The sequence below is a fragment of the Lepidochelys kempii genome, chromosome 20 (assembly GCF_965140285.1).
Source record: "Lepidochelys kempii isolate rLepKem1 chromosome 20, rLepKem1.hap1, whole genome shotgun sequence".
In the NCBI taxonomy this organism is placed as follows: domain Eukaryota; kingdom Metazoa; phylum Chordata; order Testudines; family Cheloniidae; genus Lepidochelys; species Lepidochelys kempii.
In genome coordinates, this window is record NC_136399.1 from 4,490,965 (window position 1) to 4,607,256 (window position 116,292).

A 116,292-nucleotide genomic window follows, 5' to 3' on the forward strand; every position below is an offset into this window, starting at 1 on the left:
GTCAAGCTCTCCAAGAAAAAGAATTGGCTTTGCAAACATGTGCAGACCTCTGTCAACCATTAGCAGACCACTTACACACTTTGAGGAACGATTTCGAAAGATTTGAAGACATATCAAAAGATATCTTGCCTGATACTAACTACAAAGAAGCCCAGTCCCGCAAGTGAATCAGGAAAAAACAAGCAAATGATAGCAGTGCAACAGAAACAGCATTGAATCCTAGAGACAAATTTCGCGTATCTACTTACTAAAGTCTGCTGCAGTTTCCACGGTATGCATCCGATGAAGTGAGCTGTAGCTCACGAAAGCTCATGCTCAAATAAATTGGTTAGTCTCTAAGGTGCCACAAGTCCTCCTTTTCTTTTTGCGAATACAGACTAACACGGCTGTTACTCTGAAACCTACGCTATAATTGATACACTTGAAGTTCATATGAAGAGGAGAGGTAAAGTGTACAAAGACGTAGCAAGTAGATTTTCTTTTCTAAACGATATGGACTTATCTGATGAACAATAGTCACAAAGTTCCCAAAAGCTAGTTGATTCATACCCTGTTGACTTGAACATGAATCTGTGTGGAGAAGTACGGCAGTTCCACTGTTATAAGAAAAGGAGTACTTGTGGCACCACCTTAGAGACTAACAAATTTATTTGAGCATAAGCTTTCGTGAGCTACAGCTCACTTCATTGGATGCATTCAGTGGAAAATACAGTGGGGAGATTTATATACATAGAGAACATGAAACAATGGGTGTTACCATACACACTGTAAGGAGAGTGATCACTTAAGGTGAGCTATTACCAGGAGGAGAGTGGAGGGGGGGAACCTTTTGTAGTGATAATCAAGGTGGGCCATTTCCAGCAGTTGACAAGAACATCTGAGGAACAGTGGGGGGTGGGGGAATAAACATGGGGAAATAGTTTTACTTTGTGTAATGACCCATCCACTCCCAGTCTCTATTCAAGCCTAAATTAATTGTATCCAGTTAATTGTTAGTCTCCAAGGTGCCACAGGTTTCAGAGTAACAGCCGTGTTAGTCTGTATTCGCAAAAAGAAAAGGAGTACTTGTGGCACCTTAGAGACTAACCAATTTATTAGAGCATAAGCTTTCGTGAGCTACAGCTCACTTCATCAGATGCTCCTTTTCTTTTTGGGAATACAATGTGTATTTCCAAATGTAGAGATTGCACTACGTACTTTTCTAACATTGATGATTACTAACTTCTCCGCAGAATGCTCTTTTTCTCAGCTGAAAAAAACCCTCAGGGAACAACAATGTGTCAGGGCAGACTTGATTCACTTTCCCTATTGTGTATGAAAGCGGACATGCTTTGTCGAGTAAGCTTTGATGAACTTATCCAGAATTTTGCAATCAGAAAATCTAGAAAGAAGCTATTTTAATTTCAGCATACATGTAAGTTTTATGTCATTTCAAAAAATAAAATTTTATTTTACGGTATAGTATCGTTTTTATTTTGAATTACATAGGGGGTGGGGGACCATAATCTTTTCAGTGTTTAGGGCTTCTAAAGGTCTTAATCCGGCCTTACCAGAGTGTCACACTAGATGATCATAATGGTCCCTTCTGACTTTAATGTCTATGAGTCTATGAAAACCTGCTAAATACAAGATCAAACAGATTGTTTAGCATAAGTAGTTAGCACATATTCTAAGGGACCATTCAAGGTGAAGTGGCCAATTAACACCCCTGTAGTTGTAAGACAAAAAGGGGGGTTAGTGGGTTACAGGTTGTTGTAATAGACCCGTTAACATTTTACCCCCAATTGGGGATATTGCAGATTATGTATTCCTTACGCCATACAATCCTAAACCGAACTTCACACCCCTTGATAATCTGTACATTATTCCCTGATAAACAGAAACTTCTATTCTTAAATTCTTTACTGTTTTCTTTTTATTTTAACATCCTCTTAATACAATTTTTAAATAAGCCATGAATCCAGTGTCTTTATTAAGGTCATGATTTTTAGTGTCTAACAGTTATGAAATTAAGCTCCCAGGCTCATCTTTTGAAAGTATTGGACAGGTTTCCTTTGAGGATGAGGACTGATAGATCAAAATTCTACAAGCCATTACCCTCTAATCCCACTGAGGGTTACCAAAAGAAACTACACCATCTGCTCAAGAAACTCCCTGAAAAACGACAAGAACAAATCCGCACAGACACCCCCCTAGAACCCCAAGCAGGGGTATTCTATCTGCTACCCAAGATCCATAAACCTGGAAATCCTGGATGCCCCATCATCTCAGGCATTGGCACCCTGACAGCAGGATTGTCTGCCTATGTAGACTCCCTCCTCAGGCCCTACGCTACCAGCACTCCCAGCTATCTTTGAGATACCACTGACTTCCTGAGGAAACTACAATTCATCAGTGATCTTCCTGAAAACACCATCCCGGCCACTATGGATGTAGAAGCCCTCTACACCAACATTCCACACAAAGATGGACTACAAGCCGTCAGGAACAGTATCCCCGATAATGTCACGGCAAACCTGGTGGCTGAACTTTGTGACTTTGTCCTCACCCATAACTATTTCATATTTGGGGACAATGTATACCTTCAAATCAGCAGCACTGCTATGGGTACCCGCATGGCCCCACAGTATGCCAACATTTTTATGGCTGATTTAGAACAACGCTTCCTCAGCTCTCGTCCCCTAAAGCCCCTACTCTACTTACACTACATTGATGACATCTTCATCATCTGGACCCATAGAAAAGAAGCCCTTGAGGGATTCCACCATGATTTCAACAATTTCCATCCCACCATCAACCTCAGCCTGGACCACTCCACACAGGAGATCCACTTCCTGGACACTACAGTGCTAATAAGCGATGCTCAAATAAACACCACCCTATACCGGAAACCTACTGACCACTATACTTACCTACATGCCTCCAGCTTTCATCCAGACCACACCACACGATCCACTGTCTCCAGCCAAGCTCTACGATACAACCGCATTTGCTCCAACCCCTCAGACAGAGACAAACACCTACAAGATCTCTATCAAGCGTTCTTACTACTACAATACCGACCTGCTGAAGTGAAGAAACAGATTGACAGAGCCAGAAGAGCAGCCAGAAGTTACCTACTACAGGACAGGCCCAACAGAGAAAACAACAGAACGCCACTAGCTAACTAAACTAGGAAAATTTCCTATGTCTGACTTTTTGTTGCAATACAGAAGGACATTTTTATTCAGAAGTGAAAACTTTCAGCCCCCAACTAAAACCTCTCCAGCGCATCATCAAGGATCTACAACCTATCCTGAAGGACGACCCATCACTCTCACGGATCTTGGGAGACAGGCCAGTCCTTGCTTACAGACAGCCCTCCAACCTGAAGCAAATACTCACCAGCAACCACACACCACACAACAAAAACACTAACCCAGGAACCTATCCTTGCAACAAAGCCCGTTGCCGACTGTGTCCACATATCTATTCAGGGGACACCATCATAGGGCCTAATCACATCAGTCACACTATCAGAGGCTCGTTCACCTGCACATCTACCAATGTGATATATGTCATCATGTGCCAGCAATGCCCCTCTGCCATGTACAGTGGCCAAACCGGACAGTCTCTACGTAAAAGAATAAATGGACACAAATCAGATGTCAAGCATTATAACATTCAAAAACCAGTCGGAGAACACTTCAATCTCTCTGGTCACACGATTACAGACCTAAAAGTTGCAATTCTTCAACAAAAAAACTTCAAAGATAGACTCCAATGAGAGACTGCTGAATTGAAATTAATTTACAAACTGGACACCATTAAATTAGGCTTGAATAAAGACTGGGAGTGGATGTGTCATTACACAAAGTAAAACTATTTCCCCATGTATTTTCCTCCCCTACTGTTCCTCACACGTTCTTGTCAACTGCTGGAAATAGCCCACCTTGATTATCACTACAAAAGGTCCTGACCCCCCCCACTGGTAATAGCTCACCTTATCTGATCACTCTCGTTACAGTGTGTATGGTAACACCCATTGTTTCATGTTCTCTGTGTATATAAAATCTCCCCACTGTATTTTCCACTGCATGCATCCGATGAAGTGAGCTGTTGGTCACAAAAGCTTATGCTCAACTAAATTGGTTAGTTTCTAAGGTGCCACAAGTCCTCCTTTTCTTTTTGTGGATACAGACTAACAGGCTGCTACTCTGAAACCTGGCTTTGTGAAGTGTTCACCCATGGGTAATACGGTGTTTTTGTCTTTTATCATTTATCTTTTTTTCTGTGAGAGTTCATCCGAGAGCATGGTGATAGCAGAGGGTACACAAGCACACAGGCCGTTTTCCTCCTCAAAGGTTGAAATCAATGCAAGTTAGATGCCTAAATACTTTCGAGGATCTTCACCTTAGTATGTCAAGTTGGGGACCTAAAATCAGTGGCCACTTTTGAAAAAAATGTGGTTCAATTTCTCCATGCCTCACTTTCCCCATCTGTAAAATGGGATAATACTTCCCTACATCCCAGAGAGCTGTGAGAATAAAGGCCCAGATCTTCAGAGGTCTCTAGTCGCCTAATGCTCATTTACATATTTGGGAGACACTCAGATACTATGATGGGACCTATGTAAGTACCTTGATAAACAGAATCCTCCTTCTTCATGTGAGAACTCAGGGGTCAGACAGACAATTTGATCAAAACAACTTGGTGCATGATTGTGAGGATGTGAAGCAGCAGGGAGGGGGGAGTGTTGACCTGGGAATGTGCCCTGGGGATGGGAGACCTGAGAGCCTGTCACCTGAGCCAGGAGGGGGAGGGGGAGGTAACACCTCTGCCCAGGAATGTGAAGACAGGCTGCAGAAGGGAACCTGCTGGGGGGGGGGGGGGTTAGTTTCAGTTTGGGGCTGGGTGGAGGAACACAGGGGACCCCAGGGCTGGGGTCTAAGCTCCCTGCTCCCCCAGAAGGCCTTGACTGGGGTCCTGGTTGTACCCACAAGCTCTGTTTTGGACTGTGTTCCTGTTGTCCAATAAACCTTCTGTTTTATTGTAGACAGACAATTTGATCAAGACAACTTGGTGCATGATCTTTAGGACCTAGCTCAGAGGTGGGCAAACTACAGCCTGCAGGACCGTCCTTCCTGGCCGGGGAGGCTTGCCCCCAGCCCCTTCCCTGCTGTCCCCCCTCTCCCGCAGCTACACCGCTGCCTGGGCAGCGCTCTGGGCGGCGGGGTTGTGCGCTCCTGCCGAGCAGAGCGGCAGCGTGTCTAGCTCCAGGTGGGCGGTGCGGCTGCCAGACATGCTGCTCTGAGTGGCATGGTAAGGGGGCTGGGGGTTGGATAAGGGGCGAGGGGTCTCGGGGGGCAGTCAGGGGACAGGGAGCAGGGGGCGGAGGTTCTGCAGGGGGGCGGGGGCGGTCAGGGGACAGGGAACGGGGGCGGGGGTTGGATAGGCACGGGGTCCTGGGGGGCCTGTCAGGGGGCGGGGTGTGTGGATAGGAGTTGGGGGACTGGGAGCAGGGGGGTTGGATGGGGGTGGGATCCCGGGGGGCGGTTAGGGGCGGGGGTCCCGGGAGGGGGCAGTCAGGGGACAAGGAACAGGGGGGTTGGATGGGTCGGAGGTTCTGAGGGGGGCAGGAAGTGGGAGGGGGCGGATAGGGGGCCAGGCTGTTTGGGGAGGCACAGCCTTCCCTACCCAGCCCTCCATACAGTTTTGCAACCCCAATGTGGCCCTTGGGCCAAAAAGTTTGCCCACCCCTGACCTAGCTGCTTCCAAAGCAATGGGGCTTCTGTGCAGAATTTTTTTATGAGATTGACGTTATTGCCGACTACTACACTGCGTGGAACTGAAAAGAATGTCATTATTGTTTAAGTTCCAGTAGTATCTTGAGAAATACTGAGAAGTGATTATATTTATATTAGCTTGATTATTTGTATTACAGTAGCATCAAGAGGCTCCGACCGAGATGTGGGCCCCCAGCATGCCAGGCAGACAATCCCTGAGAAGAGCTCACACTTAGAGGAGGATGGAAGGGGGAAACTAAGGCACAGAAAGAGGTAATGCCTTTCCCAAGGCCATGCAACAAGTCAGTGGCAAAGGTGGCTATCGAACCCAGAGCTCCCAGCTTGCAATCCAGTACCCCAATCACTGGATCTCACTGCCTCTCCGAATAACAAATATGGAGTCCAATGGTTAGAGCAGGAACTTTGGAAGTCAAGACTCCTAGGTTCTACTCCTACCTATTATAATATGTGCTTATAGCAGTATCCTGGACTTTGCTTTTTTTAGAAAATCTACAAGGATTTTATATAGATTGGCTAATGGAGAATTCTCTAGTTCTTATAAAACATATTAAAAATCCATTCCATGATGTAAAAGTCTGTTTTATCCTTCACTGGTTTATTACTTAACTCCATAAAGTATAAGTGATTTCCCCCCTTATTAAATAGACTGTTCAGCTTGAGTGCTCTGTTCTCTAGAGATGGTCGGAAAATTTCCAACAGAACATTTTTCTGTCAAAAAATGCTGCAATAATGTATCAATTTAGATGGAAACCAGCAGGTTTCCTGCCCCTCCCTGGATCCTCGGCAGCTCACCTGGGGAGACGGGACCAGAAATTTTGAATAAGTTCCATTTCAGTTCTTCCCAAAGGGATTTTTTTTTTAAATGTCCCTCCGATGGAAAATTTCCTATGTCTGACTTTTTGTTGCAATACAGAAGGACATTTTTATTCAGAAATGAAAACTTTTATTTGGGAGGCAAATTCTGGTTCCCACACAGCTCCACAATGACTTTTGGCTAGGGAAACCTAGAGATCAAATATTTGAAATAATTATTTTCTGAAAACTATAATGCAAAAATAAAGAAAGAAATGTTGTCACCTTTGTCACCCAAGTTTGTGATACAGTCAGAACAGAATTGGGCTGTGGCTGGTGCATCACTGTGGCCATTTAAAAAGTCCACAACACACAACATGTTCCCCTATCTCTGTTTCCCCACCCCACAATTTCATTATAATCCACCGAAACAGACATGCTGTTTCACCCTGACACATCAGGGAATGCAAGACAAATAGATCAAGCTATGTGTTAAGGGCAGATGAAGAAGAGAAAATCTTGCCAGTCACCATAAGAAATGTCACCCTCAACAAATTAAACTATATGCCACAGTGCACATAGCATATGCTTGCTTGTACTCCTGGAATAGGAGAGAGCTTTGTAGACAAGCAAGCAAGACTAATCTTTGGCTTTTAGTTAATGTCTGTAGGGGCTTGGGGAGAATAAAGTTCATTATATTTGTCCAAAGCTTCAACTTTTCACAAGCAGACAAGTTTTGCAATGCTGCTTTCCTTTTGTTTAAAACACATAGGAGCAAAATAATTACACATGTTATCAGGGAAACAAAACCACTGAATCCAGCACAGATAACCAGGCAGCGAATGTGTGGAGCTTTTTGTTTCCCTGTGGTTGTCTCTGGGCTAAAGGGCAAATTGTGCATTTCCAACGGAGTGAAAAATTCCCCTGTATGTCTGCAACCCTGAAAGATAAATCCCCCTTCCGGCAGGTTGAAAATGACATCATCAAACTGAGCTGGAAGTTGTAGCTGCTAGGAATAGATGGGTTTCAGAGTAACAGCCATGTTAGACTGTATTTGCAAAAAGAAAAGGAGTACTTGTGGCACCTTAGAGATTAACCAATTTATTTGAGCATAAGCTTTCGTGAGCTACAGCTCACTTCATCGGATGCATATGATGAAGTGAGCTGTAGCTCACGAAAGCTTATGCTCAAATAAATTGGTTAGTCTCTAAGGTGCCACAAGTACTCCTTTTCTTTTTAGGAATAGATGGTTGATCATGCTGAATCAGGCCCGAGGTCATCTAGTTTAGCATCCTGTCTCCCACAGTGGCTAACACCAGTTGCTTCAGAGAAAGGTACTAGAAGCCCCGCAGTGGCGGTAATGGGGTAGCCTACCCCCAGGGAAAAAATTTTCCTGACCCCCAATAATTTATGCCCTGGAACAGGAAGATTTATATTGCTTCCAAAACTCTTGGGTTGCTTTGTGTTTTGATAATCTGACCTAGCTGCCAGTAGCCTTGTTAAAGATCAACATGTGGGTGCTGCCCATGAGACAACGTCTGCTATTGACAGTGCCTAGGAAGGGCGACAAAAACACTTTATTACTTGAACAATGCTCCATTGCTTTGAGAAAATAAACACCTCTACAGGTGCGAAACATAGCAAGGAAGCTTGACTCTCCTCTGAGTTAAGGAAACCAATAATTAGGAATGGATTTCCTAGCTCTTCCCCTCTCTTCAGATTACTTACCCAGCTCGCTGATCGGAGAACTCTGGTCCAGAATATATTTCTTAGTCATTATGCCGAAGCGGTGTTTGCCACTTATCCCACAGCTCCTGGGACACAGCAGCGGAGCCCACTCTGCTCTTGTCTTTATACAAGTGTCCCCCCTCCGATAAGATAACGGTACTTCAGATATGCCCAGGAATTGGCTGGCATTGGGCAGAGCTACTTGAAAGAAGCTTAAGAAACCAATTGGAATGTTGTTTTCCAAACACAATTAACCCGGCTTTCCTCTTATCATTGTGAAAAGAACTGACAGGGGGGTTATTCATGGGTCATTAATTGGGTATCAGAAACCTTGATCCAGAGGACTTTCCCTAGTTCAAGTGGCTGTGGCTTATCCACTCCCCTGAACAAATGTTATCAATATGGAGTGCTAAATCAAAAAGCCATTTGGTAGAACTTTATGCAGCTCTCTGGCAATTAAGTGCGTGAGACACGCTGGACTCTGATCTGACAGGGCCATTTTTCCGACAGATTAGAAGCAGAACGGGCATTGCTGTGTCGCAGTACATGCAGCGCTCATAGGGCATCAGCTGAGTAAATACGATACAAAGTATCATGGATCGATGCTGATCTGAAAGTTTTGTAAAGACTGAATGTATCAATCGATGACCTGGAAGCTATCAGTAAAGCCTATAAAAGCTTCTGTGCATTTCTTCTGATAAGCAAAAGCTGAACATGCAGAACGTGAGCTGCCATATACTCATTTGACAGGCTTATCACCCAACAGGGCATGGGAGGTATCGTGCCACCTCAGCCTTTCCCCAAAGGTGGTAGAATACATAAATGTATTTGGCTCATGATGACTGTGAAGCAGCCACCAGGCCTTCTGAAAGGATAGGATGGTATGACCGTGCCTCTGTGGGTCACAACTGCGAATACCAATTCAGGACAAACCGCTGAGAAATAGAGCAAGCACACCCCAAAACTGGTGGGTTATTCTCCCATAAGATATACCAAACCAGCAACAAAAGTAAACTTCCGTTTCACCAAACTGACTAACAAGAAGCAGTCTCCTTAGGCATTCCAGTCCTTGTATCGCCACCAAAAACACTAGATTTAATGAATGAGTGGTTATTTAAAACCAGTTTAATCAAACAAAAGGGTTCTTCTGATCCCAAAGGACATGCCACATACCCAAAAATCATGCTGTTGCCAGTCCTTTACTATCTAAAATCTGAAGGTTTATGTATAAAAAGAAAAAGAAAGAAAGGTGAGAATTAAAATTGGCTAAAGGAATCAAATACATACAATAATTGCAAAGTTCTTGGTTCAGGCTTGTAGCAGCGATGGAATAAACTGCTGGCTTGTTAAGTCTCTGGTTGCTTCCAAATCCTTGGAAGGTCTGCAGTCCCTTGGTTAGAATGCTCCCATTAGTATAAGTTCATAGTCCAGAGATTTGAGCAGGAAAGAGGCAAAATGGAGATGTCTCCAGGGCCTTTTATAGCTTTTACCAAGTGAAGGGGAAACCTGTTGTTCTAAAGTTTGTGGAAAACCACAAGTAACAAGATGGTGTTTGGAGTCACATGGCCAAGTCACATGTCCGTGTATGATTTCGCTTAGTCATAGCAGAAGCCATCCCATAATGCTACAGTTAGAACGTTCACAGGAAAGTCCATTACATGTGGATAGGCATTTTCCATGCTCCTTTGTGAGTTAAGTTTCAGAGTAGCAGCCGTGTTAGTCTGTATCTGCAAAAAGAAAAGGAGGACTCATGGCACTTTAGAGACTAACAGATTTATTTGAGCATAAGCTTTCGTGAGCTACAGCTCACTTCATCAGATGCATGCAGTGAATTGGGTTCTGCATGCTAACACCCAGAGTACTTTTTCCAACACTTCGGTATTTCGCAGGGGTGCTGGTATAAGCTCAGTATCAGCAGTGAACTGAAAGGGTCACCAAGTTCTTTTGGCTACAAAGCTCTTCCCTGCAACATTTCACAGACTATTTCAGTTCATCTCTTTTTCCATGCTTGCTTTTAAGCCTTCAAATAACTTGTTTTATCGCACCTCTTGCCTGGACTTTGTGAAAGTCCTTGCTAGATTTTCATCTATGTAATCTGGTTAGCGGCGCACACACCCTTTCACAGCTCAGTGTAAGTTGTTAGACAACATAACTCAAGCTGTCTGTAAATGAAGGCTGGAATTCCTGTTCAGGATTCTGAAGAAACCGCCTTTGCATTCGGAGGTTCTTTAATGTGCTTCCCAGGACTATGGCCCTCAGGCCATTTCTGCATTAATGAAATTTGTTCTGGCCCAACTACACCAATATAGTTGCATTGATGCAAACCCCGAATGTAGACGTGCTGCAACAGTGCAAAGCGAGGCCTATACAAGAGTAAGCTGCACAGGTGTAAACCCTGCTACATGTCTACACAAAGGGCAGGTCTACACTTAAAAGCACTTAAGTGAAGACGCTCCTATGCCAGCGGGAGAGCTTCTCCCGTTGGCAGAGTTAATCCACCTCCATGAGAGGCTCTCTAGACAGGGGGTTATGTTGGTATAAATATGTTGCTACCCCTGAGCAACGTAGTTAAACTGATATACGTCTGTAGTGTAGACCTGGCCGGACGGTTTGCAATGATGTAGTTACAATGGTACCAGATTCCTTAATGCAGACATATGGAGCACCATGCTTTCCCCCAGACTCCTCAAAACTGAGGATCTGAAATGCGAAGCTGGAGTTTCTTTCCTGCCCAAATGTTAAGCCTGCATGCATCCGATGAAGTGAGCTGTAGCTCACGAAATCTTATGCTCAAATAAATTTGTTAGTCTCTAAGGTGCCACAAGTACTCCTTTTCTTTTTGTGAATTAAGTGTTCATTGATGGGCCATCCAACTTGAATAGCTCCTTCACAATGTGCTGGCTAAACACCTTGTTGTTACCACAGGAGCAAACATTTGAAATACAGGTGCATAGTTAATATTCATAACTTCAGATACAAAAATGATACATGCATACAAATAGCATAATCATATTCAGCAAATCATAACCTTTCTATAGACACTGTACTTGACATACTTTGGACAAGATTTGTTGCAATTATATAACAGTGATAGTAACAATGATCTGCATGGTCATATTTTAATCAGATAATGTCACAGATGGAATGACGCAATATTGATCATTCCCTTTCTTACTTCCCCTTCTCAATAGTTGGGCATGTTCCTATCACACCCAACAGTCTACCATTAATAATTTTTGGAGAGGGGAGGGTGACAACCACTGTAAATTACAGAAACTAAACCAACATCCTTCAGTTTCAGTAAAGCCTTTCAGACATCATTGTTTAGTGGCTTGAGTATAGGAAAGGGAGCCAGGAGCCTTGTGACAGATATTGGCATTGTATTGATAACAAATGTTATCAATATGGGGAACTAAATCAAAAAGCCGTTTGGGAGAACGTTATGCAGCTCTCTGGCAATTAAATGCATAAGACACGCTGGACTCTGGTCTGACAGGGCCATTTTCCCCACAGCTTAGAACCAGAACGGGCATTGCTGTGTCACGGTACTTGCAGCGCTGATAGGGCATCAGCTGGGTAAATATGATACAAAGTTTCAGAGTAACAGCCGTGTTAGTCTGTATCCGCAAAAAGAAAAGGAGGACTTGTGGCACCTTACAGACTAACCAATTTATTAGAGCATAAGCTTTCGTGAGCTACAGCTCACTTCCTCAGATGCATATCGTGGAAACTGCAGCAGGCTTTATATATACACAGAGAATATGAAACAATACCTCCTCCCACCCCACTGTCCTGCTGGTAATAGCTTATCTAAAGTGATCATCAGGTGGGCCATTTCCAGCACAAATCCAGGTTTTCTCACCCTCCACCCCCCCCCACAAATTCACTCTCCTGCTGGTGATAGCCCATCCAAAGTGACAACTCTTTACACAATGTGCATGACAATCAAGTTGGGCTATTTCCTGCACAAATCCAGGTTTTCTCACATCCCCCCCACCCCCATACACACACAAACTCACTCTCCTGCTGGTAATAGCTCATCCAAACTGACCACTCTTCAAGTTTAAATCCAAGTTAAACCAGAACATCTGGGGGGGGGGGGGTAGGGAAAAACAAGAGGAAACAGGCTACCTTGCATAATGACTTAGCCACTCCCAGTCTCTATTTAAGCCTAAATTAATAGTATCCAATTTGCAAATGAATTCCAATTCAGCAGTTTCTCGCTGGAGTCTGGATTTGAAGTTTTTTTGTTTTAAGATAGCGACCTTCATGTCTGTGATTGCGTGACCAGAGAGATTGAAGTGTTCTCCGACTGGTTTATGAATGTTATAATTCTTGACATCTGATTTGTGTCCATTTATTCTTTTACGTAGAGACTGTCCAGTTTGACCAATGTACATGGCAGAGGGGCATTGCTGGCACATGATGGCATATATCACATTGGTGGATGTGCAGGTGAACGAGCCTCTGATAGTGTGGCTGATGTTATTAGGCCCTGTGATGGTGTCCCCTGAATAGATATGTGGGCACAATTGGCAACGGGCTTTGTTGCAAGGATAAGTTCCTGGGTTAGTGGTTCTGTTGTGTGGTATGTGGTTGTTGGTGAGTATTTGCTTCAGGTTGCGGGGCTGTCTGTAGGCAAGGACTGGCCTGTCTCCCAAGATTTGTGAGAGTGTTGGGTCATCCTTTAGGATAGGTTGTAGATCCTTAATAATGCGTTGGAGGGGTTTTAGTTGGGGGCTGAAGGTGACGGCTAGTGGCGTTCTGTTATTTTCTTTGTTAGGCCTGTCCTGTAGTAGGTAACTTCTGGGAACTCTTCTGGCTCTATCAATCTGTTTCTTTACTTCCGCAGTAAGTAAATGCAGTGGGTATTGTAGTTGTAAGAAAGCTTGACAGAGATCTTGTAGGTGTTTGTCTCTGTCTGAGGGGTTGGAGCAAATGCGGTTGTATCGCAGAGCTTGGCTGTAGACGATGGATCGTGTGGTGTGGTCAGGGTGAAAGCTGGAGGCATGCAGGTAGGAATAGCGGTCAGTAGGTTTCCGGTATAGGGTGGTTTTTATGTGACCATTGTTTATTAGCACTGTAGTGTCCAGGAAGTGGATCTCTTGTGTGGACTGGACCAGGCTGAGGTTGGTGGTGGGATGGAAATTGTTGAAATCCTGGTGGAATTCCTCAAGGGCTTCTTTTCCATGGGTCCAGATGATGAAGATGTCATCAATATAGCGCAAGTAGAGTAGGGGCTTTAGGGGACGAGAGCTGAGGAAGCGTTGTTCTAAATCAGCCATAAAAATGTTGGCATACTGTGGGGCCATGCGGGTACCCATAGCAGTGCTGCTGGTCTGAAGGTATACATTGTCCCCAAATGTGAAGTAGTTATGGGTAAGGACAAAGTCACAAAGTTCAGCTACCAGGTTAGCCGTGACATTATCGGGGATCGCTATCTTAAAACAAAAAACAAAAAAACTTCAAATCCAGACTCCAGCGAGAAACTGCTGAATTGGAATTCATTTGCAAATTGGATACTATTAATTTAGGCTTAAATAGAGACTGGGAGTGGCTAAGTCATTATGCAAGGTAGCCTGTTTCCTCTTGTTTTTCCTTAACCCCCCCCAGATGTTCTGGTTTAACTTGGATTTAAACTTGAAGAGTAGTCAGTTTGGATGAGCTATTACCAGCAGGAGAGTGAGTTTGTGTGTGTATGGGGGTGGTGAGTTTGTGTGTGTATGGGGGTGGTGTATGTGTATGTGAGAAAACCTGGATTTGTGCAGGAAATAGCCCAACTTGATTGTCATGCACATTGTGTAAAGAGTTGTCACTTTGGATGGGCTATCACCAGCAGGAGAGTGAATTTGTGTGGGGGGGTGGAGGGTGAGAAAACCTGGATTTGTGCTGGAAATGGCCCACCTGATGATCACTTTAGATAAGCTATTACCAGCAGGACAGTGGGGTGGGAGGAGGTATTGTTTCATATTCTCTGTGTATATATAAAGCCTGCTGCAGTTTCCACAATATGCATCTGAGGAAGTGAGCTGTAGCTCACGAAAGCTTATGCTCTAATAAATTGGTTAGTCTCTAAGGTGCCACAAGTACTCCTTTTCTTTTCATGATACAAAGTGTCATTGATCAATGCTGATCTGAAAGTTTCATAAAGACTGAATTTATCAGTCGATGAATATACCACATTGTATTAAATTTATGAATGGTTGATGTCTGATTGTGTTCTACTTCATGTGGGCGAGTAATCTTAGCTCTTCCAAGAGCTAAAAAACACTAAGGTAAATCACTGAGACTAAACAACTCTAGAGAGGGATCAGCCCTCATGCACGGGCTCAAGCTAAGTTTTCCATAGATTAGGAGACAAAGAAAGGGCCTTTTTCTATAAAAAGATTGGCTTGAACTGACACAGGGCCTTCTTTCTGATCCAGCAAACAGACAGGACCTTCTGTCCAACGGTTGGGGCAACCCTGGGGAAGGATTGGAAGGACTTTGATCTACTAGTGCCCCAGAAAACTGATGGTGACCTCTGGTAAGCTTTTAGCATATAGGAACGCTGATTGTTTTTTTATATTTTCTCTATAATACTTTTAACTTAAGAATGAATGTGCTTGCTTGGAAAGGGCTGTGTGATGACACTCAGAGAAAAAGCAAAGCATAGGTGCTGGTCTCTAGGCAGACTGACATGCCGGGGATATCACAGAGTAAGGCAGAGAGCAATACAGCCTTAAAACCCCCGGGGTCAGTGAGGAATGGGACAAGAAACAGGTGATGGCTGGAGACCTGATTGGGAGTTCCAGGCACAGTTACTCTGAAATTGTGACATCTGGCTCTGATATTGATTCTCTTCTGTGACCACAGACAAGATATTTCCCCTCTCGGCCTTGTAAAATGGGGAGAACACTCTCTAACTTTGCCGGAAGTCTGTGAATTGCTTAGTGAATGTAAAGCTCACTGAAGATAAAACAAAATATTATTGAAGTGCTAATTAATTGATATTAAGAATACTATCCCAGAACAATGATGCAAAAAGAAATAAAGCCAAACTCTTCCCATGATGCCACTTCCAAGTTTGTTCCTGAAAACTGTACTAACAGGTCAAACGATATTGTACAAGAACAGCACAATCTACCCCATTTGAAAAAAGCAGGAGCTGTCCATCAAGACATTTGTAAGTTTGGTGGGTAAGATATACAGTTATTATTTGCATAGCATCAACTACAGGCAAGGCACTTGTACCACTGCATTTAGCCATTCCCTTTATTGGCACTTTAGGGAACAAGAAAATCACATCTAAAGAGAGTTAAGGTAACCGAGGAGTCCTGGCAGAAACGAGGGAAGGTGGAAGGGTGCGAGAAAGAGGGAGGGAGGGACAGGCACAATTGGACAGGAAGAGGGACTCATGGAGAAACAGAGAAGAGAGAAAAGGAGGACTTGTGGCACCTTAGAGACTAACAAATTTATTTGAGCATAAGCTTTTGTGAGCTACAGCACTCTAAGATGCCACAAGTCCTCCTTTTCTTTCTGTTGATACAGACTAACACGGCTGCTACTCTGAAACCAGAGAAGAGAGAGTTTGACAGGTGGGTTGGAAATTGTTAGACAGTGGAAAGATCTCACATGTCTCAGAAATTCCTGGAGATTTTATTTAGCTCAGCAGTTCTTACAGTATCACACCCAGTGCCAAGAGAGGAAAGTCTCACGCCCTTATGTGGGCATAGGGTGACCAGATAGCAAGTGTGAAAAGTTGGGACACTTTTTTTTTTTTTTTGGTGAGGTGGGTATAGTTGCATATATAAAACAAAGCCCCTAATGCCAGGATGTCTGGTCACCCTATGTGGATGTGACAGAACATATCTTTTGAAGGCAGGGGAATGGTGTGTAAAGATCCCACTACAAGACAACACTAGGAATAACCCCCTCTAGTGGCTTCAGGTGGCACAGGCATAAATCATGAGTTAACTCTTGGCCTGGATGGCTGTACAAGTGCTGGCAAAGTCCAGAGAGGACAGAAGCCTTGGGTCTCCGCACACATAGGAATGGCAGGTTTCAGAGTAACAGCCGTGTTAGTCTGTATTCGCAAAAAGAAAAGGAGGACTTGTGGCACCTTAGAGACTAACCAATTTATTAGAGCATGAGCTTTCGTGAGCTACAGCTCACTTCCTCAGATGCATATAGTGGAAACTGCAGCAGGCTTTATATATACACAGAGAATATGAAACAATACCTCCTCCCACCCCACTGTCCTGCTGGTAATAGCTTATCTAAAGTGATCATCAGGTGGGCTATTTCCAGCACAAATCCAGGTTTTCTCACCCTCCAACCCCCCCCCCCCACACACACAAATTCACTCTCCTGCTGGTGATAGCCCATCCAAAGTGACAACTCTTTACACAATGTGCATGACAATCAAGTTGGGCTATTTCCTGCACAAATCCAGGTTTTCTCACATCCCCCCGACCCCCATACACATACAAACTCACTCTCCTGCTGGTAATAGCTCATCCAAACTGACCACTCTTCAAGTTTAAATCCAAGTTAAACCAGAACATCTGGGGGGGGGGGTAGGAAAAAACAAGAGGAAACAGGCTACCTTGCATAATGACTTAGCCACTCCCAGTCTCTATTTAAGCCTAAATTAGGAATGGGTTTATGCAGGACATCTTCCAGAACATTCAGGAGACAGCATCTGCCCTGAGGTGTTCACAGTCTGACATCAGCAAAATTGCAGGGTGGCAATCAGGGTACAGGAGAGCTCAGAGTGTTGGGGACACTGGGGCATGGCCATTAGGTAACTCGAGGGGATGGAAGACCACAAGTGTCGATGAAGCCCCCTCGCACTAGGCCCAAGTGTCCTTGGCCCCCCCCACCTGGAGGCACTCGTAGCAGTTATGCTGAGGATCTGCAACAATATGTTGCGGAGTCAGACTGCCTGAAACTAAACAAGGCCAAACAGGGCAGATATGGAAGAACAATGCTGAATAAAGCAGCTTTATGTATAGTTTAATAAATGATACAAAAAACAAGGGAACTAGCTGGTAACTGGATTGGCTGGCTATATGGATACTTAGGGCAGCTTGCTATTGGATAGGTATGCTGGGAAAAAGGATGTATAAAAGCCTGTGTAACTTCCTGCTCTGGGTGCAGGATTTGAGATTCTATTCTCCCTGGACCTTGTTTGCAGCTGCAAATAAACTTTTCTGCTTCTCCACCCCGTTGTGATTATTGGGTGACGCACACCGGGTAGCGAACCCCACCCTGCTGTTGTTTTGCCTCTCGGCACTGGGTGCCAGCAACAGCTTTTGGCGTCCCTGGGTGGGCGATGAGGCTGCTATTTAGCCTTGCCTGGACTCCTCCTGGAGGTCGAGGATTGCGGCGAGAACCGACGCCCACTGCGCACCGGTGAGTTCATCAGGGACCTCGGAGGAGACGTGATTTGATCAACCCTGGAGGGCACAACAGTGCAACGCACTCATATAGTGGAGAAGCAGCTATGGGCAACGGTGAGGAACCGGTCCCTTGGACATAGGGGAGGAGCAGCTGCAGGCGACGGTGAGGAACCGGTCCCTTGGATGAGGTAGGAAGGAACCTTTTGAAATCCGGATTGTATGCTCTGTTGGAACTGGGGACACCCAGAGTTACCCTGTAGGTATGGGACAGGGACAGAGCTCGGGGGTTAGGGCACAGTGTATGCCCCTAGAATGCATTCTAGCAAATTGGAAGGTATTTGGTGCGGATCCCATGACTAAGAGCCAATTAAAACGATTCTGTACAGTTGACTGGCCTCAATATCAACTAGAGGACCAGGAGTGGTGGCCACCAGGAGGGTCAATTAATTACAACACGATCCTCCAATTAGTTTTGTTTTGTCAGTGAATGGGTAAATGGAATGAACATTTGTATGCACAAGCATTTATGGCTTTAAGAAACAGAACAGAGCTGTAATTCTGCAGAGCTGTAATCTGACTCCAACTGGTTCGGTAGTAGCTAATGTTAGTCCCCAGACCCCCACCCCCACTGTAATGGCAGAGCCGGTGTCCCCTTCGGCCCCCACACCCCCACCTTATAAGGGTAGGATGCCTCGGGTTACAGAGATTGCCCCCTCGGTGGGACTCTATCCTTTGATTACCGAGACTGTTGTGGCTTGCCCAGGGGCAGACGGACGTCAGGCTACCACTGTGCAAGTTTACACCCATGTGCCATTCAATCCAATAGACCTAGCAGCTTTTAAAACACAGGCTGGGGAATTCTCCATGAACCCAAGCAGGTTTATTTCAGTCTTTGAGGGGTGCCTCAGTAGTCACAAGCCGGATTGAATCATAGAGACGACTGTAATATCCTCCTGAGAACCCTGTTGTCTGAGGTAGAGCGGAATCAGGTTACAGCTAAGGCAAGGGGAGCTTCAGCTTTCAAGCGGAAAAAAAAAGAAAAAGAAAGGAAGCTATCTGTCAAGTTCCTGCCCCAAGTAATCGTAAGCGGCTCAGGGCATTTCTGGGTATGGCAGTCTTTTGCAGGATATGGATCCCAGAGTTTGGACTGTGGGCTAAACCCCTGTACGACTGTGTAAAAGGAGCAGATCATGACCCCTTCTATTGGACCCCAGAGGCTGACAGGGCATTTAAAATCTTGAAAAGGAAGTTGATGGAAGCCCCGGCTCTGGGCCTGCCGGATCTCTCTAAGCCGTTTCAGTTGTATGTACATGAACGAAAGGGGGTGGCCTTAGGAGTGCTCACACAGCTGTTAGGAGCATGGAGACGTCCCGTGGCTTATTTTTCTAAGCAACTGGATCAGGTTGCAAAGAGTTGGCTGGCATGTTTACGGGCGGTCGCAGCTACTGCCCTAGTGCTTGAGAAAGCCAAGAAGCTAACATTGGGAGGAGTTATGCAAATCTATACTCCCCATATGGTCCGAGCCTTATTGGATGCAAAGGGAGGGCTTTGGCTCACCCAGGCTCGGATTGCTCGGTACCAGGCTAAGCTGTTAGAGAACTCTGAAGTCACCTTATAGCCTTGCCCTTCCCTTAACCCAGCCACCCTCTTGCCAGAAACAGAGGAACAAAAATATGACTGTTTAGAGATCATAGATGCCCAGTACTCCAGCCGTTCGGATTTAAAGGATGTACCCCTCCCAAATGCAGATTATGGGTGGTACACTGATGGTAGCAGTACTGTAATAGATGGGCAAAGGAGGGCGGGTTATGCTGTTGTGACCCTCCATGACATTGTGGAAGCTGAAGGTTTGCCTGCGGGGACCTCTACCCAGCTTGCCAAACTAATAGCCCTGACCCGTGCACTTGAACGGTCAAAAGGAAAGTGGGTCAACATTTTTACTGATTCAAAGTATGCTTTTGGTGTGCTGCATGCTCATGCTGGCCTATGGAAGCAAAGGGGAATGCTGACAGCCCAAGGCTCCCCAGTCAAGTATGGGCCCCAAATCCTCTGGCTCATAGAAGCCCAGGTACAAGTGGACTGCTTAGTCTGCCAAAAGAATAACCCCCGACCGGGACATCCTGTGCCACCAGCTGCCCTAGAACCCACTCCGGGCCCCGGACAAGTGTAGCAAATAGACTTTACTGAGTTTCCCCGGACCCAAGGGTTCAAACATCTCCTTGTCATAGTGGATCGGTTCAGCGGATGGCCAGAAGCCTTCCGATGCCGTAACTGCACTGCCAGAACAATGGCCCTCAAGTTTGTTAAGGAGATCATTCCTCGCTTTGGACTCCCCCTGTGGATGGAATCTGACAACGGGACACACTTCACTTCAAAAATCATTCAAAGCATCTCACATGCCTTACAGATCCCCTGGAAACTCCATACGCCCTGGAGACTGCAAGCCAGTGGGGTAGTGGAGCGGACCAATCAGACCCTTAAACGGCATCTCTCAAAAGTGTGCCAGGAAGCCTCACTGCGATGGCCTGATGCTTTGCCCCTCGTCCTACTTCGTATTTGTTCTCCCAAAGAGTAGATTAGGGCTTAGTCCCTTTGAAATTATGTTTGGAAGGGCATGGCCTATGAATGGCACCCCGGTTCTGTCAGGGGAATGGGAGTTGGGTAATGGTTTTTTGTCACAGTGTATGTGTTCCCTGTCTGCTGTTCTCTTGTCTCTTCACAGGTATACGAAGGATTCCCAGCCTCTCCCCTTGGACTCTCCCGTCCACTCCTTACAGCCCGGTGACTCCGTACTTGTTCGTACCTGGAAAGACAAGCCTCTCCAGGAAAAGTGGAAAGGACCCTATACCATCCTGCTGATCTCCCATACAGCGGCAAAGATCGAGGGACACAAGAACTGGATCCATCACTCTCGTCTGAAGGCAGTACCCGCCCCCTCGTCAGCAGGACAGTGGACCGTCCAGCCTGCTGACTCCTCATCTAGTGACGATCTCGGGCTAAAGCTACTGTTTAAAGGACACAAATAGCGGGCACCTTAATGCTAAAATGGGCCCACCCAGGTATTGGAGACCCTGGGTTGGGAAGACTCTGGTGATAATTAATTGGGTAACATTGTTATTCTCTGTATTGGTATTTCCAAACTGTGCATATCGGGAGCATAACTCCTTTGTTTTGCTTGCGCACCATGTTGCTACTTTAACAAACCAGACTGATTGCTGGGTATGTGCTCCAACTCCACTGCCCCCCAAAACGGGAATGCCCCTTGACGTACTTCCCCTGACCTTAGCAGAATTAGACGCCACCAAAGAGCAGAAAAGAACGGACTTGCCGTTCTGAAATAAGACCTCTTTACAGCAAGCCACCTATAGGACCAGGAGTATTCAGTTGCAGTACTCACTGAGGGAGTGTTATGTTTTACGCAATCTGATCACTATGGGCGTCCTGTGGGAAACAGGTCCTGTGTTATTACACAGTGGGCTGAGGGGTATTGGATAAAGACCAAAAGGGGAGGCCAGCAGTGTGGGTGTAATGGTTCCTCCCCTTTTAGGGAAACTCTTACAAATAATCTTACCACAAAAGAAAGGTTTGGAAATATAACTTGCCGTCCAGTTAATATCTCCAACGTAGCAAGCCAATGGTGGGTTTGTAGTGGTCCCTATGGCGAGTGTAATTTGAACGGCACAATTAGAAATGCCCCCACTTGTACCCAATCAGGAGGATGGGATGCCCCCTTAGGGGCATATGAACTGTTTGGAAAAGCAGCCTTAAATATCCCAGGAATCCCCTTAAGAAACAGTCCTTACTGGGCCCTACAGGGTCACTATTTTGTATGTGGCTGAAAGGCTTACAAGGTGCTGCCAGCCAACTGGACAGGTAGCTGTTATATAGCTCATGGAGTTCCTCATCTGTCCATAACTGCCACATTGCCCAAAGGAAAGATTAGAAATGCCCAAGACACTTCTGTTGAGTCACAAGAAAAGACCCTGTGGCGACTGACTACGGCATTGGAGGGCAATATGAAAAATTCCCTCACAACCGAGAAGCTTGTAGGGTGCTCTGTACTGGGAATAGTGCCACTGTTTACCAGGCCAGCCATGGCATGCATAGGCCGCTATACTGTAAGGCTGCAAATGGTACTTGAGAAAGTGGCCTTAGAGTTAGAGGACTCGATTAGTGATTTAGGATCAGCAGTAAAAACATTAAATAAAGAGGTACAGCAGCTCAGGACCTTTTCCCTCCAAAACAGGCTGGCTTTGGACTATCTCTTGGCATCCCAAGGAGGGGTTTGTGCCCTCGTCGGGCCCCGATGTTGTGTATATGTAAATGATAGCAGTTATGAGATCTATGAAAAGGTGGTACAGGCTGAGGCCCATGCCCGAGCCGGAGCACAGGTTGCCTATACTGCCCCAGAGAGCAATTGGTTGCAAACCTTGTTTTCAGGCTGGGGTTTGTCGTTTTGGCTTGGTGGTTTATTTAGCCTGTTATTGAAACTTCTCTTTCCTGTATTGCTTGTATTAATGGTATTATGCTGTGCAGTATCATATGTCAGGGCCCTTTTGCAAAAGTTAATAAGTCATTCTCTTCAGGGCTATCACAAAGTGCTTATGCAAAGTCCTACTGTAAAGAAATAAATAGCCCAAGTGAAAAAACTCAGAGCCAAGGCTGTTGAGTGTTCTCAAAGGAGGGAGTTGTTGAGGACACTGGGGCATGGCCACTAGGTAACTCGTGGGGATGGAAGACCACGAGTGTCGATGAAGCCCCCTCACACTAGGCCCAAGCGTCCTTGCCCCCCCGCCTGGAGGCACTTGCAGCAGCTCTGCGTACTAGCCCCCCCCCCCCACCTGGAGGCACTTGCAGCAGTTATGCTGAGGATCGGCAACAATATGTTGCAGAGTCAGACTGCCTAAAACTAAACAAGGCCAAACAGGGCAGATATGGAAGAACAATGCTGAATAAAGCAGCTTTATGTATAGTTTAACAAATGATACAGAGAATCAGGGAACTAGCTGGGAACTGGATTGGCTGGCTATATGGATACTTAGGGCAGCTTGCTATTGGATAGGTATGCTGGGAAAAAGGATGTATAAAAGCCTGTGTAACTTCCTGCTCTGGGTGAAGGATTTGAGATTCTATTCTCCCTGGACCTTGTTTGCAGCTGCAAAGAAACTTTTCTGCTTCTCCACCGCGTTGTGATTATTGGATGACGCACACCGGGTAACGAACCCCTGCTGTTGTTTTGCCTCTCGGCCCTGGGTGCCGGCAACAAGAGCATCCTGATCCATGCGCAGGCAGGAGGCTATCACTGCCCCTTTGGCAGCGACTGGTTCTTCCCAAATGCACCCCAGGGTCGTGTGAATGAAAGCGACTGGCACTTCACTCAGCAGGGGTAATATCTGCTGCAGCAGGTCCCACATATGCTGGAGGGAGCTCGGCTCGTGCTCCTCCTGTCTTGGGAGGGGACACGGGCCGGAATACCTCACCCATCCCCATGCCAAGGGCGGGGCTTGCCTTGCTCTCACCCTTCCTCCTGCTGTGTAGGATGAGAGGGCGCAGGGAGCAAGGCCTTGCCTGGCTATATCCCCCTACCCCTCTGCTCCACGTCTGGCTGACCCCTCCCCCTGCTGGGGGGCACATCCTGCCTCACTACTCCCACCCCCACCCCACAGCTGGGGAAGGGCCTGGATCACCTTTCCTGGCAGGGTGGCTCAGCCCCAGCTCCTGCTTCATGGCCGGGGAAGGGCCTGCCTCACCTTTCCTCCTAGTCCCTCCCTCTCGCGGGTAGTGGCTCATCCCCAGGCTCCGCTGCCGGCCCAGGCACAGACCTAGCCCCGCCCAATTCTCACTTCCGCCTATAGTCACATGCCCGACCTGCACGGGAGCACATCCGCCTATAGTCACGTGTGAATCGATGGGGAGAACCCGCCTGCTCGGGAGTTCCAGCCAATCAGCCCTCGGGCCTGTCCCTCGCCCCGCCACTCCAGCCGCGCGATAACCTTTGCCCTTTGGCCCTTAGTGATGACCTTAGCGCCGTTGCCAAGATGGCGCTGTCCAGGCTGGGCTGTTGCCGGGGAGGTCTGCACGGCGGGCTCCTGGGCGTCGGGCCCGTAACCGTCCCCGCCAGCTGCCTGCGCCGGGTCCTGCGCGCTCCCGAGCCGGCCCCCGCCTGGAGGGCGCTGAGGTGCGCGCGGCCCCCGGGTGTCGGGGGCAGGCGCGGGGGCCGCAACCCCCCCTTCAGGGACGGGAGCCGTGGCCGTTGGCCCCTCCCCCCGCCGCTTCCCCCGGTGACAGAAGATGTGTCCGTTGGCCCCTCCCCCCGCTACCCGTTGTGGCCGTTGACCCCCCCCCCCCCCGCGCGGGTGCTCGCTGCATCCGTTGGCCTTTCCCCGCCTCCTGCTGGTCTCCATGGTGACCGCTCAGCCGTCCCCGCCGTGCGTCCTGGTGCCAGCCATGACCATGGGCCCTTCCCCCTCTGTCCCCTGCCAGCCGGGCCCATGGGGACCTTCCCCCTCTGTGCCCCCTGCATGGCTCCTAGTGCCACCTGTGCCTACTGACCAGTCCTCCTCTGTGGCCCAGCCCCCCCCACGCCAGCTGCGCCCACTGACTCCTTCCTCCTCTGTGCGGACAGCCCCCCACTGTCAGCTCGGCTACACCTGTTGTAGAGGATCCTTGTTGCCAGCGCAGCTGTGCTCCTGCCTTTTCACACCAGCGGTGCCTGTTTACCCTGGGGTCCGGTTGTGGTGGTAGGGGAGGGTTGGGCCGCGGATATTGTCTGAATCTTTGGATGTCAGGTTTTTTTTTCCAGGTGATTCTGGAGGTGACTTGGCCTCGTGCTTGGCTGCATCTCCCTGCGGCTGCTGCTGGATGCTCATTAGCTAGCTCAGGGCTACTTTGTGGAGATGAGCACCTCAGCCAACACATTTAGGAGCTATTGAAGCTTCCTGAGACTCTTTTTTAACATGATCTCCTTAAGTTTCCATCTCAGACACAATGGATCCGACTCTTCTCTCACTCACATTAGTGTAAATCAGAAGTATCTGATTCTTTTTGTTGGCCCTGCAGTGGCCAAGACCGTATAAAAAAAGAGTTGGACTCCATTCTGGCTCTGGCATCAGTAACAGAATTGTTAACTAAGGTGTGATTATTGGGCTAAATTCTGCCCTCATTGCACAAATTTAACAAGACAGACTCTGAAGGCAGTGGTGGTACATAGGTTCATCTGAGAATGGAATTTGGCCTGCAGAACCTTTGTTACCAGCATACTTCAAAAATGAAATCCCTGTAGAGTTTTGTCCCATCTTCCTCATTGTGAGGGGTGGTTTTTTCCACCCCCCGCCCTCCCTCACAGCTACTCAGGCTTTGCATCCAATCAAATCACTTCAGCTCAAGCCCTACATCCCCACAAGGCTTTGCTGGTTGGCTGGAGTGCATGTACTTTCCTCTTTACAGCCTCACTGTGCAGGGTATGGAAAGATCACCTGCTTCCTATAAGATTTTTCTGTGAGTTACTTTTTGTTACAGGCACCCAGCATGCTGCCTCTCTACAAAGACAAACCCCAAAGCCCTCCTTGCTGCTGTCATATCACAATTCAAATATGCCAATGGGAAATATGAGAGCTTTTTGGAAAGGACATTCCCCCGCTTCTATCTATTGTATTCGACTTTTCTGAAAGGTAGGTTTTGAGTGGGAGAACTGGTTTCTTTGACTGATTATAGAAAAGGCAGGCTCAATAATTGTAGCCTATTTTTTGTTAGCTAAAGGGACACTGTAAGACTAAAAATTGCTTATTTTTTTCTGTGTTTTATGAATAGTCTCAGAATTTTGCACATGAAAGAATTTTTAGGGTGGGATTTTCAAAGCCAATTTTTCAAGTCCCTTAAGCAATTGACTGAAAGTCTCAGCCGTAACATAGCATTAACTTATCACTTACGATGGGTGTTGGCTTTTTTTTGCATTTCATTCAGTTTGGACAATGAAAATAGACTAGCTAGTTTCACTCTGTTGGGTCAGGCTGTTTGGGTAATTAACACTTTCCAGACAAATGTTTAAAAAAAACCCGAAAAACTTCTTAAAACCATGAAAACTTTTCTATTAAGCTCTGTAAAAATCTTTTCTCACAAAATCTAAATCTGAACTGCCAGACAACGTTGCTTTGAAAACTGCTCTATATCCAATAACATCCAATGTAGAGCCAGTGACTGGAAGTTGAAGCTAGACAAATTCAGACAGGTAATAAGGCACACTTTTTTAACAGTGAGGGTAATTAACCATTTGAACAATTTACAGAGGGTTGCAGTAGATACACCAGCTCAGGCAATTTTTAAATCAAGATTGGATATTTTTCTGAAAGATGTGCTCTAGTTTAAACAGGAGTTAATTCAAGGAAATTCTATGGCTTGTGTCATACAAGATGATCACAATAGTCACCTTCTGGGCTTCTCTATGATATGTTGTTTGTAAAGGCTGGACCAGCGTACTGGGAATAGATATTAACTATGAGATTTAAAGACCTCTTGTATATCCAAGTCAGAGGTGATAAGGAGGCTCCCTCCCCTTGCAAAAGATCCAGTTTTAGTCACCCTATCACTAAAAGGATAAAGCAGAAATAGAAAGGTTCAGTGATGGGGAACAAAAGTGACAATTCCATATGGGGAAGAATAAAAAGGTTCAGACTACTTAGAGAGCAGACAGAAAAAAGCTGACATAATAGACAGATATTAGATAAGTTTTGTAAGCTTATTTATTCTCCATACAAGACGAAGGGGTCAGCCTCTTTACCTGAAAAGCAACGGATTTAAAATTAATACTTTTAATGGCCTTCACAAAACGCATAATTCACCCATGTAAGTCATTGCCATAATAGACTAAGGCCAAGAGCTTAGTAGGATTCCAAAAAAAACAATTCAACATTTATATGGATAATGAATGCCTACTGTTCTAGGATGAGTGTACAGGGTGGGCTTTTTAAAGGGACGAAGGGACATAGATCCTTAGGCACTTTTGAAAAATCTTGCCCGTAAGGGATATTAGCCCTCATGTTTTAGAGCAGAGGAAGAAACTTCTCGGATGCTTGAATCCTTAATGCAGAAGTGTCCATTCTGTGGGTTTTGTACCTTCCTCTGAAACATCTGTCCCCAGCTGACTCAGGAACAGGAGATCAGATTGGATAGACCACTGGTTTGATCTACTCTGGCACTTCCTGTTTTGATTTGAAGTCAGAATTTTATGTGTACCGAGGAAGCAGGTAATTGTGTCTAACTGCCCTCCCTCGTCATGCACATCCCTCCAAAAAATCCTGTAATACAGCTTGATGGGCTACTCCAGTCTGCAGCCTGTGCTACTAAAGGTTTTGGATCAGTCAGGTAAACTGCTCTCGCATTCTGCAGATGGCTGCAACAGTTGGAAGAGCTGTTGAAATTTTGATGGCTTGAGTTAGATTCTACATGTTCCAGCCTCTATTCTTGTTTCACTCTCAGCTTCTTCTGTTCTCTGAATAACTCTATGTGGAGAACAGCCTATATGAGACAATCTACAATGCATCAAGTTGTGTTGTACTGCACTCTGCTGCTCAGTAGCCAAACTAAATAAGGATGTAAGGGGTTGTGAAGGACATTGTCAAGGGATCTCTGGGGCAGAGCACAGCTCCAGGCCTGAAGATAACATCTGTATTCTGTACAGGATTTCGGACATTGTTTTCGGAAGCAAAAGAAATAAGAAGAATAAAGTTAAACATGTCCCTTCAAAAGATCGATTTTCATCAGCTTCCATACAGGGAGATGGAAAGATTAAGACAGGTGGGGGCCACCTTTCAGGTTCCTGTTTCTTACTCTGGTATCTGTAAGTTATGCTGAATTTCTCAAACGATCAAGCATTTTACTACACTGTCCCATGCAACTGGCAACCTTGTTTAGTGACTTACACCTCTTGTGATTCCATGACAGAGAGAGAGTGCCCTGCTTTTAGAGGGTGGGTCTGCTGTTGTCACTGGGTAGACTCTCTATCCTTTCTGTGAAGGGACGGTCAAGATACACACTTTAAAGAACCTGCCACCATAGCATGGTGGCTTTACAAAGTTGGGTATTTAACCCAAGGCAGCCTGGCAGTTTGCTCTGGCCTATAATGTTCCTGGCACTTACAGAGCATTTCTTATTGAGAGCAGGATTAGAATGCTGCTGGCTGATCTGAGACAGTCTATCAATCAGTTTTCAACTGCATTGCTGTAACTTGCTATCAAGTCATAACTGTGTTGTTTTAATTTTTGGTCAGTTTCGCAGGGACCTGATCAAGGCCATTCCTATTGGGCTTCTCTCCCTTCCACCTTTTGCCAACTACTTCGTCTTTTTGCTGATGTAAGTATGTCTTTTACCGAGCCTTTAAAACATTGTTGAACATCTTGTTGCCAAGTCCTTGCCCTGAATAGTCACCATGCAGAGGCTCAGATGGTAACTGAAGCGATTAGTCAGTGGAGCTGATCTTTCTCTTTGGGCTCCTTTCTTCTCTCGTCTCTCAGCTGACATTTGTACTATTCCTGGCTGTCTGATGAGAGGGTTTGCTACAGAACAGCTGTATTTGTTCCTCTGGAGACTATTTTTTGTAGCAGTTAAAGCTACACTCATATTCATGGAAAATGATGATTCTGGGCCTGATTCGTTTTTTCCGATGTAGTTTTCCAGTTGTCTAAATTGAGTAAGCGCAAGAGGGAAGAATCATTAACTTCTTGTTTGTCTGCAGACAACTCATCACCTAGACGTCATGAACTAGATGGAATCTGAATGTTTTCTATCCGAACTGATTTCTCCCTTCTGTTCAGATTAAAGTTCCCATTTCTGTACTAACCTCTGTAAAAATCCAGTGTCTTGGATCTCTTGGGACATTCTGCTCTCACTATATTAGTGCGTGTTCTGGGCCCCCTTATAGCAAAAAGGAAATCCAGATGAACAAACCAAACAGCATTGATTTTGTCTGAGGAGATTTCTGCTGCATTCTAGGTACCTCCCCATGCCATTAGATCCTTCTTTCTAACCCTAAGAACAGTGAAAACTTTATATTTATTGGCATTTATATGGTGCTTATCACTGTAGCATCTGAGTATGTCTTCAGTAAACAGTCCGGTGGACACTTGACTGTAAAAGTGGCCTCCTCACATGTGTCCATACTTCTTTCCCAGCTACCCCATCCAGATAAGTGATCCAGTTCCCTACCCTCCACCCCCAAGCACCTGGAATGCCCCTCCAAGCTCCTTGCACAGCCCTGACTAGACTATGTTGTGCTCTGTGGGTTAATTGATACAGCTAAATGACTGACAGATTATTTATCTAGTATCTTAATGGAAACTAAGGACTTATTATCAGTGAGGTTTCTGCATCATCGGCGCTCTGGAGATCTTTATACCTGCATACTGGTGGTCCTGGGTCACAGCCGAGGGCTAGATGGGACTAGTTGGAGCTCATCGATGCTGCCCCTTAACTGGCCAGAAGGGGAGGCTGTTCCCTGTGCAAGGGTCTGAGCGTCCCACTTCTGTGGAGCTCCCAGATCTGGACAGAAGGAACTGGGAATCAAGCCCTGGTTTGCCACATCACAGGCAGAGCAGTAACCATGGGGCCAGGTCCCAGAACACTCACAGCGTGTCTCCGGTTTGACAGGCAAGGCACTATTGCTAGGCCACGAGCCTGGCCTGTGACTGCGGAGTGTTGGATTTTGTGTAGCTGCAGTGTCCCTGCTTGTGAAGCTCAGTGTGTTACCTCTGGATGACCTTTTCTTTCCAAGGTACTTGTTCCCAAGGCAACTGTTGATACGCCACTTCTGGACCCCAAAGCAGCAGTCTGAGTTTCTGAACATTTATCATGGTATGCGGAGAGAGGTGTACCCAGAACTCATTGATGGCTTAGAGCAGGTGACTCGTTTTGTAGCGGATCAGCAGCTCCGAAGTCAGATGCAAGAGCTCTGCACCCAGGTAAGTAACACAGGGCCTCCTTGCCCCCATGGGGACAGCTCCTCGGGGACACCGTAGGGTCAGCAGCGTCTCATCATTAGGTTATAGCCTTACTGACTGCTGAGCTAACCTGGTTGGCACATGGGATCAAATTGTATGCTGAACTGCACTCTGTGTAACCCCACTGGGGTCAGAGGGGGATTTGGCCCGTAGTTTTGGAGGGATTGTTTACATCTGAAACGTTGAGTTTGTCTGCTAGAATAGGAATCCCATCCAGCGGGTCTAGGATTCTGTCTCTGATGGGGATTGAGCCTATGCTTGTGGGTCATCCTAAGTCTCAAATCCTTTTAAAGAAGGGCTGATCCCTCATTTCTTGCCCTCCAAGCTTCCTCAGCTTCATTGGCTGTCCATGGGCAGACAAATTCCCCTGAATTTTCATTGTTCTAACCTCATAAAAAGGAAACAGTCTCGATCTGTTCCACCCGAGGCAGTTACAGAGATGAATCCAAAGGTCTTTAAGAGGCAGAAAGGCTGTCCTTGTGCTAATAGGTAGGTAGGAACCAGTCTGGGAGGTGGAAGTAGTAAAACCCTCTTATGACAAGCAAAAAAGTGCCCAGGTTGCATCAGCTTGGCGAGAAAACCCTCGGTGATGGGAGAGGGGGTGTGGTTACCCAGAGTTGCTGGTCCAAAGGAATTCAATGGAGACCATCCAAGCAGAGAGGCATTTCTGCTTTGGTGTAGGCTGAGAGTAATATGGCACCACACAGCATGCTAATGCCACAACACCTGGCACTTAGAAATGCTGAGGGAACAAGGTTAGCGACTTACCTGTTGGGCACAGATGGATTTCCAGGGGTCCTGCTGAGTCCTCAGTAGCTGGGGTCAGACGAGTCATCTGTTTGTGGGAAGTATCATGAGCAAAAAAAATCTGGCTCTCCAAGGTGCAGAGCGGTTCCCATCCAGAGGTGGCAAAACTTTTGGCCGTGAGAAGCTTGTTTACGGGACATCCCCTGGGCCTGCAAAGGCTGCGCGTTTGGCAAGTGGTAAGTGCCTCTCCCTGCAGAGGCTGTCTGTGCTAGTGATTAAGGAGATAGCCGGGATTGTACGTACAGCTGAGTGCTGAGGATGGAGGCAGTTCATTGAACTCTGAATGGTCACGAAGCAGCCGGCGGCTGTTTCACGATGCCCTCTGCCCACTGCTTGCTGAAGGCCTTCTCAAGGGAGATGCTCTTACCCAAGGCTAACCTCACCTCCAAGTCTGAACCCATCAGGGACGATCATCGCCAATAGCTCAGCCTGGATTAGATCCCTGGGTTCTCTGGGCTCTGCCCACTATCCCATATACTCTCCTTGAATCTTAGCAGGTTTCCTTGAGACTTCACAGATTTTCCTTGCCCTGCTTTTCACTTCCTGCCACAGAAAGCCTTGAGCCGTATCCTGTTCCTGACTCCTCACTTGCCAATCTTCTTCCTGAGATACCGGCTGCGGAGCCATATGTTGGAGTTACAGCATCTGGACCGAGCCATGCTGAAGCTGGGAGTGAGCGAACTAACTGAAGAGGAAGTGAAAATGGTAAGACTGAGTCCTCCCCTTTCATGTTGTGCCGGCTAGCTTAGAAAAATACGAGACTCCCAGAATCCTGTTGGGGAGAACTAGATACACAGTTGGTTTTTTCTCTCACTCGTGAGCAAAAAGCCTTGTGTGACAGCGTCTCTGTGGTGGAATATGATTTGCTGTGTTATGAACCGGTCACGGTTTCTCCTGTTGTGTCTACATCAAAGAAATACTATTCAGGCTCAGATCCTGGCCGATAACTTGGGGCTTGATCCTGCACTCCTGACTCAGACAAAATGCCCGTTGAAGTCAAGGGAGGATTGCAGGCTTAGGCCCTGTTGTTTGTTCTGCTGCTTAGCTAGGGCTGGGGAAAAGAGGAAAGCGGGTCACTGAGTTTAAATTGCTCAGCTCCAGAGATGTACAATGAGCTAAGAAGAAATGCATGAATCAGTGACTTTCCCTGCTTGAAGTGTATGTATGGGGGAGGATAGCTAGGCCATGCCTGGGCCACACAAATAAGCCTTCCTCAGCAGAGGGAGTGGGCAGGGATTTGAGGTGAGAGGCAGGGTTATATATGTTTCCTGGGGGGAGGGGGAAACTTCTCCCATGCCATCTCATGTGTGAAGCAATTGCACTAGAGAAACTACATGGTGTTTTGGTCCATTTAAAGCTGTATTTATCCAAATGCCCCCCAAAAGTAACTGAGCCAGAGAATTAAGCCTGTTTCTTCCCATCAGAAATAAACGAGCTGCCTTGTGAATACACCTTCCAGCAGGGAGTCAGGATTCAAGAGATTTAGTGTACAGGGGACATAGGAGTAACACCTGTGTATTGCTCTGAAATTGACTAGTGCTCTGAATATACTTTAAAGGGGTCTAGAGTTGCAATCCTTCCTGCACAAGAGATTGCCTTAGTGTGAATGTTTGAGCTTCACTTCCAGCAGAATAGAGGGAGTATAAAGCAGCCACTGGGGGAACACTTCTAGTGGAGGTCCAGAGTAGGGCTCGATTACATGGCCCTGTGCTATTCCTGCACCTCACTTTCCAGTGTAGGGGCATGCTGGGGGTAAAAGGGAAGCAGATGGAGTACTCTGGTGATTCTAGGCTGTGGAGCAGCAATGGGGCTGCTCTAACTTACACAGGGGACCAAGGCAGCCCATGGTTTAAAGCTACTTTTGTCCCCTCTTTCCTGGGCTGCACTTCGTGGGAGTCTCAGTCCAGATTCCAGCCCCTTGTGTTCAGTGATCCCCACTGAAATGAAAGCTCATTAGTCTGCACGCACCTGCCCTGACACTTGCTTCTCTCTCTTCTGTGGTCGTTAGGCTTGTTATGTCCGGGGCCTGAACTCCACCCACCTCAGCCCATCGGAATGCCAAAAATGGCTGAAGCAGTGGGTGAAGCTCTCCTGTGAACTGAAAGGTAAGACTGGCAGAGCTCAGCCAGCTGGCCACCTCTTGGCTGCTTCTTCCTCTTGTGTGCGGTGCAGATCCCGTAGGGCTGACCTCAGGCAATGCACCCGAGGTTGTGAACATCAAAGCTGTAGTTACGTGTCACACAGGGTTATACATTTCAAAACAAATGGAGCTTCAGGGCTTTCTGAATGGCAGCCCTACAGATGCCCACAATAGGGAGGGGCGGGCATAATGGTCCAAACCTCAGGTCTGAAATGCCTAGGTTCCCTGCAGCCACAGGTTCACATTCCAGCCCTTCTGCATTTGGAGGTGGATAAGCTGATTTCTGAGCCATTTACTTTTAGGTGAGACCTTGAACCAAGTTCTGGCTGGTCTGTCTGAACCTTGAGCACGGAGTCCTTCCGTAAGGTTATGGTCTTGCTCTGGTGTCCTGGAAGTGGGACCTTACTGAAATCCTTGGGCTTGGGAGAGCCCAGGTTATGCGTGTGTTTTAACAGAGAAAAAAAGAGTTCACGCTGCAGGACCCTCAGAGGCAGATCATAGTATTGCCATCTCGTGTCCTCTTGGCACTGTTGATTGAGTGCAGGTACATGGGGAAAGAGGAACAGATATCCAAAGAAGAGTTTCTCAGTATACGAAGAGACATAAACATTCAAACAGCTCCAATTGGGCCAGGCCAGTGCATTAGCTGCAGCTTCTGGGCTTATTTGGCCGAGATGCGTGCTAGGGAGGCTGAGCGGCGATGGAGCACATGGCCAAAAGCACTGCAGTCTCTAACCTAAAAAACAGCTGTTTAAATGGAGTATGTTCCCAGGCTGGCTCCCTGGGGGAACCGCATCCCCCACAGTTAATGGGTTGGGATCAGCCCATTCGGTGGAGCTTCTAACCTCTCACTTTCTCTTCTCACAACTAGCTGGAGAGGAGCTGGCCTCTGCCCTGGCTTCCAAAAACGAGATTGACATTTCCCCTCCCCCGTGCCTGTCCTGAGTGTCACTGGTGGCTTTAGTTAAAATACTAAATTCTGACAGGACTGCTGGCTAGAGAGTATCTCAACCCATGAAATCTCTGCGAAGAAATGAACAGCTTTTCTTCTGGAATCATTTGATTCTTGTTGGCCCCTGATCAGCATCCTGGCAGCTGGAGTTTGCCAATCCCAGTTACCTGCTGCCAGCTCCCCCCTCACAACCTGTCAGGTCTCTGGGGAGCAGAGCTGGAATTATAAAACCTCGAGCAAAGGGTTTAGGACTCTGTATCATGGTGATACAGAGCTTCTCTTCAGGGCAAAACTGAGCTACTGTGTCCAAAAGGGCTGCCAGATGACAGACAGCTTGGCCAAGGATTGTCACTCAGAGAATGGCACAGAAAAGCTTAACATGAGTGCTGTCAGCTGGTCCCGCTGCAGATTTACAGGGCAAACCTGTGGAGTCCCTGGCATACATCTGTGGCCCAGATGCCGTGGTGGAGGTTGCAGTTCTCTCCTTGGGCTACTGCAGGTGTAGGCAACTCTTGCTTTTGTCAAACATGCTGCTTCTTCCTCCCAGCTAGTCCCCAGCACTGTTCTAAATGGGTGGCGTGGGTGGGGAGGGGGATTGTCCTGGCTGCAGGTTTGTGATCACTGCACTGTGTAGGTGTTACCCTTCCCTCTTTCGAGGATTTGATGTGAGAACCAACTAGGGATTTGTATCTGCCCAGACAGTGCTGGTGAAACAGGAGGCTGACCTTCCAGCCCCTGCATTGTTCATGGGTGTAGTAGGGGTCATTACAGAACAGGTGTACAGCCCAGAGCCGGATGTCAGGAGAACTTGTATTCAGACCTTCTTGATGGTGCTGTGGCCTGGGTGAAGTGTGAGCCTACACTGCTAGCTGCTGCGTCCCAGTCTGCCAGCCGTCCAGTGAGCCTTTGTGGTAAATGAAGGATAAAAGGGCTGGCTACTTTAGCTGGCGCCTGCCACTGTTTCCTCTCACCTCTGGAAATGCCTTCTGCTGGGGCCAGGGGGTGCCTGCCACCAGTAGCACGCTCAAGATGGGGACTCCCACTTGCTGGTTCTGGAGGTGTCAGGTAAACGTGACTTTGTGTTTTCAGATTCGGAGGTCTCGCTCTTGGCACACAGCATGGTCTTAATGTCCACCAACTACCTCGGGGCCAAGGAGTGACGGTACAGGCACCGACTTCAACTGTCGACCTATTTCTAGTGCTGGTGGTTGCAGCAGGGTAGAGTTTTTTGCTTGCATTGCAGGAGGGGGGCTGGACTTTAGCGAGAAACACCTTGCTTTTTGCCTGCCGATCCACCTCTAAACAGTACAGCATAGAAGAGTAAAACCCCTCCTCAGCCCTGCCAGCGATGAGAGCTGCAAGCTCATTTACCTAAGATACATCGTCAAGTCCCTGAGAGCAAGAACCTGCTGTGGCTCCCAGTCACTAGGTGGTAGATTCCATGTTTTTTGAATGTGTAAGAGTGGCCCTTGCTGGGGTTGGGAGTGATTCTGCAATTCTGAGCCATGCAGATGTCTATGCTCTTCCCTGTCATTTTCCAGAAGAGACCATGTTGGCACGCAGCCAGGAGCCCTGGCTTTGCTATTGTAGCCTCAAACTGTGGCACTTTAAATGTAATCCTGTCCAGTGGAGAAAGCTAGTCTCCCCTGGATTTGTAAGCTTCCCCGGGAGGCTCCCACTGGTAACTTACAGCAGTGGGCATTAGCCAGCTAGGTTCCTTGTTCTCCAGGACCTGTGAAGAGACACCTGTCTGGAGCAGTGCTCTTTGCTGTTTTTCCTGTTAAGTTGTTAAGCTTTATTTACTATGTTGTTTTAGGAATAAGGTGAATTTTACTAGGAGGGGTTGTGAGTAGAGCACCCTAATTGCCTGGGGCTTAGTAAGTGACCTTGCCCCTTTGGCCAGTGATATGCCTTAATGTTGAGGATCCATGTATTTGTTCAGTTGTCTTTTTAGTTCACAGCAGTGCCCTGTTAGTGCTTGAACTGTGGCTGTTCCTCTCTGCCCTAGCTGACTGCTGGAAAGAGATACAGGTCAGATAGGAACAGTTCCCACTTTCAAACTTGGCTCCACTGTAAGTTAGCTTGATTTTCAGTTTCCGAGCATCTGCAGCTTCCTCTGAAATCAGTAGGAGCTGAGTTCAGGTCACTTTGTTTGGTACCCCAATCTGAAAATGCTGGCCTAGAGCCTATTGCCGTAGAAATAAATGCTAAACAGCACTTACCTGTTAAGGACGTAGTCTCAGCTTCATTTTGTCAATGAAGTGATTTAAGTTCTGCCTAATCAGTTTTTAGACCTGAACTTTTTGCTCAGTGTGAGGATTTGGGAGCCAGGAGTTTGGTCAACAGGAGCTCCATCCCTGTGCACCTGAATGTCTCATGGCGGAGGCTGCAAGTTGAGTTTAAGGGATTTTTTAAAAAAAGTTACTTATAACTAATGTCTTAAGTTATTTATGGCAGTAAAAATGCATGAAATGTCTGTCTTAAATCTGTGGTATCCTTACATAAATATTCCATTAAAGACAACAGCTAAGGAAAGGTCTCTGGTGTATTTTTAAAATTAGATCCTGTGTGAGGTGTCCAATTAGTCTCCCAGCACCTGGAACTCTGATTAAGATTGCTGAGACTGGAGCCCTGCTCTCAGATTTTAAAGCAGGACGACGGCATGTCTAGGAGGACTAACCCAGAGGATCAAGCGAGCTGTTAAAGCCCCACTATTCTATGTCCCATTAATAAACCAGAGGATATTAAGCTGCAGTCTGAGTAAACAGCCTTTGTTTGTTTATGCCTTCACCATAGACCCAGACCACACTGCAATCTCCAGAGGTGTGCAATGGTTACTTCACAAATAGACCTCACTTCTCTAATCTGCTTGAATTAGGGTCTAACAGGCCACAACAGGAGTTCCTACCCCGTGGCACAGAGGTAACCTCACCCTAACTAGCTTAAACCATATGCTTTTATCCCCTTTGAGATGAGAACACAAGGCACAGGATGCAAGTTTGAGCATTTCTTTATTTTTACACTTAAATATTCTCTTTAAATACAGCATTATCACAATGAAAAGAACCTAAAAGGCCAAAAAAAAAAAAAAATGCAGAGGACCTGACAAGCTTTGGATTCACATTGAAAATTCCACCTGTATACAGTGTGTGAGAGGAGACCGGAGAAGTTAGAAGTAGCGAAGTCACTATTTAAATAGGAAGAGGAGCAGGGCTAGAACCAAAATGTCTCAGATCGGGAACAGGCAACAGCTCAATAGCACCAGAAGTGAGATGGGCTGTTAGGTTTACTACATGGCTCACAGAAGTGGTTTAGGAGGAGACAGTGCGGTACCAGCATTAGTGTCACAAAGTGTGTGTGGGGAAGGGGGGAGGGAAAAGGCCAAAATGCACTTTCATTGCACTATTAACAGCATAGTTATCTTTGTAAAAATAGAGTAAATCCTGTTAGTTCTTTGTTTAGTGTGAGAGCCCCCAGCCTAACTGCTGCCCTAGGATTCTTCTGTAATTTCATTTAAAGCAGTCCAGCCTCTGGTCAGCCTGTGTATTTCCACACATCACCAGAAGGCCCCAGCCTAGTTTCATTCGCTTCCATAGCATCGAAGGGCTGGGATACGAATCAAGAAGGGAAGATTTTACCTATTAAATGTCACCAGGCAGAACCACTCACTTGCTTTCCCTCGCAAAGGAGAGCTGCCCTGTTTCGCATAGGAGCAGACCGTGTGCCCAAAGCCCTTATGGATACACGGTGTCAGTCTGGCAAATGGCCAATCCAGTTACTCAACACCTGATCAACACACGCAGCCGGGTCAGCTAACTGTGCGAAGTGGAGGGAGTTATCATCCTACTGGCACAGGTGACCATTATTCCATGGGGGATGGGGGGGGAGGAGGAGAAGAGCTTTAGACTTTACCTGTGGGTTCAACTAGCCTCTTCCTACTCACTGGCAGCACCATCTTGGAATGTTGGGGGGAGAATTCCCCCTGCTAAAGGCTTCAAAGGGATCTGCTAGGAAAAGGTGTGAATGGTTAATTCCAGTCTCAAGCACACATTCTGCTGGTTACAGTTCGGCCAAGGGGTGAAGCTTAAAGTGCTCAGTAGCACACGCTCTGTTGCTGTCCTACTGCAAGAATGACTTTTAAAGCCTTTATGCTTCTTGCTGTCCCAGAAGAAGGGGATTGGCTGTGGAATTAAGGCAACAAAAATGCAGGGAGCGTGTTTGGGCTGTTTACAGGAGATGCCCAGCTGTGGCTGCACCAAGTGCAAGATTCAGCATCCTGTGTAGGGACCCACTTTTGAAAAGACAGCTGCCCTGGGGGTGGGCCGGACATCTATCTATTCTACAGCACCCAGCTTTATAGCTCAGAGTGTGGAATTTGGAAATAGGGAATTTAGTGATTTCATTTGTGCCCCATAACAAATGGGGGAGAGAAGAAACATCACCTGCACCAGTGTGAGCTGTTGTCCATTTCTCACAGTCATGTTGATGGGGTTGTGGCCATAGCCCCAGCAGGCAGGTGATGGGCCTGGGTGTTCGATGTTTAAGGATACATGGCCACTGAGGCCAGAGGAGGTTCACAGTCTAAACCAAAGAGGAAAAGCTAGTTTGCTGAACACAACATTCACTTCTAACTGCTCACTGCGCCAGGAAGAAGTCAGGCAGCAAGGGGATTTTAAATACCAGTCACCAAAACACAGCTCTGTTCACCCTAGAAATCCAGCAAGGCGTTAACATGTAGCTGACCCACCACCAACTGCTTAGTATCCTTCCAGCACAAATAAGTGCTGTAGCTACTTACTATGGGAGAAATCTGTAATGGAAAAGTGAAATGGACGAGATTGTTTCGGCAGCCCGGCAGGTTCCATGAGTCTGAAAGAGAAGGGAAAGGTATTTCTGCTCTTCGCAGAAGTTTAGTACTGCAGTTGTGCTGGGTCCTGGTCTTTCAGAAAGTACAGTGCAGAGAAATACAACTGGGTCCTGGATGTGTTCTCCTTGGGCCAGGAGAATGAGGGGACTCAGGGGACGGGGTCTGTACCAGCTTTTTGCCACAGAAAGGAAGATGCCTGTGAGGCTAGGGAGAAAAGTGCTTTTGCTACCTGCCTGGAAGGCAGGGTTCATGGGCTGTTAGGACAGGAATTGTGGCAGTTTTGAGAAGATTTCGCCTTTCCCCTAGAGTCTTGGGAATATGCTGTGGCTTATTAGAATGATGACTATGTGCCTCCCTGCACCAGGCTGGGATGCAAGCCCAGAGCACAGCACCTTCTCTGCCACCAACGTATTGCACCTTTGCAATCTCTGCTGAATTCACAGACAGCCCTAGTAGGGAAAGGGCCGATTTCTTTCAGGAGTGGAAATATTTGCTGCTCACCCAGTCACCCAAAGCTGCAATTCCATTGCATGCAAACCTCTCGCCCTCCAGTTTAGACCGAGCCAGGACAGAGGATCACTATTAAGCGACGGGGTGGCAGGAAGCTTTTTTTTAGGTGAGCATGTGGATCATGTTGTTGGTCTTCCCCCTCCCCACTCCACTTCCTGTGCACTTAAAACAGAAAACATGGACTTGATTAGGAAACAGTCAGGTGGCATCCTCCCGTCTGTCTCCACCAGGTTACCAGTCTTTACCATCCAACCTTCATACTTCCACAAAGATCAATTCCATTGGAGTAGTCCAGGTCCAAAGAGGGAGCTCCCTTCTTTGCCATAGGGAAGGGAGCCTACAGCCCAGCACAGGGACTGTAGTATCAGTTACAGGCAATGGGTCACAGAATGGCTCAGTAAACATTCAGCACATTTAAAAAAAAAAAAAAAAAAAAAAAAGAATGGATTCCATCAAGCCCATAACGGGCAGGTGATGCAGGGCTGGGAGGCAGTAAGGGCGGGGCCAGGACAAAGCTACTGAGAAGCAGGAGACTCTAAGCTGGTGTTAGTTTATAAAATGGTTGCATGCCGAAAGAGTAAACGTAACTAGTCGTGGAGGATGATTGATCCATAGAAAGCCATCTTTTCGGGGCAAGGTAAGGGTGGCAGATACCAGGGGAGAGAGCGGAGAGCCCAGACTGTTCCGCTGCTGGAGAGGGGTCCAGACAGGAGGTTCCAAGGGCAAGTGCTGAAGCAGACGGTACTGTAGGAATGTTGTCAGTTTCACCTGGGATGAGAAGCAGGATGAGACTCTGCCACACAAACACGTTGGAGATCAGGGGGGGAAGCAACCATGGAAAGGCATCCCTGCTGCCCCACAGACCAAGTCCGGTGCTCGAAGGGGAGGAACAAGAGGCAGCTTCGCACTATTGCTTATAGGAGACGGACACAGATTCACATAGGATGGTCCCTGTGGGGGTGGGGGGAGGGGAGACACCCAGTTCCACAAATGGGAGGGAGCTCAGCTGAACCTCCTCCCTCATCTGGCACATGGAGCAGCACCTCCAGCGTTAGACGTGATGCCCCACCCTCTCAAGAGTCTGCCACAAGCGCTTGGTTTCATTGGTTTTCTTTTAAATCATATGTACAAAGCAGCCCGGCTCCCCCACCCCACCCCACCCCACTTAAATAATCCTCAGCGGCCACTGCCACTCGATAAAATATCTGTCAATAAATAGACATCAGAGAAAGCACGTGGAGGGGCCAGGGGCTGGGTCACACGGCCAGGGCGGGCCCTAGGGAGCGCTCCTCCGGGGAAGGCAGCTCACACGCTCTCTCTGGGGCCTGCTCTGGTCCAGATGACGGAGCGTTTGTACGGAACGGAGGAGACGCGGCTGCCCTGCAGCTCTCGTGGGGCAGGGAGGGCTCCAGAGACAAGGCGGCTACCTTCCCCGTCTCCGTCTTGCTCGGGGCCACGGCTCTGCTGCAAGGCACCAGCGAGGCTACGGGGACGGAGAAGACACTCAGATCTTTCTCATTTGTGTAAGGAGAGGGCACCTCCGACTCCTCCGTGCCACTCTCGCCCTTCACCCCCAGCACGGACCTTTGGTCCACCTGGTAGTACACCACCGGCCCATTGTTCAAGTAGGACTGGTTGGCCACAGCCGAGGCTGCCTGCTCGGTGCTGTCTGCGAAGCACAGGACAGACGAGCCCGGCGGGAGCTGGGCTTGAATGAGGATTGGCGTGGGTAGGCCTGGGCACAACCCCTCGGGCACGGCCAGAGGCTCCTCAAGGATGCACACTCCCAAGCTCTCTATGTTGGCACCACTGGAGTCTTCCTCAGCCTTCAGCCTCTCCAGCTCCTCCGCCGTCTGCAGATGCATGACGGCTGTCTCGTTCTCCGCCATGAACTCCTGGAAGTCTTGCGTCTCCGAGGGCTGTGTTCCCAGCCAGTCGTTGCTGGAGCCGTGCAGAGACTCCTCCTCCAGGGCCTGGGGCCGGCTCACCTGCCGCTTGTTCTCCAGCTCCAGCTTCATGATGGTGTGGAGATAGTGAGTCCGCACCCGGATGGGATTAAATTCTATTCGCCCGGCCATGTTCCCACAGCCGTCCCTGGAGCAGCCACATGGGAAGGACATGCGATCCACCTGGGAGTAAAGGGAAGAGCAGTGAGACCGCAGCTGACAACAACAGGGTGACATGGCATGAGCACCTCTCCAGGGAAAGCACTCGGGCTCAGACCTCAGCTGAAGGAAACATGCACAGGGTTGTGTCTGCCACCACACTACAACAAACCATTAACTAGCCCATAAGTGCAGCCCCCATTAACCTTGCCAGAGCCTGGTCCTTCTCGGAGCTCCACATCCCCAGCCAAACCTGGGGAGTGTGAGGTGACCCTGCAGCATCTGCCTGCCTCTTCCCACCTGAGCACGTGGCTAAGAGGGGCTGGCAGGTGACGGGGGTGGGGAGAGGAGGGCACATTGCTGTGGCTCTCATCAGACGGGAGGGATCAGTGGACAATGGCCAGCACCGCTCCCCATGCACCCAGCCAAGGACAGTGTGGCTAACCAGGAACAACCCCCCTGTGTCTCACCATCATGGGAACAACCAGAGATTCAAATGCCCAGTGAGCAGGAGGGGCCAGGCCACCCTAACAGCAGGTCTGGCTCCTTACCCCTGGATTCTCATGAGTATATTCAGGGGATCCCTGCTTTGATGCAAGGACCCCAATTGTTTGGTGGTGATGGGGAGAGCGGGAGGTCACTCCACTCTTACTCCCTTGTCCCCATTTCTGACCCTTAAATGCCAAACTGCCCACCCCACCCCCACTGCTTTGGTTTCCCCTCTATCCAGAAGGCGCCATCGGTGTGCTACATGAGTCAGCCAGCAGGGGGAGCCAGTGCAGTCCACAGTTCCTGCCACATACCTGGGCAGTCTCTGGTCCCAAACCCAGATCTCAACCCGGCAGACACCATCAGGATCTGATTACTGGCTCTTTGCTGCAGCCATCATCTCTGTCAGACTGAACAGGGGGTTCATCTCCATGGGCGGGGGCGGCAGGGAAGGGAAGGGACGGCACCCCAGCTAATGGGGAATCTTCTTCCCACCTAACCAGAGTAGGTATTTGACGTGTTATTCCTCTAAGGTCCCCAGAGCTCTTTCCAGGGCAGGGAGGCGCTCAGTGCAGGCCAATGCTGCAGACCTAAGAGCTCCCCCACACCCTGGGATGCCTCTGATTTGCAAGAAGGGGCGGTTACCACCTTCAGTTTGGGAGCTGCCCTGCACAGCAGCCCCCAGAACCACGCAGATGCAGGTCTTCTCTGAAGGGTAGCTGCCATCCTGCCCTGCAAGCTCAGCACTGGGGATAAGCCAGAGACCTGGCACAGAAACTGAACCCACAGCCTTTGAGCCTAGAGACAAACCAAGCCAGAGAGATGCACCAACGCAATCCAGCACAGATCAGCCCAGACCCAGGTGCTACCTAGAGCTGCCCCAACAGACCTGGCATTTAATTCCAGCTTGGCTGCAAGCGCAGGCTTCAGGATCGCAGTACAGGCGGCAGTCACAGCCGCATTCCTCTCGTGACAGGCGGATGGCACGCAGTTCCTGCTTCTCCTCAGCATCGATGCGGTGAACCCCGGAGGCCCGGAGCAGGGCTCGGCGCCGCTTGGTGGGCAGCGGCTGCAGAAAGAAATAGTCGTCCACTTCCACATTCTCCACGTCAATGTCGTCGTCTGACACATCCTCCAGGGTCAGGCCGTCCGCCTCCTCCGACTCCACTGTGCCATTCTTCGTCAGCTGGGGAGACACGGGCAGAGTTAGTCCTTGGCTTGGGCCCTGGGCACAAGGCCTGGCGCTCTACCCCAGCATATGCCTGGTGAGACACCCGCTAGCATTACCTCTTGGAGAAGCGATCTGCCAGGAAAGGGGAGACTCAGTTGGGACCACGCACCTAGGGACCTTCAACAGCAGCAGCAGATGCTGAGAAAGATTTTTCCTCCCAATTTCCCCCTGCATAGCATCATCTGACCCAGTCACCTACTGCCTCATCCCCACCCACGCAGAGGCCTCTTGTACCGCTGGGCCTGCACCCCCCCTCCCCTTCGCCCCAAGGTCATTACAGCCAAAATGCCATTTCACTCAGCTGTCCAACACAACTGGAGCAGAAGGCAGGAGACTCAGCCCTCCACATGACATCAGCTTCACAGGGGGATCTGAGCGACCAGTCAGCATGAACAAACAAGCTGCCGCGCGCAAGTGGATTCTCCACCAGGCCCCAGGTTTTCCCCTCCTCAGCTCCTTGCTAGGCCAGGCCAGCTTTCAACCCTTCAGCTTATGATAGCCTGCAGGGCACCATCTGTGCTGACCCACTGGAGATGTGCTGGGGAAGGAATTTGTACTCAGGTCAGAGGAGACGGGCTGCCCTTCCCCACCCTCTGCAAGTGGGGAGATAAAAGGAGGCTGCCGTGTCTTAAAATATCTGGCCCCTCAGGAGAGGAACAGAGTGGAGCAGCAGCAGCACCCCCATGGGCAAGATGCAGCATACATGGCATCGTCTGTTGGAGAGCAGGCAAGTGAAGTCTCTCCCAGCTTGCTGTGGTTGAAAAGCAGCTAAGGTGCCACGACCTGGCACTCGGGATCCTAAAGGAATATCAACGTGAGTGGCTTCAGCAGGGCAACTGACTTACAGATAAGGCTCCTGGACTGCCGCGGGCCCCACCCACACACCAGGCCTGTCCCCCAGAGCAGCTGAAGAAAACCTGAACCCTCTGCCCCCAATCCTCTTCCATTACAGAAATGAAGGACGCTCCCTGATCGGGCCGACAGGAATACAGAGCCGAGCAGCAGCTTCTCTTTCATTCCTTCTGCTCCCCAAACCCTTGGAAACCGACAATACAGTGTGTTCTTACAGCCGGGGCTTTTTTCCTCCCCATTTATATTTTAAATGCAAAGAATCAGAGTTCCTAATGTAGGCATGATGGAGAAGCTGCTGCTGGAATACATGACAATACACTAGAGGCTGCTGCTTTCATCAGACAAGCCACAGGTTTGCGGAGGCAGAAGGAAAATTCCTGAGAGAGACATGATGCAATAACTCCAGCTTAATAATGCTCATTTCAGGAGCCATGGAAGTCAGAGCAACTCCACCTTCATTCTCCGCAATCCAGGAGGTTCCCTGCAACAGACGGCAATTCTATAGCCCTGCTTGCCACTGGGGAAGTGCTGACATTGCCCCTTGCCCACTGATGGCTCATGCCAGGCCCCCAGGATCACAGTCCTTTTTCCTGGGACAGCAGCTGCATTGGGGCAAGGGACAGGGGTCTGGTTCAAGTCCCGTGGCAGTAAGTCCACTTGCTTCTTGCTCGTGACTGCATTGGCTGCAGGTGCTTTGCAGACCCCAACTCACCATTTGCCCTGTCTCTCTGCACCTGTTTATCTGCCCCACATAAGCCACCCTGCAGCCACATGCCCCAGTAAGGGAAAGCCCTAGTTTGAGGCGTGCACTTTAAAGGCTGGATGGATATGTGACCGTTTGCCAAGCAGGTTGCCATGGCAGCAAGAGGCTGATTTGAAAGGCTAGCTTTGCAGACAGACACGTCCATTCAGTAAGGGAAGTCCAGTCTCTAGGCAAATCCTCCTTCCCCCAGGGCACAGGCCAGGTACCCATCCATTGGGGATAGCATGCCCCACTGATCAAGTCTCCTTTGTGCCTCATCTCTAGAAGCTGGATGGAAATTGGGCAAATTTTCAGAAAACCTAGTGCCAGGCTGAGTGAGGACATTTAGCTCCAGCCAGGATCTTGTCTCTTAGCATGCCAGGCTGCAGCCGCACCACTGGTAGAACTCTGCCAGGCCGCAGGCCATGCCCCATCACAGATTTGTTCACTCTGGTCAATACCCACAACAGAGAAAAGTAGATGACTTGAGACAAAAAATTACCTCTGGCTGCTCCTTAAGAAGCTCAGTCATCATCCCCGTCCCCGCATCTCGCTCTTCCCAACTTGGGTCCCAATCCCTCCAGAACTGGCTGTCACAGATCCACCCCCCACCGGGCAGTTGCATTCCAAGAAGGGGTGAATAGCAACGTCCGATCTGCCTTCTCTATGCCAATAGCAACGGAACAACGCAGGATCAAGCATGGTCTGGAGAAGGGCAACCAGGCGCCTCTATCCGCCCGCTCTCAGAACGTGAGGACAAGAGACAAGTGATGGCGGAAGACAGCATACTTTAAAATGAGGTCGAAATAAATCCTGTTCACACCACACGCAGCTGGTGGATCTCCCTTCCAATCAGATGCCATTGACACCATGAGCTCAAATTGGATTAAAAAAGGAGTGCACATTTACAGTGACAGGAATATCCGGAGTTATAAGAGTAAGTACTAAAAGATCTCTGGCAGGAATCTAAGCCCTCCTACTTCAGGATTTAAGTCAAGCCCTCATGCTACCGGGGTGGGGGGCGGGTTAGGAAGACACTTCCTCTGGGGGCTACTTATCACATGCCTGCCCAGCTGCTGGGTTTCAGGCACCATCCGTCAAAGCAGCTGCTATTGGCCAGACAGAGGATCCTGGACTGAGGATTCTCACAGCAGTCACTGAGTTCTTAGGCGCCTTTACCCCTCCCACTCCCCCCCCTTTGTCAGTGATACCTTCATTTTCTTGGCATGGAGTTTCTCCTCCTTGAGGTGCTCCCGGAGGATCTCCCGATGATTCACCTCCTGCTCCTGGGCGAACTCGCACAGCGTGTACCTGCGGACGGAGTTGTGGCGCTGGGCCATGCCCAGGGAGCTGCCCCCTTGGCTGGGCACACTGGTGAAGCCCTGGCGCCTGGCGAAATAGTACACGGTCACCTGGTCGAAACGCACATTCTTCCTGCGCAGCTGCTTCTGCCTCTTCAAGATGGATGTGGCTGAGAGCAGAGAGAAGGAAGCGTCAGACACAGGGCGAGCGCATGGGATTCTGGATGGACCCTACTCATGCCACGACCACCCCCAGCTCTTCCATGACACAGCAGACGCATGAACCCTTGCGGGTTTGCTCTGAGTTGCTGATGCACAGGCCCCTGAAAAGGCTGATTAGAGGTACAAGGACGGGAGGGAGAGGGATAAGTGGGATGTCTGCGTCCATCAGGACTGGCTGCCAACTTCCAGAGCAGGCCATACCCTGGACCTCACGGAGGAGGAATTCATGCGTGGAAATGCCTTACCCTCCCCTAGGGCTTTGCAAGAGGACCCTATTTGGGGAGTGGGGGAAGGGAGGCCAGTCCCAGGGATACTGACCCTCTCTCTGGCTGTAAATGTCTGATAGGGTTAGAGGGAGCGTGTCAAGGGGAAAAATCACATTTCCATTTGAAGATTTCTGGCAAGTAAGCCCTAAAATTCCTTTTACTGGAAACACTCATTCACTCTTGCTCATATTTATCAGTTTATTTACTTCATCCATAGTCAGAACCACCAGGCTTTTTTTTTTTGACAGCACGCCCCTCTTCTCTGACACTGCAAGGGGTTTACCACTGGGAACAGCGAGGCTGAAACTGAAGAGAGGGGAGAGCCAAGGCCAAACAGGCTTGATGGCTTGGCTTTTGGGCCCCTCCAGGAGATCTTTCCAAATGGGGGGAAACAGAAAAATCCCTTCCAAATTTCTTTAAAAATCAATTTTTTTAAATAATAATTCAGGGCAAGCGAATTTCTAATCCAAACTATTTTTTTTTAAAGTTAGTGTTAAAATAAGCTAAATTGATAGTGATTTCTTTAAAGGGATGGTAAATTTGGGGTTAATGGGGAATTATGAATGTCTACTTCCTCCGATCCTTCCCGACCACCAGTGGGTAATTGACAATACTCCTAGCATTATCACTTTCCTCTGGAGCACTAAGCAGGGATCATCTTTTAGGGTCAGGTTGGTAAGCTTTCTCAGCTTCCATGCTGAATGTTAAAGCATCCCTAGAGAGTCTCAGGGAAGAGAGTTAGCTGCACAAGGAAATTAAAAAAAGCATCTCAACTGTGCTCTTGGTTGGAGACAGTTGGTCACGCAATCCATGCTTCCCCCCACACCATTTGTTAGCATCCATGCAGTCCAATTTCAGGCAAGGTCATCTATCTGAGCCAAGTGTGAGAAGATGAAAGGGCAGAGACCAGATCTGTCCAGACAGAACCCATTTGACTATTTTTCAGCCCACAAAGCATGGACACCAGCATTCCCCTGGGTGTGATTTGCACTTGTCTCACGCTGGTGAGACCAAACTGTGTGACGTGAAACGAGCCATATGCTGGGTCCACCCGTGAGGTCAGACAAACAAAACGCCACAGAGCGGCTCTGCAGAAACACCCCCCAGACTACCAGCTCAGCCACTCACGTATGAAACCCATGGTGCTTGGCGGGTTGAGGCTATCGCAGCTGTCGGCGCTGTCGCTGTTGGAGATCTCATCGTCCGAGTTGGAGATGGGCGAACCCACATCCACATCTTCGAACTTCCTCTTGAGGCTGCTGCTGGCGATTGCATCCATTTGTCTCTGGCTCGCATGGAGAGCCAAAGAGCATAAAAAAGGAGAGGTCAGCTGCAAGAACTCCAACACCAGCCCCAGGGCTATCGCAGAGGCTCAGCGGGTACCTGGGGATAAACAGGGAGCATAGGGGAGAGAAAGTCAGCAATCCACCAGCACCAAGCCAAGCTTCTGTCTGCATTACTACAGCCCTGAGCTTACACTGATGCATCTATAGGCTGTTGTACAGCAGGCCCCATATCTCCACAGCATGCACGGCTGCCAAACGCCTTCTTGGAAAGGGGGTACTGGGCTGAGTTCCTAGCAGTTGCTCTTCCAAGTTGGGGCATCGAGACCCCCAAAACTTGCTGTTACAAGCCCCAGTAACAGCACACTGTTTGAGAAGCAGCAGTAGCAAACCCTTAGTGCTACAGTGATGTTTATGCATTAAATTATTAGCCTTTTCTATTGCCTTGGGTGTTGGCTTAAGAGAACTCTCTGTGCCAGGACTCCAGCAAACTCTGCTGCCCACAGGGACCATTTGGGCCATCGACACACCACTTGTTCTTGGCCTGAGAGGGAGGACTACACTAAAGCTCATACAGAGTTGTCATAACAGAACCGTGGGAGGGTTGAATGCCTCCTTTGCTACAGACTTGCCAAGACAGAAGTCCTGCATGGAGTTTAAGTTATTTACACTTTTAGATGCCAGCTGGGTTTTCTATTCCTCAACATGTTACATGTCAGACACGTGGTCCCATACACTCAGCTGAGTGGGAGAAAAGTCTGTTCCTGCTTTATGTGTAGCATATGAAGATATGATGAGGAAAAACGCATGCCCACAAACCACCAAAGGAAGCTGGACCGGAAGCCTAAATCAAACAGGTTCCATACTTAGAATCAGCTGGACCTAAGCCACTGGGGTGATGGAATGTAACTGGTGGCCAAATTAGCACAGAGGAACCATATCAAGAAGGGTTCAGAAGAGACTTCGACATATTGTAGCACTAACCCACCCATCACTGGATCACTTGATGATTACCAGTTCTGTTCATTCCCTCTGAAGCACCTGGCATTGGCCACTGTCGGAAGACAGGATACTGAGCTAGATGGACCATTGGTCCGATCCAATATGGCCATTCTTATGTTCTTAACTTTAGGACTACTCAGTTTCTGCATTGACTGTCACAGAGAGAAGGGACCTGTCACCTAGCTTTTACATAATAGTGACTAATATGTTAGACTGTGAACAATGTTTACCACATATGGAGGAATACAAGCTATAAAGACTTCAAAGTATTCCACAAAAGAGGTAACCGGATCAACAAACCCTGCCCAGGTATTCTTCCTATTCTTATCTAACCATCTCTGTCTATTCTGCTCTGTAACTATGGGAGAATCTCACTCTTAAAACAAGGCCTAGGGGAAGACTGTAAGCATGAAGCTAACACAAAAATGGAGCGTTACATGAGTCCCACAGTAGAAAGAAAGACATATGGCAAAGGCTTAGAACTAGATAAGTTCACGGAGGATAGGTTCATCAATGGCCATTAGCTAGGATGAATAGGAATGGTGTCCTTAGCCTCTGTTTGCCAGAAATTGGGAATGGGCAACCGGGAATGGATCACTTGATGATTATCTGTTCTGTTCATTCCCTCTGGGGCACTTGGCATTGGTCACTGTCGAAAAACAGGATACTGGGCTAGATGGACCTTTGGTCTGACCCAGTATGGCGGTTCTTATGTTCATATGGCACATGTTTAGCTGAATATCAAGCCCATAGATAAGAGCCCGTAGCCTCCACAAATACAACAGAGCCCCTATTTTACTAAATAATTGGGGATTGAGGAGTTCATGGAATTGGACATCTCAAAATTACAATAGGTTTAGTGCATAAGTTGCCATCTGGTGCACTGCATTGTTTTCTTCTTGTCCTTCAAACCACTGCACAGCAATTTCCAATGCACTGAAGGCACTGGGATGTGAAGGGATGTCAACTTGTTCTTCACTGACGTCCCTTTCATTATGTGATTTTTCCCCCCATTGGGAAAAATGGTTCATATAACTGGTTGTATATAAGATTGGCGTTCAAAAAAAAAAAAAAATAGATAAACCGTGATTCTACTATACCCAAGAACACAATTCCCAGCACACATCATGAGCTATGTAATAACTTACTGCAATTTGAGTGACTCTTCTCATGATGTACATGTAAGAAAGTCACACCTATATATAAGTTTAGATCAGTTGTCAAACCTATTTAAACTGGTACAAATCCCTGCATAGACCCTCTTATTTCAGTTTAAGAGTGAGTGACTTATATTGGTTTAGTTTAAGCCAATTCCTAATTGACATAACCTAATGAAAATAAGTCTGGCTGAAATCAAAATACAAGAGTCCGCACAGCCATTTGTGCCAGTTTAACTACACTGGTTTAAAATCACCCCCTTTAAGGTAAAACACATTCAATTCTCTCATGTAGACAAGGCCTTAGTTTAGAAGTGGCATCACAGGAAGCCGGGGGCTCCTATACACAAAAGCAGCCATGATTATATCAAGTTCTCGTTTTAGGATCCAGTGCTCTCATGAGAAGACTAGTGTAACAGGTCACAGGTTTATACTGTATTTGCTATTAACACTAGGACTAGAGTTGAACACAGAAAAAATTAGAACCAGCTGCTATCAGCAGCATTGTTCTCAGCTTCAGCGCGGTCTTCCTAGCTGATTTCCACACTAAAAGCAGAGCTGGGGACTGTTCTAGGAACAAATCACTAACTAGTCCTGCCTATAATAGAGTGCGGCCTAAACTAATTCCAGTCAGATCAGCTGCTCTGTCCAAATCCTAGGAGTTGAAAGATGTTGAGCCTACAGGAGGCTGTATTTCTTCTGCTCCAAAAAAAGGTTCATGCATGTTTCCCCCCTCATCTTCCCACCAGCATGCCCTAACAGGAGGGCACAGGACCCAGGCTATGCGAAGCCTGGAAAGGCCACACACCCAGCCTCGTTAACAAACCGGGCACTTCAGAAACTCAGTGGGGAGAAGAGACTGACTCAAAGTGGGTAGTTCTCTCCTCATCCCCACTTCAAGCAGAGAGACATTCATTATAAAGCAGTGCTCACTTGCCAAGTCAAGATACAGCAGAGCAGTGTGAAACAGGCATCCTTTCTCTTGTGCCTGATGTTTAGAGGCATGGGTCACCAAGATACAGATGATTTGGACCAGAATGACTTTGATCTGTGCCCTTCTTCAGAGGCAGATGAATACAGAATACCCCGGGGAAACCTGGGGCAGCTGACAGTCTCCTCAGAGCTAGATAGGAGAGACAGTCTTTATGCTTTTTAAAAAGGCATCTTTGCCAGGGCCAAGAGAGAGAGACCCAGACATACAGACCTTTGTCTTCAGAGGTGCGGTCTGATGGGAAAGTGGTCTGACGGGCAGGAGAATGTGATAAGGCCAGCCAAATGCTGAGATCTCCTCCTCAGAGAGTCAGGCTGGAGTTTATAGGAAGTGCCATTCAAACCATAACACAACTGTATCAGAACAAGCCAAGGAGAGTGATCTTACCCTTTATACCTTGCCCAGACCATTGCACATGTTCAGGATAGTTTTTAAACTAATTTCTCCGAGATCAGGGTTGGGATCCTGAGCCCAACACCCACCCACCCAGCCTTCCCCTCCCCTCAGTCTTCTCTGCACTTGTCTATTCCCTTCAACAAGCTAGCAACTGTTCCCATGACAACAAGTCGAACAAATGGGTTTGAAAAACATGTCAGCTGACTGCAGGAGAGGCAAGAGGCTTCTGACTGCAGGATGGAGCTTCCTGGGGGAATCAAACGAGTCCACGCTCAATTCCTTCAAACAAAATGGGGAGCAGCCCCACCCCTTAGCCTCCAGCTTTGGACTCTTCCCTGCACTGAACGGTTAAAAGCGCATGGATTTGCTCCAGGGTTCTGGGGGCCTCCAACCTCTTCAAAAATCAAGAGGAAATGAGACTGCTCCCCCGCCCCAAAAACAAGCGGAGTAAAAACCTGCGATTCTCATACAGCTGACACAGCAGAAAAGGAGAAGCTATGAAGTCAATGAGCACTTTGCAAATATCAAATTACTCCCAGGAGGCTGAGCAGTAGCATCCTCAGGTTTGCCTATAAGCAGAGTTACACCAGTTGAAGAGGTGGGATGTTAAACTGATTTAGTTAACCCAGTGCCGAAGGCTGCTGGGATGCTCTTATTTGATTTAAACCAGCTTATTTCATTTTAGCTGAAACTGATTAGGAACTGGTTTAAGCTAAACTGAAATAAGCCCTTCTTCAACCAAAACTCAGTGTCTACACAAGGGTTTGCACTGATTTAACTGGACTGAGGTCCAGATGCTTCCAAGGGACTACTGAACCCCTCCAAATTGCTGCTGCTGCCAAAGGCATCCTGCTCACCTGTTTGACCAGAATATCACCTTTCCCCTTGGAGATGCTCCACCCATTCCCCTTTGCACTGCGCATCCCCTTCACATGGTCAGCCTTTGCCTCCAAAGCTCTGCATCTCAAAGCTCCTGCCTACATCTGACCTGATCTTCTTTCACATTCCCACCTCCCTTTGCAATGCTAACGATGCCTGCCTCAGTACCCCCCTCGTCATCTTCTCACCAACACAGGAAATTTCTTCCATCCCCTTCAAGCCACCTCCATCTCAGTCAGGTCCCTCCCAAAAATCTTACTCCTGCCATATTGCCTATTGAGATACAATTTATATGGATTACGAGAATTTCCAGTGTTATCTTACTTAATGACAACAAAAATGTTGGAAGGGATATTAAGTATCATGCTTCAGGGCTTGAGCCAATCTCTATTAGAGGTCATGTGGAGTGTGTGAGGGGGAGCAAATTATCCCACATCTGGCGGTATTTATGCCTGCCTCTGAAAATTACGGCACTGGCCACTGCTGGCAGACAGAACACCAAGCTAGATGGACCTTGGGTGTGATCAAATTTGGTAAATTATTTTTCATCTTCTTTATTACAGTAGTGCTTAAGAAGCAACTAAGAACAGGGGCCCCACCGTGCTAGGCACTGCACAGAGTAGTAGACAGTCCCTGCCAAGGATCTCACAGTCTAAATAGACAAGACAGAAATGAGGTGGGGGAAGGGGTAGAACAACACAGCAGACTGAACAATGGGATGGCACCAAACAGCATGTTAGTGCCACAGTTTTTTTTTTTTTGGGGGGGGTGGTAAATGGAAAGGAAAGTGAATGAAGAAGGGACATTGAAAGGAAGGGAAATGAGAGGAACAGGGCAAGGAGAAGATAGTAAGAGGCAATGACACTGATGCGTGGAGGACAGAGACAGCTGGAGCAAAGAGACACATTGGCAAAGGGCAGAGGAAGTCAAGTCAAAACCATAAGGTGGAGTTTGAAGAAGGGGGACACCACCACCCCCAAGAAACAAGCTCCCTTCAACAGTAAAATCCATCACCAACCTCATTGCGATACTGAGGTGTTTCCAGAAGAAATCTCTGGCTAATGGGGCTCTGGCAATCATATTCCCACCCGAAGTTGCAGAAGAGGGTTCAGAAACACGATGCTACTGCATACAGGGAAACTGACCCATCCCCTTTTACAGTTTCTAGCAGAGCTGTCAACAGATAGGCATCTGCCCCCTAGGACATCATGCATGTGTATGTAATGGGCATCCAGAACCATACTGGGGAAGTTGAAGCTCTTCAGATTTGACACCTTGGATCGAGATCTTACAAAGGGGCCGTAAGAACTGCCAACTTCATTCTCAAACTTCGTGCCCCGGTATCATCATCATGGGACAAGACAAGACAACAGCGGAAGCAGATCAAGCTCCCTTCCTCACCATCAACTAGCAGAAACTGTACTCAGGGCCCAATGGCATCTCTCCTCCTTTTCCACTCTGGCTTTGACTCATCACCCACAGAAGGCGAGAGACACTGAAAAATATTTCATGGGTGGCAGGGAGGAAAAGAAAGAAAAGAAGCTTCTGGTAACAAGTGCTAAAAGAGACAGAGTCTTTTTTTTGCAGCACATGGCCCTGTTCACGTCTGGCGCTAGCATGTTACCTCGGCTGAGTATTAAGTGACCTGATTTCTCCTTAGGGGAGAAAGGAAAGCAAACGGCCAAGAATTTAACTAACAAACTCCACTGAATCTCCGGATTCCAGTGCACCTCTGAATTAGCCTCCCTCAGCAACACATTAGTGTAGGTGGAGCTTGCCTCCTCCGGCATACAGCCTGACAGAAGTCAGTCACTTGGGTTCTCATCCTAATGAGTTTCTCCACTGAGGGGTTAAGAGGTCAACAGCAGCATCCTGTCTGCTACTCCCTGGTACGCCATTGTTTGCAGTCCTGCTGGTTTACTCAGAAGCCCATGCACAGTGGAGAGGATTAACCTACAACTCATTCTCCAAGACTCGCCTTACAGGGCCTTTAAAAAATAATAATAATAAAAAAAAGGAATAATATAGCAAACCACATGTGATATGCCCTGGACCCTTCTGCAGCACCAGACCCTGGCAGAAACAGAAGGGGGCTCTAAGGCTGTCCCCTAAAAAGGAGACCCACGGTTCAATGGTGGGTTAGATCACCTGCTTCTCATTACAGGAAGGAATTTCAAGTATTTTCTGAATAGCCCCGTGGTGCTGGGAACAAAGTGTTGATGGGAAAGGCAGAAGAGAGCAGCAGGCGCTGAACAGTGAAAGACTCCTTACAAAGGGGCCAGCAGAACCAAAGTAGATTCTTTGTGTGTGTGGGGGGGGGGGTGGTGGTGGTAAATGTCTTTGGAGGGGGAGCAAAGATGAATTTGAGGAGGGTGCCAGGGAGGATGAGAGAGCAGTGAGAGAATTCCAGCTAATCCTGGAACACTAGCCAATCATCCTACCCAGATAAGCTTGTTCTTCATCAGCTCAATTCCTTTCCCCGGTATGCAGGGGAGGGCAGCTGTCCCTGCCCAGCATGCACATCCTTTCTGCAGGACAGAGGAAAAAGCCAGTTTCATTCATTCACTGCATCAAACTACGTTAATTTACAGAAAATGCACTTGTAAAAAACATTTGAGACACACCGCGGCAGGTCGCACAGAGACCTCTGGAGCCTTTGAGCCCAAGAGACACGCACCTGCTAATCTCTCTACAGGGAATGGGCACACAGGCAGGGCTGGCAGGTACCGTATGCCAAAACCTGGCACCAGGGAAACATTTAAGAAACTTTCCCATAGCATCTTTCTATTAGGAGACACTCCAGTTCCACATTCACTAGGGCTATTCAGTGGGATTAGGATTTTGGTATGTTATCAGAGCAGGACAAGTGCTACTTCCAGCAGAAGCAAGAAGGGACAATTCATACCCCAAAAGTGACTGCTTTTAAAATATAAAATGTCATCTCAGGTAACAACTTTCAAGACAAACGGCTTTAAGAGTTGGATACAGTTAAAGCTGCAATGGTGAAGGCCCTTATGACAAGAGTGGTGAGCTTGCGTGAAAGCGCAGAGCAGTCGGGAAAGCACAGGAAGACCAAGACCTACAAGGTCAGCTGGAGCAAATCCATGCAGAGTTTTCAGAGGGAGAAAATAAAGAGTGCCAGTGGAAGGCAAGATCGGAGGCGGGGGTGAGAATGGTCCCGTTTCGCACTGGAGAGAAGGTAGATGCAGAATGCTGCAGAGCAGGGACTTTGGGGGACCAAAGACAATGCCCTTGATGTAGTTAAGACATTCAGGACAAGATGGTGAGCACAGATAGATAGATTAAAAGGCATGGGGTCCATAAACTTTGGGGTGGAGGGGAGGATAGGAGGTATGCGCAGAGAGATAGGAGAAGGAAAGCTTAGTGCCAGCACACCAAGATTTTTGAGCATGGCCTGCTCTTTGGGTGGTGAATTCAACATGAGAGAAGAATTCTATCACTGAAGGTGGCAACTGGCAAGGGAACTCCACTACGAAAAGCCAGCCAAGGACAAACGTTTCCATACTGTGTTCCATGGCTGGTCACACCATATCAACTCTTCTTGTTTCCATTTAATAAATGGCATACAAAGAAGCCGAAAACATTAAGTCTTCGATGTCAGCAATTGCTGTGGTTGCCTCAGGGTAGTTAGCATGAACAGAAGGGGAGATGGAGGTCCGCGTGATAAGGAATGCAAGGACAGGGATGCCTCCAAGGTAGCCTCTGCATTAACATGTGGTCCATACCAGGAAGAAGTTTGAGGCTAACATGCCCAAAGGCTGCACACAACTTCTCATGGCATCTCTTTTGTCCCAGGTCTTCAAGAAAGCTAATGGCTACCAGTTCAAAGCTAGTTAGTACTGGGCTGATTAATAAGCAGAAGATCCATGAGGCCCTATCAGTAACACATTGTAGCTGGAGACCCTAGTTACTTGTTCATAATCCATTATAAATTTAGCACCCATTACCAGACTCCAGCTTTCAGTCACAATTAGAAATCCTTCCGTCAACGGATCACCATTGGAGGCAGAAAGCTGTCAAAGAATGCTTAGATCATTCACAAGGACTTCCTGTGGGCAAAAGCAGTACAGAAAATACCGAATGCACTCCCACCAAGCAATGTCTGAGGAGGAATATATGACAGCAAGTCCCAATCCATCCATTCTCACTGATCTCAGGTCCACATGCCAGAAAAATCCCCAGGAAAGCGGGTGAGTGAATTCTTTTAGATGCAACACTAGCCACATAAAAAGGCATCACTATTGTTCCTTAAGGCCATTGGCTGGGACCAAATACCAGAATGAATACCAAATACCAGAATGAACTTGGGAGCGCTTTCTCCTTTAATGAGGAAAAGCAGCTTCATGTCCATAGTCCTCCCTGCTTCCTTCATCTCCCATGTTCACATGAGAAACTATTCTTCCTGTAACCAAAATGGAGTAGTTCTGTAGGGACCTGGGTATAGCTGACACCCAGGACCATAACAAAGGCACATCCATAACAAAGGGTTGAGAGCTTCTAATCTACTTGAGATACAATTACAGACTGGTTTCCTACTTGCTTAGGGGTCTGTCTCCATGGGGAAATTGACCAAAATAGCTCCTGCAGAAGAAGCTACTCTGGAATAGTGCCCCTTGTGGGAACAATATACCAGAATAAAAATGACTATTTCAGGACAATGCTTCATCTTTGGAAGCACAGTGATTACTTCAGAATAAAGTTTTCTGTTCTGGAATAAAAATGTGTGTCCACATGGGGAGCAATAGCTTATTCTGCAATGGCTATTCTGGTGAATTTCCCTATGTAGGCAAGCTGTAAGACTCTCTAAACCTTCATTATAAGGCAGACACTGAACCTCGTTTTGCCTGAGTCAAGACTTCCACAGAGTAATCTCATTCATACCACATGTAGTGGAAATGAAGGCTCCAAACCTTCAAGCCCCTGGGGTGACTCAAGGGAAACTCTTTACAACCCCAAGCCTTTTGGGTACCTCTGCTCGCTATTTCCTCATCAGATAGATTTCCAATCTTTTATTTGGTCCTCTCCCCCACACACTGGCTGTAGGAATAGCCTTAGCCAGATCCCTCAAGTCTGCTACTCATTGGTATCTGGCTACTCACTATAGTGCCACTTCCTAATTCAGAAAAAAAGTTTACTATTTCTTCCCTTCCCTCAGTCCAGAGTTTCAGCTGAGGGACTGTTTAAGCTTCAGATTCTGGGGGTTGCCCCATGCTCAACTGCCTGGAAAGCTTATACTGTATCAGCATCTCTTTCTTTCTTAAAAAAAACAAACAAACAAACAAACAAACAAAAAAACAAAACCAAAAACACAGCAGCTTAATTTTTGAAAACCTTTTTGCTTAGGGCAGATTTTCACCCTGCAGAATGCAGTGGCTGGCCTGGTCATGTTTACACGTAGAGCAGCTGTGGGAATACAAAAAGAAAAGGAGTACTTGTGGCACCTTAGAGACTAACCAATTTATTTGAGCATGAGCTTTCGTGAGCTACAGTTCACTTCATCGGATGCATACCATGGAAACTGCAGCCGACTTTATATATACACAGAGAATATGAACCAATACCTCCTCCCACCCCACTGTCCTGCTGGTAATAGCTTATCTAAAGTGATCATCAGGTGGGCCATTTCCAGCACAAATCCAGGTTTTCTCACCCTCCACCCCCCCACACAAATTCACTCTCCTGCTGGTGATAGCCCATCCAAAGTGACAACTCTTTACACAATGTGCATGATAATCAAGTTGGGCCATTTCCTGCACAAATCCAGGTTCTCTCACCCCCCTCCCAAAAACCACACACACAAACTCACTATCCTGCTGGTAATAGCTCATCCAAAGTGACCATTCTCCCTACAATGTGCATGATAATCAAGGTGGGCCATTTCCAGCACAAATCCAGGTTTTCTCACATCCCCCCCACCCCCATACACACACAAACTCACTCTCCTGCTGGTAATAGCTCATCCAAACTGACCACTTTTTGCGAATACAGACTAACACGGCTGTTACTCTGAAACCTGTGGGAATACAAGACACTGATCACACCAACATGGCAACTTTGGGTCTTTTTAATTTTTTGTCTTTAAATAAGCAGCTTGTAAAGGATAAAAGGCAAAAGTCAAATCTGTTCTCGCATGACTCCTAGAATAGATCTTTGCTGTAGGCCACGCCACCCAGTCCACCTGCTGCATTTATGTCAGCTGCATGAGGTAGTCAGGATCTTTAGCTTTAAAACTAAAAAAAGGCAGTTTCTAGCCCACGTCTAAGAAGAAAACCTTTGAAACAAGATCCGAGTGTACCCAAATCTTGCATTGCCTTTCAGAGTCTACGGGCATCCGAAAGAGAGGTTACTTACAGGTAAGTGGAGGTTCTTCAAGATGTGTGGTCCCTAGTATTCCAAACGCGGGTGCACATTCACACCATGTGCCAGAAGGTTTTCTGAGCAATGCCCGTTGACCTGCACACACATTGTGCATCCCTTCGTGCTCGCAGCAGAGAGTAGAATTAGCCTTGTGGGTCGGCGCCTCTCCAGTGACTCTCTTACTGCTGAGTAGTCCAGTCCGCAGTAGAGGGGATGCAGGGCGAGTATTGGAATACAAATAGGACCACACATCTCGCAGAACCTCCAGTTACAGGTAAGCAACCTCCTCTTCTTCGACCGAGGGTCCCTATATGCATTCCAAATGTGGGTGAGTAGTGAGCAGTGATCATTGTGGAGGTGGGTGTGAGGATACAAGAGGAAGTGCAGTCTGTACTATGGCATGGCCCACTGCAGCATCCACAGCTGCCCCTGGGGCGGTGGCATTGTGGGATGTGAATGTGTGTATGGAGTGCCATGTTGCTGCACAACAGATGCCTTGCCACGAGATGTCCGCTAAGCAGGGCGAAGTGTGCCTTGCCACGAGATGTCCGCTAAGCAGGGCGAAGTGTCTGCTTGTGCTCGCATAGAGCGTGCTGTAACTCTATCAGGTTGCAGTATGTTGAATAGCATGTGGCATTCACGGATGCACCCAGAGACCTATTTGGAGATTTTGTTGGGAAGAGAGAGCCTGGCCCTTGGACTGGTCAGCGATGGCTACAAACAGATTCACTGATGCACGAAAGGCACGGGTTCTATGGAGGTAGAATGCCAATGCACAGCGGACGTTGTGGGAGTGCAGGGAGTTGTGTAGTTTAGGACAGAAGACAGGGAGGTGGACGCACTGACTGAGGTGAAATTCTGACACCACCTTTGGGAAGAACTTAGGGAGGAGCCATAAGCCCACCAGGTAAGGGAGGCCAGAACCGTGTGGGGGACAACAACCCCAGCTTCCAAATGGTCCTTCTGGGGTCTGTAGAGGAGCCACAGTTGGAGGCAACGCATACGTAGAAGTGTGTGTGGTGTCACGGAGGTATAGGCTGCCACATGTCCAAGGAGGGAGAGAACGGTGGACCATGGTGTGCGGGCTGTGGCAGAGGCCCGCAATCATAGCTGTCCGCGTTGCAAAGAGGTCCTCCAGAGTGAAGACTCGTGCTGCGACGGAGTCGATCTGACTTCTCCTCGTTAATGCAAATACCCAGAGATGTGAGGAGAGCACAAAGGGCAAGGATGGCAGAGTTGAGTTCTTGTCAGGACAGCATGACAAAGGAGCTAGTCGTTTAGGTAGGGATACACCGAATAGCCAAGGCAGCGCATTTGTGCTGCTACTACGGCAAAGACTTTGGTGATGACTCATGGAGCAGTCTCTATGATGAGGAAGAGGACTCAGAATTGGTAATGGTGGTGGCCCACGCAGAAGCAGAGAAATTTCCGGTGGGTCAGGTGACTGCCAACATGGAAGTAGGCATCTTTCACATTGATAACCGCAAACCAGGCCCCAGACATTGGGATAATCAATGTCAGCATCACCATATGGAATTTGGATTTCCTGATAAAGGCATTGAGTGCTCAAAGATCTATAATGGGGTGCTACCCTCCACCCTTCTTCGGGATGAGGAAGTACAGTGAGAAGCAGAGTGTCTGCTTCTTGTGGGAGGATGCGCTGAAGGGATGGGTTCCCAGGGGAAGTCCTGGGTGGAGAATGATGAGGGGGAAATAATAAGAATTCTATGGAGTATCCACGATGGATGATCTCCAGTACCCAACTGTCCATGTGAGCTTGCCCCAATTGTGGGCAAATAGGGGAAGATGGCCCGCAATGACAATAGGGGGTACCACAGGAGATACTGGGGGAGCTTTGCAGTTCTCGACCTGCATGTCAAAACTGCTGTTTCAACTGCTGCTGGGTTGGGTCAAGCAGGTGGTTGTGGTGGACTGTTGGTATCAGAGGGCTGTGATATAGCAACGGGACATGCTTCTCCAGTGGCAGCAAAGGTTCATCTGCCGGAGAGGGAAGTACCGTGGCAAGTGGGGGTCCAGAGAGGAGCGGAGAAAGTAGGTATAGAGGAGCAGCTCCTCCATCAAGAGCAGAGGCTCCAACTGCCCAGGAGAGCATGGTGTCCCCCTGGACATGGCAGAGGGCCCAGACAGCATCAGTGGTGCTGCTTGATCCGATAAGCCTAGAAGCACTGGCATGATGGACAGTGTGCATGCTGGTGAGGGTGCCGGCGGGGGTATCGAGACAGTTGTCGGTACGACCAGATCCCACTTGCGCTTTGCCTTGCTCTCAATGTGGTGCAGCTTGGAAGCTGGTCCAGCCAGATCCACATGCAACCTCTCACCTGACCTGGCGGGGTTCGGGGAGGAACCGCTGGGCAATCCAGGACGGGGATCTGCTCTTATGCCCGTGTCCATGCTTTTTACCCTCATGGCAGGCTTGCCCATCACTTTCAGTACCAATGGATCCAGAGCTTGGAAGGTGCTCAGAAGGTACTCACCAGCTGTGATGGTCTCTGTACCGGTGGTTCTGCGGGTCCCAGATCTGAGTGCGCCCTGGGATGCATGGGTTCTTCCATTAATTTCCAGAGGCTAAGCTCTCGAGCCTCCCATATTCAAGGTGCAAAGGACTTACAAACAGCACAGCGGGCTGTGATATAAGCCTTGCCAAGGCAATAGAGGCAACTCTGGTGCTTGTCGCTCACAGAAAATGAGCATGGGCAAGAGGCACGGTTCTTAAAGCCCGTTTCCCCAAACGGGGAGAAAACCTACACTATCTAAGAAGAACTCTAAACCACTAAAACAGCTATGTACAACTATATACAGGAAACAGAAAGCAGATCACTCTCTTAGCAAGCTAAGACTCCGGCCATACGGTGGTAAGAGGGAACTGAAGAGGCGTCGACCAGTACGGCCTATTATACCCTCGGCTGTGAGCATGAGGGGACACTGGGGGGTGGGAGGGGGTGTGTCAATGGACACTGCTAAGAAAACCACCTGATTCCGGTGCATTGTGCACATGGGCACCCATGTTTGGAATACATATAGGGACCAATCACTTGAAGAAGAAATAATGATTCAGAGAAGTGTGAACTCCCTGCCCTGCAGTGGTCTCACAGGAGTGTTAACTAGGCCAGTGCTGACAGCACTTTATTTCATTACTGGTCATTTTAGCAGATGGATGGGGAAGGGGGAAGAAATGATGAGTTCCCTGAAGAGGATGAGAAGAAGAGAAAGGAAGAGGAAGAAAAGAGAAATTGCAGGGATCTTAAGGGGAGCACAGTCTCCCACAGGGTGATGCTCTCTATGATAATAAGGTACTGAACAATAAAATGACAACTAAACTTTTAGTTCCATATTGTTGTGCATACTGCCATTGACATCAGTGGCAGCCCCATTGTGGCTCAAGGACAACACACAGGCCTCAATGTTTAGTCTGGTATACAGACCATAATTAGATGTGGGATTCATCCCTATCCACAGAATGAACTCCACACTCCTGCTCTAGGTGGTACAGGGCACCTTTAAGAATGGATCATGCTCAATCAGGTCAGTCCAGAAATTCAGAAAGGCCCCATTTTATGCTGTGAAGTGTTAAACTCCAATTTTCTTCAGTCAAGGCAGCTTTAAGACATGAGGAATAGTCAATAAGAACAGGAACTAGCCTGCGCTTTCACATTTACTTGAGAGAAGCAAGGCTGCTCCCAGCAGCTATTTTAAGGGGGAGGATTTTTTTTTTTTTTTAAAACAAATGGGTGAGGGAGGCTCACATTCCTCCAAGTTGAAGCCTCCAGAGAAAGGGGTTCACACCCCTCTGCTGTGGGCTAATCTCACCCAAGATCTCAGACTACGATCTCACTTGTTACCAATTATGCAGCAGGAATAACATTGCCCAGAATGACACGGCACCATCACTGCAGAGCAACACACCCCACTGATGTAAGGTGATGTCAGAGAGAGAACAGTGAAACATGCTGAGGGTCTGGGAAAGAGCCGTAAATACCTACTACTCGACATCTAGAGACCTCCACAAACACCAGGGAAAGCCACAAAGCAACACCTACACTAGAGCAGCCCTTACTACAGCTGCTCTCACTGGCCAGGTGTCAGTAGATGCATTAGATATAAAACGAACAATTCTATACCTGTGCCAGCATGCAGAGTAGTCGATATTCTAAACTGTTTCAGAATAAATGTAAAGTAGCTTGCTTCGGCGAATGCCAGACAAGTGTGTGTGGTCTACACATCTCCAGCACACCAGGGAGTCTAGATTATACAACACTCCAAGGCACAATACCGAACACAACAAACACCATGAAATGATTATAATGCCAGAGAAGAAATAGCAACCACAAAGAATCTAACCCGATGTCGACCATTCCTCCTAAAGGCAAGTGAAGCACCCCACCCCTTTTACAAGGGCATGCATCCTAATAAGAAGCCTGTGGAATGTATTTGATATACACATGGTAAAGGGATTTGCATTGGGTTTGATTGAGGGAACTGCTTCATGAAGTACAATCATCAACTTCTATTTCACTAGCTAGGGCTAGAACAGTGTGTTTGGTAACCATTTCAACTGGGGGAGGCGAGGAGGAATAAAGCATGAAAAGCTCTGCGCAGGTTCCAGAAGTTGAGAGTATCAAACTAGAGGCTGGCAACAAGAATGTGAATAACCAGTAAGGTTCCCATCACCATCTGATTGGATGCATATCCATGAGTTTCACCTCTAAAGTGTAGTGAGAGCAGAGAGAACCCAGTCAAGACCTCAAATAGCTTCTATATAGCTGACTAGGGCAGTGTCATCAAAAACCCATGTCAGCAAGCCACAGAATATAGGTTAATTACACACCAGATTAGAGACTTGCCACTGTGATGGGACAACCCCTAAGAAAATGCACAAAGTGACAGCTTCCTGGTAAATGTCAAGAGTTCAGCAGTTATTGCCCAGGCTGTTTCCACGGTAAACATCTGATGAAGTGAGCTGTAGCTCACGAAAGCTCATGCTCAAATAAATTGGTTAGTCTCTAAGGTGCCACAAGCACTCCTTTTCTTTTTGCGAATACAGACTAACACGGCTGTTCCTCTGAAACCAGTAAGGATTTCCCACTGGGTTCAGCTATCATCCTTTGTCAGCCATTCAGATTTGTGGCTATTTTATTTCACACACAATGCTCTAACTCTAGTAGGGCTGACATGCCAGAGATCAGGGCTCAGTCTGTCTGTTCATTAAAACAACAGGTGAGCCACAAGATTCACATCAGATCATGGAAGATACAGACCCTCCATTCTCCACCAGTGGTAGCAATGGTGAAAGTTATAGCATACTCAAGAGACATGTTTATTTATATTCACCACTGTATCAAAATGACAGTGGTAGAAATACCTGTCCCACATCTACACTACAGCTTATATGGTTGCTACCACCAGAGGTAAACATAGCCTGAATTTTCCTAGTGTAGATGCACCCTAAAATACTATCTTTCACAAACGCTACAGCTAGACAAACCTTTTAAAGCTCTTACCGAACCTCCTCTGCACAGCTAAGCTCATCTGCAAAAAGTGCAACCCCAATACATGCTGATGCTCATAGAGGCCCGTTTAATATCAGAATCAGGCCTTTAAGGCTTGATCAGCCCCAAGTCACCAATGGTGACTTGATGGGCATCAAGGTCATGTTCCAAAGACTTTGATGATATTAGGGTTACTGCTGGATAACATGATAGGGAAATCCATACTCATCCATGACCTTCTTTCCAGCCAAGCTTCAAACAGGACAGGCGTAAGGTCACAGAGTCAGAAACTGCGCTAGCTCTGCTTGGCTTTACTGATGTTTTCCTCACCTGGTTTAAAAGGGAAAGATTTCACACTCAGACAGAGGTGGAAAGAGTAGCGTGAAGCTGAGGGGGCAGCTCGCCCCTGATAATGTCAGTAAGAAGGAAAGAGGGGGCACATGGAGGTTACCATGGCTCTGCAAGACTCCAGCAGGGCCAGCTCTATCCCCTCTGTGACCTTAACTCCTACTATAAATGGGGGTGGGGGAGGGGAGCATGCTATGCCACACTGACCCCTTGGCCTGGATGCCTGTGAGGAAACATGCTTTCCAGCACCTCCTACAAGAGAATGGGTCCATCACATCACCAAGAGCCCGTTGTGGGATGCTTTAATACCTCCAACCTCCTTCCCTGAGGGGGGAAAGTCACAACCTTCCATCCATCCTGCCCCTCCCCCCTATATCCCCCCCCCACAATGTCTCTAGTAAGGCTGGGCCAGGGAATGCTCCACAATAACCCCTACAGCTCATCGCTCCCAGCTCCCAACTCAAGCAGCATAACCCAAATGTCCTCCCCCCCCCAAAAGCCCCCCACTGCAACCCTCAGCACAACACCCCATCCAAGGAGAGGCGCTGCCTCACCTGCCCCTCCAGATACGTTCCCCACAGCCCCACATTTCCCCTCCAGTGGTAATCCCATAAGACAGCCCCCCCCCATGAACATTCAGCGGTGAAGGGGATGGTCTACCTGCCCCCCTCCCATCCCAGGCAGAGGGGACGCCCCCCATTATGCAGCCCCCATACCAACACCCAAGGGAGCAGGGTTACCCCACCTATCCTCCAACACTATTTGACCACCCCACCCGAGGGGGAGCGGATGCCCTTTCTGCCCCCCCCAATACGCCTCCCCACCCACGTGGAAAATGCCCCAATCCCGCCCAGGAGATGTGAGGAGACCCCCCCAGGAGACTGAGGGGAGGAGACCCCCCATATTCGCCCCCCCCCGGAGACGTGAGGGAAAGAACCCCCCCAATGAGACTGAGGGAAAGAGCCCCCCAATATTCACCCCCCAATGAGACTGAGGGAAAGAGCCCCGCAATATTCGCCCCTCCCCCCCCACCGGAGACGTGAGGGAAAGAGCCCCCCCCAGAGATGTGAGAAACCCCCCCCAGAGACTGAGGGAAAGAGCCCCCCAATATTCGCCCCCCTAATGAGACTGAGGGCAAGAGCCCCCCAATATTCGCCCCTCCCCCCCGCCGGAGACGTGAGGGCAAGAGCCCCCCTATATTCGCCCCCCTAATGAGACTGAGGGAAAGAGCCCCCCAATATTCGCCCCCCTAATGAGACTGAGGGAAAGAGCCCCCCAATATTCGCCCCTCCCCCCCGCCGGAGACGTGAGGGAAAGAGCCCCCCCGGAGATGTGAGAACCCCCCCATGAGACTGAGGGAAAGAGCCCCCCTATATTCGCCCCCTAATGAGACTGAGGGAAAGAGCCCCCCAATATTTGCCCCTCCCCCCGCCGGAGACGTGAGGGCAAGAGCCCCCCTATATTCGCCCCCCTAATGAGACTGAGGGAAAGAGCCCCCCAATATTCGCCCCTCCCCCCCGCCGGAGACGTGAGGGCAAGAGCCTCCATGCTCCACCCGCCCCCAGTAGGAGTCAAGGGGGCCCCCAGTCGCCTCCCCCCCCCCCGGGCGGGAAGCGGCGACTGCCCCCGCGTCACTCACCGGCTGCGGGTCCCTCCCCGCCGCTCCCTCCTCCCCGCCGCGCGGGCCGGGGCTGCAGGGCGAGGCCCGGGCTCCCGGGCGGTTCCGCGCCACGGGGAGCGGGGGGGAGGGTCCGGCCGGGCGGAGCGGGGCGGAGGCGGCTCGGCGCTCTCGGGCTCTAACCGGACACACCCGCCCCGGCTCGGCTCGGCGATAACAATGGGGCTGCCGGCGCAGCGCCTCCCCTTATATAGCCCGGAGCACGTGACCTTCTCCCCCGCCCGCGCAGCCTGGGAAACGGAGTCCTGAGAGCCCTGCTCGCGCAATGGCCGCTGGGAAATGGAGTCCGGAAGGAGGAGCTTGCGAGGAGGTGTAGGCCAATGCTTAGCCCTCAAGCAAGGGGGATAAGCCTGGGAGACAGAAGGCTTCCCAGCTGTAAGGGAAAATCAGGTTTCCCAGCTGCCTTGGGAAGAACACACTATTGCACCTGCTGGGTAAAAAACCAAGCTGGCCAGTGAGGAGCTTGGGGGAAGAGATGCCTTTTGTAAAAGAGCCACCGCTGCTTTTTGCCTTCTGCTAGTGGAGCCCTGAGAGGAACAGGGTCAGGCTTTTCTCCAGTTGCTCCACGGCTAGGAGCTTTGGGTTGTTTTGTTTGTTTAAAAAGCAAAAGCGAGACGCATAAGCTTTTCTAAAAGTAAACGGTCACATTCATAACACACACACAGCTGCAGTTTTAACATCACATAGTGTGAAAGTTTGCAACACAGAGCAGGTCCTAGGGAGGACTAAGGTGAAGCTTTTGCTATTCCACACATTTAAAGTATCAAAAGGGCAGGCAACAAGGGAGGAATTTGGGCAAAAACTAACCCACCAAATATACACTACCTCTGCTGCCCCTCCCCCCCCCACTACCTGCTTTGTGTCCTTGAGTACTCATCTTCTGCATCACACAGCTCTTTGTTTGCCTGCAGAAAGAGCTTGCACGGACAGCTGCTAGGAATAAGGCTGGTGTGGTCTCCAGCACTGCAAAATGAATTCCCTTTATTGCAAAGGTTTTTAGCTTTGCTTTAATATTATTACTCACCCTTCAATTACAAAGAGTACAAATGTTGAGTAATGTAATATCCTGGATCACCACTGGATGGAGTATGTGCAATAAAGATGCATTTAGCAGAAGGGTCCTTGGAGCCTCTGTGCATTTTCAGTCATTGAGGTCTCCAGGATGGAAACGATTTTCTCATGTACAGCAATCGCCAAGCCTTACAGATCATTAAACATAATCTTTACAGTTTAAACCCCAAGGCAATTATGAACCAGTTACAAAAAGAAAGAAGAATTGAGAAACAACAGCTGGATTAGCCAGATCTAAGGAAGAGAAAGTTTGAAATTTCAAACAGTAACTCCACAAAACTTTTAAGCGTAAACCTCATAGTGATGATGGAATCAGTCCACCCATTGAAGAGTTCTAACAAGACCAGCAAAAATCAACTTAGAAAGATAGATAAGAGGACTCCCAGTTAACAAATCCCCAGATCGGCACTTACACTAAGATAAGCCACCACCATATGTTATCAACAGAACTCCAGGTTGGATTGTTAGTAAGGGTAGTAATGGGATAAGTGCAATGTCCGCAGTGAAGAAGCCCAACTGCTGAGCTCTGGGTGTAAACAGCTCCAGATGGAAGAAATAAGGTGGCCAGAAGTGGAATTACAGAGGAGTCTAGACAAGAGATTAGAAAGGCCAGAACCAGCAGGAACAGGCAAAACCACCTTATTTTAGAAATAGTGAGCAGCTGCAGCCTGATGTAGGGGGTCAAAGGGCAACTGAGTCAAAAAGCAGTTGGAAAATCCAAGCCCCAGACTAGCTAAAAATCAAGCAAGAAGCAGTTTATAGAGTACAGAAAGCTTTCCAACAGATTTCAATTCTCATGTTAAATTCAGTTTCTTTTCAATCCACAGCTTTATATGGGGCAAGTTTCAATTACTGGCCGTTCACTTAACATCTACTGTATTCTGTCCCCAGGGATCCTGTTTCCAGCTCTGCTTGTTAAGTACACTACTAATGCTTGCTCTGAAAAGGGCAGGCAGAAAGACAACATGCAGCACTGTTTTCCATCCAGTAGGAATCGGTCTGAAAGGTGCTGTATGAAAACTTTTCACAATATAAATGTGAAGTGCAATTAGACAGGACCCAGGAGGCAAGCAAGAGCCCAGTTTCAATTAAGGCATTTTCTACACAGCCTGCCATCAGCTTTTTCCACATATTCAATAACTTTGTCACTTACCTCGACCAGCTGATGATGGGAATGGAACTACCAAACAATTGTTGTTCTAAAAATCCAAATTTGGGCATCAATTCAAAGGGAGAGTCTTCGTCTCCATTACATTAGATAATAAGGAAGTCAAGTGATTTCTTTAGTGAAGCTGTTTAGGCAAAGCAGCAGTTGATCAAAAGGATTTCTGTTTCCCCTTTATTTTATCTTTTATTTCCAGTACTGGCCATTAAGTTTCAGGGGGAGGAGAGGTGAACCTCTGGCTGTTCTGCCCTCTAACCCTTCTCTGAGGGACTGTTTAATGAGCAGTTGTAGATCAACAACACAGACGCACAAGTAAGTTTATGTTTCCAAACAATGGATTCATTAAGAATCTGTACGCACCCAGAAACATGGATACAAAAAATTCAACAAGTCTGTCACTATTGTACATTTTCTATTACGCCTCTTGCATACTGAGAACCCGGCCCCCCCAGATTAAAATACAGGTATCTTCCCAATCTATTGCTGATGTAGTAAAACAGATACAAAAGGCCAGCTGCCAAAAGAATAGCACCTCTGTATGCAGAGTTCATAGTCCTGTCAATTCACCAATAGCGCACATGGTTCTTCAGCAGGGAAAGCAGGTGAAATCGCTCCAGCTTTTTCTAAGGCTTTTCTTGGCATCTTTAGCCCCATCAATTTAAGCGGCCGAGGCCTCCACGTTTATTAGGCGAAGATCCACGAAAGAACATAGAGCCACAGCAATTTCAGAGTGTTTATATCTCAGTTCAAGATTCAAATGTGACAACTTATGACACAAGCCATCAAAAAGCCAGGTAGAGGGACAAGGCAGGTTGCTGCCCACAAATCAGGCTGTGATACAAAGGGGCTTTCAGAGTCTTTTTAAGCAAAACCCAGGAAAAAACAACTGCTTTGGCACTGAAGCAAATTCAGCCCTGGGTAACAAAACTGGATAGAAGAGGCTGTCCTGAAGTCCTCTATTTATGCCCAGAACAGGTACAAAGCAGCACAGCACATTCCCACATTGTCCAGCAAAACATTACTCACCATCAACCCAGAGGGGCTATTTCTAGCTCTGGCTCACTCAGTTCTCCACCCACAATGATGCCAATGATATGGCATTGACAGGCCTTTGCTAGGGAACTGGGGGGCAAGGATTTCCATCACCTTTCACGCAGGGGCTACCAAGCGGCCATCAAATGGCCAACAACTCTTGCGCCGTCACGGAGTTATTTCATCATTTCAAATCCAATCTAGAGGTGAAAGGCTCTCAGACGCATCACTAAATAGCATCTACAGAAGCCCTCATCTTTGGGGGGCGGGGGGAGAGAGATTGGAATAGATACATAATGGTTGCCATCTTCAGGGCTTTCCAATGAATTGGAGGCAGAGGGGAGTTCATACACGTCCTCTTAGGGTTAGAAGAGGAGCATTCAGTATCTTACCAGCTGTTTAGAACTATGGAGATATGATTGTCAGACTGTCACATACACAGCCTTACTCCCCACCCCAGCTAGGCCTTTCCTGCTCCAACTCAGAACCTGGCATTTCCTGCCTTGTGTTGGTTACTGTCACAACCTAATCATTTGAACACAGCTGCTTTGTATTATGTTTCTTGTAAAAGTATTTCATGTATGTTTATAAAAACCATCTGTTTACCCAAGAACCTCACGTTCTGGGCAAATATAAATCCAGGCCTCGTTTTATTATAAGATGCTTTTTATTTAGGACATCTTCTTTCAGGCTATAATACCTGCTCTCGCAAAGAGGGGACGTGCTCAGGCATCTGGTTTAGAAAGCCGATTTTTTTTTTTTTTTTTTACACCCCCAAGAGACCCAACAGCTGCAGTCCTGGAAATCTGTATGGAGGCCCTTTTGTCGCCATGGCGTTTTCAGTAGCTTTAAGCACGGCCTGCAGGCTCTTGCTATGTAAATCTCTCTCCGTGCTGGTCCCATACCGTTCCAGCTCCAAAAGTGAGTTTCAGGCCAATGAGACATAAAAGTCAACATGCCAATAAAATGCCACCCATGTTTACACTGAAGGTACAGCCGAAGCTTTTCACTTCCCCTCCACCCCAAAGAATTTTAGTTCTTTAAAAAAAAAGAAATCATACAGGAAACAGACCATATCATCAGTTAGCTAGTTCATCAAATTTCATTTTTTGTCAAAGTCACGTGAGTTTTGAGAGTAAAGCCACATTTGTCCATATAGACGGTGACCTTATAAATCCATGAGACTGGAGTTAGTTCCTGACAGTCTTGACACTGACCTGGAGGACAGAACTACGATCAATCAGTCACTCTCTCTCTCTCTCTCTCTCTCACACACACACACACACAGGAACTAAACCAACAAGGATTGTGAGAATGAGAATAACACCTTTACAATGCAGCTGTCCGACAACATCAAGGAGAAGCTTAAAAAATAATGCTTTCCCCCAGTTCCATCAGTGCAGTTGGAAGGTGTATTTTGGGGGGGCGGGGGGGTGTGGCGTGTTTGAGAGGTTGCCGTGTATGCCAGAGAGGTTGCTGGGTTGAGTTATTAGAACAGATGTTCACTTGCAAGTCTCCAGCACAACACAGGAGCCAACACACTTATCATTAAACCATACGCAGCTCCCAAGACACAAAGGCAAGTTTCTATCAATAGCGAAGGACAACACAGCCTGGCAAGTTTAGCCTCACATCTGCAACTACTTCCATTTTAAACTCCAGAGGTTAAGCAGTGCGCTAGCATCATCAGCAGGCTGCATGCCAGAAGAGCTACCGGGGCAGGGGTGGGGGGGAGGGAGGAAGGAAGGAGGGAAGGGGGGGGGGGGTCACCTGCCAGAAGGTACAGCGCAGTAACAACAAAGATCAGGATCTTTACAGAAGCCTCCCATGAATTTCTGATCTCTGCTTGCATCCTTGTGCAACAGGCGATGGGTCTTTGTGTGAGACGAGAAGTGGCTACGGGCTCTCTCCTAGTCCGGTTCCCTCTTATTTTAAGATGATGTGGTAGCTATCGTTGGTTTCAGCTGCAAAGAAAGCAGAGCAGCGTCAGACATCCCCAACCGCAAGGAGAGCAGCTGAAATTCAACATGCCTCTTTCTATACAAGAGTTCTCAAGACTGCCAAACAAGTGGTTGGGGGGGAAGGAAGACAAAGAGGAGAGGGGAGCACACACTGTTTATAAAGGCCCATTGAATGAATGCAGTTACCTTTCATTGTGTCCAGAACAAAACACGATTCGTCTTGGAAGTTCTGTATCATCTGAAAGAAGCCATAAGATCAGTTGAATCCATTAGTGAGTGTTTAAGTTTTGGACCGAGGCTCAATTTCATATAGGAATTAGTCAATCAATGGTGGAGTTAGTCATGGCCCACTGAAAGCGCTGGAAGCTATTCAGCCACACTACAGTGCTTTGGGATGTATAGAATGCACCACCTGGAATAATTATTCCTCCCTCCCACCCAATCAAACAAAAGAACAGATTTTAGGACTCCTGCCTCAGATATTGAAGCCCCTTCCCAAATCCTCAAATGTGAGAGAGCGAGCGAGAGCGCACAGTTCAGAGGGTGGCTGGCCCCTTAAGAAAAGATAGGCCCCCATCTTAACTTGCCTCCCTAGCTGTGGAAAAAGCCTACGGCAGAAGCCTAAGAAACTGCAGCCAGCACTCCCATTCGAGCGCCCTTCCCGCCCCAGTGACCAGCAGTGCCTCATTGTGTCCCACGTCCCTCTGTCCACACCTGGAGAGGCGAGACAAGCTGGTCGCAGATGGACTGAGGCTCATCTCCCCATTAGGGGCCAGACACCCTGTGACAGTCTGGTTATAATTAAGCGTTAGTAGCAATATTGTTACATCCCGTACGGGCAGTGTTTGATCAGGACGTTTGCATTTATTTTTAGATTCAAGGCAGAGGCTCTGTTTCCTGTGGCACGTTCCTGAAGTCAAGTCCCAGTAGCCAGCATAGAGGCTATTACTAAAAGCTTTGTTTGCCTTTCTAGAGGCCTCTCTGCAACCTTTCGGCAGGAGTCGCAGCACCTACCCCACCAGTTTGTGCCAGTACTAGATGAGTGGGCTGAGCAGGCGACAAGCCCCTCTGGGAGGCTGGACATCTCACTTCCCTTCTTCTCAAGCGGACTTGCAGCTGGACACACACATGCTGCAGCTAACTGCCTCTCCTAGCAGTTCAGTTGCACTGGGAAGTGAGGGTTATATGGATCCCACAGGAGTTAGAGAGACCTAGGCGATCATCCAGGACTTTGCCCATAGACAGAATGGCCAGATATTAGGTGAATTAGTGGGCCTGATTCTCATTTACACCACGGCTCCTTCCCAGCTCTCTAGCAATATAAAGGTGCCCAACTTTAAGGCTCCTTTACATTGCGTGAGTGGTACAAAAGGGGTCTTATTTACAGTAAGACTTGGGCCCCCTGCACACAAAGCAATCTGGGAAGCCCACTCTAAATGAGTAATTCCAACTTTCCCTTTAAAACAGACAACATTGGGTGGCTCAGATCTTAAGTGCCATGGCCTAAGCACAGAACTGGGAGCCCGGATTCCCTTGAGGGCCTTATTTGGGCCCTGATGCCAATTCTGTGGCCTTGGGCACAGTTTTGGCAACTGTAAAATGGGGATAATACCTGCCTCATGGGGCTGGGTGGTTCATGATTAACGTTTTGAAGCTGAGGAACACAACAAGTAGTACAGGTGAGAGCATAAACAACTGTAAAATCAAGCCCCTTGGGCTCCACAGACAGGCACGTAGGGCCCCTAAGCCGTTTACCTGGAAAGGGCTAATATTCAAACCACCCCTGTCCATTTGGAATCCTTAGCACGTTTCCCCATGTCAGAGATCACAGAACCAGACCAGGTTTGCAACAGACTTAAAGTAGTTGAGCCACCATGACTTGAAGATCCCTCCAGGCTAAGTGCCAAGAGGCACTTACCTCATCGCTGATCAGCACGTGTATTCCTGTAGGGCCTTGTTTGTAGATATGGCTGATCTGTCGGGCGGAGATACTGAAGAGCTGGGCTATTTTTTCTGTCAGTTCCACTGCAGTCAGCTCTTCCAGATAGATAGCATGATATACTGCAACAGGGACAAGAGCAATTACAGTTAGCTTCCAAATCATCTGTTGTGACGGAGTCTGAGCTGCCTGAATACTGTAAATATTATGGTAGTGCTTAAGCACCCCAGTCATGGAACAGGGCCCCACTGTGCTAGGTGCTGTATAAACAGAACGGAATGACACTTCTTACCCCAAAGAGCTTCCAGTCTCAGTACTAGTGGCCAAATGTGACCCCGCACCATTCCCAGCTATTTCCACTCCGCCAAAAGAAATCAAAGTGCAACTGACGAGCCCCCTTGGAATACCAATGCCATCGCCTAGGAGGGGACTAGGGGAAGCATACGGGTTATGGAGTCGTAACAAGAAGGGAGGACAGAGCCCACTGGCTTTGCAGTCTCCTCCCAGAACGCAGAAAGTGGACGTACTGGCATCAAGCCGCTCCAGAAAGTAGGTCAGTCAGTGTGTCTAGGCCACACTGGATTCTCACACGAGCTATAATTTATCAGCCCAGCACAGGCACTGTGCCAACAATGAGATGCCGCAGCCACAGTTTTAGTTGGGGAGGAAAAAACCAGCAGACTGGAACAATGGCAGGTCAGCACAGAGCCCTCCTTCCAACCCCACTCAACCTTCCCCCAAGTGCTGGCTGTGTGAGCCCTGTTGCCTTCAGGCTGATGCTGGGTTATCTTCCATGGAAGCCTTCCACCTTCTGGCAGCAAAAGAAAAGCAAGAATGATGAAGGCTAGCATAAGCAAGGGCAGCCGAAAATGGAGGCAAGCTTGCATAAGATTCTTGTATGCCTCTATGTGAGATTATGTGCATTATGGTAACGGCTGGAGGCACCAGCTGAGCCTGAAGTCCCATTTTACTAGGCACTGTACGCATATTGAGAGAATATCAAGCCCTAAAAAGCTTAAAATAGACAAACAGAGCATCAGCAGGGAAGGGACTTGCCCAAAGGGGAAGAACCAGGATTAGAACTCAGATCATCGGAGTCCCTGTCCCATTCTCTATCCACTGGACCATGTTGCTTCTCCTCTGAGATAACTGGTACCCTGTTTACTGCTTTTGTAGAGACCCCACAGCACTAAGCCATGAACGCAGCCTGTTAAGGGAGGAAGCACATCACCCCTTCTGGAAACTTACCAAAGAAAGTACTGTTTGCCAGCTCCCCATCCTCATGCTTCTGCTGGTCCCTCAGCTGCTGAGGCTCCTGGCACACGTAGATGGTCAGCCTGGGCCGTACCATCCTGTGGGAGGGAGGGTGGGACAGGTGAATACCACTGAGAGTTTACCATGAGCATGTTTCCAGTTTCCCTGATGCTCAGGTCCCATGCTCCTTGATGCAGAAGACCAGACACACAGGCCTGTCTTCAGGCAGAAATAAGAGGGAGATCACAGCAAGTTTTGTTTCATGGAGACAACACACACAAAAGGAGGCGGGGGTGGGGGCGGGGGGGAGGAATCAGGCAGCATTCAGACTGGGGGGGGGGGGGTGACAACTGGCTGCTAAGTATCCCATTCAGCCCTCCTAAGTGGGATTAATAGCAACTGAGAGTAGATGGGCTGGGGTTTAAACCAGGGGGACGCTAGGCTGCGGCAAGAACAGCGGAGAACACTGGCATAAGAAACAGATGAAGCTTGTCACAGCATTTTCTGAATTGAGTGACCTATGAGATGACTAATGTCTGGTCCCCCACCCCCATGCAAAGCTGCGACAACGTTTTAGTGCTATCTCACCAGTCATCAGAATTGGTACATTAATTCCCTGGAATGCTCACACTACCACCGACTCTTGCCGTCCCTTATCAGAAATCCAAGCTCTCCCAAAACACACACCGATATTAATACACTCCTGGTGGCTCTATGCTTATCTGCCTGGTTGCAATTCCTGCAACAGTTTCTCCCCTAGCTGATCCTCCATCTCAGGCACAGGGTGATTGGAACTGCAAGCTAATACCAGAGGCTTCACATGGAGATGCAAGGAAAGCTCCCTAACGGAGGAACTTGCCCACAAGAGAAGTTTCTTTTTACCCGTCACCTGAGGCCAGATTTTGCGACTGTCCAGCACTAATGATCCGGTCCAGATTTTCTAGAGAGCTCGGCTCTTATTCAGGCACCTCAACAAAGGTCTGGAGTCTCAGAATTGCTCAGCGCCCAATATGCAGAGCTCTTGAAAATCTGGACCCTTATTGGTTGGCCTTATGCTCTAAAAATATGACAAAGTATTTCTTAGGGCTGGTCTACACTACCACTTGAGCCAACGTAACTTACGTCGCTCAGGGCAGTGAAAAATGACACCCCCGAGCCTTTACATCGACCTAAGTGCTGTCCACACCAGCACTATGTCGGCGGGAGATGCTGTCCCGCTGATGTAGCTTCCGCCTTTTGCGGAGATACAGTAATTATGCCGACGGGAGAACGCTCTCCTGTCGGCCCACCGCCTCTTCTCCAGATGTGCTACAGAGGCACAGCTTCGTCAGTGCAGCTGCACCAATGTAGCGCAGTAGTGTAGACATGCCCTTAGAAGCATCTAATCCTCTTCTGAGCCCTGCTATGCTCTTGCCCTCGATGGTATTTTGTGGCAGAGAGTTCCAGGAGTTAATTTTCCAAAATGTATAACTATTTTCCATCAGCTATTATGCACTGGTTGCTTTGCAATGTCACCGAATGCCCTCAAGTTTTTATGTTACAAGGAGTGATAAGCATCCAGTTTAGCTTCTCTACTCCATAGGTTTTACTCACCTTGCATCCCCTTGTTGTCCTCTCTTAACAAAACCCAACCTTTCCTCACCTGGAAGCGACCCGTCTAATCATTTTCACTGCCTGTCTTTGGACCCCTTCTGTTTTTGTTCTATCCAGGGCAGACTGCTCAATGATACCCCAAAACTGATGCAAAGAACTCATCGAGTTCCTCTGGAACACTGTCATCATTCCTAATCCTTTCCTCCCCACTCATCCAGATGACCTACCAATTTTCTTGCAGGTTTCCTCTTTCTGTCACAAGCAATTCACAAGTGCCTAGATCTGAATTCTGGACCTTCTAGCTCCCAAGCATCAGCAGTAACTTAACTTTGGCTTTCAAGCTGCATTGTCTTTGCTTTTGCTGAACTGGATGATTATCACTCTAAGGCCAGATCCTGAAGGAGGATTTTGCTTTTAACTGTGCTAGGCTTTTCAACAAATCCATGGAATCCCTGGCTTTTTCCTGCAAGTTTTTGGAATAAGGTCAGCCCTGACATTTCTAACCTGCCACAACATTTTCCTGTCATGCCACAGAAGTCCTCCTTTGTCTTGGGTTTACGGAGGCACTAGGCATCATGACAGCAATGCACTGATGAGCCAGAGGCCCAGTCTACACTTAAGTTTTGCTGGATTAGTCTATCAGTCAGGGTTGCGATGAGGTGGGATTTGTGACCATCATAGCTAGGCTGGCAAGAGCCCTAATACAGATGTAGTTATATTGGTAAAAGAGTCCGTTTGCTGGGAGAAACTGCATCTCCATTATCATTGGGTTCCACTAAGACTACAGCTATACTGACAACCTTTTCTAGGGTCGATAAGGCCCAGAACTACAAGAGTGATAGAGAAGCAGACATCCCATGGCCATTGCTCTGTGGGGTATAAAAATCATCACTCATTCTCAGCTTTTACAAGTATACGCACCGTCCCTTTAATGCATTAAAGAGCCTGATGCCATCTGCAGGGCCACAGATCTGGATAACATCTTCCCTGGTTAGCTTCAGTAAGTCTGCACCTGGAATTTAAAACAAGGAGCCAACAGATCACCATGGGGGGGGGAAAAAAAAAAAAAAAAAAAAAAGAAGAGTAGGAATGGTTTATTTAAAGAAGATGGAGGTAAATTTCATACAACGCATCACAGCGGAGTTTGCACAGACTATAATACTGCCAGCAATTGATACCTCCTCAGGAGGGAATGCAGCAGGAGCCTATTGAGGCGAGGAATGAGCAGAGATGGGCTTTCATCACCAACCTGAGAAATTCGTGAAGAGCCGGGAGAACGTGGAAAAGCGGTTTCGATGCAGCCATTGCTGGGCTTCCTGAGGCGTTGTCGTTGGCAGAAGGTTCTGTGGCACGGGAACAAAATGGTTACTTTCCTTAGACTAGGTAACACACAAGCCACTTGCATTCAAAGTATAGCACAGGTCAGCTAGATTACTACTGTAATATGGTAACATCTAGGACCCCAAGGCATGGATCAGGGCTCTCTACAAACATAGAATGAAGATAGTCCTTATCCCAAAGAGCTTACAATTTCAGTATAAAACTAGAGACAGCAGGTAAAATACACAGACAGACTTGGGGGGCGGGGGGGCAGGTAAGAGGGCAGAAGCACCACAATGAGATAATGCTGGTCAGCAAAACAGAGCAGAGGTCACAGCATGCCAGCTGCTCAACCACTGTCAAAGTTTTTGTATGGCTTCAGAGAGTTTTCACTCTAGAGCCTCTCTCACCAAGTAGGAGCCATTGAGGAAGAAGTTATGGGCTTAATGTAGAAGTTACTTAGTGAGCTTCTTTGGCCGGTGTTTTTGAGGTCAGACTAGACGATAACAGCCCCTTCTGGCTTTAAAATGGTCTATGAAATTTATTCTCAAGGGAAGTCTGGACAGCCCAGAGACAGATGACTTGTCTACATGGGGAATTATTCTGGAATAACTATTCCTGATTAACATCTGGATGCTCTTATTCTGGAATCAGAGCGTTTTATTCCAAATTATCTGAAAGTGGATTAAATTAATTTGGAGTAAGAGTGTCCACAGATGGAGCTAACCAGGAATAGTTAAACCACTTTAAAGTTAAACCCTACCTTATTCCGGATTAACTTTCTTGTGTAGACAAGCCCAGAGACCCCATACTGCAGCATACCAGCAAGCTCCTGAACATAGACACCTAGAAACCCACAAACTTCCAACAGTAAATTTAGAAAATAGGATTAACACCATCCTTACCACAAGCATAAGATTTGAGGTGGGACTTACATCTGTGATTGGAGGAGGTGGCTCGGGTTGGTGATTTGGAGAGCCATTTCTAGATTTTGAGAAAGAACAACAAAAAAAAACACAACATGGTTGGAATCTGCTCTTCCCCACCTCCCAGTCTGATGCCTTTAAAATACACTGACAAAAGGTGTCACGTATTCTATTGCGAATCACGATTCACAATGACTGGCACCCAGTGTGTTTTAGAAAGTGGGCTCAGAAACCTGTAGGCATGGCTGGTTGCAAGTAGCAACGTGACCACGTCAATATCATTGCCAGGGAAATGAAATATCCCGCAGAACAACGAACGGCACTATGTGAGCAAATGGATATGCCAGGGGAAGGCTGATGGCGGAACGCAGACAGAACAGCTACACAAATGCACATTCAGTTCTCATTTCAGGGGCAAAGATGGCTGTACTTGTTAGTGATCAAAATGAGCAACAGTCTAGATCTCCAGGAGCTGCCATTTTTGCTGCCATTGGCGCTTTTTAAATAGGATGCTCTAGCTGCTGGTTCTCAAATGCTAGGAAATCATTTAGGATAAGGTCAACAGACAATTCAAATGTTTCCATCCCTCAGGGAAGTCAGAAGAGGATGACAGCCAGCCAAGCAGTTCTCACTGCCCACACTTACCCCTCACCAATGGAAAAGCTGCTGTGGGAGCTGTTAAAGCCAGGAGATGGTGCATTGTTGACGTAAGTGATCTCTGGCCACGGAGAACACTAGAAATGAAAAGCCAACTGTGAGATCCCCAGGAAAGTCACAGTATTGTTTTTAACTTTTACAAACAAACAGTTTCCTCTAGATTTAGCTTTAAGCTGGCTTCTATGAACTAGGGCAAAATTGTTATCTGCTCTGTTTAATGCAGACTATAGCAGTTGTCTGCAAAAGCAGCTTTACTCTGAAGAGCTAGTTTACTGCTGCATTACAATTTATAGGGGTAGTACAGACCCTGTGAAACACTGGACAGTCTTCAAATTACAATATTCAAAACAGTGAGCTCTTGGATTGGAGTCAGATCTCCTGGGCATTTTATATGTTTGCTTAATATTCTCCCACTGTGCCAGCTGCAGAGCGTGCACACACATCAAGCAGCCTGTTACTGAATTTAGAAATTGAGGAATACCCCAGAATTTACTCTAACCAGATCAAATACTCAAACTGTTCTACTGAAGCACTTCCCAAGGGATATAGAATCAGTTTAGCATGGGGGTCCAAAGAATGAGAGAGCTGCCTCTTATTGATAGGGTTAGCTATTTATCACACACACCATCTGGGCTCAAGAGCCGAACAATTTAATGACCCTTCAAGAGATGGAATGATATGGTCACCCGCAGCCAAGCTGATTTGCTAAGACACAGATTTCAGCAGCCAAATGCACCTCCAGGATGTTTTACCTCTGTGAGTATTGTGGTCTCATAGGAAGGCTGGTATTTCTCCTTCTCATGAGGAGTTCGTTTCTCCATTTTCTCTCGGTCCGTCTTCTGTTTTCGATCTGCTCCTTTGGGCTGGAAGTCCAACATTTTTATTAGATCACAAATGCCTGGCATCTTGGAAGGGAGTTAGCCAAATGCAGGAAGGAGAGTTAGATTCACACTGGCTGCACAAAGAGACAGATGGAAACTGGAACAGAATAGAAAAGCTGACAGAGAGCTTGGGAACCTTTCAAGTTACTGAGCTGGGGGACAGATTCCAAACTGCTGCCTTAGGGGAAGGTAGCCCGGCTGGTATGGACAGAGAATTAGAGAATAATGCTCTCTCTGTGACAGATCTTCGTATTACTAGTTGTTATCCCTACTAACCCGATCTGCCCTCCCCCAGGAAAAGATTTCAAAAGATCCTAACTAGAAAGTGAAAAATCTTTCAGAAAGTAATTAGGCACAGACCAGGATGCTATGCCACGCCAATGAGCTCTAACAGGGCAAAGACATGGGGGGGGTGTGGTGGCAGATTTGTTCTGGGTTAAGTCTGCTGCAGCATAAGGGAAAGAACCCTGGGTGGTGAATCAGACCACCTGGATTCTATTCCAAGCTCTGCCACTGGCCTGCTGGGCGACATTGGGCAAGTCACTTCACCATCCTATACCTCAGTTTCCCCATCTGTAAAATGGAATAATGGAACTGACCTGCTTTGTAAAGTGCTCTAAGACCTGATGAAAAGCACTAAAGAGTTAGGGATTATGATTTAGGGCTTCAGGGAGACTATTCCTTTAGGAGACTAGTAAGATTCCCCATTCCCCTTCTACCTCACCTCTGGAGAGATTTAAAGCTAGATTTGCAATTACTGTAGGGAATAATTCTGTGTTGGCTCCTTGGCATAGACTAGCTGACAATGATCAAGGAAGGGAGATGATGGAGAATTGTTTCAGAGTAGCAGCCGTGTTAGTCTGTATCTGCAAAAAGAAAAGGAGGACTTGTGGCACTTTAGAGACTAACAGATTTATTTGAGCATAAGCTTTCGTGAGCTACAGCTCACTTCATCAGATGCATGCAGTGAATTGGGTTCTGCATGCTAACACCCAGAGTACTTTTTCCAACACTTCGGTATTTCGCAAGGGTGCTGGTATAAGCTCAGTATCAGCAGTGAACTGAAAGGGTCACCAAGTTCTTTTGGCTACAAAGCTCTTCCCTGCAACATTTCACAGACTATTTCAGTTCATCTCTTTTTCCATGCTTGCTTTTAAGCCTTCAAATAACTTGTTTTATCGCACCTCTTGCACTTTGTGAAAGTCCTTGCTAGATTTTCATCTATGTAATCTGGTTAGCGGCGCACACACCCTTTCACAGCTCAGTGTAAGTTGTTAGACAACATAACTCAAGCTGTCTGTAAATGAAGGCTGGAATTCCCGTTCAGGATTCTGAAGAAACTGCCTTCGCATTCGGAGGTTCTTTAATGTGCTTCCCAGGACTATGGCCCTCAGGCCATTTCTGCATTAATGAAATTTGTTCTGGCCCAACTACACCAATATAGTTGCATTGATGCAAACCCCGAATGTAGACGTGCTGCAACAGTGCAAAGCGAGGCCTATACAAGAGTAAGCTGCACAGGTGTAAACCCTGCTACATGTCTACACAAAGGGCAGGTCTACACTTAAAAGCACTTAAGTGAAGACGCTCCTATGCCAGCGGGAGAGCTTCTCTCGTTGGCAGAGTTAATCCACCTCCATGAGAGGCTCTCTAGACAGGGGGTTATGTTGGTATAAATATTTTGCTACCCCTGAACAATGTAGTTAAACTGACATAAGTCTGTAGTGTAGACCTGGCCGGACGGTTTGCAATGACGTAGTTACAATGGTACCAGATTCCTTAACGCAGACATATGGAGCGCCATGCTTTCCCCCAGACTCCTCAAAACCAAGGATCTGAAATGCGAAGCTGGAGTTTCTTTCCTGCCCAAGTGTTAAGCCTGCAGAGCAGATTCCCCTCCCTGGCTTAGAAACAGTGACTAGAGCAACAAGGCCCTTTAAAGAGGACATCAGCTGGTTCAAAACAGAACCTGCGTCCCTGCTCTGCCCCATATTTCAGTTTGGGTCTGTGTCAAGTGTCTCTGCAAAGGTTTGGGAAGACGACCCAAACTCCACACGGGGAAAGACCTGATAAAAGCCCTCACAAGCCACTTTCAAAAACACAGCCACACTGGACTTCTACTCCCACAGTCGATACTACGCCTGTGGGTAAGAATGTCCTGAGAATCTCCTGCAGTGAAAGGATTGCACACAGATTTACCCCAGGCACTGATGTTATCTGCAGCCCAAACAGGGCTTGTGCTACAGCTGCAGTGGCTGTATCTAGTGACAGGTTTCAGATTAACCTGGTTCCATGTAGTCAGGAATCCCTGCCAAGCTCTCAGCCACTCGGAGTTCAAAAGAGTTTCCTGTGATCTCTGTCACCCATCAGCTCTTGAGAGGGAAGGGTTATTTACACTTCAAAATGGGAGCAGCTACTTCCACCAGGAACCCAAACAGAGCATATAAAGATTGCCTGTAGGATAAACAGCTAGAAGTCCTGTTGCAAGGTAACAGCTTTTCACACAGTCAGTAAGAGTGGATGCAACAAGTGCACAAAGATCATGAATCATTCTGACACTAGATGGAGATGCCCCCAGATCTACCTACCAGCCAACCCTTCTGAAAGGGTTTATGCCTCTGTCCTTACATGTACCAGCTTGAAGCCTGGCAAGCAGGACTTTACTTCTGAATAGCTGAGTGGTTCTTCCTCTGTTTTCAAAGGGAATTTGAACTTCTGCACAGCTTCTGTTTCTAACACCAGGAAACATGGCAACAGATGCAAAAAATACCAGAGAGTGGCAATCCTGCTCTTGAGAGTGAGCTGGCCAATAGGCCATCATATCACAGCTCAGGATGCTAGAGGTTACATTTACCTTATATATTTGTACTAAAGTAGCACCCAGAAGACCCAACTGAGATCAGGGTCCCATTGTGCTGGGCACTGTACCAAAGCATAGGCCATGTCTATACGTACAGTGTATGGTGTGGTAAAGACGCTCTGTGCTGATGGGAGAGAGCTCTCCTGTCGGCACTTAAAAAACCCACCTTCGTGCATGGCAAAAGCGATAAGCTTATGAGCTTCCCCTGCTGACACAGAGTTGTGCACGCAAACGATTAGGTTGCTGTAACCTAGGTTGCTCAGGGGGGTGGAATATTCACCCCCCGAGTGACATACGTTTTGCTGACACAGGCTGTAGTGTACACGTAGCCTAGGAAACAGTCCCTGCCCTAAAGCGCTCACAATCTAAACAGGTAAGACAGATCAGAGGTAGGGGGAGAAACAAGCACAGAGAGGTGAAGTGACTCACCCAAAGGCACACAGCAAGTCAGTGGCAGGGTTGGGCCCAGAACCTCTGTTCTCCTCTCCTAGTGCAGCACCCAGGCCACTAGACCAAGCCATTCTGACAGCTCTCTGTGCTGAGCTCCCCTTTGGAGCTGGAAAGGAGCCAGGGAAGTTGCCCAGGGTTTTGCATTATTATGAGGGAGCAAAAATTGTCTAAGACGGTATCACTTGTCACAAACATCCTGGGGGTGCCATCGGTCATCTATTCCAGACCCAAGCAGTTCTGCTGGCAAGCAGCCTTTCCTCTAGGGCTATCCCTAGGCTTTGATCTTTTACCTACCCCCCCACAAAAGTTAAGAACAGATCAGATAGTCACACCCCAGGCTTATGTTGACATTAAACCTCTGATCCGATCCTTACCTCGTATTACATTCACACACTTCACTCATGCCTGCACTAACCCAGGGGCTAGAGAGGGACTAGATTTATAACAAATTTTTTAGCACCTATCCCACAATAACTAGAAGCTAAAACAGAGAAAGCTACCCGAGGGCTCCATATCTTGGCCTAGGAGGGCACAGGCAAAGTCCACTTGGGTGACATTACGTTACTCCCAGCCTACGAGTTTTGCTGCCTATATACTGGTATTTATAGGGAGCCAATCACGACAGGCAAGGAGATACTTCTGTGGCATACAAAGGCAAGGCCCTGTCCCTGCAGTTCATTGAGGCAGCCGAGTCAGCTGGGGGCTGCTCCCCGATTGTTTCACCTGTGGGACGTGTGTGTCTGGTTCTAGCTCTTTAGCAGGATGTGCCCACAGCGCACATGGTACCTTGAAGACTTTAATCTGGCAGCTGGCAGAATGCAGGTGCTCCGTGTACTCCCCATTCTCATTCTCTTTAAAGGTGTCGATCTGGACTCGGAAGGGCACTCCCTTTTCGCCGCCATGTTTTCTCATGGTGAACTCTGTGCTGATACAGTGCACCTGAGGAGAGTCACCCAGGAGGGGCATCATTAGTAACGAGAACATGCCTGGTAAACATTCAAAGCCAAATGTTCCCCCTAAAGTCTCACACTCAGCTGGACACATCCCAGTGAGATGCGTGCAGTGCAGGGCTGAGATGGAAATGCTTCGGATAGCACGAGCATTAAGGCATTAAAGTCATAAACCCCACCCACACTTTTTCCAGTTTATTCCTTCTAGGCCCAAAGGACCAGATTTTCAAATATATTTAGGCACCCACTGGGATTTTCAAAGTGGCTAAGCAAGTTAAGCACTCAAGTCCTACTGATTTCAATAGGAAATTAGCAACTAGCTTACGTGCTTTCAAAAATCCCACTCGGTGCCTAAATACCCTTGACAATTTGGCCCAAATGCACAGGTAATTTCACTGTTTTATAGCTAGTTAGAGGCACTTCCTATTTCATACTGTAACAAGACAATGCCACCCTCATGCATTGCTCTAGGGGGAGCTCTTGTGCAGATCCTCCCCCAGCTCCTGTAAAACCCAGCTGGCTGCTGTTTCTGAGTATTGACCCAGGAAAGAGCCCCTTTTCCTAGGACAACTTCTCCCCTTCCCTGGGTTGCTGCAAAGGAGCAGCAGGAGCTGGGTGTTCCCCGCAACTCCTGTCTTACCTGGATGAACACTGAAGTCCTCTTTGAAGGATCCCAGAGAAACTCCACTGTATTTAGTTGTGTTGGATTTGCCCTGGGGTCAATTATACCCACAGACATCGGGATATCTGTGGAAGCACAACACACACTTGGAGGGCAAGCACAAGGCAGAAAGAGTCCCTGACTCTCTGGATGTATTAGCACTAGGACAGTGACAGAGGCAACGTCTCCATTTCACTTGCCCTGCAGGAACCAGAGCGGAGTGAATTTCTTGAGGAAGTTCAGTGTGCAAGAAATCAAGGGATCGAGGAGTTTGGCTAGAGCTCCACATAGTTCAGGCAGATGCTGTGCAAGCTTCCCCACTCCCAGCCTCGATAATGCACCTCAATCCTAGCCTGCCACGTAGCGGTGGCAAGGGAGACAGAGCACTATGGCAGCCACAGCTTGGTGAAGACGTGTATTACAGTGGTGTGAAGGCTCCTGTTGTGCAGGGGACATGGAACAAGGGATACTGAATGTTTTTAAACCCTTTAATACCTACAATGATGAGTTAGTCACTTTTTTTCCTGAAGGGCTAAGGGCGAGGGAGGTCATATTCAAAACAGAACTGCCAGCTAAAGCCATGAGTCAGTACTAAATGTAATAATTTACCCTCTATTTTAGGAGCAGTAAAGCATTCTTATTCCCTCTTCTTGCCTATAAAATAATTCTTGGGTTACTTAGAGCACAGAAGAGGTTTGGATCAGTGGGAATTGCATCAGTTAAGACAAACTACGTGCAAATCTGTTCTTCATGCCCTATCCGGGCTGCTGCAGGCACTCACCTATATCCAATATCCTGTCCCCGGGCCTGTTCCATCTCCAGCCCTCAAGCTGCTGATGCTCCGTGTATTGCAGCCGCCGGTCATGAAACACCACTCGAAATATACTCTAGAGGGAACAGAGAATCACCGTGTGTCCCGCCCCGCAACCGTCACTAAGCGGCTCAGGCGGTAGGGTTCCCCAGCTCAGTGAAAGAGCAGGGAGGGAGAATACGGGAGATCTAGAGCCATACACAGAAGCTGGAGGGGCAAAAGGAGGAGTTAAACTAGGCCCTGTGAGGTGAGTGACAAGCCACCAAGTCAGCATTTCCTCTCATCCCAGCTCTTCCCTATCAGGGTGCTTGTGGGGAATGGTTCAAAGATCCATCCAAAGATGGAATGAGGTGAAGCATTAGCTGTGGGGGAAAGGGGGTCCTTTTGCACAATACAAAGTTCTTCCTCACCTCTATACCCCACAGGAGATGTGTGTAACCACCACATTCTCTTTTCTTGGCACTGAACTGTCGTACCTTAGTCTGGACCTGAGATCCTCAAGCGTTAACAGCAGATTCTCTGCCAAGGAGGTGGAGGAGTCTAGCTGGCTCAATTTTCCGTAGGGCCTTTGGTTCTGGTGGAGCCTTGGGGAGACCAGTTAAGCCCACACCTGCTGGGGAGCACCTTGTGCAGGTTGGTGGCATTGAGTGCCTGAAAGCACCTATCAATCCCTATGCCCAGAGGACCTTTCCGTGCAGACTGCCTGGTGTTTTGCTGCATTGGCAGGGTGCCCTGTGTGAGGATGTCTGTATAAAAAGGACACTCTCATTCTCGTTCACTTACCTTTACCAGTTTCCCATTTATCTCAGGCAGCTCCCCGATTTTCCTGTTATCTAGCATCCGGATCTCATACGATTGACCTAGGGAAGAGGCCTAACAACCGTTAGCCGCACATGCGTTCTGCTCTTCTGTCACTCTTGTATTAGATGGCAAATTAAATGCCAAAGAAGTGGCAAGAAGTGTAAGTGACATGTTGATCAGGGACTGGATGAACACTGTCCAAGGGAGAGGGCCCTGTCGGGATGTTAGCTCCTGTCCTTCCTTGTGAACCAAGATGTAGCTTTCTAGGAATTGCCCACACTAACAAAGCTCATCTACTTGCAAACTAAGAATATGAGAAGAAACCCATTACGTTGACTTAATTGGGTTACCAGCAGCTATCCTGATCTTTCCAAAATCCCACCTATGGAGGTGATTGGAATTTATAGACTCGGACTGTAAGGTCAGAAGGGACCATCATGATCATCTAGTCTGACCTCCTGCGCATTACAGGCCACAAAACCTCACCCACTCCTCCAAGAGAATACACATGTTGAAGAATTTCCTATCCCCAATAATATGCTTGCTCTAACTTACTTCCTCTTATAGCCAGTCACAAGAACATGTGCTGGCAGCCAGGTGAGCAAAGTCCTAGTAAGGAGAAAGGGGCATGCTTCTGATGCATCAAGTAGGATCAGGAGATGCATCTGTAGCACAGTCTACTTTAGGTTATGAAGATTGTCTATAATGCCTGTAAGATGTAGTGTATTTGTTGCTATAGACACTAACCAGTCCTATGCTAGCCTTGGTCTAAGAACCACAAAGGTTAGCAGTAGATTCTCTGCCAATCAGGCTGGGGAGGGTTGGATGGCTCAGTTTTCCTTAGGACTTTTGGTTCTGGTGGAACCTTGGGGAAACCAGCTAATCCCACACCTGCTGGGGTAGAGAGAAATGAGGTGAAAAGGCCGGAAGCCTCGAAGCAGCTTGGGTTTTAGTACAAAGATGGTTCACATGTGAAGAGTGAAAGTTTTTAAGAGTATGTTATGAAAGTCAGACCCTTAATAAATAAATATATGTGAGCCAATGAGCCGATTTCCACCTGCCCCCACAGAATAGCCTCACCTTGATTGAGATAGGTGAGTGTTTCGTCATGGAGTTTCACTGCAGGGGATGTGGCTGCACACAGAACGTATTGAAAAGGCAGGATCTTGTTTTCGTTGTCGGGAGGCAAACTTGATTCTTCCTGTTTGAATATGGGCAGGGCTAGAACATCACTGCAACAGAGATTTGTCAGTCAGGTTGGTTTTGGCTCCAACTGCACAGAGATGTCAATTTCACACCTCACGCCTCCCTCCATCTAACACCCATCTTCAGCCTGTACAAAAAGGGCATGAAGCAAACTATTCTGAACAGCACCCAAAGACTGATTCTTGCAAGTTTTTTTATTATTATTATCCTCCCTGCCCTTCTAAATACGATCAATTCCCTGCTTCAATCATCATCAGCATGTGGCTTAAATGCAGAGATATCCCCTTTAACAGCAGACCTATTTTACTACCTTTATACCCCATGGCACACAACCAACATTGCAGCGCACATTCTCCAAGATGGGAGGTTGGGTAAGTGAACAGAGACATTAATGTCATACTGCAAAAAATGGCCAGTCACCCTCTTGACCCTCAGGAGCCATAGGTAACCACCTCCACAGCTGCAACATCCACCCGTGCAGCTATCCACAACCCAAACTGGGTCTCCAATTGCACCAGCTTCCAGTGACTGGTTTGTTTTATAAGCTGTGGTGCAAGAGCTCATACCACCAAACTAATTTGTTAACGCTGAGCTTTCATGAGCTTCGAGGGAGCAATCACTGGTAATGCCTCAGCATGCTGCTCCTGGAAAGGTCACTTTGTGCTGATCCCTGTTTAAAACAAGAACTATGTACAGACATATACGTGTATCTCAGGTTGGGCTGATTTAAATCCGATTCCAATCACAGATTAAAAAATCAGCAACCAGGAAACCTCGATTTCAACCCATTTTAATCTTGTTTTGCAGTTGTACTTTTTAATAACTTTCCTAAAGACAAAACTGATTCTCATTGGTTGGTAACCACTACACTGTATTGATTTGTAACTAAATAAAGCCTTCAAACTATATTTGGTAGTTTTTGCTAACCAGGAGAACACCACAAGCTATACACATTTATTAAGCACCTGTGTAGCTTAACATACATTTAAATTTTGAAGTTTTTACATTTTTATAGCATTAGAAAATAAGAAATGCACCATTCACAGTTTACCAACTGATTAGTGTCTAACTTCATTTAGATGGAAATTATATTTTTGGGAGCATTTTTATTTGAATTCTAAACTTGTTTTTATTAATTAAATAAGACTACTTTAAATGTGTTAGATAGGCAAGAAAAAGTTTTATCCAAATATGTTTTGCACTTAAAACAAACTGATTTATTAAACAGAATAAGTATCTGTAGTTAGTGAACTGAATTGTTTCTGATCACCATGTTTTTTAAGATCTTAAAACTAGTAGATCTCATCCTTTCACACCTTGTTTCTAGTCATAGATTGGAAGAGGAAAACAAGCTTCCCTGCTTTTTCAACTCCCAGTTGGTTTCTCAACCAAGAACAAACTAGTCATTGAACTGAACTAGCTGAATAATCCGAAGGGGAGAAAATACTCTCTCTGCACCTGCAGAAGAGGCCACTGCTGCCTACAGCTAGTTTAGCACTCAAACTACCACCAGTTCAGTGAAACTTCAGCACCAAACACATACTGCTTGAATATCATTCGAATAATTAATAGTTTACAGCAAATTTAAAGCTTGAATACAGATTGGCAATTTCAATTTTAAACAGGTTTTCTTTTAAAAAGAAAAGTGTATTTAAATTTATTTTTTTTAAAAAAATAACCGATTTTTATCTATTCTGATTTTTTATTTTAAAACGTATAGCGTACATGCAAAAGGCACGTCCTATAGCAAACCATTAACCTTCACAGAAGTGAGGTATGTCATAGCTCCAGTATCAACTTTGCTCCTTCCATTAGCTCAAAAAGTTAGATAAATTCTTGCTTCTGTGTTCAGTCTGTGCATACAGACAGCTGTCTCCATCGGACAGGCTGAGGACTGAACTCACTTGTCACGCGCCATCACATTTTTCAAGGAAGAATGTGCAGACAGGTCGTAAAGGAGTCGCGCTTGGTCACAAACCACTCCCCAACACGGACATCTGCTGCAGGCAGCATTTTTTCAAAAGCTAGACAGTTTGCTAGGTTACCTTGGGGGTGGGAGGGATGGGAAGGGCAGGGATGATTCACCTGAAGGAAATTCACCTGAAGGGTTTCTTCAGGTATGTTGGCAACAAGAAGAAAGCCAAGGAATGTGTGGGCCCCTTACTGAATGAGGGAGGCAACCTAGTGACAGAGGATGTGGAAAAAGCTAATGTACTCAATGCTTTTTTTGCCTCTGTTTTCACTAACAAGGTCAGCTCCCAGACTGCTGCGCTGGGCATCACAAAATGCGGAAGAGATGGCCAGCCCTCTGTGGAGATAGAGGCGGTTAGGGACTATTTAGAAAAGCTGGACGTGCACAAGTCCATGGGGCCGGACGAGTTGCATCCGAGAGTGCTGAAGGAATTGGCGGCTGTGATTGCAGAGCCACTGGCCATTATCTTTGAAAACTCGTGGCGAACCGGGGAAGTCCCGGATGACTGGAAAAAGGCTAATGTAGTGCCAATCTTTAAAAAAGGGAAGAAGGAAGATCCTGGGAACTACAGGCCAGTCAGCCTCACCTCAGTCCCTGGAAAAATCATGGAGCAGGTCCTCAAAGAATCAATCCTGAAGCACTTGCATGAGAGGAAAGTGATCAGGAACAGCCAGCATGGATTCACCAAGGGAAGGTCATGCCTGACTAATCTAATCGCCTTTTATGATGAGATTACTGGTTCTGTGGATGAAGGGAAAGCAGTGGATGTATTGTTTCTTGACTTTAGCAAAGCTTTTGACACGGTCTCCCATAGTATTCTTGTCAGCAAGTTAAGGAAGTATGGGCTGGATGAATGCACTATAAGGTGGGTAGAAAGCTGGCTAAATTGTCGGGCTCAACGGGTAGTGATCAATGGCTCCATGTCTAGTTGGCAGCCGGTATCAAGTGGAGTGCCCCAAGGGTCGGTCCTGGGGCCGGTTTTATTCAATATCTTCATAAATGATCTGGAAGATGGTGTGGATTGCACTCTCAGCAAATTTGCGGATGATACTAAACTGGGAGGAGTGGTAGATACGCTGGAGGGGAGGGATAGGATACAGAAGGACCTAGACCAATTGGAAGATTGGGCCAAAAGGAATCTGATGAGGTTCAATAAGGATAAGTGCAGGGTCCTGCACTTAGGACGGAAGAACCCAATGCACAGCTACAGACTAGGGACCGAATGGCTAGGCAGCAGTTCTGCAGAAAAGGACCTAGGGGTGACAGTGGACGAGAAGCTGGATATGAGTCAGCAGTGTGCCCTTGTTGCCAAGAAGGCCAATGGCATTTTGGGATGTATAAGTAGGGGCATAGCGAGCAGATCGAGGGACGTGATCGTTCCCCTCTATTCGACATTGGTGAGGCCTCATCTGGAGTACTGTGTCCAGTTTTGGGCCCCACACTTCAAGAAGGATGTGGATAAATTGGAGAGAGTCCAGCGAAGGGCAACAAAAATGATTAGGGGACTGGAACACATGAGTTATGAGGAGAGGCTGAGGGAGCTGGGATTGTTTAGCCTGCAGAAGAGAAGAATGAGGGGGGATTTGATAGCTGCTTTCAACTACCTGAAAGGGGGTTCCAAAGAGGATGGCTCTAGACTGTTCTCAATGGTAGCAGATGACAGAACGAGGAGTAATGGTCTCAAGTTGCAGTGGGGGAGGTTTAGATTGGATATTAGGAAAAACTTTTTCACTAAGAGGGTGGTGAAACACTGGAATGCGTTACCTAGGGAGGTGGTAGAATCTCCTTCCTTAGAGGTTTTTAAGGTCAGGCTTGACAAAGCCCTGGCTGGGATGATTTAACTGGGAATTGGTCCTGCTTTGAGCAGGGGGTTGGACTAGATGACCTTCTGGGGTCCCTTCCAACCCTGATATTCTATGATTCTATGATTCTATGATTCTATTCCCTCAGGGCCTACCGTCTTTGAACCCCTTCTCATCCCTCTCTGCCCCCTCACTGGGAGAGCTGAGTCAAGTCAATCCCTTTCAAATTCAGAGCCATCACTGCTATGTTCAAACAACGAACAGCCAACAAGAGCTATGGTAACATGAATACAACCCCTAGAACGTACTCCTTGGAGCAGGGACCACGCCTGAGTTTGTAGAGCACCTAGCACAAAGCCCCAATCTGGATCTACTGGGAGCACTCAACAATATAAATGCTGCACAACAAATCACCAACCCATCTTCGCCAACTAGCCAGCCATGTGAGTGAATGGTACCATCATGCTTGTGGGAGCTTTGGACATTTGTAGAGTCCTGCGCGGAGACAAAATTTGTACCCACATCCGATCCACAAACATGGTCCACGGATATAAAGAAGATCTCTGCAGATTTGCAGGGCTCTAGGCATTTGAACTCCTACATCTAGGCAAGCAAGCATGTCCAGGAGTCACTAGAAGAGAAGATCCTCCCACCGAGCTGCCATGGAGATGGAGCAGCTTTTATGGAATTGAGGATGGCAACCCAACCAGACATTCCTTCGTATTAGAAATAACGGGCAGATTTTTCCACAGTAACGATAATCAATCTTTGGAACAAATTACCAAGGGTTGTGGTGGATTCTCCATCACAAGAAATTTCAAAAACCAAGAACTGATGTTTTTTCAAAGAGATAGCTGTGCTTGAACCAAAGCATATTGAACCTGAAGCAGGAATTAATTTACAGAGAAATCCTATGGCCTTTGTTACACAGGTGGTCAGACTAAACCAACACAATGGTTCCTTTTGACCTTAAAAAGGAAACAAAAAACAAAACTACAGCACCTTGCATTAGCTAGTGACATTTCTCAGCACCCTTAACTCCAATAGAGAAGATTTAAACTCCAATTAGTAGAAATTACCAGTAAATCATTATTAGACCATCGATTTCTACACCTCATTTGTCACTGGCCGTTTACAAATCTGGTTTGCCTCAGATGCCACTGCGAGGGGCTGGGTCATTGAAGGGTCTAAAGCAACATGCGCTAGTGACCTTTTCCAACAGTACCACAACATATCATCCGGGTACATCACTGACCTGTCAGATTTACAATAAGCCAGGGATTCCCCCCCCCCCAAAAAAAAACAATAATAATTTCAAGTAGGACCCCAGAAGGGATACCAAGGTAAGTATCCCAAGTCCCAATGAATTTAAACAGGCCAACTCCCTATGGCAGTGGTTTTCAAACTGCGAGTCACCACCCAGTACTGGGTCGTGGAATGGAAGGCACTGGGTCATGGCGGCTCTGGTCAGCACCGCCGACCGGGTCGTTGAAAGTCCTGCCAGTAGCACTGCCTGGCTAAGGCAGGCTAGTCCCTACCTGTTCTGACACCACACTGCGCCCTGGAAGTGGGCAGCAGCAGCTCCTGATGTGTGTGTGGGGGGGGAACACATGGGGCTCTGCGTGTTGCCCCCACCTCGAGCACCGGCTCCGCACTCCGGTTCCCGGCCAACAGGAGATGAGGGGGGAGGGGTCACGGTGCCTGCAGGCGAGAGCAGCTAGGAGCTGGACCTGCTGCTAGCTGCTTCCAGGATGCAGTGTGGTCCATGGTGCCATGACAGGCAGGAAATCTGCCTCAACACCCCTGCTGTGTCACTGACTGGGAGCTGCCCGAGATAAGCCCGTGCCCCAATCCCCTGCCCCAGCCCTGAGCACCCCCTAAAGCCGGAGCCCTCCCTGCACCCCAAATCCCTCATCCCCAGCCCCACCCCAGAGCCTGCACCAGCCCAGAGCCCCAGCCCACACCCTGAACCCCTCATTCCTGGCCCTACCCCGCAGCCCTCACCCCAGCTCTGTTGGGTCATGGGCATCAACCATTTTCTTCAACTGGGTCTCCAGAAAAAAAGTTTGAAAATCGCTGCCCTAAGGCCTTGTCAGCACACAAAAGGTGTATCACTTTAACTGCAGGTTTCAGAGGAGCAGCCGTGTCAGTCTGTATTCGCAAAAAGAAAAGCAGGACTTGTGGCCCCTTAGAGACGAACCCATTTATTTGAGCATGAGCTTTCGTGAGCTACAGCCCACTTCGTCGGATGCATCCAGTAGAAAATACAGTGAGGAGATTTAGATACACACACAACATGAAAGGGTGTTATCGTACACACTGTAAGGAGAGTGAACTCCAGCAGCATATGTGCCCCTAGCAGGGATGCAGTTATGCTGCTATCAAAGTGCTGGTAAACTGGTATAGCTTACTCCCTTTCCCACATGGGAATAAGCTATATTGGTAAAACTGCATTCACACTAGGGGTTGTACTGGTAGAATTATCGTCAGTTGGTGTGTGGTGTGGGGGGGAAATACGCCCTTAATGGAAAGAGTTCTACCACTACAAAAACCTGGGGTGTAAACCAGGCTTTCAGCACTTCTAGAAAATCCCAGCGGATGTCGCTAAAAGTCTCTCAGACTTCATCAGCGGTCCATAGCACTGACAGGAGGGGCGCTCTGGAGACCTGGTTTCAGAATCTGATACAGCGCTTTGCTGGAGAAGCCTGACCATTCTTTGCCAATACGTGACTGTTACTGACACACACACACACCATGGTGCATTCGAGGTGGAGGGCGCTGAAGTGCAGCTATAACGGTGGGACTTTTTTTTTTTAAATGAAAAGACGTTTCCCCCCTTCAGTTCAGTTCTGCCACTCAAGCCCTCCGCCAAACACCAGCTGCCCACCATGCGATACACTGGTATCTCCAGGAATAGCACCTTACAGAGGAGATACTGCAATTGAGGCAGCAGCTGCTCAAAGCCTTGTCTATACGGAGTCCTCAACCAGCATAGCTAGTGCAGAATAAACTGTTCTGGAACAGTACCAAGTGGGGAATACTTCATTCTGGCAAAAAAAAAAAAAAAAAAAAAAGTCACGCATTCCACAATAGCTCTTCCAGAAAATGTCCTTGCATAGGCAGGGCTCAAGAAAGAATGTTCTATGGGTCAGAGGAAGTCAAGTCTTACCAAACAATGAAAGAAGCAGAGCTCTGCTCACAAGACGGGGCGGCAGTGTTGCATAAACAGACAAACCCGTCACACCTAGCACTGGATGAGACAAGGGAATTTTAACTTGCTAGATTAGCAAAGTAACCAGAAACTACTTTGCCCCTAAGGGTAAGACTGAATGGAATGCGAGGCCCTATTCAGACTAAGGTCACCAATACCATTACAAACATGGGGGGGGAAATAGTCTAGACAGTTCAGAGCGAACAACCACCACATACACACGCACACACAGAGAGTCCATTTCCTGGTTAAGCAAAGTATTTTGGGTATTAAAATATATGTCACATTCACACAGACAAACTTGGGGATGAGAGTTTTTCCAGTGTAAAAATCTTGGATGGATTGCCCTTATTTGCTTCTCTCCTTTGTCCATTATTTGAATTCCAGAAATGCCTAGCTATCCAACCGAGGTCAAGGCCCCTCACTGTACTAGGCATTGTATAAACACATAGTAAGACAGTCCCTGCCCCAGAGAATTTACAATCTAAACAGACAAGATAAAGGTTGGGGTGGATTGGGGGAAACTGAGGCAGAAAGAAGAGAAGTGACTTGCTCAGGGTCGCACAGTCAATGTCAGAGCCAAGATGAAAACTAAGGTTGTCTCAGACCCACGCCAATGCCCACTGGGCCACACGGCAGCTCATCTGTAGAAGCCCCACTGTCAGATGCACCTCTTCCTTTGAATTAAGTTGTATTTGAGAGTTTCCAAAACTTTGCTTCCATGCAAATATTGAGACCGTGCAATGGCTCACACACTTTCCTTATGCCTTGGGGGATGCAACAGTTTTTATTATTTAATGCTTCTTTCCAGTTTGCCTAGCATGCTGTTGACCACAAACATGAAACACACACGCCACCTCTTAGCACAGACTTCCTACCTTGGCTGGAGGATGATTACGTTGGGCACAAACAAATCCCACATTAAGAGATTGCAGCTGTAGCATACAAAGCTAGTGAAATCAAAATAAACCCAAGGCAAAGCCCAGCCATTTGCATCGGTCCAGCTCAGTGTCCTGTATCTCATCTCCAGTGCACTATGTGAATCTATCATCTGATGCTACTGTAACTTTTGTCCAGTCTACAGTTCAAGAACACCAGAATTTGTACCCTAGGGAACAATCCTGCACTGGCAGGGAGACAGCTCAAATAATTTAAGTTACTGACAAATTTGACAAGCCACGAACCTATGCAAGTCAAAGTGCCTTCTCCACGATAACATTACATTTGAGACCAGTGACAAAAAAAGTCTATGCATACAGCCGTAGTTAAACCTCCTTTCGGTCTCCCAGTACATCTCCTCTTATCTCTGCATCTCAGCTTACAACTTCTTTGAGGCAGACTGTTTGGTTCTCATGTACGTAGTGTCGCTGTAGCGGCGTCGGTCCCAGGATATTAGAGACAAGGTGGGTGAGGTAATATCTTTTGTTGGACCAACGTCTGTGGGTGAGAGAGACAAGCTTTTGATCTTACACAGAGCTCTACTTTATTTGTTTCTCATACCGCAATGAGCACGTCAGCTCTTAGAAATATCTACAGCCTTAGCTCAAATAAATTGGTTAGTCTCTAAGGTGCCACAAGTACTCCTTTTCTTCTTAGAGGGAAGTCATTGTACTTAACAGAACACAGGTGTGGAGGCCAACAAGCTAGCTTGTTTTAACACAGGGCTTGGTAAATTTATTATTGGGATTGTATGATGGGGTTGCCTGCGATAAGCAGGGGACTCAACTCAGTGAGCCAGGAGGTTCCTTCCGATCATATGTAACATTGTACTTTTCAAAGAGTCTGAAACCCAGATACTCAAAAGGTATTTCAGGCACCTAACTCCTACTGATTTCAATTGGAGTTAGGCACCTAAATCCCTCTGAGGATCTGGGCCTGAGAGTTGAGTTACTTCTTTTTTTAAAAAAATGTCACTAATCCAATTTAACAGTCAGTGTTACTTATTAGTGGAACAGGAGATTTTGGGGACGATGTGTTGCTTTCAGGAGATAAGCTCTGATTGTTTTGAACCATCCTATCTCAGGTTTGGTCATGTGGCAGGTTGTAAGATAGGAGACTTTTTGACAGGTTTCAGTGGTAGCCTGTTAGTCTGTACCAGCAAAAAAAAAAAAAAAAAAAAAAGTGTCCATGTGGCACCTTAGAGACTAACAAATTTATTTGGTTTCAGAGTAGCAGCCGTGTTAGTCTGTATTTGCAAAAAGAAAAGGAGGACTTGTGGCACCTTAGAAACTAAAATTTATTTGAGCATAAGCTTTCGTGAGCTACAGCTCACTTCATCGGATGCATTTAGGGCAGAAGCTTTCGTGAGCTAGAGTTTCACCCTGTGCCCTGTTGACAAAAACGGAGCCTGGAGGAGGAGTGAAGGAACATTGTGGCATACATTTCCACCATGCCCAACACACACAGATCGATGTCGGTGGGGGCTGCCCTGCTCTAGAGCAGAGATTTTAACACCACTGCAGACCTTGCTTTGGAGAGGCTGAGAAATTTTCCACCACACTGGGAGTTCATTTAAAAACAGTTTAAAAGCACATTAAGTTTTGCTTGACACCCCTTTCAACTACTTTACTTTTCAACTACTTTAGGGGAACGTAGGGGGTATGGGGAAGAAAGGTAGAGAAGGAGGGTTAAGCCAGACCCTTAAAGGTCAACATGTTTTTTGTTGGTTTTTTTTTTGCTGAACATTAAGTCTGCTGAGGGAGAACTGGACTAGTCAAACATTTACCATTTTGCCCCCTGAGCAAAGTTTTAACCCTTTGATTTCAGGAGATGAAATATTCATGGGCTCCCCTCCCCCCCAAAATGCTGCAAAAGTAACCAGTCGCCATCTGATTCCATCATTATCATAACAGGAAGTGGCTGCTTTTAAAGAGAGAAACCCATGCAGAAGGCAAGTTGGGCAGTTGCTGGCTGCAGCCACCCCTCACTGTAAGATGCATTGACATCTTATCTTTATTTCTTTTAAATGCCCTGATTTCTATCATCCATTCTACATGCATCACCATCCCTGCCTTCCACTAGATGTTCACATACTACAGAGTCAAGGGCCATGTAGCAAAGTATATAGTTAGACATCCACAGTCCATTTTGGTCAATTTCACAGTCATAGGATTTTAAAAATTGTAAATTTCATTATTTTAGCTATTTAAATCTGAAATTTCACAGTGTTGTAATTGTAGAGGTCCTGACCCAAAAAGAAGTTCGGGGGGGGGGGGGTGTCACAAGGTTATTGTGGGGAGGGGTTGCGGTACTGCTACCCTTCCTTCTGCACTGTCACCGCTGCCTTCAGAGCTGGGCAGCTGGAGAGCGGTGGCTGCTGGCCGGGAGCCCAGCTCTGAAGGCAGAGCCGCAGCCAGCAGCAGCGCAGAAGGAAGGATGGCGTGGTACGGCACTGTGACCCACACTTCTGCACCGCTGCTGGCGGGGCGCTGCCTTCAGAGCTGGACACCCAACCAACAGCCGCCGTTCGTCAGCTGCCCAGATCTGAAGGCAATGTAGAAGTAAGGGTGGCAATACCGCACCTCCCCTAAAATAACCTTGAGGCCACCCCCCCCCAGGGTCAGGGCCCCCCGTTTGAGAAATGCTGGTCTTCCCGTGAAATCTACACAGTACAGGGTAAAAGCGGACAAAAGACCAGATTTCCCGGGGGGGGGAGACCAGATTTCTGTGATGAGTTTTTTATGGCCGTGAATTTGGTATGGCCCTATATGTATAGATTACATATTTCTGCTACAGACCAACAGCTACAAGCCCATCTCTTGGTGCCAAGAGTCAGCCCTACAGCATGAGACCGCAGAAGCTTGCAGCTCATTAAACCCCAAAGGATGACAATTTTAGGGAAGCAAATAATATTTAACGATGCCAGTCAACTATGGAACTAACTTGGGCAGGTGCCTATTTGTTCATGGACTCACACTCCTAGTAAGTGCATCAGGGGAGAACTGAAAACAGGAATATACCAAACACCAATAGAACATACATACTAACCCTCACATTGAAACAAAGTAGAAAGACAATGAAAGGTACTTAGTATCACTAGAAAGCCAAGGGGATGGGGGAGCAGCACCAGGGAAAAACAGAGCCAGGAACATGCACAAGACATTACAGTAAATTCTTAGATTTTAGGGGCTCTCTCACACCCAGTGTATATAAGAAACTTATGCCACATCATCATCAACTGTTGGATATATTGCTGTGGCAGACATCTGCCCCCACACAACCAGCTAGACATACCAGGGAGACGCCTGGGTGCTGGAAACACAGCATTACTGCATCAAGGAATGTGCAAGAGAATTTACACAATTGGGCATGTTACATAATCCAGTTAAAAGACTTGGTTTGATGTTTCTCTGCAGAACGGACAGATGAAGAACCGATCTTTGCTATAGCTCAGGCATCCCATTAGAAAACAGTGATGGCTATTTTTCCTACAGAAAGATACCCTGAGCTAGAATTCCCCTGGATGCAACCATCCTACCTTGAGAACACCAGCCTTACCACTACATAACGAACATCCAGTCATCACTGCATTAGAACAGATGGAAAACATCTGGAGTTCTATGTAACAACTTGGAACTAACATCAGGTTAAGAGACAGTAAAGCAGTTCGCTGTTACGTCACAGACTGCTTTTCACAGCACCAAATATTTAGCAAGTCTATAATAGCTACAGATCCGATTTAGCAGCTGACAAAGCTGTTAGGACCCCAGCTATTTGGGGCCCTACTTAACCTGGACTCTGAATTTCTGTTAGAAATATTACACATCCCAACAGGTGCTACACAGAGTCAGTTCTGGACCACTGTACTGCCATATTGGTAGAATTAGTCTAATCAAGCACAGAATTCCTAGTTACCCACTTGTTAGCTAAGTGTAAAACAAGCAATACATCACTACCAAAGATAAGTGCGCTCTCTAATAGCTACTAACAAGGCTGTATAGGTTACAGAAGCACAGCTCCTTCTGAGCCTTTGATTACTAACTGAACATACAGACAGGCATTCTGGTCCAGTGATCATACTGATATAGTTAACTGCATGGAGTTATCCTCACTAGAAAGATCACAAACAGCATCCAAAGAAAGCAATTTTCTTCATCTCTCAGTCACAGCAGTCATGGATTATGTTAAGAGCCCCTAGGCTGGGAGTTCTAATCATTTAAAGGCCATTACGTTCCTGTGCTATGCAACCCGGGTAGTAGAGTCAGCTTTACATGTTGTATGGTGTAATAAAAAGTTTAAATATTTATAGGAATGGTATCATTAAGACAGCCAGAGCTTAAAGAGCTCAACAGGTCCTCAAAAATGCTTGGACTCACAACTAGCATCTCCAGTGGAAACTCTTAATGACTTACCAAGAGATAGCAAGAGGTTGTGACCTCATGTGTTATCTCCAGCCTTCTTTAAGACACAGTACACTGCCAAGTCCCATCTTCTCATGCTCTGACCTTTCATGTCACCATTCATCTGCTCAGTTCAGGAAGATGATGAGTTGTAAGTTTTATTTTGGTAAAATCGAGAAGCTCTAACACAGAGGTTCTCAAACTGTGCTCCGGACCCGTCAGGGGGTTGCAAGGTTATTACATGTGGGGTCACGAGCTGTCAGCCTCCACTCCAAACCCCGCTTTGCCTCCTGCATTTATAATGGAGTTAAACATATTTTAAAAAGTGTTTTTAATTTATAACGGGGGGTTGCACTCAGAGGCTTCCTATGTGAAAGGGGTCACCAGTACAAAAGTTTGAGAACCACTACTCTAACATACAATTATATTCCCCATTAGCCAATTTATACTTCCCATTAACGGCTCCTAGACAACTAGTGATTCACAACTGAGACCCTCTTGTACAGTTGACAGAGTCAAACAAGCAACAAAGAGTTCCAGGAATTCTTCAAAGGGAAATGTATGGTCAGTTACTAATGAAATCTTTCAAAGCTGTCTCTGACCTCTTAAGAACTGCTTTGTTATATAAAGCTACCAGTAACACCAATGATTGCATCCACTAGCAAAACCATAGAAATGTTCAGCTGAAAGGGACAATCTCAGGCAGTCATCTAGGCCTTCCATCCCCTTGCTTCAAGGCAGGATTTAGTATACCTAGAAATACATCCTCTGATCCTATACTGCAGAATGTCCATAAGGTAAAGCCAAGACTGTCCATCTCCGAGGGTGAAGATCATCTCCACACCCACCTACCAATGTACATTCCCAGGGTAGCATGGTGCCTCTTCCATAGTGAGATTAAAGAGCAACTGAAAACCACAAGGAGTGGTGGAGGGGAAAAACGACCACAAGCGAGGAAACAAAATGGCCATGGAAGTCTTTCCTCCCTGTGACTGGCGTGTGGAACTGCCATGACACAGGAGAAAATGTCAGATGTCAGGAAGGCATTTACCTACATTGGGACAGGCACTATTTATGTTCAGCTTAGGTCAACAAATGTCAGGGAAAGAGAGTTAGGTTTCAGGAGGCCAACAGAGTTCAGACCTAAGGCATGGAATGCTTTCCACGGAGGAGAAGGGAGTTGAGTTTGCTTAAGTCAATTACTATTACGTGGTATGAAAACTTTTTGGTGTTTAAATGCTCTTTACCCTGGAGTTGTAGGTAATATTTCAGTAGCAGAGCTCTGCCTCTGGTTGGTGCGTGTTGCTGGGAGGGTATGGAAGAGCCAGGTATTCTGGGTAGCTATTTCCTGGGGAAAACTCCATTCAGACTGCTGGTATTCAGCACTATTGCCCTGCTTTTATCAAGTGTACAGCTGAGTTTACAGAGGAAGGAGAAGACAAGCCATTTCACCAAGGTCATTTTACAAGTTAAGGATGTAAAATCAGCCCCCCCCCCCCCACATTTCTTTGCAAGCTAACCGAAGCCGCCTTTATGGAATGCAAGCTCTGAAATGCAGCCAACAGGGTTTCACTTGAATATATTAATTTATCTGCGTTTCTGTTTTGGAAAAAACACCTGCTATTACAAGGGAGGGGGCCTGCCTGCACTGCCAGATTACAAGAGCTGAAACGTAGTCACAGAGTTTGGTTCCGGAGCCTCATGTCCAGCCTCTTTTCACTCTGGCTGACAAATTAGGTTTAGAACCTAATCCGATGAAGTGAGCTGTAGCTCACGAAAGCTTATGCTCAAATAAATTGGTTAGTCTCTAAGGTGCCACAAGTCCTCCTTTTCTTTTTGCAAATACAGACTAACACGGCTGTTACTCTGAAATAGGTTCAGACCCGTCTGTTTGGAAACTACATCACAATTTGGATATGACTCCATAAACCGAGCAGCATGATGACAAAGCACATAAACCAAAGGCACGCATCTGAACTGAACAGAAAGAGGAGGATGACTGGGGATTATAAAGGAAGTAGTAGTAATAGCAGGACGTGGCACCAAGAGAGCACAACCAAGGCAAAGAGCTCCATTATGCTCCTAACAGCACAAACCCATAGCGAGAGAGAATCTCTGCCTCCAGATTTTTACAATTTAAATAGATAAGACAGACAGAGGGGCGGGAGGGGGAAAAGGGGCCCAGAGAAGGGAAGTGACTTTTCCAAGGTCGCACTGCAAGTCAGTAATGGAGGCAAAACCAGAACCCAGCTCCCAGACCAGCACTCTAGCCACTGGACCACGCTGTATCTCATCTGGGCATCGTCAGACCTGATCCTGTAACGCTGGAGTTCTACATTCTTGTGGACACCTCCAATTTGTCTACAATTCAGAATAGCCATTTATGTTCCTTCACAGATGGGAGGGTGGGAATAGTCCTACGAAGTCCACTATCTGAAGGGGGATAAGACACAGACAATACTCCACTTTCAATATGGGCAAGATACACTGCTGCCCACCCTCTGACATGTAGGAAGTATAAGCCTGTCACTCCCAATTCTCAAACCCCTATCCTGGCTGGCTGTTCATTCCAGGAGCCAGCTCAAAGTCTGTCATTCTTAAAATGCTCTGTGCACTTGCTCAGCTGACTTCACAGCCCTCAGGCCCAATTCTCCACCGCACCACGCCTTGTACCATTGTTTCCACCACTGAAGTGCAAGACATTACCAGGTCAGATCAGCAGCACTTTGCACTGGTGCCACAAGATGCAGGGCAATGGAGTCAGGCCCCTTGCCGCCCCCACTCCCCAATCTCATCCATCTCCACCAGCTATCTAGGCTCGGCCTTCCTTGTGCACTGCAGGGGAGTGTTGGTGCCAGAACATTCCTGCCACTTAGGACAGGATTCCTCTATCTCACTTCAAGTTTTAACTGAAAACATCTCCCCATTTGCTAACACCTCTCCATTTCTCTCCCTCTCAGTCACTCTGAATACTAAACAACAGTAGGTAGCTCAGACCTAGCGTTTTTGCAAAAATAAAATAAGCGAAGTGTTAGTTTGTAAGTCTGAAGCCCAAACTTATGGCAAAGAGCTACAGCAAACCTGACCAGTCTATTTTCACTGCTTGCATTTCCTCTCAGGAGGAGACAGGTCATTTAGCTCTGAAACACTTGATAATAGCTAGGAAAGTGGGAGTGCTGTAACTGCTGCTTATTATGTTCATCACAAATTATCTGTTTGCTTTGCGTTCCATGTCTGTCTGTTGTAATCCCCTTGATGTTGCATCATGACTTTGCCTGTAAGCTCTTTGGGTTAGGAAGCATCTTTCAGTTATGTACCTGTGTAGCTGATAGCTCAAAGGGGTTCTGAGCCTGGACTGTGGTCTGTAGGCACTATGGGAATACAAATTAATATAAATAAATAATAAGCCACACTCACCAACTAATGTTACCTCGTTGTAAGGTTGGTTTTGGGGGTTTTTTTTGGATTGCGGTAGCACCTAGGAGCCGCAGCCATGGATAAGAACCCCATTACACCAGGCGCTGTACAAACAGAACAAAGACAGTCCCTGCGCCAAAGAACTTACAATCTAATTTTAATATTTGAAGGCGTTATCAGTAAAATAGTTAAAGGAGTTGGTTTTAAGAGTTATATATGATAAACGTGAGCGTGTCCCGGATGCTTGAAACAGAGCAGGTACCGTTTGCACGTAAGACACGCCACAAGAATAAGTTGGTGTTGTATAGCCTTGATAGTAGTCTCAGTCATACACCCAGAGGCAACCAGGAGAAGGCTCTAGCTATCCCCATCACCTGGTTAAATAAAAGACCAGGCCTGAACAGTAACAGCTGCTATTTAACACCATCTGTCCCCTAAAGGAGATGAAGTACCAGAAAGCAAGGAGCCCTTCACTGCTTGTTGACAATGGACTAAGGCAGTGGTTCTCCACCTATTACCATTGTGGGCTGCATATGCAGCTGTGTGTGTTATGTGGGCTCCATCCACACAATATATATACTACCAGTATGGACCTGAGGATGTCACATAGGCTGCAGCTGTGTGCTGATTGGCCGCAAGCGGCCCACTGCCACGGGGTGAGAACCACTGGATTAAGGGCATGTCAACACATACAGTGCATACCTCTCCCGTCAGCAGAATAAAACCACCTCCGAGAGCGGCGGTAGCTATGGGAGAACTTCTCCCCCCAGCATGGCGCTGGCCACACCAACGCTTAGGTCAGTGTAATTTATGTCGCTATGGGGGAGGGTGGTTTATTCACGCCCCTGAGGAATATAAATTATGCCGACAAACTGTAGTGTGTTAGATTAACGCGAGCCTGTTGCATTTAAAGCACCTTGGCATTTGCACACGTCCTCCTCCAGGAAATGTCATTTAACTTTTAGCACATTTCAAACTCCACCTTATGTGTCCCCTGCTTGAACTTTTCACAGTGCACCTCTACCCAATGGGATGGTTTAAATGCTGGCATTAAGATGGCAACAACTTAGTGGTGGTGAAGTTTCATGTCAACCTATCCTGGGAGAAGCTCTTCCTGGAGAAAAAAAAAAGTTTGCTTTCCCCCTCCTCCCTCTCTCCTTTTGCTCTCTTCTGGCCAGTTCTCCTCAAAATACAAACATGTCCTTGAAACCGTGGACACTGCCAATTATTGCCCCATCTCTCCCCACCTCACAATCCTCTCCTCAAACTCTATCCTGGGTGTCCTGCCAGTCTGGCTTCCTCCATTTTCACTTCTCCAAAACCGCTCTCATCAAGTTTCCTGCTCCACCGTCAGCTTCCTTCAGTTCCCGGCTGCTTATGACACCACTGATCACACACAGTTCCTTTAAATCTTGTCCTGTCTTCTCCTCCCATCTCTCTGATTAGCCCTTCAGGGTCACATTCAAATGGTCCGCCTCATCTCTGTCACTCTGTGGGCAGTGTTTCGACAGGACTTCATCCTTGGCCCACTCATATCCCATTACGCCCGCCCTCTGGGTGATTGCTTCCACTGACAGTTTTGATCACGATCTTTCCACAGGTGACTCCACTCTACCTCTCCAGTCCTGACCCATCTCCCTCCACCCTACACCACCCCTTGGCCTGTCTCTCCAACATCCCCTCCCAGAGGTTAAGTTTAAGGTGGCCAAACTCCGGAACTTTCCTGCCAAGCTGTCTCCCCCATCACTGTCGGCAACTCCACCATCCTCCCAGGCACTCGTGTCTGTAATCAAGAGACATCTTGCACCCCTCCCCTCCATTGTATTTCAAACCAGCTTTGTTTTGATTCAGCTTCAGTTGATTAGGATTGACCGAAAGAAGCCCGGTTTCAGTCGAAACAGGAATGTACACACACACACACTTTTTCACCAGTTTAAAATAAAAATCACACCTTAAGTTAAACCAGTGCAACTTTCTCATGCAGACCAACCCTAAGATCTCTAGAATGCCTCTTTGCCCATACACTGACCACAACACCCCCTTAACTAAACCTCTCCACTGGCTCCCCCTGTTCCATCACCAACCTGCCCATCAAGGTCCCTCACAGTTCCGCGCCTCCCTGCCACTGCCTTACTGTAATGTCCTCCTGTCCATCTCCTCCATGGGGCTAAAAAGTGCCAGATTCATTTGCACCTTCTTCCATGCCACCCCTTATCCATGACATGATACGAGCTCGGATACTGCACTTTTCATCTGTAGATCTCAAAGCGCTTTATTAAGTATTATGCCTTCCCGACAAGTGAGGCCACCACCCTCATCATCTTCAGATCACCTCTCAATGCCACATCAAGTCAGCCAGTCAATAACGGCTGGAGAGACAGAGGGAAATAGGTGGTACTTTATATATTTGAATTATTGGGCGGGGGAGGGGAAACAGACTGCCAACCTATATGTGTCTATTAAATTCTCCCTGACACTGCATGTCATATGTCATCTTTGATTGCAAGGGTGATGACCACCACACCAGGGATTGAACTGAGGACCTCTAGAGCTGAAAGCATGAGCTGCTATAGCTTAGCTGGGGCTGTGACCGTCTCTTATCCCCTACAGATCAGGTACAGAGAGGGACCAAGGAGACACTCAGCAGTGGGTTAACACAAACTCTTCTAAGCAAGAACAGGTCAGTACAGTGTCCAGCACAATGAGGTCCTGATCCTGAGCAGGGCTGTTGGTCACAATCATAATACAAGTATTAATTAGGCACTTTAATATTAACCGTATGATCCTTAAACTCCCTCCCAGCCCCCAGTGCAAAGTAGGGAAAGCGACTTCCCCCGAGGCCACAGAAAGGAAGAGAGCCAGAATCTCAGAGAAGCGTAGATTCCAAGGCCAGAAAGGAACACTGTGATTAGTCAGACCATGAGCACAACACAGGGCACAGAATGTCCCCTAAATAATTCCTGGACCAGATGTTTTAAGAAAAACATCCAATCTTGCTGTAAAATTGAGAATCCACCACAACCCTTCGTAAACGGTTCCAGTGGTTAATTAGCCTCACGGTCAAAATTTTACACCTTATTTCCAGCCTGCTTCAGCTTCCAGCCACTGGACCATATTAGATTCTTCTTCGCTAGACTGAAGAACCCATTATTAAATATTCGTTCCCCATGTAGATACTTATAGGCTGTAATCAAGTCACCCTTTAACCTTCTCTTTGTTAAGTGAAAGAGAATGAGCTCTTTGAGACTATCACTACAAGGGCTCATCTATACTTGAAAAGCTGTACAGGTCAGTGTAGCCATGACCTACACCAATGGGAAGAGTTCCAAGAGGTGGCAGCTAGGTCAACAGAAGAATTCTTCTGTCAACCTAGCCCTGTCTACACCGAAGGTTTAGCTACATCCCTTAGGGGTGTGAATTTTTCACACCTCAAGAGACATAGCCATGCTGATGTAATTTTCCTGCGTAGACCAACCCTAAGGCAGGTTTTCTAATCCTTTATTCATTTTCGTGGCTCTTCTCTGAACCGTCTCCACTTCATCAACCTCCTTCTTGAATTAAAGTATTAAGATACTAATGCCTGCACTCAGATCACAGAGAGCTGAAGGTGCTTCTCCTACCCCTTGGGCATGATTATTCGGGGCAAGATTAAGGAAGAGAGACTCTTGGCCTGATTAGTTGACGGAGCATAGAACAAAGAAGCATGGAACAGGCTCTCCTAATCAGCAACAGATGGGAGGCACAGGATTTAGACTATATCTACACTAGGGCAAAACTTATGTTGCTCAGGGGTGTGAATATTCCCCCGGAGCGACATAAATTACATTGCAATAAGCATTCATGTGCACAGTGCTATGTTGGTGGGAGAGCTGCTTCCGCCAACATAACTTATGCCGCTCACTGAGGTGGTTTGTTTATGCCCACGGAAGAGCTCTCTCCAGTCAGTATATAGCATCTTCACCAGACATGTTGTAGCTGTATTAGAACAGTACAGCAGCACTGTATGCATATACATACCCTAAGTCTGGATGATTTATCCATAACTTGACAACAGCAGGAGGACAAATTCCAGAGGAATGGATTTGCTATATCCCCTTTAGCTGAACAGTCCATACCACCTGAGAACCTGCCTCCCACCATGGCCAATACCTGATTTTTAGAGGGGGTGAACTGCCCCAAATCTAACCAGCTGTGCAACGCTGAAAGGCAGGTGTTGTAAATTCTTCCTGACCCTGAGTTTAGATGATGCTCTCAAGCACAGAGTCCCCATTACTCCCATTTTAGGATTTACAAAACTCATAAAACTATCCTTCTTGACTGTTGAGTTCTGTGGCTAAATTTTAACTCTGACTCCCAGCAACCACTAACTCCTCAAGCCAACTTCATGAAGGGAGTGACACACTTTCATCTTGTTTCTAAATTCTACCTTATCTTCGCGTTTTATACTGCTGTCCAAATCTCCCAGCCACTGGTTTCACTTCATCTTTCATATTCAAAAATGCAGCATGCAGAGCAAACAAGGGGGAAGGTGTCCTCCCGTTACTTACATTACTCCCATTACGGATCACAACTGAAGACAGGATACTGCACTAAATGGCCCCTTGATCTGCTCCAACCTAGTGATGGCTTCAATCAGCCCACCAGAAAGTCATCTGCCCTTAAATGCAAGACCTGTGATACACTGTGCTGTCTGTTCAGCCCAGCCCAATGGAATATCCAACTACTCCTGGACCCTGCAGTCTCCCAGCCCGCGGTGGTCCAAACACAACCTCCATATTCTACTCTCATCACCCTTCTCAATTCATGGTGTAGGACAAGATGTTCAGGAGGCTCTCACCTACCTCATGCTGTAGGCGCCAGCGCCCAGCTCCTGCCCAATGCCTGAGAGGCTGGCATCAAAATCTTGCACCAGCCCCGATTCGATCACCTCGTCCGCCAGCGGCAGCTTCAGAGCCCACGCCATCCTCACCCAGTGGCTTGTGGCTCAGGCCCCGTGGCAAATGTACAACCCCCCACCCCCTCCAAGATCAGTGGGAAGCAGGGTACTCACTACAGAGTCACCCTTTCCAGGAGAAATACCCCGGGCACACCCAAAACCCACAATCTCCCCCTATAGTACCCTAATAGTGAGGGAGCTCCCTCCAGGGGCTGCTTCCCCACCAGGGACCCACAATTTCCAACTCCCAGAGGGCTCAACACACAGTCACCCCCTTCCAAGGGATACTATCTCCCTGAGACCTCAACACCCACAGACACTCTCTTTCCAGGGGCCACTACTCCCGCACATCCCAAGGACCCCAAGAGCCAGAGTCACCCCCTTCCAGGGGATACTAACCTCTAGGAACCCCAACACCCAGAGTCACCCCTCCCCAGGGACAGCACCCCCCAGCAACCCCCTCACCCAGAGTCACTCCCTCACAGGGGGCAGCACCCCCCAGGGGACCCCCTCACCCAGAGTCCCCCCTCCCAGAGGACAGCACCCCCCAGGGGACCCCCCCACCCAGAGTCCCCCCTCCCAGAGGACAGCACCCCCCCAGGGGACCCCCCCACCGAGTCCCCCCTCCCAGAGGACAGCACCCCCCAGGGGACCCCCCCACCCAGAGTCCCCCCTCCCAGAGGACAGCACCCCCCCAGGGGACCCCTCACCCAGAGTCCCCCCTCCCAGAGGACAGCACCCCCCAGGGGACCCCTCACCCAGAGTCCCCCCCTCCCAGGGGACAGCACCCCCCCAGGGGACCCCTCACCCAGAGTCCCCCCTCCCAGGGGACAGCACCCCCCCAGGGGACCCCTCACCCAGAGTCCCCCCTCCCAGGGGACAGCACCCCCCCAGGGGACCCCTCACCCAGAGTCCCCCCTCCCAGGGGACAGCACCCCCCCAGGGGACCCCTCACCCAGAGTCCCCCCTCCCAGGGGACAGCACCCCCCCAGGGGACCCCTCGCCCAGAGTCCCCCCTCCCAGGGGACAGCACCCCCCCAGGGGACCCCTCGCCCAGAGTCCCCCCTCCCAGGGGACAGCACCCCCCCAGGGGACCCCTCGCCCAGAGTCCCCCCTCCCAGGGGACAGCACCCCCCCAGGGGACCCCTCGCCCAGAGTCCCCCCCTCCCAGGGGACAGCACCCCCCCAAGAGACCCCCCTCGCCCAGAGCCCCGCCCCGCCCCTTCCCGCTCAGCGGCACCTAGGCCCCCTCGGCTGCCCGGCCCCGAGCGCGACCCACGACCCCACCACCTCGTCGTCCGGCCCCGCAATATGGAGGCGGCGGCAGCGCCGCAGCCCCCTCCTCCAGCCCAGCCGGGAACAAGCCCCGCCCCCTCACTCACTCGCGGCCAATAGCGGCTCCCAGACCCCTCCAGACCCGAAACGAGCGCCAGCCAATCACTTCTCACCGGCGGGCCCGTCGCCTCGGCAGCACCCTTGCGATAGGCTGAGCGCGCCGGACGGGGCGGGACTAGCGGGGTTAAGGCGCAGGAACCGCTCGGCGTGGTACAGTCCGGATTCCTCTCCCTCTCCCGTTGTAGGAATTGGCTCAGGCCAGTGCTTCTGAGGGCTGTGGGTTCGATTCCTGACCCTGGCTATTAAGTGCAATGAGTTGGGGTGAACTCAGCCTGGATCTTAGGGGACTGGATAATGGCAGGGGGGCTCTGGGTCGGGAATGAGAGCAATGGCAGACCTGGAGGGAGGGGGCAGAGATAGTGGGGGGCGTGGATTGGGATTGAAGGGCAGTGGCAGAACCGTCCTGGGGGATGAGCCCAGGGCTGGGATAGCAGGGGGCTGCAAGTAAGGACTGAGGGGGCATTAGCAGGAAGGGAGAATGCCAGGTGAGATCTAAAGGGCATTGGCGGAGCTGGAGGACTCCAAGAAAAATAGAGGGTTTGAGTGAGGAGCAAAGGCAAATAGTGCACTTGCTTATTTCATGCATTACAATAAATATGTACTGAACAGCTGCTGAGTTTTCGCAGCCAATGGGCTGGAAAAGCAAAACCAGTGTAAACCAATAGCGAGTTTCTTAAAATAACTTAGTACAAACCTGACAAAATCCTTCCAGTCCGACACACCAACTTTGCAGATGGATCAATTAAGCCTTAACATAACCCTGGAGCTAGCTGAGTGTTTGTAGCAAACAGAGGAGAACTCCAGCTTTGTGCATAGCTTCCCCCCGCCACCCCACCCTGCTGGTCCTCTCCAGGTGATGTGGCTGCTGGATGCCCTTTTCAGGGTAGATCTAGAACTCAAATGCATCTCAAACACTGCATGCATCCAATGAAGTGGGTTTTAGCCCATGAAAGCTTGTGCCCAAATAAATTTATTAGTCACAAGTACTCCTTGGTTTTTTTTCAAATGAGAAAAGTAAGGCTTTGACTGAAATGTTCCCCCACTCCATCAGATGCTACAGACAGAATCTTCCATCCACACAGCCCTCAGCATGCAGATGGGGGGCCTGGCATTCCCACCACTATGGCAGGCTGGCTGCTGCCCTACAATTTGCGTGGCAGTTTCTTTCCCAGGAACCATCAGCACTGATAGATTCAAGCTGGGGTGGGGGGCTTGTTTTCATAGGGTGGATTTCCAATGGCTGCCGGCATTGCTGTTCTAGGAAGTGGGCGAGAGCCCTGCTGCAATGAAAACTCAGCCCAATGTCTGCTGGAAATGGGGTCAGGCTTGTTTACATTAGTAATCAGTTTTCAGCCCCAACTGGAGGAACATATGATTAACGCCATCTGTATTATTTTCCTAGAGTAAATAAAATTAATATGCATTGGAAATTCCTACCTATTATTTATGATTGGTATTGCCATAGCACCTATGAGCCCGAGCCACAGACTACAACCCCACTGTGCAAGGTGCAGTACAAACACTGAGCAAAAAGACACTCCTTGGCCCAAAGCATTTACAGTCAGTCATGTGCTCACATTAGCTCCGCTCTCAACCTGTCTATTTTTCCATCCTTTACAATAAAAGTTTCTCTCCCTGCAGAATTCGTTCCCCATTATTTTGGGCCGTATTCTTCCCAGAAAAATGGGGCTTGCACCTCTCTCATCCAGATGCAGGAGAGGATTAGCACATATTATTTCCCTTACACACTGCCTGAGCCCTATTCCCGGCAGCTTCGGGGAAAACATTTTGTGTTCTTAATGGTAGAACATTTTGAACTTTTCAATCAGTGGCACCAATTCAGATAGTTCCTGGAGGCAGCCCTCTGACATATTTAGTACAGTACCACTGCTTAACAGTAGCTGGCCCATGGCCCTCCTAGCCTATGAACCATCAAACAAGTGCAAACTCTTCTCCCCCTCCCGGTCCAGCCCTTCCTAATTGGTGTTTATGGGGCCCTAATTTTATATCCATTATGCAACTTGCAGCTGCAGGATTTGGGAAACAATGCCACCTGGTGGCCACCAGGCTCTGCAGTCAGAAAGGCTTGGAAATCATCGGTGGACTCTGAAATAAAAAAGCAGGTTCCAAAATCCTGCTGCCTGGTTTGTGCCAATGTTGCGTGTGCATCTCTGGACCACAGCGACACCTTCCTTGGCAGAAAGATCAGCAAATTAATTCCCCTCAGGTGAAATTTAGGCACGCTGGCCTGTTTGTTCGGTGAATTTAAGTGGTCCATAGGCATTGTGCTGTCTGTCAGCACCAGGAGATCAAATTTCACCCTCAAATCTACATTAATGTATGTGTTTTTTGTTTGTTTTTTAGAAACAGCAATGATCCAGCACCGCTCCAGGTAGGCAATTCAGGGGCATTTTGCCTTTAGACGGCAGGCTCTGAATCCAGAATCAACCTCCCCCTTGGATTCTTTATGTTTGTGGTACTATGGCTCTTTGGGTCTTCCTCATACATTTCAGCAAAAGCAGCTGTGTTCCTGCTGTCAATTTTATCTCAAACATCTGTCATCTCTAGTATTCTCTTGACCGGTATGTGTATGTGTTGAGAGTTGGGAGCCTACTGGATAAGCTAGCATGGGGAGATAGTACGGCACAAACCACTCACTGTCTGTGCCCCCTGGCCCACTGGCAAGTCTTATGAAAAATAAGACTGTGGACCCCCCGCGCCCAGTTCCATGCTTCAGCAGAAGGGGTCTAAAGAGCTCTTCGCTGGCAGATTGTGCTCTGAAGACAGGGACAGGGTGTGTCTGCGCCCTGGTCTACACTACAGGGTTAGGTCGAATTTAGCCGCATGAGGTTGATTTTATAATGAATGCGTCCACACAAGCAATCCTGTTCCATCGACCTAAAGGGCTCTTAAAATCAACTTCTGTCCTCCTCCCCGGCGAGGGGAGTAGCGCTAAAATCGACCTTGCTGGGTCGAATTTTGGGTAGTGTGGACACAAATCGACGTTGTTGGCCTCCAGGAACTATCTCAGAGTGCTCCAATGTGACAGCTCTGGACAGCACTTTCAGCTCTGAGGCACTAGCCAGGTACACAGGAAAAGCCTTGGGAAATTTTGAATTTCATTTCCCGTTTGGTCAGCGTGGCGAGCTCAGCAGCACAGGTGACCATGCAGTCACCCAGAATCGCAAACGAGCTCCAGCATGGAGTGAACGGGAGACGCTGGATCTGACTGCTGTATGGGGAGAAGAATCTGTGCAGGCCAAACTCCGATCAAAAAGAAGAAATGCTAATATAGATGCCAAAATTGCACAGGGCATGATGGACAGAGGCTACAACAGGGACACACAGCAGTGCCGCGTGAAAGTCAAAGAGCTCAGGCAAGCCTACCAAAAGACAAAGGAGGCAAACAGTCGCTCTGGGTCAGAGCCCCAGACATGCCGCTTCTATGATCAGCTGCATGGCATTCTAGGGGGGACCCTACCACTACCCCACCACTGACCGTGGACACCTGCAAGGGGGGAGTCTCACACAACACGGAAGAGGATTTTGTGGATGAGGAAGAGGAGGAGGAGAATGCACAGCAGGCAAGCGGTGAAATCTGTTCTCGGCAGCCAGGACCTTTCCCTCACCCTGCAGCCAATAGCCTCCCAAGGCGGGATCCCCGACCCTGAAGGCGGAGAAGGCACCTCTGGTGAGTGCACACTTGTAACTACAGTACAGGGTTTAAAAGCAATCGTGTTTAATTTGCCCTTAAGACTTGGGATGCATTCGTGGCCAGTACAGCTACTGGAAAAGTCTGTTAACGTGTCTGGGGATGGAGCAGGAATCCTCCAGGGACAACTCCATGAAGCTCTCCTGGAGGTACTCTGAAAGCCTTTGCAGAAGGTTTCTGGGGAGGGCTGCCTTATTTCCTCCTCCACAGTAGGACACTTTATCATGCCAAGTCAGTAGCAAGTAGTCTGGAATCATTGCAGCACAAAGCATGGCAGCGAATGGTCCTGGGTTTTGGTCACATTCAAGCAACATTCGGTCTATATCTTTCTGTGTTAGCCTCAGGGGAGTGATATCATTCATGGTCACCTGGTTGAAATAGGGGAATTTTTGTAAGGGAACAGTAAAAGGACCCCGTTCATGCTGCTGTTTGCACTTGGCTAAAAGGGATCATCCCTGAGAACAGCCACACGGAAGGGTGAAGGGATCATCCCAAACAGCCACACGGAAGGGTGCGGGGAGATGTGTGCTGCACATCCACCCGAAAACTGCACTCCGCTCCTTTTAAATGGCAAACCCAACCGCCAGTGCTTGCTATGGGAAAGGAGGGCACTGCAGTTTGAAAACATTCCCACAAGTTATGAAGGCATTAGAACCCAAACCCGCATAGCCTTTGGCTTACCATGGCTGCCTAGAAACCGAATTCTGTTGCCCAGCCATGTGTGATGTGTCACCATACTGGCAGGCGCTCAATATAAAAGGCAAAATGCGACCTTGTACCTAAAGCCCATGTGCTGTCTGCTGTGAATTGCTTGATTCACTGTGAAAGAGTCTCACATTTCTGAGAAGAAAAGGATCATCTTAACTTTTACTCTCCCTTTTTATCCCCCCACAGGTGCAAAAGTTTCTGTGCTCTCCCATCATCTCCTTCCCTGAGGTTATCGCAGATTAGAAGGCGAAAAAAACCACACTCGCGATGACATGTTTTTCTAGCTCATGCAGTCCTCCTGCACTTATAGGGCACAGCTGAATGCATGGAGGCATTCGGTGGCAGAGGCCAGGAAAGCATTAAGTGAGCGCGAAGAGCAGAGGCAGGAGACGATGCTGAGGCTAATGGGGAAGCAAATGGATATGATGAGGCGTCTGGTGGAGCTGCAGGAGAGCCAACAAGAGCACAGACCCCCGCTGCATCCATTGTATAACCACCTGCCCTCCTCCCCAAGTTCCATATCCTCCTCACCCAGACACACAAGAACATGGTGGGGTGGCTCCAGGCAAGCAGCCACTCCACTCCGGAGGATGGCCCAAGCAACAGAAGGCTGTCATTCAAACAGTTTTGATTTGTAGTGTGGCTACAATAAGCAATGTGGCCTTGTCCTTCCCTCCTCCCCCACCCCACCCAGGCTACCTTGTCAGTTATCTCACTTTCTTTTTTAATTAATAAAGAATGCATGATTTCAAAACAATAGTTACTTTATTTCCTTTGCTAGCTGTGATCAAAGGGGGGAGGGTGGTTGGTTTACAGGGAATTAAAATCAACAAAGGGGGTGAGTTTCCAGCAAGGAGAAACACACACAACTGTCACATCATAGCCTGGCCAGTCATGAAACTGGTTTTCAAAGCCTCTCTGATGCGCAGCACACCTAGCTGTGCTCTTCTAATCGCCCTGATGTCTGGCTGCTCAAAATCGGCCACCAGACGATTTGCTTCAACCTCCCACCCCACCATAAACGTCTCCCCCTTACTCTCACAGATATTATGGAGCACACAGCAAGCAGCAATAAGAATGGGAATGTTGGTTGCACTGAGGTCTAACCTAGTCAGCAAACAGCACCAGCGAGCTTTTAAACGTCCAAAGGCACATTCTACCACCATTCTGCACTTGCTCAGCCTATAGTTGAACTGCTCCTTACTACTGTCCAGGCTGCCTGTGTAAGACTTCATGAGCCATGGGAGCAAGGGGTAGACTGGGTCCCCAAGGATAACTATTGGCATTTCAACATCCCCAATGTTATTTTCTGGTCTGAGAAGTAAGGCCCTTATTGCAGCTGCTTGAAAAGCCCGGAGTTCCTAAAGATGCGAGCGTCATGCACCTTTCCCGGCCATCCCTCGTTGATGTTGGTGAAACATCCCTTGTGATCCACCAGTGGTTGCAGCACCTCTTGTGAAGTACCCCTTGTGGTTTACGTACTGGTGGGCAAGGTGATCTAGTGCCAAGATAGGGATATCCGTTCCGTCTATCACCCCATCACAGTTAGGGAACCCCATTGCAGCAAAGCCATCCAGTATGACCTGCACATTTCCCAGAGTCACTACCCTTGATAAGAGAATGTCAGTGATTGCATTGGCTACTTGGATCACAGCAGTCCCCACAGTAGATTTGCCCACTCCAAATTGATTCCCGACCGACGGGTAGCAGTCAGGCCTTGCAAGCTTCCACAGGGCTATCGCCACTCACTTCTCAACTGTCAGGGCAGCTCTCATCTTGGTACTCCTGTGCTTCAGGGTGAGGGAAAGCAACTCACAAAGTTCAAGGAAAGTGGCCATATGCATGCAAAAGTTTTGCAGCCACTGTGAATCATCCCATATCTGCAACACTATGCAGTCCCACCAGGCTGTGCTTGTTTGCCAGGCCCAGAATCGGCGTTCCACTGTATCAACCAGCCCCACTGCCGCCATGATGTCCCAATTGCCACAGCCCGTGCTTTCAGGAACGTCTGTGTCCATGTCCTCCTCACAATCGTCCTCGTGCTGGCGTCTCTTAGCCAGGTTCTACACATACTGGAGGATAATGCGCAAGGTGTTTACAATGCTCACAACAGCAGCAGTGAGCTGAGCGGGCTCCATGCTTGCCATGCTATGGCATCTGCATGGGTAACCCAGGAAAAAAGGTGTGAAACAATTGTCTGCCGTTGCTTTCATGGAGGGAGGGGAGACTGACGACATGTACCCCAAACCCTCCTCGACAATGTTTTTGCCCCATCAGGCATTGGGAGCTTAACCCAGAATTCCAATGGGCAGCGGAGACTGTGGGAACTCTGGGATAGCTACCCACAGTGCATCGCTCTGTGAGTCGATGCTAGCCACGGTAGTGAGGACGCACTCCGCCGACTTAATGCGCTTCATGGGGACATACACAATCGACTGTATAAAATTGATTTCTAAAGATTGACTTCTATAAAATCGACC

At 47.8% G+C, this 116,292-nt stretch overlaps 3 protein-coding genes across 12 annotated transcripts; 1 reads left to right on the forward strand and 2 right to left on the reverse strand.

Moving 5' to 3' along the window:
- Positions 1-23,663: 23,663 nt before the first annotated feature.
- On the forward strand, positions 23,664-36,113 carry LETMD1 (LETM1 domain containing 1). Of its 2 annotated transcripts, XM_073319402.2 has the most exons (9): positions 23,665-23,867; positions 25,208-25,359; positions 27,366-27,481; positions 27,954-28,036; positions 29,454-29,640; positions 30,561-30,662; positions 31,039-31,191; positions 32,495-32,591; positions 34,668-36,113. In XM_073319402.2, exons 1-9 carry the CDS (start codon positions 23,728-23,730, stop codon positions 34,736-34,738), a joined length of 1,101 nt encoding a protein of 366 aa, XP_073175503.1. In that variant the 5' UTR covers positions 23,665-23,727; the 3' UTR covers positions 34,739-36,113. The 2 variants fall into 2 exon arrangements, with proteins under 2 accessions (XP_073175502.1, XP_073175503.1); XM_073319401.2 differs by lacking the exon at positions 30,561-30,662 and having other exon boundaries at positions 23,664-23,867.
- Positions 36,114-36,572: 459 nt separating this feature from the next.
- Positions 36,573-65,929, reverse strand: CSRNP2 (cysteine and serine rich nuclear protein 2). Of its 3 annotated transcripts, none has more exons than XR_012155773.2 (6): positions 65,744-65,929; positions 47,292-47,546; positions 45,586-45,845; positions 42,439-42,735; positions 38,377-41,084; positions 36,573-37,582 (listed from the first exon to the last, which is right to left on the reverse strand). XR_012155773.2 is itself a non-coding variant. In XM_073319400.2 (5 exons), the coding sequence occupies exons 2-5, from the start codon at positions 47,440-47,442 to the stop codon at positions 40,212-40,214; spliced, it is 1,581 nt and encodes a 526-aa protein (XP_073175501.1). In that variant the 5' UTR covers positions 47,443-47,546; positions 65,744-65,929; the 3' UTR covers positions 36,573-40,211. The 3 variants fall into 3 exon arrangements, 1 of the variants encoding a protein (XP_073175501.1); XR_012155772.2 differs by having other exon boundaries at positions 38,021-41,084; XM_073319400.2 differs by having other exon boundaries at positions 36,573-41,084.
- Positions 65,930-68,331: 2,402 nt separating this feature from the next.
- Positions 68,332-108,448, reverse strand: TFCP2 (transcription factor CP2). 7 transcript variants are annotated; one of them, XM_073319393.2, is made up of 16 exons: positions 107,903-108,448; positions 102,962-103,015; positions 87,195-87,346; positions 86,097-86,173; positions 85,284-85,389; positions 84,482-84,588; positions 83,678-83,830; positions 79,453-79,605; positions 78,689-78,777; positions 78,053-78,101; positions 77,047-77,140; positions 76,719-76,809; positions 74,199-74,302; positions 72,930-73,072; positions 71,198-71,249; positions 68,332-71,014 (listed from the first exon to the last, which is right to left on the reverse strand). In XM_073319393.2, the coding sequence occupies exons 1-16, from the start codon at positions 108,022-108,024 to the stop codon at positions 70,977-70,979; spliced, it is 1,584 nt and encodes a 527-aa protein (XP_073175494.1). In that variant the 5' UTR covers positions 108,025-108,448; the 3' UTR covers positions 68,332-70,976. The 7 variants fall into 7 exon arrangements, with proteins under 7 accessions (XP_073175494.1, XP_073175493.1, XP_073175496.1 ...); XM_073319392.2 differs by having other exon boundaries at positions 78,023-78,101; XM_073319395.2 differs by having other exon boundaries at positions 78,023-78,101; positions 79,453-79,563; positions 107,903-108,446.
- Between the last annotated feature and the right edge of the window lie 7,844 nt (positions 108,449-116,292).

Coding starts and splice junctions, on each gene's coding strand:
- LETMD1 (XM_073319402.2), top strand. CDS start 23,728: ATGGCGCTGTCCAGGCTGGGCTGTTGCCGGGGAGGTCTGCACGGCGGG. Junction 25,360..27,365: donor GTATTCGACTTTTCTGAAAG/GTAGGTTTTGAG, acceptor TATTCTGTACAG/GATTTCGGACATTGTTTTCG. Junction 32,592..34,667: donor GCTCTCCTGTGAACTGAAAG/GTAAGACTGGCA, acceptor TTGTGTTTTCAG/ATTCGGAGGTCTCGCTCTTG.
- CSRNP2 (XM_073319400.2), bottom strand. CDS start 47,442: ATGGATGCAATCGCCAGCAGCAGCCTCAAGAGGAAGTTCGAAGATGTG. Junction 45,846..47,291: donor AAGCACCATGGGTTTCATAC/GTGAGTGGCTGA, acceptor CTCTGCTCTCAG/CCACATCCATCTTGAAGAGG. Junction 41,085..42,438: donor AAGCTGGAATTAAATGCCAG/GTCTGTTGGGGC, acceptor CTTTACTCCCAG/GTGGATCGCATGTCCTTCCC.
- TFCP2 (XM_073319392.2), bottom strand. CDS start 108,024: ATGGCGTGGGCTCTGAAGCTGCCGCTGGCGGACGAGGTGATCGAATCG. Junction 103,016..107,902: donor GCTGGCGCCTACAGCATGAG/GTAGGTGAGAGC, acceptor GTATTCCCATAG/TGCCTACAGACCACAGTCCA. Junction 78,102..78,688: donor AGCTTTTCCATTGGTGAGGG/GTAAGTGTGGGC, acceptor CTCAAAATCTAG/AAATGGCTCTCCAAATCACC.